The sequence below is a fragment of the Leptinotarsa decemlineata genome, unplaced genomic scaffold, assembly GCF_025532065.1.
Source record: "Leptinotarsa decemlineata unplaced genomic scaffold, Ldec_3_MD MMD2_tig00004307_RagTag_RagTag, whole genome shotgun sequence".
Taxonomy (NCBI): Eukaryota; Metazoa; Arthropoda; class Insecta; order Coleoptera; family Chrysomelidae; genus Leptinotarsa; species Leptinotarsa decemlineata.
Genome location: NW_027412606.1, coordinates 12,285,835 through 12,430,013, shown reverse-complemented (window position 1 = coordinate 12,430,013; position 144,179 = coordinate 12,285,835). Strand labels below are relative to the sequence as shown.

General features: G+C 35.9%; 2 protein-coding genes and 1 long non-coding RNA gene across 4 annotated transcripts; 2 read left to right on the top strand and 1 right to left on the bottom strand.

The window, feature by feature from the left end:
• Positions 1–35,829: 35,829 nt before the first annotated feature.
• LOC111513700 (glucose dehydrogenase [FAD, quinone]) lies at positions 35,830–139,500 on the top strand. 2 transcript variants are annotated; one of them, XM_074178995.1, is made up of 9 exons: positions 35,832–35,994; positions 83,536–83,689; positions 88,714–88,932; positions 97,274–97,608; positions 100,366–100,657; positions 113,905–114,081; positions 126,587–126,783; positions 137,236–137,452; positions 138,671–139,500. In XM_074178995.1, the coding sequence occupies exons 1-9, from the start codon at positions 35,992–35,994 to the stop codon at positions 138,949–138,951; spliced, it is 1,875 nt and encodes a 624-aa protein (XP_074035096.1). In that variant the 5' UTR covers positions 35,832–35,991; the 3' UTR covers positions 138,952–139,500. The 2 variants fall into 2 exon arrangements, with proteins under 2 accessions (XP_074035097.1, XP_074035096.1); XM_074178996.1 differs by lacking the exon at positions 88,714–88,932 and having other exon boundaries at positions 35,830–35,994.
• Positions 59,803–60,875, bottom strand: LOC141483821 (uncharacterized). Its single transcript, XR_012466305.1, has 2 exons — positions 60,353–60,875; positions 59,803–60,243 (listed from the first exon to the last, which is right to left on the bottom strand). It is a non-coding gene; the product is annotated as an uncharacterized lncRNA (long non-coding RNA).
• LOC141483959 (52 kDa repressor of the inhibitor of the protein kinase-like) lies at positions 115,299–116,223 on the top strand. Its single transcript, XM_074179099.1, has 3 exons — positions 115,299–115,654; positions 115,833–116,020; positions 116,123–116,223. Exons 1-3 carry the CDS (start codon positions 115,566–115,568, stop codon positions 116,221–116,223), a joined length of 378 nt encoding a protein of 125 aa, XP_074035200.1. The 5' UTR covers positions 115,299–115,565.
• Positions 139,501–144,179: the final 4,679 nt, after the last annotated feature.

Genomic DNA, 144,179 nt, shown 5'->3' with positions numbered 1-144,179 from the left:
TGATGATCGGATACAAGTGCTTCACGTTACTGGAACCGATCAAGCGGACCTGTCTGATGGGGATTATTCAGATCCCTATGATTGGCGAAATGATTCCGAATGGGATACACAGTCCGGAAACACAGACGACGACGACAGCGTTGACGATGATGACGGTGACGCTGACAATGAGTCCGATGATAGTCCTCCACCATCCCCTATCCTGATTGATGAAGTCCTGAATTCAGACGATGATATGTAATCGTTTCCTCGTTTCTCCCATCCTTTCTATTCCTTTCCTTTCCTTCCACGGAGTACACACTTTTTGGTTGGTGTACACGAGGCACTGCGAGGTTGGGGCAGTGTCTTTTTCCCTCTCCCTTATTAGTTTTTTTATAATAATCACTCAGAGTTTCTCATAATAATAATCACTTAGAATTTCAAGAAAATTGTCATTCTTATTGCTTTCGAATTTCAAACACTGAATTGTTCTACATTTACACTTCACCCCCTCCTTTTTTTCCAATATAAATAAAGCATCAATCCCAGTTCTATATCATTCTTCCACAATGTCGAGTGCTGATTCCACCACAGAACCGATGAGTGTAACAGAATATTTTATGACGAGTACAGGCCCCATCCAGGTACATGAAATAGATTCAACGTTCGATCATTTCAGTACAAATTTTGCACAAATGCTGCAACGTATCTATGATCTACCTGATGATTTCCCGGCACGTATGGAAGAAGGTATGCAAGAGGAAGTAGAGGCAGAGTTAGAGATGGATGTCAATGAGTTAGACGATCTAGAGGATAACGAGCTAGATAATTATGCTAATGATGATGCCATTAGTATATCGTCTGATTCAGATGATTATGAGGATGACATCATCAGTATATCATCAGATACAGATGATTCAGACGATGATACAATCATCATTGTTTCTGATGATAATGAGGAGCGTTAGTCCATACCATTGCATGGATTAATAAAAAAAAACAGCCCTTTTCAGGGCTACAATTAAAGACTGAAACAATAAAAAAAAATAGCTCTTTTCAGAGCTATCATTATACTTTCAAACAGAAACAGGTTCATACAATTGTTAACATTATAGTCTCAAACAAAATGTATGTATGTAAAAGTATTCATTATTATATGCATACAATGATTGACAAAATGCCAGCTTCAACTTTCATTTAGAGTAGTACTCATCATATGCATAGATATTCAATGACTATCAAATTCCACATTTCGACTTTTCAGTCAAAGTAGTAATTTATTTTTCATATAATGTATAGATATTCAAAGACTAACAAATTTCCAACTTAGACTTTTTATTAGTCAAAGTATTCATTTGTCATATAATCTATGAATATTAATACAACTAACTACTGTTTGTGTAAATAATGTAGCCCTGAAAAGGGCTGTTTTTTTTTGATCAATAGGTCCAGGGTTATTCTGCCACAGGTTTCACATTATTGCATATTACGCAAGCTGATACTCTCGTGAAATTCGTAAGCGGTCTTTCACATGCCTCACACCAATATTGACTCATCTCCATCATAGAGACCGTATCGTGGATATTAACGTGTTGATACCAGCCACCGTTATTGTTCCTTATTGAATAAAATCGGAAACAGCACCAACATAACTTTTTTATGCTGCCATCAATCGTTTCGATCTGCACATGCGCATTCATTACGCAATATAAATCGGCAGGATCTTCTAAGGTATCGGTGATGTTGAGCATTCGGTGACCGATTCTCAAAGCTACAACCCCTTCATCTTCACCTTCACCATCCACGACTAGCTCAACGACCATGTCTTCATCTTCATCGCTCTCAGCCTCAATTTCAACTTCGTTGACTTCAAAGTCAATCTCCACTTCATCGACTCCAACACCTTCTTCAAGTATCACTTCCTCTAGCGGAATGTTGACATCCTCATCATCTGTCTCGTCTATCCAATTATTAGTATCAATAGCAGATATTCTGTTTAATGCAGCAACTATTTTTTGAGTATTCATCTTAACGTTTTCTCACAGATGCAGAGTGAATGAACTCTAGGTTTGCAATTCGACTTATATAGGTAGTGGTGGTAGTGCGACTCCCACTTGACTCGTTTAGAGTGGAAGAGAAGGAGAAGTTAACCCACTATCCTTTCACATGATGTTGATTTGTATAAATAGAGATCGTCGGTATAGGAGAGAGCATTCAGAGTTTCTGTAAGTCATCTCTTAATATTTCTAATCGAATTAGTAAAATGCCGTTTCCAAAAGAGTGGAATGAAAAACCAAAAGTGTGTGTCTACCCAATGATGATTGCAGGGGCTATTTTGTGCTACTTTTGCCAAATAAGTAGACCTAAGGATTCAATCAATCCATGTACTGGTATGTGTAGTGATTGTGTGTCGCGGATTCAACTATCGCCTCCTTCTCATCCGCCGAAGCGAACAAATTCGGATTATCGTCAACAACAGTTACAGTGTCTGAAGTTTTCCGAACCTATAATATTTAATAATATAGGTATCTGTAGAAATATTTGTGGTACCTGTGCTGCCGTTCCAGCTCCATTACAACGTTTTTTGCGTTGTGATACATATTCCATGAATTGTTGGAATCATGTATGCAATACATGTAGAAGTACTTGGGATCTGTGTGAGAAGGTTGGTCAACTCTACCCAAATAGGAAAATTCATTTTTTTCAATGTTGGTGTCTGACGCATGAGCAACAAATATTGAGGAATAGAGCCAAAGAACGTTCCACATCCACAGAGACATATTAATATTTTTTATTATCGTTATTGTCCTCTATTATTAATAAATATATATATATATATATATATATATATATATATATATATATATATATATATATATATTTTGAGTTTATTTGTATTATTTTCTCACATTTAATAATACATGCATGCAACACAAAGTTTTCCTCTTAAATGACTAAGATTGTTACATGCGTGAATAGTTTAGTGAAAGAGCGCATGTGCCAGTTGATGAAAGAGCGCATGCGCTAGTTTATTTTCTTCTATAAATGGTGAGGTCTCAGTAACATCATCACCTTCCCTATCCACATTCTATTGCTATCACATATCATTCCTCAGACCTTAATAATCATTATCATGAGCTCTATGCCGCTATTGATTGCTGAAGATGGTTCACCACTTGTTGATATCGATCAGACTGATTTTAAAAATATTCCAGTATTACATTTATCGAGCCAAGATTCGATAAATGATTTTGATATTAACGACTTCGTTAACTTTGCAGATGTGCCGGAACCAAATGGGCAAATTATTATTGAAAATCCTATCGTTTCGCAATTATCATCACTCAAACACTCTTCATCTACCATTCCTCTTGGTGTTGATAAGAAATCTAGAACAATCAAGAGGAAGGTTACTAAGGCATCTTCATCGATTGTCACTGACTTTGAAGAAAATAAAGAAGCCAAAAGTGTTGTGCGACAGAAAAAACCCGCAACGAAAAGTGACAGATCGAAGAGGAAGTCAAAAGGTACTCCTAAAGAAATGAAGAGTGATTTGAAAGCTGAACCGCTATCTTCTTTCAGTCCCCTCCATCGGTTTGGGGAAATGAAAAGGAAAGCAAAATGCCGTCTTGTAAAGGCACAGATGACTATTGCTGAACTTGAAAAGAGTGAGCGAGCTATTAATGCTAATAATGAAACTCTTGAAGCATTAGATGCCAAGATTGCATTGGCGAAGGTTGAATTGGCTAGAATGTCTAAAGATGCTGATGAACTCCGTTCAAAAATTGGTAAAGATAAGCAATTCCATCAACGTTCGAGAATGCAAGCTCAGGCTAAGCTTGAGGAGTCGACTAAGCTTTATGAGACGGCATTATCAGTGAGAGATAATTGGCAAAAAGAGTTGGATACTGCATTTCAAAGTGACGGCGATTAGTTTTGGGAATGATAATGTGTTTTCAATATCGTGAGTTGAAAAATATAAGCGGGAATGGAGTATACAATTAATTTGGTTTGGTATACACAGAACATTGCGAATGACTGGGGCAATGTTTACCGCTGCAATATTTTTCAATTCACATACTTATTATTGAAATGAAAACAATAATGAACTTTAATATTACTTTATTCATAAAAGTCACTATTAGATACATTTAAACCATATTTGATTCATCATTCCAAGAATTTTGTTCGCTAGGAAGGCCTAACCACTTTACATATACTTTATTTTTTCTTCTCTTCAACACCTTCTCAATCAGATATACGTCAGGATTCTCGGTTCGTAATAACTCTTCTTCGTAAAAACATCCTCTAATCGGCTGTTCATTCATATCTTCAAGATTATAAGTTGTTGGGATGGTTTTATTAATTTCAACAATCTTGAATAGCTCCGTGGTAAAATTCGCAGTGTAAGACTTTTCAAAAATATTTTTGTATTTACTTATACGTACAATATCATTCAATTGGAATTTGGGTTTACTTTGTCTTCCTCCAATTCCATTGATACCCTTGAATTTCAATTTTGTTAAATCAACATTGATAGGTGCCATACCTATTGTACGATGAACTTTATTATTATATCTACTAGTTATAATTGGAAGAATATCAAGCCATTTGTGGTGACCACTCATCGAAAATTCTCTGTAGAGCCATGCCTTTATTGTACGAATCACTCTTTCTGCTATAGCTGCCTTCTTTGTGCTGAATGTTGAATAATGATTGATATTATATTCTCGCATGAGAGATGAGAAGCTTCTATTAAAAAATTCTTTCCCTTGATCGCTTTGTATATGTTTAGGGGAAAATTTGGCTTCCTTCAGTACATATTTCATTGCATTAGTTATTGTACTACCTGTTTTATCTTTAACTGGCACAGTCCATAGATATTTTGAGTAACAATCAATTACTACAAGTATATATCGGTATCCTTTATTACTTTTTGCATAAGGTTATAGTTCAGCTAGATATATTTGCCATAGATCTGCAAAACCTTTGATGGTAGTTATTCTTCTACGAAAATTACGTCTTGCAGGTCTATGTAATTCATTAACAACTTGTCGTTTGATATCACTTACTTCATTAGTCATTCTATTTCAATATGATTAAAGAGAAAAAAAGTTATAATGTTACTGCATTGAATGATGATGTGACAGTGATCATTACTTGTGGATATATATTAATATATTATACCTTCTTCACGTAATTCTTCATTTATTGAAATTATTTCATTATCATGTCCGGTATGTCCAGCTGACTTTGAAGCTACCAATAGTCGTAGGCGAGCAACTAACTCTTTCGGTGAATTCCAGTACACATAATTCGCAGGTTTAGAATTATATGTTTTCTCAATTTTCACTCGTTTGAGTGCTCCACCAATTTTACTTCTACTCCTTATTGGATATTGTCGTGAGTCTAATAGTGGTTTGATAACTTCACGAAATTTTTTAGAATTTGTATTTTTAAAACCATTCTTCAGATGATATTGTTTATATGGAGCATTCGTTATTTTCAATATTTTGGAATATACTTGACGAGTTTCTTCATTATCAACATCATGTGGATTCTTCAAAAAGATCATATCATACAATTCTGGACTACCTGCGCATTCATATTTTTTCACTTTATTAGTATCCCAAAATGAAATGTTTCCATCTTTGAAATGTACCACTAGACTTCCCATTTTCAGCTTTTGTGTAATTGGATCCATACGTACGCCAAATGTTCCATCATATGCTGGATTTCTAGATTTTACATTATTCAAATGTTTCATCAAAACATCTTCACCACTTTCATTCATAACAGGTGAGATGTCAGGATCCGAGGAATCGATGTGGGACGATGATGGTGTTTCGAATAGAGTTGTTCTCATATCGTCTTGAAGTGTGCTCGTGTCACTATTCACAGATGATACACCATCAAAAGATTGTTTTCTTCCTATTGGAGTACTCATGGGATAATTTGAAGTAGATTGAACAGTTCCACGATTTGGTGATGACACTGCTGATTTAGAAGTAGCGTTTGATGATAAAACATTCAATGGTTTCATTATGGGCTCATACAATCTTTCAAGTGTCGTACGATTTTCAATATTATCATTCTTGATAGAGTTGAATTTCTGTCTGACAGCTTCTGTTGTCTCTACTAGTTGACGTTTCAAATTCATTTCATTGTTTTTATGTTCAGAATCGTTTTATGTATTCATAATGCCCTTTTTAAATTATAGCTCAATTCGTTGATGAAGTGACCTCTACAATATTCAGTGATCGAATAAGTTTCAAAAACAAGATCATGGGTATATAAAACTATCGAATCCTTTGCGATATCTACCTTCATCTATTTTTCTATCCTTATCAATCACTAGAAATCCATATTGATCCTCCCAGCATTTAACACACATCAATTGGAATTGTTTGAATGTTACATCGGGTGAAACATGATCTGAATAAATGTGATGTAAATTCGTCTCATCTTGTTTGAACATTATAATGAAATTGGTATTGTCACGCACTAACTGTTTGGGTACCCGTGAATATGTCTGTGCTAGATAAAAACAATCAACATCCTTATGACGTCCCATACAGAAATATGATCTAATAATATCTTGCTTTTCACATATCACATCATCGAAAATGAAAACAGAATTAGGCTTAGCGTCGGAGGGTTCCACTATTTCTGCATTATTGCTGAATGTATAAAAACCTAATACTTTTATAGGTTCCAAAACACTTCGCAAGTACTGATATTTAGGTTAATTGAGTGATTTCGAATAGAGATACACATTTCTAAATCTCAATCCTTGTGGATGTGTTAATAGTGATATCATTGCATTCGTCTTTCCACAATTTGAAGGTCCTATAATGAGTCCTCGAACTGATGATGGAAGTAGTGGACCATGTCTGAATACTCTTTGTCCATTCAATCCACACCCAAATTTCTCATCTAGATTATCTACAGCAAACTTTTCTTTCTGTTTTACAATCCGCATCGTGCCGTGGTTGGAGACTATATAAATGTTATTAGCTTATTCATTTCAATGTGTACCATCAAACGATACGGACGTATTGAAAGTGATCGTAAAATTAAAAGAGGTTGTGGTTTTGTTAATGATTTAATAAACAAACTTCCTTTCGAATTACATCTACCCGGAGGATATCAATACTGTGGACCGGGAACAAAATTGAAATAACGTTTAGCTCGTAACGATCCTGGAATCAATAAATTAGATATTGAATGCAAAAAACACGATATTTAATATTCTAAGCATCCATCCGATCTTGCAGCAAGACATTTAGCAGACAAAGAACTTGAATACAGCGCTTGGGATAGGGTTAAATCGAAGGACGCGAGTATTGGGGAAAGAGCAGCTGCATTACTTGTCACCAACATTATGAAAGCGAAAAGACATATGGGTATGGGTTGTAGTACCAATAAGAAAAAATGTAAGAGGAAACAAACCAAGAAAAATAAAATTAAAACAGTTGCATTTGGTGCTGGGATAGTCCATAAAGTGCAAAATGTATTGAAGAAAGCTGGTGGGAATCAATTTGTGACGAATAATAGCAAAAAAGCTATCACTGTGGCATTGCAGGCGGCACGTAAATACCTTAAAGCTGCCGGTGGAAAGAAGAAAATCCGCACACCACGCATAATTCCTGTTCCCAAGATCGGTGGACTTTTACCATTGATACCAATTTTTGCTGGACTATCCGCACTAGGAAGTTTGGCGGGAGCCGCTGCTGGTATTACCAAGGCCGTGTATTCGGCAAAAGCCAGCAGAGCGGCTTTAATGGAAGCCAATTGTCACAATAAAACCATGGAGGCTGTAGCATTAGGCAAACGCGGAAGTGGAATATATCTCAAACCATACCGTAAAGGTTTAGGACTATATTTAAAACCATACAAAGCCACAAACAAAACAAAAAACTAATTGAACCCCTACCTCAGAGGCCTCTTACTGATCTCGATCTCAGTTATTATGCACAAAAAATGAAAATTCCACATTTTCGTGGTGTTTTTATGCTTGATAGATTACCATCTTCAGGTCCAAAACAAAACGAGACAGCTATTGTTAATTTAGATGGAATAAGTGGACCAGGAACACATTGGGTGGCATATAAAAAATGTGGGAAAGAAGTCACATATTTCGATAGTTTTGGAGATCTACCGCCACCATTGGAATTGACTCGATTCTTTCGAAAATGTTCGAATGTAAAAATCAAATATAACTATGATCGACAACAGAAATTTAATACAGTTCTCTGTGGTCACTTGTGCTTGCAGTTTCTCTCTAAATAATTTTCCAAATAAAAATGGATTCAACACCAAAACTGGATCGGGAGGCTATCAAGGGAATGGGGTTTTCACTTAGAATGTTTTCAAAATATGGTACCTTGAAAAAAATGGATAAAGTGATGCTTGCAAATATGCCTAAGGAAGTGATACTTGCATGTGTTGCACATGAGATTGCATATGTTTGGGAAAAGTTGCCTAAGCATCTGCAAGATGACATCGATATAATGAAACATAGATATTGTTATGAGCACCACCACGATCAAAATTCAGATTCGGATGTTAATGATGGTCCTATACCTCGAAAATCTATGTGTTGTATTTGTAATATAGAGGATGTGAATATTGATATCAATAAAAATGATACTTATTACAATACAACACCTTCCAAAAAGTGTAAATTTTCTCAAATGTGCTGTTGCTGTGTACAACAATAAATTGAAATGTGTTTCAAAATATTCATCAGTCATGTCACGAAAGTTCGAGCTACAAGCTGTCGGGACAAGTGTCTTGAGTGCGGATTTTTTTCCACCAATTGAATTGGATAGGAACAGTCGTTATGGATTAGGACTTTTGGGATTCTATGGATGCAATACAATCAATAATATAACTGAAGCTAATAACTTAGTTAGTTTTAGAATCAGTAATGACAACCCATCGATACCCCAAAAGTTGACAATTGAAATTCCATGTGGTGCTTACGAAATGGAAGAGATCAATGCCGTCATACAGAAACATATCATGTTCAGATTGTTTCATGATAAAAAACCAAATGATGTCGTTGCAGATGATATTTTCTATCTAAACGCCAATAATAATACATTCAAATGTGAAATGCGATCCAAATATGAAATTGATCTGACACATCCAAATTCTATAGCAGAAACGATGGGGTTCGCTCATGGAATATTTCCACCAAATCAGATACATGAATCATCATTACCAATAAACATTACAACTGTGAGACTTATCCGCTTAGATTGCAATATAATATCTGGTTCATATATAAATGGTGAAGAATCCCACATTCTTTTCTCATTCGATATTGATGTTGAACCTGGCTACAATCTTACTAAAGAACCACACAGTATTATATATATGCCTGTCAGCCCAGAAGGTCGTCAATTGATTCACAACATTACAGTGCGTATTTTGGATGAAAAAAATAACCTTATCGATTTTGGAAGTGAAGAAGAGATTTTCATTATTTTGGAATTGAAGAAAATCGAATAACTGTTGTTATGGGTTTTATTCACAATAGACAAAATCGCATTGAACAATCCCAAACGAGTTGAACTATCAAAAAGAAAGGTGTGCATAAAAAGAAAATTGTGCATAAAAAGAAGCTCATTCCACAAGTGTATGCTAAACAGTTAGCACATAACGCTCTGTCTGTGAGTGATCTTAAATTTTTGAAATCGATTGGATTGAAAGTGAGAAAATAACAATGGTGCTCGAAACAAACAGTGAAAAGTTGAATATATTCAATGAACCAGTGCTCGATCATTCTCTCATAAGTTTACATGAGCACACATATAAGCCCTATGGATCACCGCTATTCAAGAATTCGGATGAAATCAGAATTGCAATCAATAATCAAGATGTTATACTAGATATTGCCGAGAGCTTCATTTACATAGAAGGTAAATTCACCCCCAAAGATGTAGCGAAAACATGCTATCTCTCGAATAATGCAATTGCATTTCTCTTTGATGAAATGGGTGGTGAGCAAGTAGCTGTTGTTAGAAAACCTGGGATAACATCTACAATGAAAACCATGATATCATTTGGACAATCACATGCTAACACATTATTGATATCTGGCTGGGGACTTTCACAATTGAAACAAGATATCTTGGATACAAACAGTCATGTTTTTAGTGGAAAACTACCACTGAAATATTTGATGGGTTTTGCTGAAGATTACAACAAAAGTATCTTGAATGCTAAACAGGAATTGATTTTGATTATCGCCCGATCATTCAAAAACTCATATATAGGTGAGGTTGATGCTGATTTGGAAATAAATAAAATCGAATGGAAAATAAGACATATTGTACCAGATGATAAACACAAGCTCAAACTTTTGAGTAGAATAAACAAAAGCGGTCTGAATGCCAAAATCAAGTTGGCGTATCGTATGTGGGACCTCTATGAACTACCATCATTACGTGGGACTTCTTCAGACATATGGGCCATCAAAACAACTAACGCATTGAAAACTCCTCGTTTTGTCATCATCGCATTCCAAAGTACTACCACATCTGAAGATAGAACACAGGATATTACAAAATTCACAACTGCTGATATCAATAGTATTCGAGTTTACTTGAATTCTGAAGTTTATCCATATGAGCGTTGGAATTTGAATTTCGATAAAAAAACTTGATGATCCTGCTTATTATGCTTTTGAGAGTTTCCAGCGAAGTTATTATGATAAAGATATGAGTGAATCTTTGATGGACATTGGACATTTTAGAGATAATCCACTATTCGTCATCGATTGTTCCCATCAACCGAATGCAACAAAATCATCAACTATTGATATAAAGATTGAGTTTGAGACGAGGAAGACCAAGTTTCCAGACAACACTGAAGTATATGCAATCATTTTGCATGATACAGTTTTAACATACAATGCATTGGATGGTTCAGTTCATAGCAGATATTGACACTTTTTTTCACTCTATCATATACTGTTTTATGATCTTTTTTTTTTATTTGTAACTGACTTATATCATGTATTGTATTTTATATAATATTTATTGTTTTGTAATCATTTTCTATTGTATTTCATGAGATTTAAATAAAACATGAAAATAATACAAAGTTTTTTATTTGACATTATTTATGATTTACAGGAACATACAGACTATCTTAAATAACTTCTTCCTCATAATCATCATTTTCGCGACCATCTTCAATTTCCTCTCGATTTTCATCATTCAATTCAAAGTGATGAATAATCCATTCTGGCAAGTATGGTTGGAGGCTATACAGGAATCTTCTAAGATTCAGTTCAATCATAACCTCACAAAGTTGCCACAATTCCAATTCATTATCCAAAAATTTGTTACAAACTTCTGCACCACTCCAATAGTTCTCAGCATCACGAAGGCATAATTCGATTTGTTTTTCATCATAGCATACACTCATATCATAATTGCTTGCATGTTCGGCTCCATCATCCAACACCTTCAATTTAGACGACAAATGTTGAACCGATGATTTGAGATCTACAACATCGACCCAATCTTGACTTGCGTACTGTATCCACATCTTTGAATGGTGGAACTGAAATCGAATAAAAAAACAATAAGCAACCTCCAATTTTTCAGTGATATAATACTCACATTCTCATTTTACTTGTAGTTACAAAGTGAGTGTATTCAACTAAGTTAGTAATGTTTATATTTCCATATAATTATCATCTAATATATGAATATTAATAAAACAATAAGAAATTCATTATAATTACTATTATTATTCAATCATATTGAATTTGACTAGAGTTAGCGTTTTCACACCAAAAAACTTTGTAAGCTATGACCTAAAGAAATTCACTATAAATTATTACTATTATTATTCAATCATATTGAATTTAACTAGAGATCGCGTTTTCATGCCAGCAAAACTTTGTTGGCTCTGTCCTAAATACATCATCGTATATTTACCACCTGATGAGTTGATACAAGATATATCGTCATCACTGAATTGCAACGAAATACGTTTTGGTAGCCATGTTTTAAGTAATTTATCATTGCTCACATCTTGCAAAGTTAATAAAATTGATTTACCAAATCGTGTAGAATAAGTTGACATATTTTTAATTATGTACACTTCATCAATTGGCAATGATGATAAGGCCTTTTGCTCTAGTATTTCAACCTCCTGTACAATTAAATTATTAATTTTATTCAAGTCTACTTTTGAAACGGACATGATGAAAATATATATGAAAATATAAACAATTTCCAACAGACAAATACACTCACCGTCTTCCTTCTATTACGAACTGAATAACACTCTACCAATTGCTAACTGCTGCTGATATATTCGTCTACTGATTTCATAGTGTGCCAGGCATTTCTTTTATATTAAACAGTGCGAGTCACCCCCACCATGAAACCGTGAAAGGTTCACATTGCTAGTTGCTATCCACTAGAGATGCCTGACGTCACAACCAAGCCCATCTCCCAACTTGATGAGATAACAATTGCCGGTACGAGCAAGCAGTGGTCGTTGCGCTCTCGGAGAGGACAGACGTTAGCACAGTCCTCGCCCGCCTGCGTGTCACCATTGATGGTGAGTCTGGGGCGATGCGTTACGTCACATGCTTCACTACATCGAGGGAGGTGAGAGCAGACCGATGAATACACATTACTCTGCCACACGTCGTGGAGAGAACATGTCGCTCTCTAGCCGTTGAACGGTTATTGCTGTGACGTCACTCCACTACTAACTTGGTGCCCTCACACCGATGGAGCATTCATTACTTGAAGTATGCAGATGTATGTTTGTACATAGACAAACAAGCACATGATGGAACCCTGTACCGTGCATTCTCTTACACACACACACACACACACATACACACACACACAAAATCTCATATGAAAAAAAAAATCTGAACGATCCATACACCAGACACTTCAAGGTCACAACGCCTTGACTTCACTGCACAACAAAAAAAAGCAAATAACACGTCATATTGGTGGGGGGAGGATTAGAACCGGGAAAAAATTTCTGAACGATCCATACACCACACCCTTCAAGGTCACATCACCTTGAATTCACCAAACAACAACCAATAAAAAAGCAATTAATACGTCATAGTGGTGGGGGGAGGCTTAGAACCGGCTCAAATCTCCTCCTATCAGTACTTGCGAAATGTTTTGGAACCTATAAAAGGATTAGGTTTTCATACATTCAACAATAATTCAGAAATAGTGGAACCCTCCGATGCTAAGCCTAATTCTGTTTTCATTTTCGATGTTGTGATATGTGAAAAGCAGGATATTATTAGATCATATTTCTGTATGGGACGTCATAAGGATGTTGATTGTTTTTATCTCGCACAGACATATTCACGGGTCCCCAAACAATTAGTACGTGACAATACCAATTTCATCATAATGTTCAAACAAGATGAGACAAATTTACATCATATTAATTCAGATCATGTATCACCCGATGTAACATTCAAACAATATTCCAATTGGTGTGTGTTAAATGCTGGGAGGACCAATATGGATTTCTAGTCATTGATAAGGACAGAAAAATAGATGAAGGTAGATATCGCGAAGGATTCGATGATCCATAATTCTGTAAAGAATTCTCGATTCGTTGAAAGTATCTATGATTAGGTTGTCGTCGTTCAGGATACAATTCCTGATACATTGCCAGACATTTGGTAGCATTCCTCAAACATCTCGAATATACAAAAAGCATATCCACCCTTTCGTCATTGGAAAAAATTCATGTTTCTCCCTTAAAATCGCTCAACGATTTGAATAACTTTCATTTTGTGTGTGACGATTAACTTGACATTCACATTCATGTATTTCATGGCTTACTTCATAAAAAGAAATTATCGCTTATCATGTTTCTCGTGAAAATCATCTATGACTTTTTTATTACAGTATTTTTATTAGTTAATACTTGTTGATATCCTCATTTTCTGAACAGATATTTTTGGGTAGATACAAATTTTCAAAAAACATTTGAAAATTATGAATGGTTTGGTATTGATACAAAGATTATTGGTCTCTCTTTTTCAAGACAACCCTGAGAGAAATTTAGTTGGATTTCAGTGAATACAAATATCTATAATCTCAATGAACGACATTATCGATAGGAGAACTCTGGATTTCAGTAACATTCGGAAATTCGAGCTCTTAATAAAAAATGATAGTGACGATGTGGTTTCGGGAAGAAACGTCGGGAAATATAGATGTTGTGATAAATCAACGCATTTGTAATTATAATCTCTACGAAAATGTATGAAAAAATATGCAAGTCCGTATTTAAAAAATATATATTGATGATGGAATTCAATGAACGAAACATTGCATTGAAAAATGAGTTCACCCAGATTATGAAGCACATGAAATAAAGCAAAAAATGTCTTTGTTATTTTTTGATATTATTTAAAATAGAGGCGGTAGAGCAAAAAAATAAAATCTCTCATTTTCAGTTTTTTGCAAATATGTCACAAACCGTGAATTATTTTATGGATCTGAAAATATCATTGTGTTGCATCCCTAAAAAGGTAACTTTTGTTCCATTTAACCGTCCTTGTACGTCCTACCGTTTCCAAAATAGCAATATTGGTATCAGCTAAAAAAACGGCCTATATATATATATATATATATATATATATATATATATATATATATATATATATATATATATATATATATATATCGATGAAAGGTTGGAGATATGTCTCTTTTCCATAGAGACTTTCACGGGAGGTGTTTAAGTGACTTGGCACATTTGATTCCACCAAAAGCTGTACATATAAAAAATATGCAATGGACTTAGGAAACATACGTTGAAAGGTAAGACCTCGTTAATCCTTAGCTCGCACAAGTTTCAACTTCTGAGGGTTGTCGTTCGTAAGGGGTGCGACAGCTGTTTAACGGAAAACATATTTTTAAACAGACCATGGCTTCTCATCTTTTTGAGTTTCAACTCAGTACATCTTGAATCTTACTGTTTTGAAACGTTTTCATTCGAAAAACTGCGTTCATGTGCATTAAACTTCCTGGAAACGTTCTCTCCAAATGAATTCAATCTTCAACGATTCATATCTAACGTGAATTGCTAAGTTCGCACAGGCACCACTCTCAGAGCACCTCAAGGATTTTCCTGTAGTTTGTTGTTTCTCCTTCGAAAAAATTGTCGAGATCGTTATCACAAACATCTTTACCTTCAGGTATACTTTCGACTTCAGAGGTGAGTAATATTAGAAACGTCAAATAACTTTCATGAATCAATTTGTTGCCATATCAAGTGGTCATAATTTTTTTCTGATGATACAATTATTTCGAATTGAGTTAACAAATCTGAAATGACTTCTTGTTCTTTCACTACCTGTTTTCCCGTCAACCTTGGGCATGTTTATATTTACTTATACATTTATTTTCGTGTTTGTTTTTAATATTTCACTGATAGTGAGTTATTTGTTTGTCTGTTTCAATGCTATTGACCTAACATATTTTTCTCCGAATATTTGATTTTTATTTATTTTGGACATTTTTTTCTATTCATCGTTTCAAAGCAATTACTCAATACATCTGCACTACGTACTTTTCACTGGCAGGTTTGACTTCTCAAGATGTATTCATGAAAGAGACGAAGAAATTTTTCGAAATCTTGGAAAAATGTGCCACATTTTACTTTTGAGTGTAGGTATAACATTCAATCAAACAATATAACTAATACTGTATTAGCAGTCGACATATTGAACCATCATTATTTTTCCAAGTATATGATAATAATAATTCTTCATTTTCTCGCTGGTATACAGAAATATTTATAGAATTTGTGAAAAGACAGTTGCCAATTATATGAAAGAATTAAACTAAAACTGTAACGTTATCTTACTCTCTTCTGAATTCAGAGCAAGATAACAATACATGTGCCACGACTAGCAGTGGGTGATGTGGAGGCAAAAGCGTGGTTCGTCTCTTATATTCTTCATAGAAGCTCATTACTGGGTGCTGAAAAGGGTTACCAAAACCAAGTCCTTAAATGGGCGCCATCTACAGAATTGTATAGAAATAGGGCACCCTTTTCAACATTCGTCACTGTAGATCAACGTTGCTACACAGGAATATGAGACACTTCCAGACTACCAATAAAACAAGGAAAAAACGGTGTAAAAATTTAATGAAGTAAATATAAAAAAATTCGACTGATTCTTATACAAATGAACCAGATTTTCGGTGGTACAGAATGAATTTTTTATCCGATGGTGGCCTCGATAAGAATTTCAATAAATATCAGAACTTACCAAAGGGTTTAATGCATTAAACGTTACAATATTATATGGAAATCATATTTTTGAAACCATCAATATAACTCAAAACCGATGACTGTTAATCTCCAACTTCTCTGATCCAGGTGATCCAGGATTCCGGCAGTCCCATGTAGCTCAGTTTCAATTTTACTTTTACTTTTTTTTTTCAGTTTCAGTTTTAATTTCACCGATTCTGATAAGGTTTTTAATGTTTCTGATTCACTTTTTTATTTTTCAGTTTTTCGATTCAACTTAACTTGGAAGAACTAGAATGAAAAAAACTACTGTCAAAATATTTCAATTGATTCTACGGTTAGCTTCAATTCACAACTTCATAACATTATTCACTATCATCCCTATTCAATTTACAACCCATAATTGCCTTTATATTTGAAATTCATTTATATGGATGACTATCAAAATTTTATAATTACTTTGTCACCACTAGACGTTCTCATTTAAAAAGCCAACGACCGTTTCACAATTTCATTCTATCTCGAATATCATCGAATCGGTACCAGTTCAAAGTTCAAAATCTTCTCTCACCTAATAAAATAGACATATAAACTAAGTCCACCGATTCTAAGAATGATATAAAAATTTACATCTCTCTCTGTGTCTATCTTCTAACTTGACCTTACACGGTAAAAATGAATTCCTTAACATAATAACAGGTATTCTGTGAAAATGAATTCTGACGATTTATCTGACGTCTATTTGCATACCTAATCGTGATACGGAATAAAATAATCAAAACAAATAATATGGCTTTTGAATGTCAATATTCCGATTTATATTTGTTGGGTAACGCTAACGAAGATTGCTCAGAAGAATCCCAGATCTGTGAAAATAAAAATAAGAATTTAGATAACGGGTATGTTATAGTTCATAATTTTAGATTGAAAAGGAAAAGGTTTATTTTGTGTTCAGATTGTGTCACAAACAATATGAAATTACTAACGGAAAAACGGAACATTACAATACTAAAACTAAAACTCTTCCAAGTAGTAGAATCCATCTCTCAACAGGTACTTCCTACGACATTGTTTAAATGCTTTCAATGTTACATATGATTTAATTTCGGCCGGAAGTTTGTTGATCAAACTTTGTCCAGTCAATGCAAGATAAGTGGTTGACAAGATATGTCAAAGGAGATATTATAAAAGAGACAACCTTTTTCCGTAAAAATGCTGGTATACTGATACGGATACAATAAAACATTGTCTGCGGAGAAAATACGACAAGTATTGTCGTATTTTCAACTTTCTCATAAATGCATCGTTTTCTGTCGGTCACACAGTGTGCCTAAAAGTAAAATTTTTTGATTGAATTCCCAAAATAGTTCAGGTGCAGGTGTTTTCAGTCGCAGATCCAGGACAGAGATATCAATCTGCCTATGAGCCTATGCGTATTTCAAGCGGAAATTTACGCTATTGAATTGTGTGCGAAAAGATTGGAAGAATTCAACCTCATACATAAGTCAATAAAAATATTCTCGACAGTCAAGCGGTGTTGGAAGCTATTGGTTGCTATCGAGCAACATCTAAATTGGCAGCACATTGCCAAAAATCACTCTCCTCCATAGGAAGACTTAACAGATTGTCTCTGGTCTGATGTCCTAGCCATACTGGCCTGGAAAGCAATGAGGTTGCTGACTCCCTTGCAGAGGAGGGTGCTGCAAGCAGCTTCATCGGACCAGAACCTGTCATTGGCATCGCTTTAGGCTTTGCCAAACAAAGATTGGTCACCTGGATGGCAAGAAGATTTATGGACTTCTGGCAGAATCTTCCAGGATTGGCTCACTCCAAGGCGTTTATTCACCCTTCGAAGCTTGATACCCAAAAGTTGTTGGACTACAGTAGGGATGAACTACGATGTCTAACAGGTCTTTTTACAGGTTACTGTCATATGAATTATCATATGCAGAGACTCGGTGTGTGTCGCTTCTGTTTGGGCAATGATGAAACTGCAGAGCACATAGTTTGTACCTGCCCCCTGGGGGAGGTTTTTAGAGTTCTACAGAGCCGTACTCTTACCATCAGACCTGAAAAACCACTCACCATAAAAACTAATCGGCTTCGTTGAGCAGCTGGGTTTATTTGGTCGAGTGTGAATAGGTGTGAGCCACATCAAACCCTTGTGGGTTGCGGTGGAGGGACCTAACCTGACATAACCTAACCCAAAATAGTTAAAGTTGCGCCAGATTTCATATTAATTGTTCGTTAAATATGATTATGACACTGAAAATAACATTTACTGAATGACAACTCCTATATGGCAAAGATGCAAAAATACATGTAATTTTGATAAAAAGGGGAGTGGAATAATGAATCAGTCATTTGGTTGAAAATCGATGAGAATATTATATCATGCGAATCACTATCAGTTAACTCGAAAACTATTTCAGGGTATACATCTACATTCGAACAATTCTTGGTTCAATTCGAGATCCGCTGGCTTTAAGTAAATGTTGTTTCAATTTTTTTTTTTTAGCTTTCTGAGGATTAAATTATGAGGAACAGAAGAAGTGAGCAGTCTCGAATACATCTTCCATTTTTTTCACTCTCCAAAATTTTCGAATAAATACGAACCATACTTTTCAATGTCATTTTCCTTGCCTCTTGATATTCCTCGTATAATGGCTGGATCGTAATAGTGTTTTTTCAATTTTTTTTCGATGTACCAACACATTATGGTTATTTGAAAGTGGTTGACAATGTTTCGTGGTATAGTTCATCAGTTCGGACTTCCATTGTCCAATATAATATAAATTGATTTAAAGTCCCTGAAATAAAATTGAAAAGATTAACCGAAAATAACAATTTTATTAAACAAAAAACTGAAATTACAAAGAAATAACATACAAGCAACAACCAAAAAAACTGAAATATTGAAGCTGAAAATTAAAAAATATTATTAACAAAAAATGAAAAATAAAAATTAAAAGATTCCAAACCAAGTTACGTCACGACGTTTCGATTGTTAGTATCCACAATCATTATCGGGTGATAACTGGACTTATTCCTCCGAGATTTGACTATTTATAGGTCATTCAAGTGCTTTCACCTATCCCCTTTTTCCTCTCTTCGCTTCATTGGTTTTAGCGGGAGATGACCGTTTGGCGGGATTTGGTCGTTTTTCGCTTGAATAGAGGTTTCCATATGTTACGTATCTCTACGCTAGCTTGACTAGCTTAGCATGTTGTTCAACAATGCATTTATATAGATGAAAAGACCTCCAAGTTATGTCCCTTTGAAGCTGGTTATTTTCCTTGAAACTTAAAAATTATCAAAACTTCATCGAACACTGTTGCTGTCATTGGAATTTCCAAACCAAGGCTTTCGCTTGTCAACTGTCCTAACTGCAAACAATATCGCTAGCCATTTCAATGTAAATTTTGTTAGACGAATGCACGAAATAAGAAAGGAAGCAAAATAATAGCAATGTTTTTATTAAAATCTGTTTAAAAAATCTGTTTTTCCGTTAATCAGCTGTGGCCCCCAATACGAACGACAACTCTCAGAAGTTGAGAAACTTGTGCGAGCTAAGGACTAACGGGGTCTTACCTTTTAACGTGCGATTCCTAACACGCAATTAGAAGGTATCCTTTGAAAAACTGTAAATAATTTCCGTGGCAACGTTAGTTTAAAACGCCTTGTCAACTTTTTTTGTATGTTACAACATTAGTTGTCAGTATTTTGAATTGAGTTTGAAGTTCGTTAACTTCAAGTCTGATAAATGTTAAGATTGACGGAAATGCATAAAATAACAGATTACATATAATTGGTTACGTAGATTGAATCCGAACACAACAGGAAATAGCTCGCCTATTTCATGAGAAATTTCCTGATTCACCGCCAATATCTCAAGGACCAATAAACAAAATGGAGAAGCAGTTCAGCAAGCTTGGTCATGTGGGGCGGATGATAAAAGCAGCTGCCAATGCAATGAGTGATGAACTCAAATTAGATATGATGATTGAGTTTGGAGAAAACCCACATACATCGAGTAGACAGGCATCCACTACATTTAATGTTAGCCATACATCAGTAGTGTCCATATTGAAAGATAATAAAATGCATCCCTATAAATTCTACCTACTCAGGAGCTCATGGAAGACGATTTTGATAAAAGAATTTACTTTTGTGAGCAAATGATGGACATGTTGGATAACAATATCATCCAATTGGCATATACAACATTTCCCAATCGGTGGATAGGGAGGCGAGGATCGATTAAATGGCCAGCGCGATCACCTGATCTTCATCATTAGATTTCTTCTCATGGGGATATGTTAAGAGCAATGTGTACAAAAGCAAACCTTCAGATTTGAATGAGTTAATTCGGTAACCACATGATTTTAATTTATTTTATCTTGATTTTTGCAATAAACTTGAAAGCGATAATATTTTTGAATAGAGAATGAAGAGACTCCCCAAACGATATATCACAAGTCTATACTTCCCATTTAAAAATTGGGTGTTGTACCTGTCATTCGAAGGGGGTTGAAGGTAGGGGTGGCATTTTTACGTTGAAGAATGTCGAATTATAATTTGCATTCCGGGATTTTGTAAAAATATTTACAGTAACCGAAATAATGAATTTATTCCATTTGGCTTTTACACACTGTATACACATTAACTGCACCAGAACTACTGATATTAAAAATATGCTATAAACTTACAATGCATCCCCATTAAAAAAAGTGTTGAAATTCGGCAAATCTCCATTAAATGAGATGTCAATAAATACTTATCGACCTTCTTTGGGTACATTTGTATTCCACAATATGAAAAATATAGAAATTCTATTGGACATCTTAGTAGACGTGTTCACCTCGATAAGTTACTGCATGAATTCAAATTATTTTTCAAAAAGAAAAATGTTCTATTCTTCAGTAACTTGGTCGTACTTAATATTTTTGCCTATCAAAAAAAAACTAACAAATTATACAGGTATTTATCTTAATGTTATACAGAGGCTGGAATCTGCCATCGTCTTTAGAACTGGACAAAATCTAAGTCAGTAGGGGTAGATTTTTCTTCGCTGATTCTCTTCATTTCTGAACTCCTTTGATATCTGTCGAACTACTCAAGTCCAAATGAAAACAATTTTTACCATAACTATATCGCAATTTGAAAATTTCTGGAAACTACCACTTTGAGCTAAAGCCAAGTGACTACTAAAATTTTCAAGGTAATAAAAAATCTGTTTAAAATCTGTTTTTCCGTTAACCAGCTGTCGCACCCCTACGAACGACAACCCGAAGAAGTCGAAACTTGAGCGAGCTAAGGATTAACGAGGTCTTACCTTTTAACGTGTGATTCCTAACATGTGAATCATTCAACAAGCGAGAAATGTGGCCATGAAGCCATGAAAAATTAATTTTGTCAACGCGAGATACAATTTTGTCAATTGAAATGAATAAATGATTTCAAAAGATGCCACAGATTGCTTTCCACTCTCCCAACCACTTACAGACTGGGTTTTAGTAAATTCCTGACGTGAGGTAATACATCGAAATCGCAATCTGTGGGTGATCAACACGAATAATTTCACCATGATTCTACTGCTGGTGGTATCCGCCGAAAACATAGTTGTTTTTCGGTAAGCATTTACCTACTGTGTAGGTAGTTGTTACGAAATTTTATTTCGAAATATTCAATTTCTTGTATGCATGTATCTCTCCTCGATATAGTTTTCTGTTTTGATTCATGGAGAAAGTCGTAAACCACCATATCCTCAAATATTTGGTAGGCTTCAACATCTTGAGCAAATATCAATATGGCTTTCGAAAATAGAACAACAGGCGACATTCTAACCCATATTTGGAATAACGCAATCGAAAAACATGAAGAATCAACAGCTGTTGCACTTGATATTTCTAAGGCCTTTGACCGTGTGTGGCATGAGGGTTTGCTGGACAAACTTCGATGCTATAGCTTGTCGGATCATTTTTGTGTATGGCTCTTCAGATTCCGGAAAGAGCGTTCCCTGCAAGTGGTCATCATGGATATCTCTCGAATACTTTCACCATCAACGCTGGTGTTCCCCAGGGATCCATATTGTCTCCAACCCTCTTTTTATTGTATATCAACGACTTATTGGAAATAAACATAAATCCAATATATTGCTTTGCTGACGACAGCACACTTGTTTCGTCAATCCATTTGGATTCCAGGACATCGGCTACGGAGGCACATCTTCACTGGCAGCAGGAGGTTGCATATCTTTATGAGGATCTAGAAGTGATTTCGAATTGGGGTGAGAGTAATAAGGTTCAATTCAATGCCACAGAAACCCAGGCATCGGTTTTCTCCAGGAAGATAAATGTCTCCGAACGGGATATAATAATGTCAGATCAGACAATTCCGCTTTCGGCTTCGATAAGTTTGTTGGGGGTCAAAATGGACAACAACATATCTTGGCACAATCAAGTCGCTATCAAGCAAAAGCTTGGAACACTGTTCCGAACCAGAAAACTGTATGTATGGGAGCTCCGCCTCCATACATACCCTGAAGCTGCTGGATTCCATCCAGAAAAAAACCATCCGCCTGATTGAAGACACGAACATCACGTGTAAAATTGATAGCCTGAAACATCGAAAGAATGTTGAAGATTTGTCTCTCTTCTATAGATTCTTTCACGGGAAGTGTTCAAGTGACTTGGCACATTTGATTCCACCAAGAGTGGTACATATCAGAAATACTCGACGGACTGTGGCTGCTCATTGCTTTGAGGTTCACCTCAGGTTTATGTGGAAAAAACTTCTGAGAATGTTTTTCCAAATGGATTTATTCTCCAGCGATTCAAATCCAATGTGAATCGCTACTCTCGCACAAGCACCTCTCTGAGAGCGCCTTAGGGATTCTCCTGTTGTGCTCGTGTTTTGTCCTTTAAAAAAAAGGTAATGGTTCACTATGTAATCATATAATTCACCTTCAAGCTATGATAATTTCAGAGAATGTACAAAACTACAAACTTCAAACTCATATGTCAAAAAAGGTGATTGTTTGGATACTCACGTTGGGCTTGAATAAAAAAAATATGATTATTGAACTTATGTACTTTTTTTTGATGATCACGAATCCGAAGTCAAAACGTGGCCTTTGAAAGACGACTGTGCCTCATTGTCTCCAATAAACAAAAACGAAATCACCGCGAATAATGAATTACCAATCTATTTATCAAATACTGAGAAACTGAAAACGAAAAATGAAATCATTCAGGAGAAAGGAAGAACAGAAATTGCGAAAACTGGAAGAAATAAACTACGAAAAGGATACCAAACAGCAGATATAAAGTAAAGAATCGCTCGAAATTTCAAATATGTTAGAAATAGGTTCGAAACAAGCATTATCAGAGGGCGATGGAGAAAACTGCCATTCGAGAAGAGTTTATATCTCTGATCAGGTATAGTTCATTGAAACTCCATCAAATACTGATATTGCTAGCAGTTGAATGATTTTGATCTAAACATCTGATCAAACTGGTATTCTACAACGTAAAAAGGAAGACCCATTAATTTACCTAAACTTTCACCCGACAACCAGGAATCGACTTTGATAAAATATTCGCTCCATTTCTTCGAATGAGTTCGATTTCAGTTCATATGTCATGATTTTGAATTTGTAGAAGTTAATGATATATTTGTTTACACAACTATTTGTGAGATCAGTACAAATGCTATGGGGTGTGATCAATTAAACTTGAGATTGGTTAAATCATGCTGCCCTCATATAATCACTTATATAACCCACATAATAAATATATGTCTTTCTGAAAACGTGTCTCCCTCTATGTGGAAGAGTGCAGTGGTTAAGGTTTTGCCAAAAAAAAGTAATATTACTGAGTCTTGAGACATGCGTGGAATCAGTATTTTGCCAACATTATCAAAAGTTTTAGAAAAGGCAATGGAATTACAGTTGAGAGAATATCGTGAGAGACTCGTTGGTGCCAAATATACAGTCTGGATTCAGAAAAGGACATAGTTGTACAACTGCACTCTTACATATTGGTGATGACATAATGAGAGCAACGGATCAGGGTAAGTGCACGATATTGGTTCTACTCGATTTCAGCAGAGCATTCGATACCTCGAATCAAAAGCTCCTACTAAATATATTACATTATATGGGGATATCTGATAACGCTATCAAACTTATGGGCAATTATCTGGAACTTGAAGACTGGCATTAAACAAATCTAAAGCAAATGAACTTCAAACGTTCAAGCCAGTCTCTATATACCTACACAGTAGGTTTAATGGACTGACACCTATCAGAAAACAACTACTCCCCTGGCTAATACCACGAAGGGCGTTGGAGTATATCAGACAGGCGTCAGTGCAGGAATCTTCACAGAAAATTTCCTGCATATGCAATTGGCAATACAACTGAAAGAGTCGACCTTCAATTGTGGAACGGGCACACTTGCAGACCGGTTTCGGGCTTATAAGCCACTCATCAGTGCAAGATAGTGACCATCATCGACCTAGAGTCAATGATATTCCACAATTGAAAATCGGTATCTTTTCAGAGTATGTCATTCCTCTTCCGAAGTTGTAGCGAACATCACAAAATATCACCCCATCTAGTGGACGAGGTACTAACCAACTGCATATCCGTAATTTGCCCGATTCCTCTGAATAAGGAAGAAAAACTTTCTTATTAGTCAGTGGGCTATGCTTGAAGACTGGCATTAAACAAATCTAAAGCAAATGAACTTCAAACGTTCAAGCCAGTCTCTATATACCTACACAGTAGGTTTAATGGACTGACGCTCCAACCTCGGAAGAGGAATGAAATACTCTGAAAGAATTCCGATTTCCAATTGTGGAATATCATTGACTTTAGGTCGATGATGGTCACTATCTTGCACTGATGAGTGGCTAATAAGCCCGAAACCGGCCTGCAAGTGTGCCCGTTTCACAATTGAAGGTCGACTCTTTCAGTTGTATTGCCAATTGCATATGCAGGAAATTTTCTGTGAAGAATCCTGCACTGACGCCTGTCAGATATAATCCAACGCCCTTCGTGGTATTAGCCAGGGGAGTAGTTGTTTTTTGATAGGCGTCAGTCCATTAAACCTACTGTGTAGGTATATAGAGACTGGATTGAACGTTTGAAGTTCATTTGCTTTAGATTTAATTATCTGGGAGGTAGAAAGCAGCAGTTTTGGGTCCATTGCTCTTTACTATTTACTCGTCAACCTCGCTAAGGAAACTTGAAACCTATAATGTACATCTTTATGCGGACGACACTCAATTTCATGACAGTTTTTATCCAGAAGATGTCGAAGAAGCCTGCGAAATCATAGTCTTTGATATTGAACTAGCAACTTTACACTCGATTTTTATTAACAAAGAAAAATCTGAAGTTATCATTTTTGGGTCATAAATCAATAATAATAAAATCATCAATTCAGTCGAAATTCATATAAATGCAGATACACTTCATGGTGTTGATGAATCCAGAAACCTTGGCGTTTTATTTGATTCTCATATGAGTTTGAAAAACACACCAACAAACTCATTCAACGAGCCTATGCCTTCCTCAAACTGATTTGGTAATAGGCACTGCCTACCAATCGAATTGAAATGTTTTCTGAGAGCTAGTACTAGACAAGTCACTATAAAAAAAAATTCAGAAAGTCCAGAATTCTTGTTTAAGGCTTGTGGAATAAGAAGAATGAACAGAATATCTCACAAGCTCAATGAAGTTGAATGGCTAAATATGGAGAATAGGAGAAAACTACATGCTACCTGCTTTTATCATAAGATTCTCTTATATAAAATCCCTTCGTACCTGCATAGAAAAGAGACGTTTCGAACCGATGTTCATATTATTAACATCAGGTTCAAAGGCTCTTTAATACCTCCCATTTACACAACCCAGTTATTCGAACGATCCTTCAGTTACCATATAGCTTAAGTATTCAATGTTATTACCGAACTTTTAAAAAACCTGCGACCCTTTCAGTTTAAAATCAAATTGAAATTATATCTTTTCCAAGATCAATAACATGATAAACTTTTTACCATTCCGCTTTTCTATCACCTTCTATTTTTTTTCCTCTTCATAGTTTCGAAACAAACACTTTTATATGAACACAGGATTATACAAAAAAAACTTTTTTTCATTCAGTTTGTATTCCAAACATTTGTTATGGAATTGAATCAGATATCATGTCATAAGTAGATCAAATTCAGTCCGCTACTGTAACTGAAGAGCTGATAAGGCAAGTGTCTTCGGTATCTGTAGAGTAGGGAGGGTGAGTGTAGACCCACAGCACTTAGGCCACATGTGACCCATTGTACATCCTCCCGAGGAGTTGTTCTCCTAGGTCATCGTCCATCCTGTCCTTTCCAGGAAGGTGGACAGGTCACTAAGAGACATCTCCTTCATATTGGCAGGTGTAGGCCAAGACTCGCCGAATACACACTCTCTTTGGCAACCTTGAGGTGTCTCCCGTTGGCATCCGCGAAAATTTTGGAAGGTGCAGCGACATTACTGTCATTGCGCGGCTTCTTCAACCTTCTTGGGGTTTCCTTAGTGAAGGTGCACAAGTGAGGGAACTTTCCTGCAGGGGCAGCTGGTTCCTTATCTTTATTCAAGACGGAGCTCTTGGCGCTCGCCGCAGGAAGTGCCCTTGCTGTTGGAGGTGGAGTGGGGAAGGATGAGGGTGCACTTATAGTTGCTGCCACTCCTGCCGCTTTCGCTCTCTTTCTCCTTTTGGCCTCGGCGCCGTAAATGCGCTTACGCCTTGACCTTTACATTACATCACGAGGTGATCTGGTATGTCCAGCCTCAGTCCAAGCGGTAGATTGGGGTGGACATTTCTGTTCATTCCCAGCCACCGCCTTAGATTGGGGTGAGCACTTCTGTCCAGCTTCGGGATTGGTTTTTGTTTTTGATATTTCTATTTTTATGTTTGTTTCATTCATGTGTGTTCCCACGAGTAGCAAGCGAAAGTTGGTCATCTCTGGCAGTGCCCCAAATTACCAGAGGTAGGCTGATTACAATGAGATTCGCCCAGTTCCCCAAGGGGATCGTTCCTAACCGCATATCATCCTGCGGCCATTCAGCTGTCGTCACGATTCCTTACACCTTAGCTTGGGTAGGCTGGTCGACGGTGGCATGTTTTGCAATAGCTTTTGGGGAGTTTTAGTTCCCCTCACCCTACTTATTTCTGACACTAACCAGGAGTCCAGCGAACCCGTCCGTAAGGCCATATTGGCTTCCCGGGCAGGGCGTCCATTTTCCTGGCCGTTACCCTATCCGCCACCTGGGGACGCGCCCGATAGGGATCCCAACACACGTGAGGCAAGTGTCTTACGGCGAAACATCGGATGTCTACCAGTGAGGATGACAGTGTTCCATGTGAATGAAATTGTACCTTTTTCATTTACTGTATTGTGTAGAAATTCTGTGAATGATATCTGATTCAATTTCTTAACGAATGAAGTACGAACTGAATAGAGAAAAGTGTTGATATAATTCAGTGTTTGTATGAAAGTATTTGATTTGAAAGTATTTTTCTTTTGAGTGATGTTTATTCGAAAGTAGCTGTTTCGAGAGGGCTTTTTCTTTCAGTTTGTGTATGAGAGTTACTTTTCAGAGAGATTTGGACGTTACTTGATGATGACCCATAGTAATTTCATAAACTATGCCCTATGATTTGATATCCACAAACTTTATTAAAAAAATATAGCACGAAATGTTCTGCTACTGTGTTAGTGAAACATGTTGAGATATATTTTTTTAATGAATTTTGTGGAGATCGTAAGGTGTACTTAATGAAATAAAAGTTACTCCTTTGCATGAACTTTGCATGTATATTTTGAAATTGGTTGCTTTTTTTCTCTCTTTGAAAGATTCCCGAATATTTTTTTTATTGTTTGCTTGATAAATCTAAATGGATAATTTCTGAAAAATTTAATTTTATTGAGCACCATGAACTGTCATCTGAGATAAGGAATCCACAAATAGGCTACATCTGAAGGTTATTCAGTTTGTGAAAGAGTATAAAGTTTTTGAGAAAAAAAGTTTTTGGCTTTCTACTACTCCATTTCGATAAAAAAAAATGTAGAAATCTTCCAAAGAAAGGAAGGAAGTAATCAACTTTGAAAGAAGTAACTCTATACATAGATATATAGATCATGCAAAGAAGTAACTTTCAGACACAAATTGGACGAAACAGAGATGTAAACTTGGTGAAACGTGCATCAAAAAGTGTATTGCAGTTCAGACGTTTCGGAAGAGTGCTTGTTTAACATTTCGAAAATCTTTAAACATTCTATCTCATCCGTGAATTTTAACCATATTTCTTCACGACTGTTCTACCTGAAATATTCGACTGTTCCATTAGTTTCAAATTATCTAACGTTGTTTGGGCTTTGAGTTTAGATTCGTGTTAAATGGACATACTTTTAGTAAAATTAAGTTGTTAGGCTCATTTGATCCGAAATATTGTCTAGATCATTGTGAAAAAAAAGTAAATTATTTCATAGAAAATTCTAAAAGTTATAAACAATCAAAGACCCTTAAAAGCAGTGTTCGGTTTTGTTGTTTATAGTTCGTAAACTATAAATATTTTTGAATTTAAAAAAAAGATCCTTGAAGAGGAGAAAATTTACTGAAAGAATTTTCTCACTTCCGAAACGGTATCTCCATTATTTATAATTTTAATTTAACGCTGAAAATAGCCATCCGCGCGAGTACGTAACTTGAAAATATTTTTTTTAGTACTTAAAGTGAATAGAAACATTTTGAAATCCATGGTATTATCTAAACACCATATAGAATTGATTCCCGTTGAAATTTTTCATTAAAGGTAATTTTTCAATAATCTAAACAATTGTTAATTAACAAACATAAACAAATGGACTATTTGCATATTTTTAAAACTTTCTTAACTTCATAGCGAACTGTCAATTATGATTGAGAAAAAATGTCTTAATAATAACATTTAATTGTTTGTAATCGTTTTTTTATATATCTACTGTTTAAATTATTAGTTAAGACATTTTTTCTTTTTCTGGAATCATAATTAACAGTTCTCTACAAAATAACTGAAGCATTTTTTTCTTTTAACAATTTCATTGTTCATTAACTCAACAGTTTGTTGTAAACAAATTCTCAACTTAGCTTTATTTTTTCTTGAAATTTATGCTTATATAATGCTTATATAACTTTCAAACTATTAGAGATTGAATTATCTTTCAAATGTCATCTTGCATATATTTTTTAGTTATTGTTAATTTGTTGTTTTAGGCATCTGTTTATAAAAATTAACAATTTCCTCGGGTTTTCTAAACTTTTCAGGCTTACAGCCCAGTAAATAATGCAAATTCGGATATTGAACTCAAAAGCAATTTTGTTAAACTATAAATTATCTTACAGTTGCAGCTGGTTATTTGTTCATTTTTTCATGAGCATTTAATGAATTTCACTAGATTTTGGGAATTATTATATTCCCACCTAATTGCTCACTACTATTTCACTGTATTCTAGTTTGTAATTGAAAAAATGCTTTAAACATGCCATAATTTCTTTAAAAAATATAAGGATACGGGGTAAGAATAATATAGTTGAGTAGATATGATATTTATAAGCAATTTATTCATTTGAAATACAAAATTTCAATCGTAATATTACAATTAGCTTTGATATTGCAAGTACTTCAAAACTTTCCCAACGTAAAAAACGAAGAAAAAGACGAAATTATTAAAATGAATTGACTGATTTATTATTCTTGAGATAATAATAACGAATATTATCGACGCTAATTGTAATATTACTATTAAAATTTTGTATTTGAAAGGAATAAACTGCTTTCAGTTATATAAATATCATATCTATTCAACAATATTATTCTAACCTCGTGTCTTTATATTTTTTAATGAAATTATTGCATGATTGGAGCATTTTTTTAATCACAAACTAGAATACAGTGAAATAGTAGAAAGCAATTAGGAGGGAATATAATAATTCCCAAAATTTAGCGAAATTCATTAATGACTAATAAAAAAAAATGAACGAATAAACGAATAACCAACTGCAACTGTAGAATAATTTATAGTTTAACAAAATTGCTTCCGAACTCAATATCGAAATTGGCATTATTTACTGAGCTGTGAGCCTAAAAAGTTGAAAAAACCCGAAGAAATCGTTAATTTTTATAAATAAATGCCTAAAACAACAGATCAAGAGTGACTGAAAAGTATATACGAGATAACATTGCGACTCAAACTCTCACCACGTGAGCTGGGGCAGCAAGGATATCAACGCCCGAGGTAAGTCACTATATGAATATATAATACAGAAAGATCTAACTATCTTGAACAGAGGCACGGAGCCAACATTTTTTAATGCCCGTAGCCAAACGTTGATAGATATCACGCTCACGACAGCCGAAATATCAAACAAAATCCAAGACTGGCAAGTCTCGGACCATATCTCTATGTCAGACCACCGCTGGCTGACCTATACGGTAAGCCAGGATCTCAGGACTACTGTAAAATCCCGTGACCCGAAGAGGACGGATGTAGATCTCTACAATCGACTCTTAAGAGGAGCTCTGCGGGAAACAGAGGTCCTGACTCCTGGCAACAATGAGGAACTGGAAAGGTACACAGTATCTATCCACAACAAAATAGACACTGCCTATAAGGAATCCTGTCCAATGAGGATGGTTCAAACGCATGGCACAACCAACACATGGTGGTGCCCTGAATTGGAACACCTCAGGAAGACAGCGAGAACGACCTTTAACAAGGCAAAACGTACAAGACTCGAAGAGGACTGGGTTATATATCAAGCCAACCACAGAGAGTTCAAAAAAGTCTGCAGACGAAAACAAAGAGAAGCCTGGAGAGCCTATTGTGAGGCAGTCGAAGACTTTCCACTAGCTTCTAGGCTACAGAAGGCACTCTCAAATGATCACCATAAGACTATCGGCATCCTGACGAGGGAAAATGGCGACAAAGCCGCCAACCTCCAGGAGAGTGCTGAGATTCTTATGGAAACTCACTTCCCAGGTTCTGTCTTTCCTGGAACGGCAAACTGGACGGATGTACCAATAACACCCTCACAATATGACTGGCAATATGCTAGTACAGTAATTGATGAGGACAAAATAAGATGGGCTATATCGAGCTTTTCCCCCTTCAAGTCACCAGGGCCTGACGGTATAAGACCAGCCCTACTTCAGTGGGGACTGGACACTCTTATGCCACACCTGGTTGGAATATTCAGAGCCTCTCTAGCTCTGAGGTATATTCCCAGTAAGTGGAGAGAAGTAAGAGTAGTATTTATACCCAAACCAGGTAGGATGGACTACACCCTACCAAAAGCATTCCGACCAATTAGTCTCACATCGTTTTTCTTAAAAACCATGGAGAGACTATGTGAGCGGTATATAAGAGATGAAGTACTTGTTAACAACCCACTTCATCCAAATCAGCATGCATATACCCCGGGAAGGTCTACTGATTCGGCCCTTCACCATGTGGTTGGCAGAATCGAGAGATCATTGGATAACAAAGAATCCACCCTAGGTATATTCATAGATATTGAGGGAGCGTTTGATAAAACAACCTTTCCAACAATTACCCAGCAACTACACTCCAGGAATGTACCCCTGGTAGTAGGAGAATGGATACTCCAGATGCTCTCTAGCAGAGCAATAAGTATTAATGTAGAAGACATCACAGTAAAAGGACTGGTCATGAGGGGATGTCCACAGGGAGGGGTCTTATCACCCCTTCTCTGGAACATAGTTCTGGATACCCTAATTAATCACCTTAACAAAAATGGATTCTACACAATTGCATACGCAGATGACATAGTTATCTTGCAGACCGGCAAATTTGTAAACACACTGTGCGATAGAGCGCAGGATGGGCTCAAATTGATAGAAACATGGTGTAAGGAACACTCACTGTCGATCAATCCCAAGAAGACTGAGATGGTCCTTTTCACCAGGAAAAGAAGTTTAACGAGCTTAAAACCTCCTGAAATCTTCAAAAGCCAACTAAACTTCTCTGAAGAGGTGAAATACCTTGGTATTATCCTCGACAAGAAGCTAACATGGAACTCTCATCTACAGAGTAGAGCAAAAAGAGCATACGTGGCTTATGAGCAATGTCGGAGGACAGTGGGACGCGCATGGGGTCTTTCACCCCGTGTAGTCGCCTGGATCTACACTGCAATAATAAGACCTATGTTAACGTATGGAGCCATTGCATGGGGACCTAAAGTTCTACAAGCAACGGCCATCCAAAAATTATACCAAATACAGCGACTGGCTTGTTTAAACATCACAGGAGCCATGAGAACAACACCAACCGCGGCAATGGAATTAATCACGGGTCTGACCCCTCTGGACCTGTACGTTAAGGAGGTTGCGTTAATGGCCATGGTACGATTGCACACGGCTGGTGTGAACCTAGAAGTAGGAATGGGTCGATTGAGGTTGGGCCTGTGGCAGAAAGCGCTTACTGCGCAACCTCTGCTGCAGGCAACAAGTGATGCAATTGAACCCAGGTTTGTGTTTAATAAACCCTACAAAATACAAATCAAGCAGAACACAGAGTCAGATGTTACAAATGCAATACGGATTTATACAGATGGCTCTAAAACCAAAGAAGGCTCAGGATGTGGAGTGTACTCCAGATCACTAAGCCTAAGGATTAAGTGGGGAATGGGAAGAAATACCAGCGTGGTCCAAACAGAACTGGCTGGTATCTCAATCGCCACAAAAGAAATAACCAAGAAAAGAATTTCTGGCAAAAACATTACAATCTGCCCTGATAGCAGACAAGCACTATTAGCCTTGAACAGACACCGTGTTACTTCAGGGCTAGCACTAGAGTGCCACGAAGATTTAGCCAAAGCCTCGATAGATAATAACATTATCCTGAGGTGGGTTAAAGGGCACAACAGGAGTAAAGGTAATCGCATTGCCGACTCTTTAGCCAAGGAAGCGGCTGGACTAAGAATTTTAGGACCAAGTGGCACCCACGGCCTGATGACTTCGACAATTGCGGAACTAGTCAAAAGTTACACCCATGCTCAATCTCTAAAGAGATGGGATGAAATCAAAGGATGTAATCTTGCCAGGATCACCTTGGGCGACCCTGGGAAGCTGGCGCCGAAGAAATATCTGGCGATGACCAGGAAAAATCTACGCCTTACAGTAGGATTTCTGACTGGCCACTGTCAGCTAAGGAAACACCTACATAATATGGGGCTAGTGGACACACCTCTATGCAGGATGTGTGAACAGGAAGATGAGACTGTCAGGCATGTCCTGTGCGAGTGCCCGGAGTTATCGTCAATAAGAGAGTGTGTGTTCGGCGAGTCTTGGCCTACACCTGCCGATATAAAGGAGATGTCTCCCAGCGACCTGTCCACCTTCCTGGAAAGGACAGGATGGACGACGACCTAGGAGGACAACTCCTCGGGAGGATGTACAATGGGTCACATGTGGCCTAAGTGCGTGGGCTTACACTCACCCTCCCTACTCTACAGATACAGATAGATACAGAACATTCGAAAGATAATTTAATTATCTACAAAAATGACCTGAATGTTTATTGTCGTATCTCTAACAGTTTGAAAGTTATATAAGCTGCTGCAACTTTTGCAGCATGTGTATTTTCAAAATTGAATAAATGATGGAAAAAAAATGTTTTCGGTATTTTTATGCTTGTGGTTGTTTTTGTAGTTTTTATAACTTTCAAGAAAATAGTAAGGCTGAGTTAAAAATTAGTTTATAACAAATTGTTAAGGTAATAAACGAAGAAATTGTTAATATTTAGTAGGAACCTGTTAATTACGATTTTATAAAAAAAGTCTTAACTAATAATTTAAACAGTAGAATATAAAAAAAACGATTATAAACAATTGAATATTGTTATCAGGAATTTTTTTCAAAATCATAATTGATAGTTCTCTGTGAAGTTGTAAATTTATTTTTTCGAAAACATTGAAATAGTCCATTTGTTCATAAAAAATCTATAAACAAATGGAGATAAAAATTATTTGTTTCAGTTTATAAATATCCTTTATTGACATAAAGACGATAAAATAATGATAAATAGAGAGAACATTTTTTTTAAAACATTATTGTGTTCTTTTTTTTTGTTTATTATAAACAATTATTATGAACAAAGTATTGAAATTTTCAGAACTTTTATCATGCATTCTTCTTTTGTATATATCTAAGAAGGACTCCACGAAGCAAAAAAAAAATTACGGTAATTATTTGAATATTTATTTTAATTTGAACGATAAAGGAAGTTTTAGGAAATTTTGTTAATTAACAATTGTCTAGATTATTGAAAAATTAACTTTAATGGAAAATTCCAAAGGTAATCAAATCTCTATGGTGTTTAGATTATATCATACATTTTTAAAATTTTTCTATTTACTTTGAGTACCTTAAAAAATTTATTTTCAAGTACGTACTCGCTCAGAGGCCGTGCGCTCAACCTAAAAATGGCGCGCGGACGGCTATTTTCAGCGTCAAATTAAAATTATCAATAATGGAGATACCGTTTCGGGAGTCGAAATTTTTTTCAGTAAATTTCCTCCTCTTCAAGGACCATTTTTTTTAAATTCAAAAATATTTATAGTTTACGAACTATAAACAACAAAACCGAACACTGCTTTTTAGGGTCTTTGATTGTTTATAACTTTTAGAATTTTCTATGAACTAATTTACTTTTTTTTTCACAATGATCTAGACAATATTCTGGATCGAATGAGACTAATCACCTAATTTTACTAAAAATATGTTCATTTAACACGAATCTAAACTTAAAACCCAGACTAAAGGAACAATTCGCTCAGGCCAGTTTTCCTTCCGGCAGGCTCAGTGCAAGATTTTCCAGAAGTAATAACTGCATATGCTTTTGGCGATTGAACTGCCGGAATCGATTTTCAATTATTGGAATGGGGACACTTGCAGACCACCTGCACGTCTTCTTGATTTCAAACAGGTTGGAGCCTGGCTCCCTTACCCTTTGGACTTATCTTGCAGACCACTTTCGGGCTATTTGGCATCGTGTCAGTGTCCTACATTGACACGATGTCGAAGTTTGCACTGACACCTGTCGGATATTATCTAACGCCCTTCATGGTATCAGGAGTAGTTGTTTTCTAATAGGTGTCAATTCATAAAACCACTGTGTGGGTGAGTTACAACTGGCCAGAACGAATTGTTCCTTCAGATAATATGATTTAAAGCCAGTACTTCTACTTTTCAACAAGGATTATATATCATTGTTCTCATCATTATTTCTATCATGAAGTTTTTTCTATCGAACGTGTCTCGAACTATTACTTCATTTTCTTTAGCCTTCGTTGTTTCCTTTTTCGTTTTCGTATCTTTGATTATTTCATTACCTCATATAAATTCAAGACGGCAATTTTATTTTTGAATAAGTATTACAACCATGGCCTAACACAACAACGAGTTTATCCACACGTCTCGTGTTGCTGCACGAAATGATTCAGTTTCGTATAAGCTGTTTGACCCACCACCAACAAATCTTGAAAAGGAATAGGCGACGCCACTGCACCTGATTGTTCAGACCGTATTCGTAAGCCTTTGAAAAAAAGTATCGCGACCAGTACCTACCTTTAAGTAATCAAGTGCAGATGTGCGAGAAATATTTTAATTTTGTGAAATAATGGTAAGAACACTTATCTTTTAAAACACAAATGTTAATGACTATCGCTCAACAACCGAATTTTGTATTTCCCGCTGATAATTGAAATGAATGTACCTAACAAAAATCGACTTCCATTCGTAAGGATATTTTCGTGATTTGGTTGGACAAATTCATCATGAATAATTTTTTTTTTCTATTTTGAAGTGCGGGAAATTAAACAGTGAAAAAATTTTGGTGCCTTTTGATAAACTTAATTAAACCCTTCAGAATGATTGATTCATATATCCATGGAAATTTGAAATGACTAAATAAAACTATTCTAACTGACAATTTTGCGTATCCAGGATCATGTTGAATGCTGCACAAAATATTTCAATTCTTATAAATCATGATAGAATCAATTCATATCGAATATATTTTTTTAACCCATCGTACGGTTTACTGCTAGTTTTTTTGAAAATAATAGAAGTAATATTTCAACAGAAAACAACGAGTGGTGAACTTGTTTACATCGTCTCATTTGAAAAACATTCTTATAATTCCAAATCAGTGATTCAAGTAAACATGAATGAAATTAGTTCTGAGAAAACAAGATCTGTTTTCATTTAATGAACGAATTAGTAACAAAGTATAAAATCCAAGAAAATTTGTCTCTCTTTTTCAAAATAACGTTTTGACTGAGAGTTGATGGAAACACCTTCAGTGTCAGTTTAAACTGAAAATTATTGTTGAAAGAACGGGAGAAGGTGGAAAACTAATGTTTCTCTTTTCCCCATTTTCTGGCGAGATTATTCATACTTGTATCGCAGGAATTCTTTTCCCCCGAGACCTTGTGTGTTTCTGGCATTTTATACCAGATCTCCGAATTTTTCTCCAAAAACGATTCCAAGTTTACATTCAATGTGTGGCAACGAAAAATGATTCTTGTGACACGTCTGAGAAAATTTAGCCTCCTTTTATAAATGCAGAGTTTGATATGTTGCCTCAGAAAAATTCAGTTTTTCAAGAACAAAATTAAATCTCATTCGAAAAAGCCTGTGATTCGTCTGGAAAGTTCTTGTAGATCAGAATCGTACTTATTGTTTTGAGACTACAACTTTATCCTCGTGATATCAGATTTTCTCTTGATATTTGAAATAATGTTACGTGAAATGACTGCAAACTCAGGGGAAAATGTTTTGCTCTCTTTTGATTATTTTTTACGATTTTCCTTCCAAGTAATGGGAGGCATAAATGAAATAATTTCTTTATTTCCCATTTATCGATATGTATGATCTCTCTGGTATCTGTAGAGTAGGGAGGATGAGTGTGGACTCACAGCACTTAGGCCACATGTGACCCATTGTACATCTTCCCGAGGAGTTGTCCTCCTAGGTTATCGTCCATCCTGTCCTTTTCAGAAAGATGGGCACTAGGAGACATCTCCTTTATATTGGCAGATGTAGGCTAAGACTCGCCGAACATGCAATCTCTTTGGCAACCTTCACCCCGATATTACTGTTGTTGCGCGGCTTTTTCAACCTTCTTGGGGTTCCCTCCATGGAGGTGCACAAGTGAGGCAGTTTTCCTGCAGGGGCAGCCGGTTCCATGTCTTTATTCAAGACGGAGCTCTTGGCGCCCGCCGCAGGAAGTGACCTTGCTGTTGGAGGTGATCTGCTATGTCCAGCCTCATTCCAAGCGGTAGATTTGGGGTGGACATTTCTGTTCATACCCAGCCACCGCCTTAGATTGAGGTGAGCACTTCTGTTCAGCCTCGGGATTGGTTTTTGTTTTTGTTGTTCCTTTTGTTCGAGGGTGATTGGCAATGTTTCATGATGAATTTCAGTACTTCGGAGTTTCATTGTCTAATAACCTGAACCTGAAAAATAACCTGAATTGAAATGATAGTGAAATAAAATACAAGTAAAAGTAGAACGATTGAACAAAAATTAAAATAAAAAAAAGGAAAATGAAAATTAAAAAGTTAAGAGATTCCAAGCCACGTTAGTTCACGACGTTTCGATTGTTAGTATCTACAATCGTCTTCGGGTGATGACTGGACTGATTCCTCCGAGAGATGACTATTTATGGGTCGTTCGAGTACTTTCATTTATTTCCGCTTTCCATTTTTTTCCGCTTCACTGGTTCAGTGGGAGATGACCGTTTGGCGGGAGTTGGTAATTTTTCGCTTGATGATGAATTTTCATATAATGCGTATCTCTACGCTGGCTTGGCTGAATACGTTGTTGGACAACATGTATGTGGCTTCATTGAATTTTCTCCTGAACCAATGATTCTCTCTGTGTATGATCTCAGCTTGGGACCACTCGATGTTGTGTTGATGGATCCGAACATGGTCTGCTATTCCTGATTTGCTAGTTTCCCCTCGCTGTGTGTGTTTCTTGTGCTCAGCAATGCGAACATTCAATAGCCTCTCAGTTTCACCAATATAAGATTTTCCGCACTCACAGGGTATCCGGTAAATGCAATTCTTGGAATCGCAGTCCCCGTTTGGTGGCCTGGTTTTCGTGAGGCTGTTACGGATAGTGTTACCGGATCTGAAGCAGGTTCTGATGTTGTACTTGGAACCAATTCTTCTTATATTCTCCGATAATCCTCTGATGTAGGGAAGGGCAAGCACTGGTTGTGACGGCTTCTCTTCTTTGCGATCCTGCTGTCTTTTAGTCAAAGTTTTTTTTTCTACCATCGTTTTAGAGTAGCCATTCCGTTGAACATCATTTTCGATGATATCTAGTTCCTTCTCGAGACCTTGCTTCATATTACAGAGCCCGAAAGCAAGGTCTTATAGGGTTTTGATGATTCCTCTTTTAGTCGATTGATGGTGGTTGGATTCGTGGTTCAGATACTGTCCCGTGTGAGTGGGATTTCGGTATACAGATGTTTTCCACTTAGTGTCGGTCCTCTTCACCAGAACGTCCGAGAATGACAATTCGTTGTGGATTTCCTTCTCCATTGTGAAAGTGATGGAAGGTCTTACCCTGTTGATGTGTTTCAGGAAGGCGTCTAGTTCAGTATTCCCATGGTTCCATATTATGAAGGTGTCGTCAACATATCTCAACCAGACTCGTGGTTTCTTGTGGGCTTCTTCAATGGCCAAAGTTTCAAACCACTCCATATATATGTTGGCTAAGACTGGTGAAAGTGGCGATCCCATTGGTAGTCCGTCATCTTGTGTAAAGAATTCGTCCTTCAGTTGGAAATAACAGTTTCGTACACAGCATCCTAGTAATTCCATAATTACTTCGACCGTCGAAAAAGCACTCCAAATCATACAGAGACAGCTATCCGAAGACGGGAACCTGAAAGAGAGAACGAATATACCTATAGAAGTTAACCAGCTGTCGCACTCCTACGAACGACAACCCTCAGAAGTCGAAACTTGTGCGAGCTAAGGATTGAAGAGGTCTTACCTTTCAACGTATGATTCCTGACACGGGTTGGACGATAGCAAGTGAAAATCGATCGTTCAGACTAGGGCTTGAACCACCGACCAACACGGCAGTCAATTCGAGTGAGTGAACAAAGCACCCGCGTCGAACCGCCTGGCTACCGACCGACCATGAATGAATAAAATATGTTATTGAATTGGAAATAAGAAATCATGATGGGAAACTCACCAAATCTCCTAACGGCAGAAATTTTAATAGATGATTTGGAACAAAAAATACAGTTACTAACTTGTGGGAAATTTCCTTCACTGGTATAGATATGTCGATGACATTCTAGATTGTTTCACAGAAACAAATATTCAGTTGCATAAGTTCTTGAATTCTATCATTTCTTTGCACCTTTGCACATACACTATTAATATGAAAGAAAATGATTTGCTATCATCATTCACAGCTCTTCCACACATCCATTTCAGTTCAAAGTATCATCAACAGCAATTTCAGTAAAGAACTGGATCTAATGAAAAATATTGCGATCAACAATTGTTATGATAGCAACCTAATACATTTTTACTCTCTAAAAAACCATCAGTCAAGCCATAAAGGAAATCCACCTGATTGCAAGAGACGAGGGAAAAAATTATAGAACGTCAACATATTTGGGCTAAACTCTTCTCGACTTTCTGTGAAGAGCTTTTGTTATATGGTCGAGCTTTCGAGAATGTTTATTCCCTTTATCAAGACATCTACAAGAAATTCAAAAACATTGAGGTTATAGTAAAAAGTCAGACGTGATAATGAGAAAAACAAAGTTAATACTTTTCATCATGTAGAAAAATGTCACACATTCAATTTTAGAGTTTCAGAGAAAAAGTACAAAAAACTTATTCTATTTAAACATTCAATTTTTTTTTAATTTATTAAAATTATTTCACTGGTCATGCTTGGCACTTACTCGGTGGCGTGGTAGCAACCATAACGAGAGAGGAAAGAGGAAATATTTGAAATTCGATAATTGACATTATGAAAAGACATTTGAAGTTTGATTATTCGACAGTAAAACAACAAAACAGGGTTACCAAAAGGCACACCAACATCATGGCTGACACAAACAAAATCATAAGTATGTGAATCTGGGTAAAGTGCTGCCAAACACTCACAAATGAAGAGAATGGTTTTTTTTCACAGACTCAGGACTGCGCCCAAAACCAAACCCCATACTGTTGCTTGGGGAACCTGGAGAAATTGGCTACAATTTTAAGATGTAATTATAAATATTGCTGAGGTTGTTGAGCTCAGTCTTTCTGTTCATGTTATTGGTATTCCTTTCGATGAAGAACATTTCTTTAAACAACCGTTTTTGTAAATTGCTTTCAGTACACAAAACTTTAACTTCGGTGTAGTTCATTATGTGTTTAGTGCTAATGACATGCTCTGCAAGTGCAAAGGTGGTTTTGTTTGTGTTACAATCACTTTTATGTGACGTTATTCGTCCAGATGAAATTCTAGATGTTTGTCCAATATATGTCTTATCACATATATATATATATATATATATATATATATATATATATATATATATATATATATATATATATATATATATATATATATATATATATACAGTGTCACCATTAAAGTGCGCACCATATGGGAAACTTTTTTTTCGGCATTTGTGCTTTAAATTTAACTTAACATGATGCGGCCAAATTTCATGCAACTAGAATAAAGTTAACGTTTTGCTTATTTTTGACAGATATCCCCTTTAATATAAAAAACAAGTTCGGTTAATTGTCATCAATTCATGTATGCATAACAAACTCATCATGGAGTTTAACTTTTCTGATAAATTTTTACTTATACGGACATTTTTAGAGAGCTATAAAAATTTCAACATGACTGGTGCAAAGTTTCAATCTCTCTCAATTTCTCTCTAAAAATGTCCGTATAAGTAAAAATGTATCAGAAAAGTTAAACTCCATGATGAGTTTGTTATGTATACATGAATTGACGACAATTAACCGAACTTGTTTTTTAAAATAAACTTTATCCTAGTTGCATAAAATTTGGCATATGGATATAAACTTGCCGTAGACACAACTTTTTCAAGTAACTTTTTGTTAAATTCGATCTAGAAATGCTCTTTTTCAATTTTTGTCAAAAAAAAAGTTGAATTTGACAAACACTGAAAGTCAGTGGGTCGCAGTTGGCCGCATCATTTTGAGTTATATATATATATATATATATATATATATATATATATATATATATATATATATATATATATATATATATTGAAGACAAGCAATATATATATATATATATATATATATATATATATATATATATATACAGGGTCCTGCAACAATGGCGCGGTGTTCCATATCTCTATTTAGGAAACAGATAGGAATCTAAATTTATATAATATTACCTTATTACTCGAGCTCGACAAAATAGAAATATTGGCTGTCACACAGAGTGTTCAATTTTTTCTGGGCGGATCCCAACTGTGTTTTATCAAATAGCGACCTATATTTTTTATCGCTTTTCCGGTTTCTACATAGAAAATAAAAGACAATTTGTGTATATCTTTTTATGTATATCTAGCATGACAGGTGTTTTTTTTTCAATATTCGTCACTCAGAATATTTGAATATATATATATATATATATATATATATATATATATATATATATATATATATATATATATAATAAAAATAGCTGCGTAAACACAAGCGAAACATAAGTGGAACCACCTATTGGTGTGACACCCAAGTCAACTTGCGTTTACGCAGCTATTTTTATCAAGTACTTTCTTGGTTTTTCTCATTTTGTCTTCAATCGAGGACCGCCTGCCCGGTACTGACGATGCCCAATAGGCTGAAATAGCTGTCTACCGGTGGCTCCTAAATTGAAATCAATATGGGAATGAATATTACTGGAGTTTTTTCCCAACACCAAATCGTTATTTTCAACACTTCGACACGTGTTTCGATCACCAAGTGATCATCTTCAAAGAGGAAGATTAAAACTAAGGACTAGTGCGAGCTAATCCTATTTATGCTATACAGGTAAACCATCCAGGCATACCAACCTCAATTAATTTTACAATTTTGCCTTATCTATTATTTTACAATATATGATTATATAAAACAATTTTCAGATATATAAAAATTAATTTCACAATATTGCCTATCCAAATTTATCTTTGCAATGTGTCCTTATGTAGTAATCAGTAAACCCAACAACATTATTTTATTTTAACAAGCTATATAGTATGCTCTTTAGTATAGGTCCGTCATCGTTATTCATAATATTATTGTGTTTACTTATTTCTACACTCTCATAGGCCTCTAGTTGCCTGTTGTTGTTAACTTATCTAACTAATCTTAATGAACTGAAGTCTATGGAATGGTTTTGTTGCAAAATATGATGGGCGACTGCTGATTTTTCAGGTCTTCCATAGTTTAAGTGTGCTGAGTGTTCCTTATATCTTACTTTAATAGATATTTTTGTCTGTCCATAATATTTTGCATCGCAGTCCTTACATTCAATTTCGTAAATTCCAGACTTTTCCGAATTCTCGACTTTGTCTTTTGGACTTCCCAAAAGGCTCTGTAGTGTGTGACTTGTTTTAAAAACCACCTTCATACCTAATTCCTTCATACCTTATTCCAACACTGACATAAAAAATTGGCAAGTTGACTTGGGTGTCACACCAATAGGTGGTTCCACTTATGTTTCGCTTGCGTTTAAGCAGCTATTTTCATCAAGTACTTTCTTGGTTTTTCTCATTTTGTCTTCAATCGAGGACAGCCTGCCCGGTACTGACAATCCCCAATAGGCTGAAACAGCTGTCTACCGGTAGCTCTTAACATGACCACGTAGGCAGCTATAGCTACCTGCGTGACATCCGGTTCCAGGATATAAATACAAATAGATATTTTATCGAGTGTGCATGATACAAATCACAAATGAAACAATTCGTGGACACAACACTTCAAAAAGGGGGGGGACACGTGTTTCTGGCTATTGGCCTCATTAGTGCGGTGCAGCCAAGAGTGAAGATGGGCAACACTTGTTTGCCGAAAGAAGGAAACAACACATACGCACGGATGTGTCCACGAATTGTTTCATTTGTGATTTGAATCATGCACACTCGATAAAATATCTATTTGTATTTATATCCTGGACCCGGATGTCACGCAGGTAGCAATTTAATATATATATATATATATATATATATATATATGTATATATATATATATATATATATATATATATATATATTATATATATAAAATTGAAAAATCGCCAGTCAAATATACGTAAAATTTGAACATTCATCTTATTTTTTGAACCAATCTTGTAACTGTGAAAGTCTGCTACACTCTGTTTTGTAACAAAACAGTTTCTTCTATATTTATAGAAATTGTTTTTGAAGGGAACGAATCATTTTGATCGTTGTAGATCACTTCACATAATTTCGTATTTTTCTGTCAAGCATTCTGTAAACAAAATGTTTTTTGTTTTTTTTATACCCGAATAGAATTTAAATAATTCAGTGTCACGAAATTCTGAAATAGAATTTTTCTATGATTTCGAAATACATGTATAACAACAACTTCAAGTATTGAGTAGAAAGCAAAATTTTCAGAATGAAACAAATTGATAGTGACTAAAAAAGGACAGATTTTAGAGTTAATTTGAAATTGTACATACTTTTCACAATCGACAGTCTGTAGTAGACTCTTCTTCGTGTACTATTTTAGAAAGAAATCTGGCAGATAAATCAGTATTCAATAATTTTGAGAGTAATTCAATAGAATAGAACGAAGACATGATGAATATAATTTCGTTCTATTTCGTTTTTAATATAAATCAATTGTGAAAATCTTTGAAATATCTGTCTGAATATTTCAAATATTCCTTCAATCATGAATGATAATTATAACAGTTTACACTGTAACCTCGGCGAGAGTTCACAAAAATATATCTGGAGGTCAAGGTAATTCATAAGAATAACTTGCTATGATGTTTTACCAAACTTGAACAGGTATATCTCCAACCAGTAACAGCGATACCGGTTGGAGAAGTTGGAATTTTGATTGCGACGAAAAATAATGTCCATGAGGAAGTTTTCATCGATTGTTTTGTCGTGATTCGGGAGTAGTCAAACAAAAAAAATCTATGGATGTTTTACTTATTTTCATTGTTTTCCACTCACTTTCACTATCCTGCAGGAGCTTTCCATTATTGACCATTATGGTTCATTTTGGATCTAGTCCAATAAATTCAGGGTGAGGTTACAAGATTCCCTCGACACATTGCTATCAGAAAAAAACATTTTTCGAATTGCTCATTTTTTTTCGCAGTCATATCAATATCTTTCAAAATATTTTTTTCGCATGCTGGGTGCTTCAGCCGAGCTTGACCAACCAAAGTTATATTTTTTTCAATAGTACACCCAGTATATGACTACGTCATTCGATTCCATATTTTTTTAGCTCTCAAAGGAATTTTCGTTTTCGAATTTCCATTGTGGCATTGTAAAGTTATTTCAGAAAAACTTATTCTGCAGATAATATTTAAAAAAAAAATATTATTGTAGTTTTTCACTAACACCAAATTGTCATTTTAACACTTCGGCACGTGTTTCGATCACCAAGTGATTATTTTCAAGAGGAAGATCAAATATCAGTTTGATCTTCCTCTTCAAGATGAATACTTGGTGATCGAAACACGTGTCGAGATGTTGAAATAACGGTTTGGTGTTGAGAAAAAACTTCAGTTATATTCACTACTACACCAAAGGTTCCAAACAGTGCATCACAAATATTTTTTCAATTAGCCACCCGCATGTCTTCAACAATTAAATGGATTTTTTAGAAGTAGCTAGTCGACATCCCTATGATAACTTTCGGAAACAATATATAGGGTGCTCGGTAAAACCGGTCAAGTTTCATAATTCAAATTTTTAAAATGTATTTTTCCATTTTTTTCTAGTTATCATTTATAATTATGACACAACTAGAAATACAAATCAATTCAAAGAACTAAGATTATAAAAAAAAGGAAAGAAGAAAAAAAAGGAAAAAACAACACATCAAAGGTGCTGCTTCGTTTCCTCCTGTTCATAAAAGAGGACATATGCCTCATTGCTCACAATTGATTTAGGCGAAATTGGGAACACGTGTGAATCGTTGTATTCATGCCATGTGCCACTATATGGGTGTCTGCAATATGCTGTGTAATGTCCGTTGTAAGTAGTCCCACTGTGATTTGAAAGTGCATATAAATTATAATGACAAGGAGCCACATTGTCTGCTGCATAACTGCTCATATCTAATCCATCTGAAGAAAAGTCAATGGAAACATTCAATTTGCCTCTGAACCTTTCCGTCGGAGAGAATCTTTTCAAATGAATTACTAAAATACGGGGAAACTTATAGATTGATAAAGACTTTGTACATTTTCTCCTTTGCTTGCACCTCGAACATATTGGTTTCTCATCTCCATCCAGAGTTTCCTCTCTTGTGAAAGAATCCAAGCAATGTGACAAACTCACTTGGCCAGATCTTTGTGGTATGGGAAGGGACAAATCCCAGAAAGGATCAAAGATTACTGATTCGTGTCCACAGTGTGTGCACTTTATAGTGGATTTTAATTGACCGACGAAATAGTCTACAATCTTGGAGTTGTTCATATTCAAATATCTCTGCCAGGACTCCTGTGCTTTTCCGTTATCGCTCAATTTTTCGTCAATCTCAGTTGAGATTGGTTAAGGTTCCTCAGTAATTTTGTTGAGGTCCTCATGTAAACCTTCTAAAAGATATCGAAGGAATTCGTGGGCGTCTTGATGGGCAGAACCCATGTATCGAGGGGCAAATCTTTGAATCTGATTTCTGAAGTAGACTGTGTTAATTACTCTATAAGATGAATCTTTTGACCATAATTCCTTGATAACTTCCGCGAACAATTTGACTAAAACATCTTTCATACTAGAAATACTAGTATTTTTTTAGGTATTCCAGCAACCATCCCGTGTTTGATAAACATTGGATTATACTGTTCATGAAACAGGTGTTTCCAAGATTTTTTAAACCATTGAACACAAGAGTTTCGATTGAAGAATGTATCACCGATCTATTGTTGCAACTACGTTTGCCACTACTATCTTCTTCTGAGTAAACACGGATAGGATGATTCACCCCTTCATTGGACTGGTAGGATAAAGAATTCGAAGCAAAACTGCTCAAATCTGAATTAGATATTAGTTCGTTTGAGGGCTCAGCCAGAGGACCAAACTCAGCCTCTTTTAGAGTTCCCACTTCCTTTTCTGTCAAAGCTTGACGGTTTTGCTGCGAGTCTTCCACCAAACTGCACAACTCCAGTTCTTGCACTGTCTGTACATGCCGATACATTTTGTTCATGGGAAACATTGATAATTCACTTAGGGTTTTTGATTGAGGAATTGTACCTTAACATGAAGCTGCATTTCCTCTTTGAATCAGAATGCTAATTTTTTGAATCAAGAAAGGGTAGCTCTTGGGTCATTTGTTTCTTTGGATATCCTAATGCCGATTTCACGAATGAACTCCAATGCTTGGGGGCCTAAGATACCAAATGTTTCGATTCCTATTGCATAAAAAATGAAATTATCTCCCAAATAATTGTATTTCCGTGTTTTTGACAATTCCGCTGATGAAGCTGCTGCACCGCTGGATACAGAAGTCGAAGGAACGTGACAAGGAGCCAAAGTATCGACGCATGTGGAATCCCAGACAACCGGTTTTCCTTTCCGCCAAGGAATGAGAGTCATGCCATCTGGTCGTTTCCCATCATCGCTGCAAGTGCCTGGGGGTTCTAAGATGGATGGTATATTTGCCGAACCTAAGGCACGTTTGATGACATCATTTACAGCTTGATGACGGGAAAAGCGCCCGGCGCTATATCTACAACTCAATCCATGATATCCTCGGGTTTCTACTTCCACTCCACACTTGCATTTGTGTTGAACAGAAATATTGGAACCTAGTCGAAGGCCTACAGCAACTCCATAAGATTCATTGTCTGATAATTAATGTACCAAGGGATGAAACTGGTAAGGCATCCAACCAAGCACTTGCATGTTTTGACGACACTGCTTTTATACGTGCCTTATCTATAGGAGATTTAGCCAAGTCTAACAAATTATTCAAGGCATTTCTTATAAGAGGTCTATCCCAGGTTTGTTGAAGATTTTTGCTGGTTCTTGGTACTTCTAGATTAGTTCGTGAGATCCATAGTTGTTCGGCCTCACTCAAATTGTTATCCGATGGAAAAGAGGGTGGTAAGATTGAATCTATCATATTGATCACACTATAACTCGAAGAGTTATGTTTCCATATTTCACAACATTTTTATCCGAGGTATACTATACAAAAAACAGATATATTACAAATCATACGCAGTTTTATTAATTGTTTCGACCACAAAAAGTTCATTTGATTATGTTCACTTACTCAAAAATTTTTCAATATGAACAATAACGTCTACATTTTTTATTGAATGTCCAAAAGATGTTCAAAATGGCGACGATTTTCTGCAACACAATATCAGTCTTTTTTAAAACGAAGTTTCTATACGTTCTAGGATTTCCTCTGGGTGTATTGCATCAGTTCGGATTTCCATTGTCTAATATGATATAAATTGATTTGAAATTCCTGAATAACTATTATAAAGATCAACCGAAAATAACAATTTTATCTGAACAAAAAAACTAAAATACAAAGAAATAACATAAAACAAAACAACAACCAAAAAAATAAAAATTGAAATATCAATGAAAGCTGAAAATTAAAAAATTATTATTAACAAAAAATGAAAAATAAAAGATTTCAAACCAAGTTATGTCTTCGGGTGATAACTGATACGATTGTAGATACTAACAATCGAAACGTCGTGACATAACTTGGTTTGGAATCTTTTAATTTTTAATTTACAGCTTTTATTAATATTTCAATTTTAATTTTTTTGGTTGTTGTTTGGTTTTATGTTATTTTTTTGTAATTTCAGTTTTTTTGTTCGAATAAAATTATTATTTTCGGTTATTCTTTTCAATATTTTTCCAGGAATTTTAAATCAATTTATATTATAGTAGACAATGGAAGTCCGAACTGATGAAATACACCACGAAACATTGTCAACCACCTTCAAACAAACATTCCCTCTGGGATATCCCTGAAAGCTCCAGTGATTCCTCGTTTCATGTCTTCTATAGATGTTGGACGTGTTTGGTAGACAATCCATTCTATATACCCCCCATAAAAAAATCCATTTTCGTCAGGTCAGGGGATTTGGGCGGTCACACCACCGGCCCACCCCTACCTTTCCATTTTTGATTAAAATGATCGTTGAGGTATTCTCGTACCTCAGTTTTGAAATGTGGTGCAGCACCGTCTTGTTGTAGCCACATTCTAAGTCTTGTTTCATATGGAACCCCGTCCAATATATTTGAAAACTCATGCCGAAGAAATCTTACATATTTTCTTCCAGTGCCATCCAAAAAATACGGATAGCTGTTTTTCCGAGAGTTCCACCCCAAACACTTAGTGACCAATGCTGTTGATGATTCAGGCAACGAACAAAATATGGGTTTTCCGTTGCATATTAAAGCATGTTAGGCCGATCCACAGATCCATTTTTATGAAAAGTCGCTTCATCAGAAAATAACACTGAATTGAAAAAAAAAATTCCCTGATTGATCTTTTCTAAGCCACATCACCAAAGTTGAACACGTTTTTCAAAATCTCTTCTTCTTAACTCTTGCATCAATTGCATGTGGTACGGATGAAATTTACTTGCTCCTATCATTCAAGACACACTGGTTTGAGAAAATCCCAATTCACTGCTCAGGTATCGGTTACTCATATGGAGATTTTCAACAATAAAGAGCAGTCTGAAATATATTCTCTTCTTGGTACACTTTGTAAAATGTCAATTTTCCGTATAGTAATACCTTTATTTTCTATGTGCAAATTTTGAACTCTTCATTAAAAATCTGATTTTCTTCTAGAAGATGATTTGAATATATTGAATTTGTTTTCTTATTTACATAGCTCGTATGATGTTCCTGGATTCGATTCCTAAATGTCCTGCCAGTTTGACCAATATATACCTTAGGGCACGTTCCACACTTTAATTTATATACTCCTGATTTCTCGAATTTGGATGTTTTGTCTTTATAATTTTCAACTAACTTTCCCAACGTATTACTTGTTCTATATACAATTTTAATATCTCGATTCCTCAAAAATGAAGCCACTTTTTCCGTTGGTTGTCCAAAATACGTTAAAGCTCTATGATTTTGATTATCTACCTTATCAATGAGAAAAACGTCTCGAGTCGCTTTTGTGTAGACTTTCTTGGCAAGTATTTTGTTTATTAATTCGGCTTTAAACCCATTGTTTACCGCAATTTGCTTGATGATATTAAGTTCCTTATCGAAATTGATGCTTGGACTACCTTAGAAGAGTACTCATTTACTTGCTGCAATACCCCACTATCTAACAGTATATATATATATATATATATATATATATATATATATATATATATATATATATATATATATATATGTGAATATGATCCTTATAAGGATCAAAAACAAAGAACACAAAATGTCTCTTAGTTCACATTCAAATTAAATTGTTATTTCTTCATGCCCAAATCATTTATGGGTGATGATGTGTTTGTACGTGCATTGAGTGAAAATATTTTAAAGGTGGATGCAGTTATGCTGATGGAATTAATGACATTTAATAGTTTTTTAATTCATTGAGTTGACGCACTGTCTTTGTCCGATATTCATTTAATTAGAATTTTCTTGTGAAAGTGAAATTATGAATGTCTGTACATTCGCATATATAGTTGAAGAATGAACTTGTAGTTGATGTCCAGTTGAACAGTTGCATAAAGAATGAGAATTCACTGAATTTGTTTTGAATATCATGAATGGAAAAGATATATCCCGACATATTGACATAACAATTATATCAATCAGTTGAGTTTCAATTTCTTTCACATATCGCAAAAAGTGAAATGAATATAAATCGCCCGAATACATTTTATGAAAACAATAACTATAGAAAAATACTTTTCTCCACAAGAGTTCACTTAGATATAAGGTGTTATTTGAAGAAGCATGTCTTGATGATGCGATGTGTGGTTGGTCGAATTCATATACCTACTGATATTTTTCAACCCAAAATGAGTACAAAATTTATTGAAATATCGAAATAAATTTAGATAGACAAAGTCAGTAGCCTCAGTTCCCACACTTAGGTCGACTTTATTCCAAAAGAAAGAGGTTAGATAGACATGATAATCCACTAAGACTTGATAATCGACAATAATCTCATAGGACATGAGCTTTTCATCCCATGGGAAAAACGAGAGAAGTGGTAATCTCCGCTTGCCTCCATCTATATGATTTGAAATATTCCTAAGGGTTTTACCACAGAATACCTTTTATTGTGGTTATCTGTGGCACAGTCGTTTTATATATTTGTCTATGGTTTTGTGAAATTCTGTTGAGAATTTAAATCTCTTCCATAATTGAAATATAGCTTTCAAGTACTTTTTTGCCTTTTTGTGTTTGACCAACAATCGAAGAGGTTATTTGATTCAACAAGATACAAATCTTCTGGGAATATCTAATGACAAACAATTCATCCAAATGTTTGTAATGTCATAGCATTCATTTCGGATTTTTTTAAAAAAGCTTAACGCAGATATAATGCTAGGGACACACTATCCAGACTTTTCCCGAAACCGGGCAGATTTCGTTGACAAAAAACACTATTCGGGAAATGCCAAGATTATTCAGTGACAAAAGTTATTTGCCCATCAACTCAATTATGCTTCGATAATGCAACCGGAAAGTCGCAAAAAATTGGCTGTGATCTGTTCCATACCATAGCTCTTCTTTTAATTTTTCAAGGGCAAAACACAAGCACTACAGAAAAATTTTCAAGGTGCTTTAAGAGCGGTGCCTGTATGAAAGTAGCGATTTACGTTGGATTTGAATCTCTGGAGATGCGTATTTCTGATATGTACTGTTCTTGGTGGAATCACATGTGCCAGGTCACTTGAACACCTCCCGTGAAAGTATCTATAGAAGAGACAAATCTCCAACCTCTCTTCGATGTTCCAGACTATCAACGTTGCAAGTGATGTTCGTGTCTCCAATCATTTCTGGATAGAATCAATCAGCTTCAGAGTATGCTTAGGGGCAGAGCTCCATACACGAGAACAATACTTTAAAGAAGGTCTCATCTGAGTTTTATGAAACATCAAAAGTTGCTGAGGTGTGTACAGTTTTTTAGTTCGGGACAGTGTTCCAAGCTTTTGAGAAACAGCCTTTGCAATTCCAACGGCATGATTGTGCCGAAACATATTGGTGTCCAGTTCAACCCTCAACAAACTTATCTAAGCAGAAAGCTGAATTGTCTGTCCTGACGTTATATTCAGTTCGGAGATATTTGTCATCCGGAAGAAAATCGATGCCTGGGTTTTCGTAGCATTGAATTGAAACAGGTTACTTCCACCCCAATTCGAAATCAACTCTAGAACCTCATTAGGATATGCAACCTCTTGCTGCCGGTGAACATGTGCATCTGTAGTCGATGTCTTGAAATCGAAATGGAATGACGTGACAAGTGTGCTGTCGTCAGCAAAGCAATATATTGGATTATGTTTTTTTTTTCAATAAATCGTTGATATACAATAAAACGATCGTTGGAGACGATATGGATCTCTAGGAAACACCAGCGTTGATGGTAACAGTATTCGAGAGATATCCATCGACTGTTATTCGCAGGTAAAGTTCTTTCAGGAAGCTGGAGAGCTATATACAAAAATGATCCGACAAGCCATAGCATTGAAGTTTGGCCAGGAAACTCTCATGCCGGTCAAAAGTCTCAGAAATATCAAGCGCCTCAGCTCTTGACTCTCCATGTTTCTGGTTTGCGGTATTTCATATATGGGTGACATACGATAGAAGGTCGCCTGTTGACCTTTGTTTTTGAAAGCCATACTGATGGTCGCTCAAGATTTCAAAGCCTTTCAAATATTCAAGGATTTGGTAACTATATCTTGAATGCAAGAAATAACAAATACTATTCGAAAACACGTCTTTGTCTTTGGTCGTTTACCTTGAGTTCCTGGGTCAGCTGAATTTTGCGAAAGGCCGAGTTCTTGTGAGCGACGCGAAAACGACTGCCTCGGATTCTCCTTCACACTCTCACAGATATTTTTCTAAATCATCACATCACGAATAGTCCTCTCGGAAGGACGATTATGGCGACCGTAAAATGGGCGAAGCGCGCGTTACGTTGACAGAACAGAACACGCATTTGGATAAAATAATATTAATAATTGCATGTGTTGTTGAATGCTATATCCGTCTATTGTTATTTGTCAAAACAGACCTGAATAAATGACAACTGATTTGACAGATGTAGCTTTAACAAGATGGCCGTTATCAATTGTCAAAAGTTCCTATTGGTAGACCCGTTAATATCTCGTTTCGGTAGCCGAAACCGAAACTAAACCGAAATCCGGTTTTTTTGCCGAAACTCAACCGAAACCTAACTTTCGGCGGAAATTAACTTACTTGCTCGTGATCATAGATCTATGTATGGTTTGGAATGATAACAATTTTGCGTTTATCACACAATTTTACCAAATTCGAACTGTGAATACATATTCAAGTAGATTTGTTATCAGGGTATGAATTTAATAATTACTAAAACAGTAGCGATAAAGAAACTTCTTGAAAGGATTTATGTTTGCGTTGATTTGACTTGTTTCGTCTAGACGTTCGACTTTTTCAAAGTCGGCAACAACTTAATCTGCAACAGAATATATTCGAGCTTTTGGTATGACGAAAATTACCATCGAATATAATAATAATAATACATTTTTCATTTACCAATAAATAAAATAAGACAAAATAATTTTTCAATACAAAATATATATGAAATGGAGGTGAATAAAAGGAGAACCGGTGTATTCTGCAGCCATTTCCTTCACAATCCCCTTGAGAAGCCAATAAATACATACATACGGAAGGAATAGTAAACTATACATTTTCGAACTCTAAAGAAATATTTTGTTCTACACCTATTTTTTTAAGGGCAAAACACAAGCACTACAGGAAAATCCTGAAGGCGCTCTCAGAGCGGTGCCTATGCGAATGAAGCGATTCACATTGGATTTGAATCGGTGGAGATTAAATCCATTTGGAAAAACGTTCTCAGGAAGTTTATGCCAAATAAATGCAGTTCTTCAGATGAAAGAGTTCTTAAACAATGAAGTTCGAGGTGTACTGAGTTGAACCTCGAAATGATGAGCAGACACAGTCCGTTGCTTATTTCTGATATCAACCTATGATTGATAAGTAGAATTTTATAATCATCATCAAATGGTACATTCAACAAACTATTGTTGATTGAATAAGAATCGTTTATACCTAGATTTAAATTCATCATACAACAACAAAAAGTTAGATACGTCCAGAACATCGCCTAAAGCGAAAACGATTCTGATATGCTTCAAGATGATCTCAATAATCTATCTACTTACTTTTCAGTATCTAACCTATCTCTCAACGAAGCTAAATGCAAAATAATGAGTTTCACACGAAAGAAGTCACCCACTATCAAGGACTATTTCATTAATCATACCAATTTACAGAGAATAAATGAGATTAAAGATCTCGGGATCATTTTTACTAGTGTGTTCAGTTTCTCTGGGCACATTGAATATACTTAGTATCTGAATGTTATAGAAAAATAAGCTTTATCTTAAGATCTAGCCGTGAATTCAATCACGATACTTGTTTGTTACTCTTTAACTCCATTGTTCGTTCTAAGCTGGAATATGGTTGTGTCATTTGGAATCCAAAGACCTTTTTATATTCTGAAACTACAGAAAAAGTCCAGAAACGATTATTAAGAACACTCTTTTTCAGAAAACACAATGTTTGGCCTTTTTTATATCATATTCTAGCCAATTACAAGAATTTAACATGCAACCATTGAAAGACCGCTGTGAGTCCTCGGAAGTAATTTTTGTTTTTAACATTCTTAGAAAACTGAAAGTACCTGAAATTCTCTATAATATTGATTTTATTGTACCTGACGTAAGACTGAGAAGAAGAGACAATCTATTTCGTATCTCAAACAATTTGTCTCCTCTTCAACAATGTCTCGAAACAGTTAACAAAATGGCGAGGAACTGTGAACTGGATATATTCAGTATTACAGAGGGACAACTCCTCCGAATGCTCAAATGTGTCTTAATATTTTTACGGCCATTTTATTATTTACTGTTTTATATTGTAATATTTTATATAGATTTTAACTTTATCAATGGTATTCAATGAATACTATATGTAAGAAACTTTCGATAACACTGTACATCATGTAAGTGGAAACCATTCTGTTTGTTGTTCAGTATAAATAAATTTCTATTCTATTCTATTCCATTCTAAAGTCGCTATATTGAGGAAAAAAATCGTTTGAATACTTCTTTTTAATGCTTGGGTATAGTTGGCGTGTTTCTCCGTCGCAAGTTCAAATGATGCACATCAGTCCTGAATCCAACTTTTTCATATAAATATTGAGGAATTTTATTTTTCAAAATTCTTAAAAAATTTAAACCATACGATGTTTTCGAAGGATGAGCCATCCAGCATCCTTTAATTTATGTAAAATACGCATAGGACGCTGTATTCCATATATCATTCTCAGATAAGAATTTTGCACCTTTTGTACTCTTCTCATATCAGAACTATCAATACATGGTTCATATATTACGACACAATGATTGAAGTGCGAGAGAACAACAACTGAGTTTTCAATTTGTAGTTCAAAAAGTGTCTTTGACTGTGAATAAGTTTGAATGACATATATGAGTTTTGTAATTTCAGGGTGATATGGTGTTGAAATCGTAAGTTATTGTTCATAATCAGTCCAAGATTCTTAAATAATCAGCAACTTCAATATTATCTCCTCCTACCCTTATTGTATTTGCTGAGGTCACCTCCTGGTCAGTATCAAATAAGAGTGCGACAGATTCAGTTGAGTTAATTTTTAACGAATGACCATTCGTGAGGGTTAGTAATTGGGGTTAGTAATTGATTCAGGTCAGAATTGATGCAGTTCGTTGATTCCGCTAGATCACAAAATTTGAAAGAAACATAAAGCTGTGTGTCATCTTCATAAACATGATATTTACAGTTTGTCAGATGTAGAGAGGAGTTGCTAGCGTAAATTGTGTATAGTAATGGTCCCAGAATATTTCCCTGTGGAACGCCCTGACATATGATCATCTAAGGCTGCACCTATATTGAAACCCGACCCGATGTAGGACGACCATCGGATGACATCGGAAGACACAAACAATTAAGTTTTAAAGTAGGTGCCTTCATTGGAAAGGGTAGTCCGATACGACGATAAACGATCACTACCGATTACTGACCGACGAGTAGTTGTTTGTTTTTAGTCCAATCTTTCATTCCGACGGAGTGGTATGATAATGAATAATGAAATTAATAAAGAGTTTTTGATAATTTTTGTGAGAGATGAGCCTCGCTTGTGGGACCAGCGAAACAAGGATTACCATAATAGTGATATTAAGCCTAAACTATGGGGGGTTATTGGGGTCCAATTACTGGTAAAAGGGCTGATGCATGCTCTGAAGTTAGACTGGCCAGTTATGTCGTTTTTTATGCCTTCAAGAATAAAGTTAAACATTTCCATAGTCATAAGATGGTAGTTCTTGAATTTATTAGAAACTACCCGGTTCTTATAAGTAGGAAACTTTTGAAAAATTCCCCTTCAGATTTATATTCATTAAACGGATGCACCCATACCTTTTTCCTACGTCTCCTATTAAGGAGAAATTCTCATCTTGTTTAAGCCACCACAAAAAATCATTTTCAGAGTCACTCATAATTACCCCCAAAACACAACTTTAACTGTTAATATATCGTTTTGAACCGAGTCCAGTTACAACGGACTGCATCGGATCGCGGGACGTCCGATGGTCGTCCCACATCGGGTCGGGAGAAATACGGATTCAATATAGGTGCAGTCCAATTCAAACTGTTGTGCACCACCAGAACACGTGGAACAAGCACGTGTAAGATAGAGAGAAGAATCTCGTGTCTTGAGGTATCAAATGCCTTGGAGTAATCGAGAAGAACTAGAGCACACGTTTCATTATTATGTGACCTTGATATATCATCATAGATAGCACACAGTGCTGATGAATAACTGTAGCCAGACCTGATAATTTACTGGCACACACTATCACTGTTGCGTTTGATATTTCCAAGGCCTTCGATCGTGTGTAGCATGAGGGTTTGCTGGCCAATCTTCGATGCTATGACTTCTCTGATCATTTTTGTGTATGACTCCTCAGCTCCCTGAAAGAACGTTTTCTGCAAGTGGATATATCTCGAATACTTTCATCATCAACGCTGGTGTTCTCCAAGGATCCATATTGTCTCCAACTCCATATTGCATATCAATGACTTATTGAAAAAAACAAGAATCTAATATATTGCTTTGCTGACGACATCATACATATCTCGTCATTACACTTATTGGGTATCAGGACATCGGCTGCAAAAGCACATCTTCACCGGCAGCAGCAGGTTGCATATCTTAATGAGGATCTAGAAGTAATTTCGAATTGGGAAGTAACCAGGTTGAATTCAATGCCACAAAAACTCAGGCATCGGTTTTCTCTATGAAGATAAATGTCTCCGAACCGGATATAATAATATCAGGTCAGACAATTCTGCTTCTGATAAGTTTGTTGGGAGTTATAATGGACACCAATTTGTCTTGGCCTGATCGTGTCGCTGGAATTACAAAGGCCGCTTCTCATAAGCTTGGAACACTGTTCCGAACCAAAATACTGTACACACTTCAGCAATTCTTCATACTTTATAGAGCTCAGATCAGATCTTCTTTGGAGTATTGTTCTAATGTATGGAGCTCCGCCCCCAATCATACCCTGAAGCTGGTGGATTCCTTCCAGAAAAGAGCCATCCGCCTGATTGGAGACGCGAACATCACTTGCAACCTTGATAGTCTGGAACATCGGAGAATGGTTGGAGATTTATCTTTCTTCTATATATAGTTCCACGGGAAGTGTTCAAGTGACTTGGCACATTTGATTTCATCAAGAGCGACGGACTGTGGCTGCTGACCGTTATGAGGTTCAACTCAGTACACCGCGCGCGAACTTCACTGTTCAAAAACTCTTTCATTTGAAGAACGGTGTTTATGTGGAATAAACTTCTTGAGAACATTTTTCCGAATGGATTCAGTCTTCAGCGTTTCAAATCCAATGTGAATCACTACTTTCGCACATGCACCGCTCTAAGGCGCCTTAAGGATTTTCTTGTAGTGCTTGTGTTTTGTCCTCAAAAAAAGTCATCATTCAATTATTTATTTTTTTATTTTATAATTAAAGTATGCATTTATGTGTGCATTAAGCCCGCATATATTTGGTCTGTCTCAAGGGTCATTAAATGTAAAATCTACTCTCTTGGTAGATTAAAATTTACACACTTTTTATAGCATATAATATTCTTAAATCAATCAATAATTTATTTTAATTTAATTTTTGTGAAAAAAAAGCACTAACAAACTTGTTTCAAGAATCCCTACTAATATTATAAATGCTAATGTAAGTTTGTTTGTTACGGCTTCACGCGAAAACTATTTAACCGATCATCATGATATTTTGTAAATGTGTTTTTTTATGTAAGATAAAAAATTGTTTGTCAAAAAAAAATCTAGCTACGTTAACGTCATCTAGCATTCCAGTAATGAAGTTCCATCCCTTTGTACCGTAATACCGTCGCACTGTACTATTCACAGTCACGACAATATCCCATCCAATCCAATTGACTGTAGTTTCAGCTGTTTGGAATTTTTCTATATTCATTGTTATTTTCCGCGAGCGAAACCGCGGGTAAAAGCTGGTAAATTTCATAAAGACTTACGTGGGTTGTTTGTTCAAGATATAGAAAAATTACAATAGGGTTCCCAAATGAAAGCACCACTAACATACCCGACTAGGTCAGTGGTGTGCACCGAATCGTGGGTGCATTCAATAGGCCTTTTCATCATAAGACAAGTGCAAGCGTAGCTGTCATATTGAAATGGCGGTAAATCAAAACTTTCGTACTGTTTTAATCAACAATGGCTGGGCAAGGAATATTATCTCTACAAACAAATACATTATTGGAAAAAACCATTGATGGTGCTTCACTTGTTTATAATTCAGTGGAGGCTCATAATTGTGAACAATTAAAAAGGTGGTTAAAACGTCATGGGCGTCCGCAAAAAGGAAAAAAGTGAGCTGATTGAAAGGTTAGGTATCAGCATTTGTTTACTATCTAAAAACATATAAACAAAATATTTACAGTTTCATTCTTATTACCTAATAATGTCAATTCATTTGATGTAATTGAAAATATATTTCAGTTGACAAGAGTATTACTTACGGAACTAATAAATAAATCAAGCCAATAATATTTTGAGGCTGTACATATGACATTTTTAATAATTAGACAAATATGTAAATACTGAATTGAATATGTTTAGAGTAATTTTTATTACAGGGAATTATTTAATACAACATTGTATATATGAAATTTATGAAATTTACAGTTAAAAATGCAATAAGGAATAATGTACGTATGTTGAAATTCCTGATAGCATGAAGGATCAGGGTTTTGTTCAGTTGGACCACTTTCTCCAATGAAATGTAACGAGCAAATATAAGTATCCTTGGTAACATCATCAATAGATTCAAAGCCTCGGTCACTCCTGCCACATTTTTCCACCCATAATTCACATTTCGCACATTTTGCACATGCTTTAATATGTAATTTGCTTGATGATTTGATTATTTATTTTGCGATATTCAAGACAAGGCTTTGGAAAATTTATAAAATAGTATGTGTTGGTTTTGAATGATATGTATCGTGTATCATTTTTACACACTCCATAAAAACATCGTTTTGTTGTTCCTTTTCGTACAGATAACATAATTATAATTGAGTATAAACATTTTTTTCTGATTATTTTGACTCACTAGTTTTGTTTTCACTTTTTTACAATTAATAAACTTCAATTTATATTTTAATTTTTAAAACATGAGTTGCGGGCTCTTTAACATGGTTGTTTACAAAAAACAGTACGGAAAAGATGGCTGATACTGACGCATGCGCACAAAAACAATTGTGATGAAAAGGCCTATTCAAAATGATGGAAAGAAAAAGTGGAGCGTCACCAATTTTTCTTGGCCAGATAAAAACCGGAAAACCGCCCTGTTGGTGCGGGAATCCACAACCATCAAGAAAATCTGAATTTCAATTATATTACTGATAAAGACAATTAATTCGGATTACAAGCAAATTACATTGAACTGTCTGATTTTCAGAGCTGAGTTCACCTAAGAGAAAGACAACAACAAAAATAATAATAAACGCTAATATGTAAAAGTTCACACCATTTATCGCAGTCAGGTGATAGCGTATTGTAAGATTTGGAAAAATATAAATACAAGCAAGTTTTTTATTTTTCAATGAACTTGCTTTTTTGGTGATCCTCATTACGTTGCAAGGGGGTGCAGACTACCTTAACAGTATTCTGGGGATACTGACGCCTCGAAAATTCGACAATACTCCCAGCCCATTTCTATGTAGATATCCAGGAGAGTCCACGGAAAGAAATATTTGTGGTCGTTTCCAATTCATTTGATTGTATCGTGCAGATACATTTTTCTATCGGGATAGCCTAACTCCCTGAAGAAAATATTCTTCGTCACGACAATATTTATATGAATAGTGTGAGAAGAAAGATCGGAAGTTAAAGTTTATCACGACTTGAGTTGCACGAAAATATTCTACTAACCTTTTGACAATGAAGGCTGTTTTCACGGTGATTTTCCTAGAAAAGTTGATAGGAGATGTAAAGATACTGATTATCTGCCTGGTATAAATCTTACGTTTGCAGCTATGGTTTTCAATATTACTACAAGATGTTCTGAAGCACACAATATCCAAAAGAATGCACACTCAGTCGAAAATTTCAAAATCCCTTTTAGGTACATAACCAAAAAAATAATCCCATCGGGAAAAACTTCAGTTTGGAATCATCTATCTAATTGATTTCCGTCAAATTTTTGTTTTCAAAGAAAACAACACAAAATCGCTTCAAGGTCTTTTATATCGTAATAATCTTGTTGGGCCCATAGGCGGGTTAAAAGTGAATAAAGGGTCAGAATCCCAGATATCAATTACGAATACTTCAGTTATTGTCAATTACATTTGGTTATTTTAAAAATATCGGTTTTAGTTTTTTGGTGGTGAATATAATATTTCACATCATCTACAACTTTCTGTCAACATTCTGAAGCAATTTATCAATAATCTTTTCGAAGCCATAAGTACTACAATAAACGCTAACCAATGCCTTTTCTTGATAGTTCTCATGACATTTTCTATAAATCCAATATAGTTGAAATTCTTCCCGAAATAAAATTCCTACTTGGTTTTTGTATTCCTCATTTCACTGAGATTTCCAGCACTTAGAAAAACTTCTCATTCTATTATCACATATCTAATAGGGCAAGTAATTTGATTTTCTGCAGGCGGTAATATCATTCTAAAACAGCTTGAAGGTTAAGTAGATATCTGTGGTTTTTTCGAAAAATAGTCCTTACTGGTTTTTAAACATGAATTCTAGAAACGTATCTTGATAGATATCGTTGATTGAGAGAATTGAAATATAAGTGAATAGTTGAAATAGCATATAATATACAGCGTGTCTCACAGTCGGTGGTAGGTTAGACGTTTATAGTAAACGCAACGTAGGATTTTTCTGAAAATTCCACATCTTATATTCACTTACCTGTTCTATCAATCTAAAGGATATTTAGCATTGCGGCGTTGCCACTTCTATCAAAAGTTCTAGCAACTTAATTTTTTTTATTAGAATACCCCGTATATTAAACATTTTTGGAAATGCTCTTTTATTATAATACTTCTTTGTTAATGATGTCCTATACCAATCTCTATCGGTTTTCGAGATGAGAAATAATTTGTGAAAAGTTAATATTTTGATGATAGTTTGGACAAACTCGAAATATTTAATTAACACCAAGAAATCTACTCCATATCATAAAGGAGTGACTAAAATTACTATTATTTCTATTATGCATAAAAGTGGTTAAAAGTAAATTTTTTTCAAATGAAACCCCCTCTGTAGGTTACTCGATAAATTGAAGGATGATGGAAAATGCCCCGAACTGATATATCATGTCCCTATACCTAAATCATAAAGATGGAGTTTTCTTAATGAAATAATTTCTTCTGGAAACATTATTTTTTTAAGAATTTGGTTTCAGGTAGCAGTGGAATCATCAAGCTTACAACAGTTTGGTTACTTTTATTAGTAATTAACAAATAGTTATCGACGGTATTTCAAAATATCTTTCAAAATAAATGCAAAAATCGATTCAAACAAAGTTCCTATGAAATTATTCATTACACATGAACAAATTGATCAAATCATTATCAGAACTTACAGAAAATTCAACCAAATGTATCCTGAATTAACACCAATGAACGAGATGTAGTTTGTAAGGTTACAAAATAATTTCCTCAACTATGTCCCAAAGTTTCCAGGCAACAACTGTACCAAAAATCATGCATTTCTAGGTAAAAAGTAAGATTTTCTGGGATGTGAAAGTGAAAGTACACATGTGAAAGTACACAAAATAACAGAATTGGGATGATTAAAAATAACAAAATTGCAAACAAAATATCACACTTTTACAATAAATGCTGAAAATGTTATCCATTACATTCTGAACATTTCAAAATGTTTTTTTTTGTACGCGATTTGTGGTTGCTTTTTCAATTTCCTGGGGATCCAGATCTTCAATACACCGCACTATTCGCCGTCGCAGTTCTTCTTTGGTAGGCACTGGAGTACTGTATACCCTTTCTTTTGAAACACCACACATAAAAAAAGTCAAGTGGCGTGATATCGGTTGATCTCGGTGGCCAATCCCACGGCCTTAATCGCCTAAAACAACGATCGTCAAATATTTCGTAAAGTTTCCTGGAAATTTTCTGGGTGAAATGAGATGGCGTTCCGTCCAGTTGAAGCCACGGATTCCTATATTTCTCTAAAGGAAAATTAATATTTGAAGAAATATTTCTGCATTTCATAAAACTAAAGGAAATTTTGTTGTTCTTCAAAATACATAAAAAATTCGGGTGAATTATTTCTTGAAAACCCATTTCTTTTGTCACATGAGGATTATCAGCCCATAAATGTTTGTTCCTTCTATTAAAAATGTCATCCCTTGTAAATTTTGATTCGTCGCTTCAAATTATTTTTGACAAAAATTCTTCCTGTATAGGTATTAAAAAGAATTCGCAAAAATGCACTCTATGTTCAAAGTCTTCTGCTTTGAGAGCTTGAACTTTGATGAATTTTCAAGGATGAATTTCGTTATTTTTCAAAATTCGTTGTAACGAAGCATGTGATACACCCAAATATTTTTCTGCACTGCGAATGGAAGCTTCTGGATATGCATTAAAATGTGCCAAAACGTTAACAGTATTCCCCTCATTTGAAATAACAGGTTTTGGTAATATTGAAGGCGCTTTTAACTTTGAGCCATAGTTGAGAAAATTATTTTTTAATCTTGCAAACTTCCTCTCGTTCATTGATGTCAATTCAGGATACATCTGGTTGAATTTTCTGCAAGTTCTGGCAATGATTTGTTCACACATTCCGTATATAATAAATAATTTTATGAGAACTTCGTTTGAATAATCAATATTTGCATTCATTTTGGAAGACGTTTCGAAACACCGTCGATAACTATTTGTTGATCACTTAAAGTAATCAATCTATTATATGCTTGATTATTTCACCAAATTAAAAAAAAAATCCAAAAGAAGTGACTTCATTGAGAAAACTTCATTATTCAGGTAAAGGAACATGATATATTGTTTTAAAGCATTTCATCTTTCAATTTACCGAGTAATATACAGGAGGTTTCTTTAAAAAAATGAACATTTCACTTTTTTCATGCATAATGGAAATAATAGTAATTTTAGCATGCCCTGTAAGATATGGAGTCGATTTCTTGGTGTCAATAGAATATATGGAGTTTGTGCAAACTATAGTTGAAATATTACCTTTTCATGAATTGAGAGTACTGATGTACACTTAGGGCTATGTTTTGGACCATTTTTAGCACAAATTATTTTTCATCTCCAAAACCGATAGAGATAGGCATATTATATTATCAACAAAAAAGTATTATAATGGAAGAGCGATTTCAAAAATGTGTTGATATATGGGGTGTTCCATTTGAAAAATAAAGTTGCTAGGACTTTTTGATGGAAGTGGCAACGCCACAATGCTAAATATACTGTAACCTTCGTTGTCGTAGATTGAAACGGGTTACTTTATTACGTAGGAACTAAATTATGGGCTGCCGGAACTCAGCGGAGAGGGATGGTGGATAAATATAAGTCCACTTGGAGGAAAAGTGTATTGTTTCTTCAAACACGCCAAGCTTGTGGTGATTACAGGCTTATGGCCCAGAAGTATACTTTTGGGTTCACAGATATAAATGTAAGCAACTTATGATTAAACTTAAGGTGTGGTAAATACTTGGTTCCTTCTAGAATTCGCAATTTGTGCCGCAATGTTGATTCGAGGTCGTGCGGGAGGGTGTAATACATAACAGGAAAGACCTTACATGCATGGGATATGGGAGAATAGTCTCCAGCAGCACGATCCAACCCCTGTACGCAGTCCACTCAGACAATGATCTTTTCCATGCAGATAACTTGCTCCTCAGAAGACCGTAATCAGAGATATAAGGGCTGTAGTGGTCTAGCCTTGCGAGAGATATACCAGGATATAGTTCAAAATATCGATTTGAGGTGGTAATAAGAAGGCCTAAAATGAGATTAAGGTTTAGAAGGATATACCCTTTAGGGTATTTTCGGGAAGTGGGTTCTTACCGTAGTTGTTGTGTGGCCTGAAGATTGGAATTTGACAAGAGAACGGGTACTTAATAAAAATCCCCAATACTGTGGGCGAGTTATTCCTTTAGATAACCCAAATATGGTTATTCCCGTATTGAATATTTTGGTTTCTTCAAATCCACAAAGTGATGAGCTCAAAATTCTTGCTCCAGAGAAGATAACCAAACTCAACTCTCATTACCAGAGAAAAAACCCTTTTCTTTTTCCTTTCCTTTTTTCCCTATCAACGTTATTCAAGGTCGAATTATTCTGATTGTCTTTAGGCACAAAAAACTGAACTGAATTGTTTTGAATGTTATACAGGGTGGATGCTGTGCATAAATATATGATTTCAATACATTACTTTTCTGTTATCTTATAAATCCGCTCTTGCATTTTGGGAACCGTAACAATACTTTAGATCGATAGAACAGGTAAGGAAATATCACATGTGAAATTTTCAGAAAAATCCTGCGTTCCGTTTTCCAGAAACCGACCGATCGTGAGTCACGAGCGGTGGTAGGTTAAACCTAATATGATATCCACATAAATCATTTAATCACTATCTGAAAACCCATTTTCAGTCATCATGACTCTTTCGATTTGTTGATCAAGTAGATATATGAAATAAGCTGTAACATAATATGAACTGTTTTTACTTCATTAAAAAGGGAATTTTCCACCGTTTTTTAATATAAATTGTATATTTTTCGGCTGTAATACAAGAAATCATATGTTGAAAAACGCGGTTAACAGAAAAACTACTTTACGGCAGAAGTTCCAATTTAAATACCAGTTTGCATCACTTTGTGTCCTCCACCTCAGTTTTTTTTCATATTTGCAATATTTCTCCCACGACACATTTCCAATGTTGTACAATTAGTCTGATCAAGAAAACATAGGCTATTATTATCATCATTTATTAATTTGGTTGTTCATCCCCTCTATAACACAGTTGACAGAGTCACATATGAAGAATCCGCTCATACTAAGAACGAGTGATCGATTGACCCTGATTTCTTAACCCAAAAATTCATGAAACTGTTAATTTATCGTTATAAACGCATGTGTTATTCAACGTTCCACGGCATATATAAAACCAATTATTACACGTTTTCACAGATTGTATAACTAATGTTACACAATAACCTTCCAATATTTGTTACGAATACTCTCGTTAAAATCTAAAGGTGCAGAGTATTCCATACTACTTTTCTTTTAACAAGAGGTATGATAATAAGCGAATTTGCGTTCGGTAATATCGCAACAAAAGTATACCACGCTTGGACAAAATATCAGGTAGCCATTTCATTGACAACATTTAGAAATGTTTTTAAAGCAATTTTGGTAGTCTCTGTTGAAATTGAAATGGGTGAACTATTATTGGACCTAAGTGAATCGTTATATGAATCTAAGAGATATTATAAGGTGAATATTGAAATTCTACCGCAGATAAAGGTGAAGCCAGCTGATTCTTCAACATAAATCTTTGATTTTTCGTAAAAACTAAGCCCTGAGAAGTCCGCGTCAACCTTTATGAAGTTATTTCTTAGTGAAAGGTAATTTGAAATATTTGTTTTCAATACGTCCGGAACTATCAGTATAACGATAAAAACCTATACTGTTTTTTATAAAATTCTTGAAGAAGGGTGCTATTTCTGTTTTATTCAAAAAATGTGAATAAACCAAGAAAAGTACTCTTATGCTTGCGTATGTGTAAGGCTCTTCAGCTTCCTAAAAAAAAAAACGTTCCCTGCAAGTGAACGTCGTCGGATATCTCTCGAATACTGTTACCATCAACGCTGGTGTTCCCCAGGGCTCTATACCGCGTCCAACACTCTTTCTATTGAATATCTACGACTAATTGGAAAACACCAAGAATCCAATATCTTGCTTTGCTGACGACAGCACACTTGTTTTGACATTCCATTTGGATTCCAAGACATCGGCTGCGAATGCACATCTTCACCGCTAGCAGGAGGTTGAACTAGAAGTAATTTGAAATTGAGGTGAAAGTAACCAGGTTCAATTCAATGCCACAAAAACCAAGGCATCGGCTTTATCTTGAAAGATAAATGTCTCCGAACCGGATATAATAATGTCAGGACAGACAACTCCACTTTCTTCTTCGATAAGTTTGTTGGGGGTTAAAATAATGGACACCAATATGTCTTTGCACAATCATGTCGGTGAAATTGCAAAGGCTGTTTGTCAAAAGCTTGGAACACTGTTTCGAACCAGAAAACTGTACACACCTCAGCAACTTTTGATACTTTATAAATCTCAGATCAGACCTTCTTTGGAGTATTGTTCTAATGTATGGAGCTCCGCCCCCAGCCATACCCTGAAGCTGGTGGATTCCATCCAGAAAAGAGCCATCCGCCTGATTGGAGACGTGAACATCACTTGCAACCTTGATAGTCTGGAACATCGATGAAAGGTTGGAGATTTGCCTCTCTTCTATAGATATTTCCACGGGAAGTGTTCGAGTGATTTGGCACATTTGATTCCATGAAGAGCAATACTCAGAAATACGCGACGGACTGTTGGTGCTCATCGCTTTGAGGTTCAACTTGGTACACCTCAAACTTCTCTGTTTAGGAACTCTTTCATTTGGAGAACGGCGTTTATGTGGAATAAACTTCCTCTTTTTTTCATGAAATATGACAAGTAATCACCACTTGAAATTATACAATCATTTTAGGTACACACTGTATATAAGAACTTTATTTGAGAGGCACTTTTCGAAATTATGCTAATGGTAGTACACTAAGCCGATTGATAGTGATGAAAAAATTTTATCACAAAATTATTCAATTTGTTCAACAAAACTCAAATAGAAACTTCTGTTCTCTGATTATTAGTTTTTTTATTATTGTATAAACCAGATCACATATATTTCTCATTCGCTGTAAAGTACTATTCAGTATATGAATGATTAGTTACGGTTAATTAGGATGATTTTCAAAATGTGACATTTTTCCATTTTTTTCAAACTGTAAATAAATAGTTTTCTCCCAGAACCTTCGTAAGAGAAATTCAAATTTGGAAGAATTATCAAATAATAGTGTGATAAAAAGAGTTTTATTTAGTAAAAATATGTTAAGTTTTCATTAAATTTTCTCCTTGCAACATTCATTTTTTTTATCTATTTGCAGAAGTATAGAAAAAACTGTAATATAAGTTATGTAATTCCCGAGCCAACCCTGGATTACTTTGTTTATCCTGCATACATCAGGAGATAAAACCGTCAATTGCTGACATTTATCTTTTCTGGAATTTTATCTTCGAAAATGAATTACAATAAATTAATGCATTGAATAATTAGTTTTGATGTTTTCTTAGACGACAACCTCGTAAGCATTCTAACCGGGAAATATCTTTGTTAATTATAAATTTTACTCGAAAATTATCATAGCTTAATAAGAATTTTTTTCTCATTTTATCTATTTGCCTTTGACCCTTTGATAATGTCATAGCTGAGTTGTACAGGGTGTTTTTTAACCATGCGGTAAAAATTCAAGGGACTATTCCTTGGACTACTTTAAGGATATTTTGTCCTTTGATGATTTCTGATAGGGAGCTTCATTTCGAAGATACGTAGGGAAAAAGAATTTCGATAATAACAATTTATGGGATCACCTACGAGATATACTATCCAAATTGAATGTCTGCAGCCGTTTGTAGCAATCGGAATGTTGTTGATAGGTAGGTCCAGTGTAGTAAGCTATACCTTCATTTCGACTACGTTAATAAATTTAAAATTACCAAAATTTTCATTGTCGAAATTATTTTTCGCCTCGTATCTTCAAAACAAAGCGCCTTATCAAAAATCATCAGAAGACAAAATTTGCTTAGAATAGTCCAAGAAATAGTCCCTCCATTTTTTGCCGCATGTTTAACAAACACCCTGTATAAACATTTGTAATATTGCAATCATAAGGTCATTTTGTGGTCAGCTTCATAGTTGGATAAATTGCAGAGTAAGGTACGGATAACTTTAATTTATGCTGATTTCAAGTAGTCAGAGTTATTCAAAATGTGTTTCAATCATTACTGTTGCTTCTACAAATCACCACTGCTGGAAGCACAACGTGATTGGCGCAGTCGGTAGGATACCTATACAGACTATAACCAAAAAAACTGCCTGATAATTAAAAAGTCTTCTACGGGAACTACAAGACCACCACCACATACAGTGTACCGAAGAGGACTGAATATTCTCCTACAGCACACAGAGCGAATCCTTGGACTGAATATTCAAGGGGAAACTAACAAACTTTCTGGAGGATCAAATATCTCTGGACTGGTTCAAAAAGAAGACAACAATTAAAAGTGAAATCACAGAGAAACCCCCAACCCCTAGACACACACACGTTGTGTATTTTTCTTTGGCATAATGATTAGTGAAATAATTATTCTCTCGTATGATATCTTTTATATTTCCCGAGCTTGTAGAATTAGCAAGAATAAATAGTGAAGTTAGTGAAGCTAGAAAAAAAATGTAGTTGATAAGAAATAATACTGAAACTATTTTGAATATCGCATTTAGAGAATCTTACTTTGAGTTTATCTTCTATAAATTTATATTTAGAAACATGGCGGCTGAGACAAATTACCAACAGTTAAGACTCTTTTTGGATATTATTCCAATATTCAGTGGAGATCCATGTGAACTTAATAATTTCATAGCAGTATGTGCTGAAACATTTCAACATATTGATAATGAATCTCAGTTTTTTGGAAAAATAATATTGAGAGTAATAATAAGTATACTTAGAGGAAAAACTCCCACTTTGATTTCAAGTCGTACTGAATTAGATACATGGAAGGAAGAAGAGATTTTGAAAATTTGATTTTCTGATCGACGATATTTTTATTGTTTACTATGAGAATTGTACAGTTTGAGACCACAACTCAAAGAAAACTCTTATAACTTTGACGTTCGTTGCCAATATTTGAGGAGTTTGATTTTTTCGTCAATAAATAATTATGAAGATATGACTAGAGAATCAAAAGTTGCACAAACTGAAAAAATAGTTTTGATAGCATTCTTAAAATACCTTCCAGCAAGTATTCAATCAAATGTCCGATTGAAAAACCCAGATTGCTTGGAAGATGCTATGAAACATGTTATGAAGGAAAAATTTTTTGTCTTTACTGAATGAAGGCAAGAGAAATTCTTCTCAACCTTTACCAACGCCAACTTTCAAACCACCTATGGAAAGGTTGAATCTATTACAACTGACTTATTTTCAGAAACAGAACAGCAATTTGTTGGTAGTCAAAGAAAACAATTTTCCAATCAACCAATTCGAATAACACCACGTCAAGTTCCTCAACATTTTCCCACTAATTAAGTTTTTGGGGGACCTTCAAACGAGAATGTTTGGAAATCAAAAAATCAATATTTAGATAATAAACCAATACCAGTAACCATTTCCACCAGACATTTACACACAAGAAAAATTTTTCTTTAAACCACACACAGAAGAATTACGTAATGTGACGAAACCCAATCCATCTTATGATGATTATTCTGTTTAAAATCTGTTCTGTTTGAAATGTTTTTCCGTTAATCAGCTGTCGCCCCCATACGAAAGACAATTCTCAGAAGTTGATGAACTTGTGCGAGCTAAGGACTAACGAAGTTTTACCTTTTAATGTGTGAATTCTAATACGGTTATTGCATAAAACAATCATATAATACTGACAAGACAAATGTAGAACCTGACCTTGAACAAGAATTCTTATATAAAGTATTGAAATATGACATTTTATAAATAAAAATAATAATAATAATAATGAAAGACAGAAGGTGCAGGGCCTGCCGCGAAGCGCCCGAGACCCTAATGCACTTGCTATCAGCATGTCCAGCATATGCGGTCTCGCCCTATATCCATCGACATAACTCGGTCCTAAGAGTGCTATATTAACATCTACGGCACTGTTACGGTATTGACGAGACACCGGTGTTGCCCTACGCTCCGGGGAATAATAAATCCGTTGTGGGGAACGAGAAGTGCTGAATTTATTGGAACACTTCGTTCCCCATTCTCAGGCTCATACAAGCTAATAAGCCTGATGTAGTCCTTCTCGGCCACCAGAGCAGAACAATATTTGTCGTGGAGTTTTCAGCTCCTGGCGAGACAAATATCGTCAGAAAAGAGGAGGGAAAACGGATAAAATATCGAGATTTTCTCTTCGAACTCCGCAGACTCTATCTAGATCACTCTGTCAATATGGTTGTTCGGATTATTGGAGTTCTTGGTGGAATGATGCCCTCTCTATTCTCGAATCTCAAAATCATACCGGCTTGCCGCACTAAGGCAGTAATCTTAGCCGCACAGATGCAGAAAGCTGTCATTCTTGGCTCACTGCGCTTGCTCAGGGCACATGCTTCTTGGAATCAATGATCACTTACCCCACGGTGTGGTGAGTGGTCATTAGTTGATAATGCTGGGGCGCCCTCCCGAATGTATCGGGGCTTCGAGGGATAGGGCCTGACTAGCCCACACTACGGTTGAAAAAAAAATGAAAGAACTTTAGGGCTCTTCAGTACCAATCTGGATAACATTATAAAAAAAAACACACAATTCATTCATAAATTACGATTTTTATTTCACAGAATAAGTTTGATCTACTTATGTCATCGATGACATCATACTGACATTCATTCACTCTTTTGATTGAATCCCAGTCAAAAGAAACCTTTTTTGAATTGGAAGGGTTGAATTTTCAGGAGTGACTAATTTTTGGGAAAGAAAGTTTATGGCTTTCTACTACTTCATCTTGATACAAAAAAATATGGAAATTAATCAAATAAGTGAATAAATGTCATTACGATGTCATCGATGACATGACTGGATCAAACTTATTTCGTGACAAAAAATGGTAATTTATGAAAGAATTTCTATTATGTCATCCAGATTGGTACTAAATAGGTATAAAACAAGTGCCGTACAGCGAAACGTCGGCGTATACCAGTGGAGATGACATTGAAATGTTTACCTTTCAATAACTTTATTGTGTAGCAATCCTGTGAATGATATCTGATTCAGTTCCATAACGAATGGTTCGAATACAAACTGAGTAGAGAAAAGTGTTTTTCGTATAATTTAGTGTTCAAAGTATTTGTTTCGAAAAAATTTTTCTTTCGTGTAATTCAATGTTTATATGAAAGAAGCTGTTTTAGGAGGGCTTTTTCTTTAAAATTGATTGCTTCCTTCCTTTCTCCGAAGACTCCCACATTTTTTTGTATAAAGATGGAGTAGTAGAAAATAAACTGTTTTCCCAAAAAATAATAAGTATTGAAGATCTAGCTGTGAATTCAATCACGATACTTGTTTGTTACTGTTCAACTCCATTGACCGTTCTAAGCTGGAATATGGTTTTGTCATTTGGAATTCAAAGAACTTTTTATATTCTGATATTGTATAAAAAGTCCAAGAACGATTATTAGGAATACTGCGAGCTAAGTACTGAGGAGGTCTTACCTTTTAACGTGAGTTTCCTACTGTTGATTTTATTATACCTGTCGTAAGACTGAGAAGAAGAGACAATGTATTTCGTGTCTCAAACAATTTGTCTTCTCTTCAACAATGTCTCGAAACCGTTAACAAAATGGTGAGGAAATGTGAACTGGATATATTCAGTATTACAGAGGGATAACTCCTCCAAATGTGTCTGAATTTTTTTACGGTCATTTTATTATTAATTGTTTTATATTGCTATATTTTATATCGATTTCAACTGTATCAATGGTTAGGTTAGGTTAGGTCCAAAGTGAGTGGGTCTATTCGACCCTCCACCGCAACCTGCAAGGGTTTATTGTGGCTCACACCTATTTACACTCGGCCAAATAAACCCAGCTTCTTAACGAAGCCGACTAGTTTGTATGGTGAGTGGTCTTTCAGGTCAGATGATAAGAGTACGGCTCTGCCGAACTCTAAAGACCTGATTCGGTCCCCAGTGGGGCGGGCACAAAGTATATGCTCTGTTAATGAGGTAGTCGGATAGTAAAGTTTTAAGATTCTCACCTCGATACCCACGACAACCTTCCCTAAGGGTTTTTGCGCTTCATCTACACCTGATGATACGTTAGATTCAGCCATGCAGGGCTCTTTTGCCTCTGGTTTTGGTGAATCGTCACTTGAGCGTAAACGTTTGCTAACCTGCTCATGGGGGGTTTGTTCCCCCACCTGAGAAAGATTCTGCATACGCTGCTCAAGAATTTGGTGCAAGGCGGTTTAAGGTACCCCGCTCTTGAGGAGACGACTCAGTTGTTACAGGAAGGTCAGTTGGAGTCGTAAACTCGACATCCATCTCTTCTGTAGACTCGCTCCTGAACTAAATTTAAAGGGAGGTCAGTTGAAGTCGTTAACTCGACATCCATCTCCTCTGTAGACTCGCTCCTGAACTAAATTTACATGGAGGTCAGTTGGAGTCGTTAACTCGACATCCATCTCCTCTGTAGACTAGCTCCTGAACTAAATTTACATGGAGGTCCGTTGGTGTCGTAAACTCGACATCCATCTCCTCTGTAGACTCACTACTGAACTAAGTTTACAGGGAGGTTAGTTGGTGTCGTAAACTCGACATCCATCTCTTCTGTAGACTCGCTCCTGAACTAAATTTACATGGAGGTCCGTTGGTGTCGTAAACTCGACATCCATCTCCTCTGTAGACTCACTACTGAACTAAGTTTACAGGGAGGTCACTTGGAGTCGTAAACTCGACATCCATCTCCTCTGTAGACTCGCTCCTGATCTAAATTTACAGGGAGGTCAGTTGGACTCGTAAGCTCGACATCCATCTTGTCAGATGGACTCATTGTCAGAAATATTTTTTAAGTTTACTCTGTCCATAAAAGTCTCACGAGTAGCTGGGGAAAGAAGGTCAATCTCGGCAGAGCCCCGTATTACCGTGACAAGGCGATGCTACGACGAGAGGGCGCCCGGTATCTCGAAAGTTCCATAGAGACAGCTGATAGGCTCAGTGTCATTCATCCTCCCGGCACGGATACACACACCTCAGGATTAAGCCATCGTTGGGATGTCATTCAGTTAGGGAATAACAGAACCAGAAGTAATTCTGTCATTCCCGTATCCAGCGGGGATACGTGGAAGCAGCCATCAGATGGCCTGTTTGCTCCACCACATTCCGTGCCAATGCACGCGACACAGTGGTTCAGGCAGTGAAAGATGAACAAGGACAGCCAACCCACCTGTATCAATGATACTAAATGAATACTATATGTAAGGAACCAAGGAACCATTCATCATGTAAGTGGAAACAATTTGTTTGTTGTTCAGTGTAAATTAATTTCTATTCTAAAAGAAACGGCCTGTATAAATATTTTGAATATTGTAACCATGAGCTCATTTTGTGCCCAGCATTCTAGTTGAATGAAACGCATAGTAAGGTACGAATAACTTTTATTTGTGTAGTCAGAGTCATTTAAAGTGTGTTTCAAGTGTGTTTCAATCATTACTGGTGCTTCTACGAACTACCACTGCTGGAAGCATAACGTAATTAATGATTGATGAATTTCGAACGTCTCTTGTGTAATTTCATCAGTTCGGACTTCCATTGTCGAATATTGTATAAAACGATTTGAAATCCCTGAAAGAATCTTTGAAATTAAAAAGAATTGCTGAAAATAACAATTACATCAAGCAAAAAACCCTGAACTGAAATAACAATAAAGTAAATACAAGCAATAATTTACAATTGAACACTTAACAAGAATTAAAAAATTAAAATCGTCATTCAGTCATCATCCGAAGATGATACGAAACGTCGTGAAGTAACTTGGTTGGAAATCTTTTAATTTTTAAATTTTTCAATTGAAATTTTTTATTTCTCATTAATTGTTCAATTTTCAATTGTTGCTTGTATTCTTTTCATTGTAATTTCAGTTCAGGGTTTTTGCTTACTATAATTGTTATTTTCAGCTATTCTTGTGATGCACTGTTTGGAACCTTTCGTGTAGTAATGAATATTACTAAAGTTTGATCCCAACACCAACACTTCGATCCGTGTTTCACTCACCAAGTGATCATCTTCAAGAGGAAGATTGAACTCAATCAAGATTGAACTTTAATCTTCCTCTTGAAGATAATCACTTGGTGATTGAAACACGTTTCGAGGTGTTAAATATAACGGTTTTGTGTTGGGATTAAACTCCAGTAATATTCCGCAATTCTTTTCAATTTTATTGTTTTTTTCAGGGATTTTAAATAATTTTATCATTTTAGACAATGGAAGTCCGAACTAATGAAATGCACCTATGAACATTGTCAACTACCTTCAAACAATCTCTTGTGTAATATTCACGATTTTTTTAGAATCAGTAACTCTGGGTATAACTTTCTTTATTTACTTCTTCTTATTACCTTCTTTATTTACATCCAATATTTTTCTACCAAAATTGTTTTGTTACTCATATACTAATTTTATAGTCGTACTAGATACAGTTCACGGACTCTGGTATTGATATTGAAAAATGTAGATCATATTTTTGGGAATGCTTCGAAACTATTATATAGTAATTATATAATTTACTTGAAGTGCGTGTATTTTATATCAGCTCAAGGTGAGCAACATTGAACAATCTTCGTTGCTCATGTAAAAAGTATTCAGAACATGCATTTCGATATTACAATTAGTAATTATTGAGTATCATATATGTTCATTGAGAATAATGAACGCAACCAGTAACCAGATAAAAAATTATCAATATTTGATATAGTCAGCTTCAGCGCATATAAATATTTGGAAAAACAGAAATTTCGCAAAAAAGTTTTCATGTCTTCTGTCTCCATTTCAAGTGGAATCACACATTTTCATTGCCACTTTCTGTCTGTCATATGATGATGCTTTAGATTTTTCATTCGAATTGATCTCTCATCATCATCTTCATCAACTTAATCTTCTCCTACGAGAACTATATCTACTTTTCACAGTTTTTGGAAAGCATCACACAAATAATAAAAATAATGGTAATAATAATAATCGTCTTCATTCGTCAACATAATAAAAATAAAATAAAAATTCAGAACAATAATTAAGTCAAAAGTGAAAACTATCGAGGAGAGATACCAACTACTCCCCTGGCTAATACCACGCTGGATATTAAATTATATCCGACAGATATTTATGCAAGATTCCTCACAGAGGCTAGTCTCGCAGATATTTCTCGTTCATCCAGCAGCAGGACCGTGCTGAAATTATTCAAGTAGATTACTTGCAAACCGCGGTTTCGAAGTATTACCTCTCGTCAGTACAGTAAAGTGTCTGGGACTCGATTAATTTCAACACGGATCCGCTACATATATAAAACCTTCGTCTCAGAGAAAGATTGTTAATTATCAACAACTCCATCTCGTGAACAAAGCCCCATGCGGGAAGGAACATCCCATATATCAAAACTGTAACAGAAATCAAAAGTGAAAACTGTACTGTACTGTACTGAAGAGAGGGTATCTTCCAAATAACAAATAACTGAATATAGACAAGGACAACGGCAACTTTTCTATTTGGAGGAAACTTGGTATGACACTCACGACATAGTCACGAAAGGGTGGACAGATAGGTTCGAAAATGTGTACGCCTAACATGCCTGTGATCAAAGGATCGCGACTAAACATGGAAGCTAATATTCTCGACAGCTCATCAAAATACTGAATACAAATTTGAGATGAAATACAAAGTTTTTTTTAATGAATAACAATTTGTATTTTGAAGATTACTATACCAAAAACTAACTACTTCAGGTTTCACAAACGAAAACATTTGAAAAAGTGTTTGCCCTTGAGAGTATTGCTGAAAAGTATGGACACATCAGACTGTGATTTCCCCTCTATTTTTGTGTTTTCAATCCCATTGAGTTCATTCGAGGAAAATTGAAACAAAGCATCAGGCGTAAAAATGAATTTTCAAAATTTTGATAAGAAGCTAATAGAGCTAATTAGGGAAGAAGTATCTAAAATTACCGAAGATGACTGGCAGAAAATGATTAAAAAGTAATTTTAGTTGAAAAAGACTTTATGGAGAATAGACACTTCCATATTAATGGTAGAAATAAATTCATTATTGATTTAAATGACGACAGTTATAGTGAAACAGAGAATATGTAAGAGAAAGTATCATAAGCTTTCGAAGAAAGTTAGTGAAGTGTTCTTGAAGCGATCAAATGTATACATATGTGAATAAGAAGTATTCAGAAGTATTTTTAATTATCACCCTCTTATTTGAATCCCTACTTTTCCACTCTCCTATATAAACGAAATATTTATTATACAGGGTGTAGCATTAGTACGTTGAAATATTCAAGTGGCGTATTCCTGAGACGAATTTAATAAAAAAAAGTCTATACGAACTTGAATCCGAAAATGTTTCATTTCGGAGATACGGGGTGTTAAAATTAAATTTTTTTTTTCGCTTTTTGAAAACAACTCTTGCAAAAAATAAGTTATTTGCACAAAATTCGGTACCCGAAGTTTTTTTGACGTGGGAATTCATAATTTCGTATTAATTTTCATGTAACATGTAGAGGGCGCTGCGTACGCTGTCATTATTCATTTCAAATTGCCCTAACTTTTTTGACAGTAAACGTTTGGTACTTTTCATAAAAAAACCTAATTCTCACACCTTTTACAAGTAAAAAAGGTACACCTCCTCAACAACGCTGGAGGCGATCGTTTTCGAGATATTTACAATTTTCTATATCGATGCATATTACTTGCAAATTAAGTTAATTAAATCGAGTAGGCTATGAAAGTTTGTATATAAAAATAGAAGTTCGCTGTCACATTTTCAACTATTAATTGACAAATTCACAGTTCGGAGTTTATAAAGTGATTTTTTGGTACCATGCCCGACTTTACGAATGCTGAAATGGCTGATATGGTTTTTGCATACGGCTTGGCTGACGGAAATTCAAGCGAGGCCAGACGCATCTATCAGGAAAGGTATCCTCAACGCGTGACTCCTTGTGCAGCGACATTTGCAAATCTTTTCCGGCGACTTTCCGAAACTTTGAAACAAATTCTGCAGTAGGACGGCCACGGCCTACAAGAACTGTAGAATTGGAGGAGGTGGTTCTCGAAGAAATGATTGAACATCCAGAGATGAGTACATGAAAAATTAGCCAACTTTAAATGTGAGTCACATGACAGTTTACAGAATTTTAAAGGCACAGCAATTATATCCTTATCATATTCAGCGTGTTCAGGCACTTACGCTACTTGATTTCCAACCACGTATCGAATTCGCTTAATGGCTTCACAGAAAAGTCGAACAACATTCGCAAATTTTATCGAAAATCCTTTTCACAGATGTGGCTAATTTTTCAAGAAATGGTATCATGAATTTCCATAACCACCACATCTGGGCGGAAAATAACCCCCATGCGATAACGCAAACTCATTTCCAAGACAGATTCTCTTTTAATGTATGGGTAGGCATAATTGGGGATTATTTAATTGGGCCCTATTTTCTCCCCTTACGTTTGAATGGAGATGTTTACCTACATTTTTTGGAACACGAGCTTCCCCCACTTATGGAAGATGTGCTCATTGGTCTCCGAAATCACTCTTGGTTTATGCACGATGGAGCTCCTGCTCAGTTTAGTGTGATAGCAAGAAATGTTTTAGACGTAGCATATCCCCAACGATGGATAGGAAGAGGAGGCAGTGACGAGTCATCCTGATTTCGTCCAGGTTTGGAGACCAGCTCTCCTACCCTTTTGGCTGATTATTGGCCTTGAGAGGGGCCAATGGGTACACAGCTGATAGATGACGACATGAAGTCCTAAGACATCAGTGCCGCCCTTCACGGGATACCCCTACCTGGCTGGGGTGGGATGGATGAAAAAGTTATTCATCCTTTAACGGGGGACATGAGGGCCTCATTCGACAGAGTGTCGGGGCCTTCTATATCGGGAGGGTCGTCTACAGCATAATCTGTGGCTTCCCTAACTAACGGGTTTCCATGAGTTTCCGTTTTTTCGAAAACTCTCTCATTCCTCGACTGAATGGACTGCCGAATGGAAGGCAGCTGCAAATCTCTGCGGATGGCTTCATTCCGCACGAACCAAGGAGCATTCACAATCATCCTAATTAACTTGTTTTGCAACCTTTCCAAAATGGAAATGTTGGACGGAGCCGCTTGTCCCCAGACGCCTGCAGCGTACATGATGACAGGCTTGAACATCGTGTTGTAGATCGTAATTTTGTTCTTTAAACTCATTTTTGACTTTCTATTGATCAGAGGGTACAGACTGGCTATCCGACCCTCGACCTTAGATTTGACGTACATAATGTGCGGGTTCCAAGTGAGCCTACTGTCTATTAAAAGGCCGAGGTACTTTACCCGCGCTTGCCAGTCAATCTCCCTTCCAGAGATTCTCACTTTTCTGGCCGGAGAAGATAGTAATCTTCCCATGGTTATCGCCTGAGTCTTTTCCGGTTTACTCGGATCTTCCAATCGAGGTACCAGCGCTCGAGGTCGTCCAATGCTCGTTGCATGTAGACGACGCCGAGCTCTCGTCCCATGGAAGATGAGAGAAGAGCCGTGTCATCGGCGTATAGGGATATCTTCACTCTTTCGGACCTAGGCAGGTCGCTGGTATAGAGCGAATACAGCGTCGGAGAGAGCACGGCCCCCCGTGGCACTCCAGCGAGGATCTCTCTGTTGTCAGACAGAGAGCCCTCTACTCTGACCTGAAAAGTTCTGCCTTTCAGGAAATACCCGATCCACCGGATCAGGCCCCGAGGTAGGTCGAGCGCGTTTAGCTTGTGTAGAAGGCCTTCGTGCCATACTCGGTCGAAGGCCTTTGAGATGTCTAAAAGCACAATATGTACCTATTTATTGGTATTGAGCTCAGAGCCTGTAGTTCAGTGGAGTGATCTCTCCTGAAGCCGAATTGTTCGTTAGGCAGAACATTTCGGTCCTCAACTTCTTCGTTGAGTCTTTGCAGAACGACTCTTTCAGCCAGCTTAGCCGCCGACGAGAGTAGACTGATCGGGCGATAGTTCTGCGGGAACAGCTGGTTTTGACCCTGTTTTGGGAGCATGACGACGATCGCATGCTTCTACCTTCTAGGGAAGTGTCTGAGGGCCAACGAACTGTTGATTAAACTTAAAAGAAATTCGACACAGTTTTCCGGGAGTCTCTTCAACAACCTGTTGGTTATTGAATCGGCCCCCGGAGCTTTCTTGGCTTTTGCAGCTTTGATATGACCCTTCAGCTCTTCCATAGAAGCCGGACGGATGTCGTCGTCATCATCTTCCCTGAGGAGTCGGTGAACCCGGTCTTCCAGCAGCATATCGCGATCGATGTCGTCATCGTCGTCAACGTTAAGTTGAAACTGACGTTCCATCGTGTCTGCAAAGGCTAACGCCTTGTCGGCGGGGGAGTAGCACACTCCGCGCTCTCCGTGAATGGGTGAGAGAGCAGTCTTCTTCCCCCTGAGCCTACGAGTGACTCGCCAAAGCTCGTCACTCCCAGGTTCGAAGGATTCCAAGAGCTCTTCCCACCTTTCGTTTCGATGCTCATTGATGGCCTGTTTGACTCAGGAAGAGGAGGCACTGAGCATTGGCCCCCGAGGTCACCGAACCTCAATCCCGTCGATTGTATCTGAAATCACTAGTTTATGCTAGCCTCATTGAAAACGAGGATATGTTGAGGGATCGCATCACAGCTTGCTGCGGGTATTTTTTAACGGGTGCGGAATTCTTTGATGAGGAGAGCAGAAGCTTATATTACTGTTGGGGTCGTCACTTTGAACAAACTCCGAAATGTAGCACTTTCTAAATGAATAATTAAACCTGAATTTTTTCTTTAATTCGGATTGAAGAAGCAGTTCGATAATGCTCGATTTAGAAGAAGTCTGTACGGGTATACTGCGTATAAAGTTTGAAGAAAATAACTAAAATTGCAAAAAACTCATTACAAAAACCTACCACATTTTGAAAAATTTCGTATTTCGAAAACAAATCATTCTTCGTTAAATATTCCATAGGTAAAAGTTGTTCATTTTGACGAGATCCACCACATACTTAGTTTTGGTAATGTTCTCAGCAACTTCACTTAGCGCCCTAGGAGCTAAGTAATATGCATCGATATAGAAAATTGTAAATATCTCGAAAACGATCACCTCCAGCGTTGTTGAGGAAGTGTACCTTTTTTACTTGGAAAAGGTGTGGAAATTAGGTTTTTTCATGAAAAGTACCAAAAGTTCACTGTCAAAAAAGTTAGGGCAATTTGAAATAAATAATGACAGCGTACGCAGCGCCCTCTAGATGTTACATGAAAATTGATACGAAATTATGATTTTCCACGTCAAAAAAAAACCCGGGTACCGAATTTCGTGCAAATAACTTATTTTTTGCAAGAGTTATTTTCAAAAAGCGAACAAAGAAATTCGATTTCAACACCCCGTATCTCTGAAACGAATCATTTTCGACATAAGTTCATATAAACTTTTTTTCTTAAAATTGTCTCAGGAATACGTCACTTGAATATGTTAACGTACTTATGTTACACCCTGTATATATTATTATATGTATTTTTATCATATTCACATTATATAGTTATTGTGATTGTTATATAATCAGAAATGATTATTGAATAACGAAATCAGTTAGCTCCCTAACCATATCATTAAATGGGTGCTGTTGGAAGGTAGGTTACATATATCGTTTACTTGAACTATACTAACCGCGGCGACTGGTCAAAAATTGTAACTTATTTCACAGAAAATATTGAATTGTTGAGTCTACCACAAATAACACCAAAAATTATTTTCCACATCTGTAATTATATCAGTTATGTTCTGTATTGTTGTTCGTGTTTGAAACTCACTGACTGAAATTTTCATCAAATATCGGCCAAGTTCATAGAAATATAACTTATCGATTAATTGATATGGACAATAATTATTTGGGATTCTGTTGACAAGCCGTATAAGTAATTAAAAACTTCATATATCGCACAAAATAGTTGCACAATGTTCAAACAATAAAAAACCATTCAACTTAATGGAGCGACAGTGTATGTTAAACCATAATCTTAATGGAACACGATATTGTTCATTTAAAATAATATCAAATAACTGGTAACCTACAGAATCACTTTATATAACAAGAAAGTAGGAATTTCTAAGTGTATTTTATTTTACAGCATTTGACTTTTTTCAACTTCCGTGTCGTATCAAAAAATATCCATATTACGTAAGTGAAATTTATATGAAGAGATATATATTCTATCATTACATAAATATAAATGGTGAAAAAGCCTTTCTTCCGTCCTACTTCTCTATCTTTATACAAAAAATGTGATTGACTTATGAAGGAAGGAGGACAGCAATGTTTGGAGTGCAAACTGAATACGAAATGGTGATTTTCGAATAATTCAATGTTCATTTGAAAGTAGTTGTTTGGAAAGGACTCTTCCTTCAACTAGAGAGCCAAAAAGCTTATTTTCCAAAAACGAATCACACTTTTTTCCTATATATACCTTTTTCTATTCAAGCAAATAGAAGTTTTTCATTTTTTGATATACATTTTTTGTAAACGCTGCGCTGTCTATTCAAAAAATGAAGTGAATACTAATTTCTCTCAAAAAAATTTGTCCCTTCAAATTAATTCCCCTCAGATATTATATGCACTTTATTTTGGTATGTCCTTGAGCTCTTTCAGCGAATAAATTTTTATCTCCTCGTCCTCAAATGAGTCTTATTAATCTGGGAACAAGAAAAAGTCGCAGGTGGGCCAATCTGGTGGATGAGGCATGATTACGGTGTAGTTTTTGACCAAAAAAGTACGAAAAATTACTGACGAGTGAACAGTTGCATTATCGTGATGCAAAAGTCATGAATTTCATTTTCACAATACCGGACGTTTTCTACGTATCGCTTCTGGCAAGCGGCGCATAACTTCAAGATAATACTCTTTATCGACCGTAGGACTATGTGGCAAGAACTCCTGATGCACGACGCCACGATAATAGAAAAAACCGAGAGCAAAATCTTGACTTTGATCAAACTTGGCGTGCTTTTTTCGGTATTGGCTTTCCTAGGCTCTTCCTTTGAGGCCATTAAAGTTTGGTTTCATAACCCATGATTCGTCACCAGTTATGACCCTTTTAGGTAAACCTGGATCGCCAAGGACGTTATTCAACAATTTCTGAGCGATGCTTATGTGACGGTTTTTTGGTCAAAATTCCGCAATTTTGGAACGAAATCTGCTGTCACATGTCAGAAAAATAAATTCGAATGGGAAAACTAAATTATTGATATTGCATATTACACATCCTTCGCATCTTTGAAATGAATATTCACTCAAACACCTATGAAAATATTTTCGTATTGAAGGAAAAAAGTTGATATTGTCACTTTTTGTGATTTGTTCTGAAATGATTTTATGCCAGATGAATTTGAATAAAAGCTGGCAGCTGTGTTGGCCTACCTACATTTGTCATTATGCCTGAATTATCGAGTGCTGAGGTTTGCTCTTAGGGTTGTGCGGTCTGTTTGATTTTGTGGAGTGATACGATGTGTTGCTGGTAACCTTTGCGCGTTATCCCTCGTATTCATACTACCAGGTCGTTTTTCAATTTAGATAGCTCCTCTGATTGTTTCAGAATAGAAGTTTTCATTGATTGCTATTGTTTTTGTGTTCTCGATAGGACACAACATCAATTTCGAGAATTTTTCCATCGACACTCCGAAGAATATAAATTGAACATCTTAGTTGATCTAGTTCACGGTTATATTACCTTCAATAATCGTTTCAAGCTGCCTGAGGTGTAAGGTGGCATTTTAGTAAATGAAGTCATTAAGGACGTTACTCACTGTAGTTTCTCATGTATCAGTTTATAAATGTCCTTGTATGACGAAACTGCAGTAACGTTACAAATACAAGTGGTATAAGAACAAAGGAAGTTTTATTTCTTGATTTTCATGATGATCTCAAATCAATTAGTAACGGCTATATCCATCAATTCATTAATTCATTTATCAATGTTTTACAGAAATCCCTGTTTTTTCTTCAAGTGGTTTTGATTGTATTACTGCCAACCATCAACGGAAATTACAATGTGATAGGAAATATAGTGAGCTTCTTTCTTAATCTCACGAGAGGTGGACCTTTGCTGTTTCCACAGTATCCTCAAACTCATGATGACGGTAAGAAAATGATAATACAATTCATACTCTTTTAAAAACCCAAGGATGATTGTACCAAAAATCATGAAACTGAGATTCTTGAAAAAGTATATTGATTTTACATCTTTTTTCATGACATATTTTGTTCAAAGTATTTGCAGTAACAGCGTATTCAATAAATTGGGGATTTCGGAACTTTTCAGACACATTAATGTTTTAATTAACAAATTATTTCAGATGATATTTCATCTTCAAAACTTATTTTGTATCGGGAAACATTGTCAATGAAATTTTCAGTTTTGAGTAACTTTATTTTTATTTAGTTTCGAAATTTGTATTGTATTGTCTGTGTGAACTTGAGAAAATGAAATGAATTGAATCTCCACTTAAGCACCCTTTTATTTCAATAATAATTGAGAAAGTTACTGAACAACGAACTGTACTCCTATCTAAAAAGAAACTAACATTCTCTCTTCCAAATCTTTCCACCCATACCTTATTTATTTTTATGAATCCTCAACTACCAAAAAAACAATGCAACAAAAGAAATGTGTAATTCTGCTCAGTCATCATTTGCCTCCATCGTTACCGTCGACAGTGATGCCAGTTCACACTTGGCTATTCCTGACCATATGATGGCTGGTATGTTGTAACTGAAACCAAAAAAAAAACGTTTTGATCAATTACATCGTTTGCTCGAAGGAATCAGAACCCCATTTTGAGATTTCATTCCTTCTAAGTAGTACTATAGCTTCGTGACTAAGAGTCCTTTCACTTTCTCATGGCACAGGGACACGTTCCCGACGGCCCCACATGGCACAGAGACACGTTCCCGACGGCCCCACATGGCATAGGGACACGTTCCCGACGGCCCCACATGGCACAGGGACACGTTCCCGACGGCCCAACACACACCTCCTTTCAGAAGCAAACATCTCCAAGGGTCCATCTTTTCATATGTTCTGCAGCATAAACATCCACGTAGGATGACCGTGTTCCTTTACATTCGGGTATGTTCGTAACCTCATATCGATCGTTTTCTCGAAATGGACCCTTCCACTTAGGAACCAACTTTCGTCCTGAACCCATATTTACTATTGAAGAAATTTTCACTAACCCGAGTTCTCCGACGCTAAACATTGAAGGTGGTGCTCGATGCGAATCAAACTCTTCTTTTTGACGAGTCTAGTTATAGTGAATCCTTTGGGCAGCCAGCTCACGAAGCTTACTAACATCCACAGCGTTCTCATCTTCTATTTCGCCAATATTCGGCGGACCTGTCCTATATCCAAGGAGTATTTCTGTTGGGCTAGTATTAATACTTCCATTCCAAGTATTATTGATCCCCAATTGTATATTGGAGACGTTCTCATCCCATTCGTTATCCTCTTTGTTGGTGTATCTCTCCACCTGTTCATTACCTCGTGGCATCCCTACTGTATTGAGGTGGTGACGGATATTCTTCTCCAAACAAAACTCTCTGAATCTCCTCGATGTGAACGCGGTACCTCTGTCGGTAATAATTCTTTTGGGCACTCCAAAAACTTGGATAATTTCATTCAAGGCAACAAAAACATGCTTTGTTTTGGTATTCTTTACCGCAATCTTTGTAATTGGATGTAAGTATCTTGGCTTTTTCCCCGACGCCGTTTTGTGATATAAACAATTTATACAAGCCTTTACGTATTTTTTTATAATTTTTCTCATTTTTGGGAACCAATATTTATTTGATATTCTTTCCAAGGTTTTGTCAAAAGCAAAATGGCCTACGTCATCGTGATTAAACCTCAAAATCTGCCATATGCAAGCTTTCGGCAATACCGCCCTGTTTCCTCGATCAGTACGACGGGATACTCTTCCCCTCCGAACATCATATTTTTCAAAAATGTCTTTGTTGCAGTTTTGATCACCCGATAAGATAATATTCTTGATAACTTTTATGTCCGCATGGGATTCTTGAGTAACCATAAGCCAGTTGTCATCGGACAAGATCGCAGCATATATGCCTTGACTTTTTCTCTCCCCCACTGGGTTACGACTCAGTGCGTCCACATGAGTCATCCTTGTACCTGGTTTGTGAACTATCTCGAAATCATAGTCCTGCAATTCCAGAACCCATCTGGCAGTCCTCGGGTTTAGATCCTTCTTTGACATGGCGTTACGAACAGCTGAGCAATCTGTGAAGATTTTGAATTTAATACCAGCTAAGTAATGTCTGAATTCTTTTATGGAACGAACGATGGCTAGTGCTTCCAGTTCATACAAATGATATCTTTGTTCGGTGGGCGCGGTTGCTTTGCTGAAGAATCCAATCGCTTTTTCCATTCCATCGTTCAACTGTACCAACATTCCAGCAACACCCCAGCGACTGGCATCTGTATCCAGTGTGGTTTCTTTTCCATTGCGGAAAGAGGATTACTGGGGAGGACGTCAATATTTTTTATGAAGAACACAAAGGCATTCTCCTGTTCGGTTTCCCAGGTGGGAAGGATGATTTTTACTAAGTAGCTCAGTGAGTAGCCCAGTAGCTAAGTAGTTCAGTAAAGAATTTCTGACCGACTAACCTGTCAATCAAATCCTCAATGACAGGCAGAGGGTAATTTTTTTTGATTGTTTGTTTATTAACCCCTCTGTAATCGACACACAAACGAGTATCTCCATTATTTTTCTTCACCATTATCACAGGACTTGCAAACGGAGGCTGGGAAAGCCTGATAGTATTACTCTGTATCAATTCGTTGATCAACTCTGGAAGTTCATAATCAGATAACCTATATGGCCGATGAATAACAGGAGTATCTGTTTTCAGTCTGATGGACATTTCGATACCAGCTATCGTGCCTAATTTTCCTTTATTGCTTGTAAAACAATTCGGAAATTCTTTCATTTTCAGCTGACGCCTCTGCCACATCAATATGGACGACCTGAGGCGGTCAGAGCGTAACTGAAAATTAATCGAGAGCCAATCCGCGAATAAGTAATTCCAGGATCCTCACTAAAATTTTGTCTAATCACTATCTCCGCACCCGGTATACAAGTGTCCACTAGCAATATTTCTATTGATAATGCGACATCATTTATTTTGACATTACATGCGGCCCACTCTGTTACTAGTATTTCAGAACCTTCAAATGTCGTTAATATAATTTCGTTGGGACAACTTTCAACCTTCAACTGAAGTTTGTCTGCCATTGCGTGTGTAACGAGGGAACACTAGCTACCAAAATCTACAAAACATGTTTCCTTCTGATCCCCAATGAGAATACTTTTGAAGAATTTGTTTTTATCCCGATTTTTAGTTACCATAAATACCCGCTTATTATCCCTTGTGACTGTTTTATTTTTTTTTATCTAATTGTATGTCGGTTGTTTTCGACTTTTTAAAACAACTATCCACTGTGTGCCCCCTACGACGACAATAATTGCAGTATTTTATCGCATCGCCCTGTGAACGATCTAGATGACAATTCATTTGCTTGTGGCCCACCCCGTTACATCGAAAACAAATAATATTTTCACCTGCCTCTTTCGCTCTCTTTCTCTTTTTGGCATCGGCGCCGCAAATGCGCTTACGCCTTTGCCTTTGTATTACGTCACGAGGTGATCTGCTATGTCTAGCCTCATTTCAAGCTGTAGATTGGGGTGGACATTTCTGTTCATCCCCAGTCACCGCCTCAGATTGAGGTTAACACTTTTGTCCTGCCTCGGGATTGATTTTTGTTTTTTGTCTGTTTTTGTGTTTGTTTCATATATGTGTGTTCTCACGAGTAGCAAGGGAAGAGTTGGTCACCTCTGGTACAGCCCCGCATTACCAGAGGAAGGCTGATTACAATAAGGTTTCGCCCGGTTCCCCAAGGGGATCGTTCGTAACCGCATATCACTCTGTGGCTATTCAGCTGTCGGTACGGTTCCTTACACCTTAGCTTTTCTATTTCTGCCACTGACCAGGAGTTCGGCGATTCCGTCCGTAAGGCCACATATTGGCTTCCCTGACAGAGCCCCCATTCCCCTGGCTGTTCCCCTATCCGCCACCTGTTGACGTGCCCGATAGGTAGCCCAACCCACGGGTATTCACCCCCATTATTCTGCCCTTTATTCATCCTTATCCTTATTTTATCCTACTAATGAGATGTGACATTATCTTAAAAAAAAAATAACCAATGATTATTTTGTTCACGGATTTAGTTTTTCTATTTTGAGTTTAGGTGACTGTCTCCTAAATTTTCCCGTTTTTTGATAATCCCTTCGTTTTCAACACGCTTGTATTAGCTTCACTTGTACGTTTGTTTGTTTGCACAAACTAAAAAATTACAAATAATTCGAAACTAATTTAAGATTGTGTTCAACATCGATAATAAGTCCTATGGCTTGATGTAACTGATGACTTTCAATATGTTTGAAATCAGAATAAATCTATTTACAAAAAATTAATTTTGTTGTGAGAGAGCGTAGGGTGGTAAATATCCATGGTTACAAATAATTGATAAGGATAAATTGATGGATGTAGCCGTTACTACGTGGTAGGAGATCATAATGAAAAGAGAAATGAAAATTTCTATGTTTTTCATCACTTTTATGATATGATAAGGACCTGTTTGCTATATCGGAGCCATAAAAAATATAATTGAAAGCATCCCACGTTTTTTTACAATAATTTTTTTTTTCTAAATAGATTGATTTTGACTTCAGGCTTATTAAAAGTTGTTAGCTATGTCAAGCCATAGGACTAATTATCGATGTTGAACACAATTTTAACTTAGTTTCTAATTATTTTTCAATTTTTAAGTTTGTGTTGCTATTGAAGCGTGTTTTTTTAGTTTTTTAAACTATCACTGTATATCTTAGAAATCGTAGATCACCTAACTGGAACCACACTTATGCGGTAGGCTCCTGTTGATGACTCCGTGCGTATGTGTTGTTTCCCACTTTCGGCAACCAAGTGTTCTTCTTTGCACTTGGTTGCACTGCACTGATGAGGTCAATAGCCAGAAATACGTATCTGCGGTTCTTTTAGAAACTAGATGAATATATACATTACTTTCCAGCATCGAATACACATTATGATTTCATCATAGTAGGATCAGGACCATCGGGTTCTGTGGTAGCAAACAGATTATCTGAGATACCAGAATGGAATATTCTCTTACTTGAGGCAGGAGGAGAGGCTAATCATATAACAGAAATTCCATTTCTGTGTGGATTTTTAGAGTTTACAGACTATAACTGGGGATACAAATCAGAACAGCAGACTGGATTTTGCAGAGGTAATCAACAACTAGATTTTTTTCATTACTTAGTGTAATAATTGTGAATAGTAAAAAGTTAAAATTTAAGATATAATTTCAGCTAGTATATTTCTAGTTTCGTGAATTGTTTTTCGTTTAGATATAAAAAATTATGAAATGTTAAATCTTTTATATAGATTAAAAAAAAAGAGTTCATTATTGGTTTCTTATGACACGAGTTTATGAAAATCAAGATAAAATGAATAATTGCGTTCTCAAAACTAACAGTCGAAAAAAGGTCAGGTTAAAATTAATTATGAAATTTTTTTCATTCATTATAATTCGAAGATTTTTGTTGGGTGAATCGGATTCAAAGTAACCCTGTGTACGATGACAATATTCCATTATAATAATAATAAAAGTCATCAGGTGTTCGGATCCCATTCTCTGCATGGTCCGCGATCATGAGAGAGCATGAATTGGACCATTTCTCTTCAGGGCATCTGCTATAGCAGCTAATGAACTCGATTTAGTTTTCGACACTGAACGAGGTGATCACAACTCTGTCACCGAGTTGGAACCTGATCAGCAAAACGCTCATTTAAAAGCCGCAGAGATCACTTCGTTTCGCTGCAACAAAACAAGGGTAAGCCGATGCATGGGGTCTTCTTCAACAACATTGAATACCTTGGCTTCCCAGCCCCTATACCTATCCACTTTCCTTTTACAACCAGACTCCCGTATGTAGGAGAATGAACTTGTACATATTGTGAATATCTTTGAGTTGATATTATTACCTCAATAGAACAATAAACATTTTGGTTTGGTTTGGTGCTAATCAAAGCGCCTGACTTTCGCTTTCCTCAGGTCGAGTGGGATGAAGTCGGAAACTAAGGGGACCATCATGGCCCTCAAGATGATCTATTCAACGCCTTAGTCTACCGTAGTCGGGTGATGCCACAAGGTGCAGGGCCTTCCGCGAGGCGTCTGGGATCCTAATGCAATTGCTTTCAGCATCTCCAGCATATGTGGCCTCGACCTATATCCACCGACATAACGCGGCCCTAAGAGTGCTTTATTACCACCTACAGCACTCTTCAGTGATGGCAAGGCATCGGTGTTGTTAAGGATATTGAATCCGTTGTGGGGAACGAGTAGTGACGAATTTATTGGAACTATTCGTTTCCCACACCCAGGTTTATACAAGCTAATAAGCTTGATGCAGTCTTCCTCGACCACCAGAGCAAGACGAGTCGTGGAGTTTTCAGCTCGTGGCGATACGAATATCGTCCAAAAGAGAAGGAAAAACGGATAAAATATCGAAATTTCATTTTCAAACTCCTCTATCCAGACCACTCTGTCACGATGGTTGTTCTGATTATTGTAGTCATTGGTGGAATGATGCCTTCTTTACTCTCCAACCTCAAAATCATGCCAGTTTGCCGCAAGTTAGAAATCTTAGCCGAACAAATGCAGGAAAATGTCATTCTTGACTCACTGCGCTTGCTTAGGGCACATGATTCTCGGACCCAATGATCACTTACCACACGGTGTGCGGAGTGGTCGTTGGTTGATAATGCTGGCGCGTCCTCCTGAATGTATCGATAATTCGGCGAATAGGTCCTGACCAGCGCAAACTTAGGATAAAAATATTATAATAATATTCCCCGTCACGGAAAAAGAAGATTTGTTGAATGAAAGAAAATTCACTTCATTCAAAGAAATAAAAGTGTCATATATGCACGACGAAATATTTTGTTGATGCAAGAAAAAAGAATTCTTGACTCCCATCTATTTCTTCAAGCATATGTTCATTGTATCAAACAAATATTTGATTGAAACAATCACATCGATCGGTTATTTCAATTTAAAGAAGAATTGAATTCAAGAAATATATTGTCTAATTGATAGCGATAATTATTTTGAGTAATTCGAATATTCTATTAAACAAACAAAATTTAAAGATGGGTGAAATAGTGGAACTGATTGAAATAATCAAATGTATTTTCTATTTGAGTGAAAGTTATGTTGAAGAAACATAACATATCTGCAGGATGATGAAGAACTTTGCTTGTTTTGATAATGGGAAAATTTCCACTGAAATAATGATTTTGTTGAACAAATGATGAATAGTAGTTGAACGAACAATGTTTATACCTCATTGTATCTTGCTGATAGAGTGAAGCATTTCGAAAGTTCAAAATAAGTATGAATGGTGATGAACCAAATGAAATGAAGTTACAAATCAAAATCCTTTCCTCTTGTTTGGATTTGGTTATTGGATTCAATCAACCAAATATTATACTAATTTGAGTACCAGCATTTCGTTGGTAGTAATGGAGCTTCAGATCGGTTCTACTGAAAATTACTTGTCTTCTCTAAAACTTCAATATGCTTTTTACCATCAAATATTTTCCCATAAAAAATCATTACACCATCGATTGTTGTCATCTCCTGCTGATGCTGTAGATGAAAAGCATTACGTAGTTTTAATATTGAGTTATTGAATGATAATGAGAATATATTATAGTTTGTTCAACAACCCAATTTCTTAATATATGAAATACAATTTGTATCATTTTCTCAACTGGATTATTGACCTACTTACGTATCACGATTTTTCAATCAGTCTTGCGCATAATATTCCATATTCAATACTGATTATGTAAATGCCATGGAAAATTTTTCATCATGGGAATGAGCAAAATATAAATAAAAATCGAGAAATTTTAATAAGAAATTTATTCAAACCATTAATAAATTATAATAGACTTCTACAAATATTTAAATAAAAATATATATTCTTCACAAATGGTTAATCCTAATCTAAAACATTAACATATTTCATTATTTATTATTATTGATGATGATATCTACTAAAGAACAATAAGAGTCGATTTCGAAACCTTTCACTGAAGTAATGTTCTGAAATGGAAGAGAACAGAGATTAGTGATTGTCTACATTTTCACAATAATACTATTGGATCAATTTCTACTAACTAGCTTGGATATTATCTCATAGAAATATAAAAATATAATTATTATTTTTGTACAAATCCAATTTAACAAACGGAGGTATCCTTATTTCTTGACAATAAAAAAAAACAATGACGTACTTCATCACAGAAAAATTTGATTAGAAATATGACTGTGACGACAAAATTTACTTAGCTCTCCAACCATAACTTTCAAGCCTTCAAATCCACTGAATTTGAGAATTCTAACATTCAATTACTAAGGTACAGACCTGAATAATAGTAAGTAACTACAGTAAATCGGAAAAATATATAGTTATTTGAGAAAACTGAATATGTTTTTAATTGAAATGGTATACATATTTATTATAAAAGTTATGAATGAAAGACATACCTCTGTTATATATGATTTTTAATTTATTCCATCAATTGTTTCCTTGATTGAATATTTTTCATTTGCCAATTGGGGGAATCATTTCTTTGATTTCTCCATCAGTGAGCCTTTTAGCTTTGTCTGAGGTTACATCATTTTCTCTTTGAAAGGTATGTGTTTTAAGTATATTAGTGGGAGATAAATAATATATGTATTTTTTTTACCTTTTAAAAATGCCAATCAGGTCATTTAATCCCAGGTTATTAATAAATTCCTCTATGTCTAAAAATAAAAGAGATTATATTGCATGTTTTGAGTTCATGCAGTTTTATTGGATGTCATCATTTCTGTAAATATGTTACAAATAACTTTCATTTTTCGGTCTTACTGATTTTAATGAAGTAATACAAGAGAAAACTGTGATTATTTCACAATGTTCTTTATAAGAAAAATCCTTAAAAAGAGGTTCCTTCAAGGATTCAGTATATACTATCATGATGAAAATGAAATCATTGTTCACGGCGCCATTCAGTTATTTATGATGTAAGAAATTTACAATTTTAAATAAAGGTACAGTTCTTCGCCGACATTGTATACCTATTTCTGTGGCAAACATCTTAATTGTATTTAATCTGAAGATCAAATCATCTAAGAGAACAATTCGTTCAGGCCAGTCTCAACACCCTACACAGTAGGTTAATGGACTGACACCTATCAGAAAACAAATACTCCCCTGGGTAATACCACGAAAGGCGTTGGATTATATCCGACAGGTGTCAGTGCAGGATTCTTCACAGAAGTTATTCCTGCATATGCTGTTGGCGATACAACTGCCGCAATAGATTTTCAATTATTGGAACACACTTGCAGACCGGTTTCGGGCTGTTTGGCCACTCGTCAGTGCAAGGTAGTGTATATGATATACACTATATACAACATAAAGTCGATGATTTCCGATAATTGAAAATCGAATTCCGTCAGAGTATCATTCCTCGAACTGAGCTGAAGACTACAACAAACAACAGGTTTGTCGTCGCCCCATGTGCCTGTGAACGAGGTAACCAACTGCATATCCGAAATTTGCCCAATTCCTCGTATAAGGAAAGAAATCTTTCTGAAGATGTTCAATTCCTCCGTATCCAAATATCAAAGGTCAACTAGGTACCCAGTGTTTACATGCCTACCCACGTCTCAATGATAATCATTTCACTCGACTTCTACTTTCTTAAAACAGAATTGAAAACATCGAAGCTTTCCTTCAGTCATTACATCAAACAATAAGAACTTCAAGCCACTTTTATAGAGGATAGCTGTCGAGAAAAATATATGGGCACGTGCTTTAAAAAAACTGTATCCGTTTATCTAATACATGATATTCATAATTATTTCAAAATATAGAATGAAAGAAAGTATATAAATATCCAACATACCTGTGAATACACTGAAAAACTTCAATCCACGTATAATCAAAAAGAAACTGTAAACCTATTCGTCATTTCCTTGCAAAACACAAAACACATTTTTAATTCTTTTTCCATTTGTGATTAGTTTACGGTTCTTGCGCAAACGCAAATGGTGCCGACCGGCACTCTATTCCTTAGCAGTATTTCAACTAGACCATTTGTTTCAAGGAAATAATTTAATTTTTCAAACTAACAAATAATAAAAATATTCAAATGAAATTATCCATAGTCTTGAAATTATTTCCAAAATTAGTCAAATGTATTGATATGTATTGTTGAAGTGAAAATAAATATTCAGCTGATTCAATTATACAGGCTGATTCACGGTGGATGGCACATTAGACGTTTCTGGTGAACCAGACAACGGATCACTTTGAAAATTTAACGGAGGGCATATTCGGACATTCTCTAGCCAACTAAAATATTTTCGACAATGCGGTGTTGCCGCTTCTATTAGAAAGCAGTAGCAACTTTGATTTTTCAAATGGAACACTCTGTATATAATATTATTTTTGGAATCTCCAACAATTGCTCGACAACTTTTCTTGATATTTTCCTATACCTATCTGTTACCGTTTTCGAAATAAAAATTAATTTCAATTTTTTTCTTCAAAAATCATGACTTCTAAAAATGCCGATATCTTTTAGTTAAGAAGTACTATGATATCGAAATTTGGTTTGGAGTTAGGTGATACTTGGACACTTCCCACACGTCAGCCTAATCTCCGTTACTTCAATACAGGGTGGTAAAAAAAATACAGTTTTTTCGTTTGCTTGAAAAAGTTGCTGAAATTTGATTATTTTAAGTGGAACACCCTGTATATTATTGAAAATTCGGAAATCTGCTGAAATTTGCTTTCTTTCTATGTATATCATACCTATACCTAACTAGTCAAGTTTCGGACTTATGAACATTTATTTGTGAAAATGTCCCTTCAGAATGGTATTTCCATTCGGTATTTGGTGAGCAGGCCATGATTACTATTTGACAGTAGCGTTGTGACATTCTCCTAATAATATCGACATTTTCGTCACTTCAGAAGTTGCAAATACCTTCAAAACGATGGAACAAAACTATTCAAACGAAGTTCTTATGAATTTGTTTATTATTTTTGGACAGTGTGACAAAATTATCAGCAGAACATGTAGAAAGTTCAATGAAATGTATCCGAATCTACCGCCAATGAACCTCAAGAAATTTATACGAATTCAGAACAATTTCAATGCATTTGGATCAACTTTAAAAGCACCAAGAAACTTGCCTCGACCCGTAACTTTCGAAGACAACCAGATTAATTTCTTAGCATATTTTCACGCATTTCCCGAGTCATCGATAAGAAGTGCTGAAGAAGATTTGGGTATAAAATATTCATCGGTTCAAAGAATCTTGCGAAGACATAAAATGCATGATTATAAATTCACCAAAATTCAAGCAATGAAGCCTCAAGATCCTCAACAGAGAGTAGAATTTTGTGAAATGTTGTTGACACGCATTCAAGAAGATCCACTTTTTTTAAATAAAATTATTTGGACTGATGAATCGAAATTTTCGAGAGAAGGGATTTTCAATAGAAAAAATCGTCATTATTGGTCCAGTGAAAATCCTCACGTCACAAAAGAAGCCGGATTTCAAGAAAAATTTAGTTTTAATGTCTTCTGCATGTTGATGGACAACAAATTGAGGTACGTGATATACGAGGAGTCATTAACATCCAGAAGCTACCTGAATATTTTGGAGAATACTGTAGACAGTTTCGTGGATAATCTGCCACTCGAAGATTATCGAAACTGTTGGTACCAACTAGACGGAGCTCCTGCACATTGCACAAGAGAAGTGAGCGCAGAACTGGATAGACTATTTGACGATCGGTGGATGAGGCGCTTGGGACCATGGAATTGGCCAGCGAGATCACCCGATCTTAATCCATTAGATTTTTATTTGTGGGGAATGTTTAAAGAAAAAGTTTACAAAATACCCGTGCGTTCGAAAGATGAATTGTTAGAAAGGATTGCCCAAACATTTGAAGATTTGGATCCCAATGAAATCAGATCTGCCACCACGAAAGCAGTCAACACCCGCATTTTAAAGTGCTTGGAAGTGAACGGCCAGCGATTCGAACATATTTTGAAATATTCCACATGATTGTTTTACTTTTTTATAATTATTCATATCAATATTTCCAATTTCAAGTTTCTTGGTGCTTTTTTAAAGTTTATCCAAACATATTGAAATAATTCTGAATTCGTATAAATTTCTTGAGGTTCATTGGCGGTAGATTCGGATACATTTCATTGAACTTTCTACATGTTCTGCTGATAATTTTGTCACACTGTCCAAAAATAATAAACAAATTCATAAGAACTTCGTTTGAATAGTTTTGTTCCATCGTTTTGAAGGTATTTGCAACTTCTGAAGTGACGAAAATGTCGATATTATTAGGAGAATGTCACAACGCTACTGTCAAATAGTAATCATGGCCTGCTTACCAAATACCGAATGGAAATACCATTCTGAAGGGACATTTTCACAAATAAATGTTCATAAGTCCGAAACTTGACTAGTTAGGTATAGGTATGATATACATAGAAAGAAAGCAAATTTCAGCAGCTTTCCGACTTTTTAATAATATACAGGGTGTTCCACTTAAAATAATCAAATTTCAGCAACTTTTTCAAGCAAACGAAAAAACTGTATTTTTTTACCACCCTGTATTGAAGTAACGGAGAATAGGCTGACGTATGGGAAGTGTCCAAGTATCACCTAACTCCAAACCAAATTTCGATATCATAGTACTTCTTAACTAAAAGATATCGGCATTTTTAGAAGTCATGATTTTCGAAGAAAAAAATTGAAATTAATTTTTATTTCGAAAACGGTAACAGATAGGTATAGGAAAATATCAAGAAAAGTTGTCGGGCAATTGTTGGAGATTCCAAAAATAATATTATATACAGAGTGTTCCATTTGAAAAATCAAAGTTGCTACTGCTTTCTAATAGAAGCGGCAACACCGCATTGTCGAAAATATTTTAGTTGGCTAGAGAATGTCCGAATATGCCCTCCATTAAATTTTCAAAGTGATCCGTTGTCTGGTTCACCAGAAACGTCTAATGTGCCATCCACCGTGAATCAGCCTGTATATTAGTGTCAAAACAGCACCCCATAATGCTTAACTGAATTGGAAAGTTTTCATTCAACAGACGTACTTTCGATTTGATAAATTTATACTGTTTGACTCAACCGAATTATTTTGAGAACTCAATAAATGGTATTCTTGAACTAATCCACTATTCATTTGTCTAAGTAAAATACCTCTTGAATTGAAATATTAGAGAAATTGAAATGAGAATTTCATTTTGTCTCCCCAAAATTATCATCTAATCGATACAATATACACGTGGTTTGGAATGAATGATATTTAATCACAATGATGAAATAAATTAGACTAAATAAATTTCTCTGAAGTAACAAATCTTTTTTTTTTTCGTGCATCCACCATGAAAGTACAGTTAAAACGAACAGAAAGAGGGAAAACAAAACTTTTAGTTTAAAGGTGAAAATTTCAACAGGTTGCAATGAAGGTAGAATGGAATGGCCTCATGGCTTTGCTCTTGGTGGAAGTTCAATCATCAACTACATGATACATGTCAGAGGAAACCCGATTGACTATGATAGATGGGAAGCTATGGGAAATCCAGGATGGTCTTACAAGGATATGTTTCCCTATTTTCTCAAATCAGAAGATTCTCACCTTCAAGTTCAAGATGAGGGATATCACAATGTAGGTGGTTTTTTGTCAGTGAGTGATGTTCCATTTCGAACAAAAGCCGCAGAAGCTTATATAAAGGCAGCTCAAGAAGCAGGTCATCCATACGTGGATTATAATGGCAAAAATCAACTGGGGGTAAGTACATCCTGGTATACACATGGAACTATAAAAAACCCAGATAATATTATTTTCAATACTGTTGAAAAAAAAATTTAATACCTATTATGAGTGCGAGCAGAATTGAAGAAAATGGGTAAAATAATAGGACAAAGTGAGAAAATAATAATAAAAGTTGTTCACAAGAATTCTTGTGCAATGTGAGGATAAACGAGATTTCACCTTCTGATTTGCGATGTTGCGTTATTCGGATGCGTTAATATTGTTTCATTCAGATATTTCAAACGAGATCTAATAGAAACCCTTTTTCGTTTTTTCCATATAATAGTGCCACTTAATTCAATAAAAAAGAATTTGTTGAGGAGGAGGTGACAAAATTTGGGATTCGAGAACAGGACAATTTTTCAAGACAAAAAACAATTCAATAACCGAGCTTCTTGAAATACAAATGTAATTTATAATACATTTCCATACCTACATTCTCCAACTGAGTACATACTGGTTGAGTGCTAAATTTTTTAACATAAAGATTTCCAAGCCTTCCAAAAGAATACGTTTAATATTATACATTTCCCTTTGAAAACTGAATACAATACGACCGTTGCTAGTTTTCCATCGAACTTATATGAAATAGGAAGTTTGATGGAAAAATATCAAATTTTGAATGTTCTTGAAATATTTATATCCTTCAACAACTCATGTTTTGAATAGGGTCTGGTTTCAAAAAATGTTTCAATCACATTGTGGAATTGGCCGCGGTGGTAGTGCGCCCGACTCACGATCGGAAGGCCGTGGGTTCGATTCCCGCCTCGACCAGATATTTTTCTCGAGGGAATTCATCTGGTTGAAGCTGGATGATTCTGCAACCATGTTAGGAATGTCACGTTAAAAGGAAAGACTTCATTAGTCTTTGGCTCGCACAAGTTTCTCAACTTCTGAGAGTTGTCGTTCGTATGGGGTGACAGCTGATTAACGGAAAAACAGATTTTAAACAGATCTTTAAACGTAATTCAGAAAGATTGAAGGAAATTAATTCATTGCACCAAGTTGGCAATCTTAGAAATCATCATTTGAGAAGCTCAGCACATTGGAGAAACGAAGTCATACAGCTGAATTGGTTTTTAAGTTCTCTAATGAAAGATAAAACTGTAACCTCTAGCGTAGAATAAATCCAAAAACCAGAACTTCTCCCAATCATCAGAAATGCAATAGAAGACGTTTTCATGAGAAATGCAATAGAAGACGTTTTCATGAGAAATGCAATATTTTTTTCCAAGCCCGTTTCACGGGATGAAGAAGAATTTTTCTTCATTTTCTGAAGACGCCAACTCGATTGATGAAACGCACTCGAGAAGAGAACTGCATTTCCAGTGCTTGTTCTTGGTTACAGTTCTCTATTCTATCAAAAATTGTATCATTTCGATTGCATTCCACAGAACGACTTCAAAGTATCAGTGATACTTTCATCGATAATGGTTTTAGAATTTATAAAAAATATAAATGTTTTTCTCTTGAATACAAACTCAGTGAAAGAGTGAAAAGTGATTTTTCATTTTTCATCAATTTTCATTTTGTCCCATCCAAAGTAGTCCCCCTCAGATACAAAACACAAGTGCCAGCGACTTTTCCAATTCTTGAAGCAGTTCTGATATGCACTTTTTGGTATGTCCTCGAGCTCTCTTAGCGATTTGGTTTTTTATCCCCGCAATCGTCGCGAAACTTATAGATACCTTTTATGGGTCTCTTCAAGAAAAATTCGCAGGGGAGCAAATCTGGTGAAAAAGTTTTTGTTTTTGGCCAAAAAATTAGGAACAAACAAAGACGATTGAGCAGGTGCCTTATCATTATGCAAAACCCATGAATTATTTATCCACGATATGTGTTTAACTTCAAGATCGTACGACCTTGTGGCGTTTTTTATGTTGGTCTTGGCTTTCTGTGCTCTTCCAGTGGAATGATTGGACTTCAGTTTCGATGTCATAACCATATACCCATGATTCGTCACCAGTTATGGCCATTTTAAGCAAATCTTGATTACCGTTAATGTCGTTCAACAATTCCTGAGCGATGCTCAAGCGACGATTTTTTTAAATCAAAATTCAGCAATTTTGGAACGAACTTTGCTGCCACACGCTTCATGCCCAAAATTTTCAAGAAAATTGCATGGCGTATGCCAACCGACATCCCGACATCCGCAGCAATTTCTCTAATAGTGATTCTCTATAACAGTTTTCTTCACCCTCTCAATATTTATATCGGTTGTTGACGTGCTGGGGCGTCCAAGGCCAGTGTTGTCATTCTCGACCTTCTGCGAAAAGGTTGAACACTTGTAATTTTTTTTTGACTCAGAGTACAATCACCGTATACCACTTTCAACGTTTCAGGTGATTTTGGGCACTCAATTCTTTTTTTGACACAACATAGTTTGATTCATTTTCTTCGATAGCAGAAAATACCGAACACGCAAAAAATTTCTTACGTTTACGCCTCTCACCAACAAAAAATGTATGCTAAATAACTGAAATTATGAACATATGTTTGACACGAGCGTATCTACATAAAAAAAGTTAATAATCGTTCATCGAATGTACGTAGCCCAAGAAATTTGAACATTCACAGACCTAGTGTCAAACAATAGGTTTTTTGACAGAAAAAATATTCAAATGATGTCTGCAATTAAAAAAAGATAGTTTTTTTTAAATTCCATGATTTCCCATTTTAACAGTCATTATGAAAAAAATACGATATATCTTTAATGTCTAATTTTATTTCAAGGTGTCCTACGTTCAGTCAACTACTCGTAAAGGAAGAAGGTGCAGTGCTGAGAAAGCGTTTCTAAGACCGGTACGAAAGAGACCCAATTTGAAAATTCAAACACGATCTCGAGTTTCCAAAATACTTGTGAATCCGGAAACTAAGACTGCTTACGGAGTTGAATACATCAAAAATGGAAAAGTTTATTCCGCTCTAGCTAACAAAGAAGTTATTTTATCAGCCGGCTCTCTCAACTCACCACAAGTTCTCATGCTATCTGGAATAGGGCCCAAACAACATTTGGAACAATTTGGTAAGTAGGCAGAAACAAAAATCAGTTGTGAAATTTGTGAAACAGTGGATTCAATTATGAATAATTTGAACACTTTGGATAATTTTGACATTGTCTCTCCCACCAAACTATACCAAATAGACTACCTAGAACATAAGTAATTTTCCTTTCAGAGCCCTATATTTGTTCCATGTATATACAATAATACTGGTTGACGGTAAGCATAGCATTTCATGAATATTACTCCTTATACCAAAATAATGCATGACTTTTTAAAGTAACGATGTGGTACATGTGTCGAAAGCTCTACATAAAACAGGAGATACGAGTCCACCTTTCTGTTCAGTAGTTGACTAATATAGTGCTGGAACATAATAGACACCTGCCATTCGTGGTGCCATACGAAGCTGGATTAGAAGGTCTCAGAAGTCATTTAGAGGTCATGTTTCGTAATTGAGTAGTTGACAATGACCGCCAGTTAATCACCGATGTCGCTGCTGCCGTTAATGACGGCAGAATCGGCCTTAATTCAGCCCAAATGTGTAATTTCAATCCGAATGTGGTCAGGACAATGTGTAGTTGACAGTAGCAACCGATTGGTTGTGATCTATGAGAGGCGCAGTTACACGTTTCTCACCAATACTTATATTTTTGATTATCGAGCGGCATAAAATATGAACAGCTTTCCACTCGATTGAATAAATCAGCAACTGTCAACTACACATTGTTCCCATCACATTAGAATTGAAAATTATACATTAGGGCTGAAAATAAGGCCTTTCTGATCAACCACTCTCGTTAACGACAGCACAACAACGGTCATTACATGGCGCCAGAACACATGAACTAAAAACCTTCTGGTTAGCACATTTTCCCAGTAGTCTTATTATAGTTTAATTCCTAATAATAAGCAACTTATTTCCAGACGTTGGTAACTAAAGTTAATGAAATTTCCCTACCATTGAATAATTTTCCTTTCAAAAATATAATTATAAATCTCCCGGTATATTCATTGGTCTCCGTGTGAATTATCGAATACAATCTATGTCCGCGCTACGCCTACCCTATTCCTTCGAATGAAAGGTGCGAATTCAACAAAGACCGAGAAACGGTCAAGTGTCGTCTCTCGTTTCCTCGAATCCTTCCAGCAAATATTAAGTTTTTTTTAAATAGGTTTCTTGATCACTCGTCCCACAAATTTTGGAATTCTTGGTGCACGGTGAAAATAGGACATTCAGTCAGTGAGTGAGTGTACTGGAGATCAGCGACTTGATATTGTTATAAAGTTTTGTCGATTTGAGAATTATTGCAGATATAAATTATCATATAGGAATTAGTTTGATGATCTAATTGATACCAATCCTGAAATTTCCTGCTTTTATGGATTTGTGCACTGAACTCTACTGAAGGAAATTTTGTGTCTTATTTTCTTTTAGAAACCTACTATTGAGTAAATGAACCCTCTAATATTATGTGGCTGAAGTTAGCTTTAGATTTAAATCCGATTCTTTCGATTTTACAGTTGACCAGATGAATAATGCTCATAATGATAGTTTCTCGAAATATGTCTACTTCACAATGAATTTTGTAGGTAGAAATGCATGATGATATCACGCATATTGGAATTCACATCAAAGATTACACTAAAAGGGCGAGTCACTACCCGTAACAGGTATACTTTCAAAAAGAGTTTCGCAAACCGTTTCGAGATATACTTGGATTTAAAACACAAAATAATGCAAAATGACAGCTTCAGTGAAAATTGAGAGGTAATCAGGCTGCCTAAACTGGAAAGGGTGGTCTCACCCCTATTGCCACAAGTAATGACGATTTCTACTGATAATTGATATCTCTCCACCAAAAACATAACGAGATTGGCAGAAATTTCATTTGTCAAATGATGAAAAAAAAAATCTGTATAGATGGCACATGGAGATTTATGATAGCTAATAGACTGAAAGGAGGTTCAACCCCTAATATAAAATTTCTGCCCAGGTCAATTTCTGACGAGAAAATCGAAATTCACGAAAATCTATTATAAGAACATATTGGAATCAACACTAATATCATGAAAATAAATACCATTAATATAATAAGAGGGTGGTCTCGCCCTTATTTTGTCAATATACATAAATTTCTTTTTGTCAGAAACTGAACGAGATCGGAAAAATTTTCTGTACTCAAATGATTCAGTATAACCCTCTCGATAAAATGCATATAGGGATTCATAGCAAAGATCAGGCCATAAGGGCAAGTCGACACCCCCACAGAAATATATTTGAAAAAGTGTTCGGGAAGAACCTGTTGAGATCGACTAGAATCGGAAATAGAAAAGTAGTGAGAATGAGCCTTACCAAAATATCAAATAGTCACTACTCAGGCTTAAGCAAAATAGAAAGGGTAAACTCACCCCTATTTTCTCCGATACTTAACGCCTCTCCACCAAAAACCTGACGAGATCGGTGAAAACTAAATATGTCAATTGATGAACAATAATACTCTGAATAGATTCCACTTGGAGATTTATGAAAATTAATAGACTGCAAGGGGGAGTCAGCCCCTAATATTAAAATTTTTCCTGAGGCAGTTTCTCCCGAGAATATGTAGATCAACGAAAATCTACAATAATAACATATGGAAAACATACCCAATATCATGAAAATGAATATCATCTATATAAATTAATAAGAATAGGGTAGTCCCGCCCTTATTATGTTAATATATATAAATTTCTGTTTGTCAAAAACTGAACGAGATCGGAAAAATTTTCTGTACTCAAATGATTCAGTATAACCCTCTCGATGAAATACATATAGGGATTCATAGCAAAGATCAGGCCATAAGGGCAAGTCGGCACCCCCACAGAAATATATTTGAAAAAGTGTTCGGCAAGAACCTGTTGAGATCGACTAGAATCGGAAACAGAAAAGTAGTGAGATGAACCTTACTAAAATATCAAATAGTCACTACTCAGGCTCAAGCAAATTAAAAAGGGTAAACTCACCCCTATTTTCTCCGATACTTAACGCCTCTCCACCAAAAACCTGACGAGATCGGTGAAAACTAAATATGTCAAGTGATGAACAATAATACTCTGAATAGATTCCATATGGAGATTTATGAAAATTAATAGACTGCAAGGGGGAGTCAGCCCCTAATATTAAAATTTTTCCTGAGGCAGTTTCTCGCGAGAATATGTAGATCAACGAAAATCTACAATAATAACATATGGAAAACATACCCAATATCATGAAAATAAATATCATCTATATTAATTGATAAGAATAGGGTAGTCCCGCCCTTATTATGTTAATATATATAAATTTCTGTTTGTCAAAAACTGAACGAGATCGGAAAAATTTTCTGTACTCAAATGATTCAGTATAACCCTCTCGATGAAATACATATAGGGATTCATAGCAAAGATCAGGCCATAAGGGCAAGTCGGCACCCCCACAGAAATATATTTGAAAAAGTGTTCGGCAAGAACCTGTTGAGATCGACTAGAATCGGAAACAGAAAAGTAGTGAGATGAACCTTACTAAAATATCAAATAGTCACTACTCAGGCTCAAGCAAATTAAAAAGGGTAAACTCACCCCTATTTTCTCCGATACTTAACGCCTCTCCACCAAAAACCTGACGAGATCGGTGAAAACTAAATATGTCAAGTGATGAACAATAATACTCTGAATAGATTCCATATGGAGATTTATGAAAATTAATAGACTGCAAGGGGGAGTCAGCCCCTAATATTAAAATTTTTCCTGAGACAGTTTCTCGCGAGAATATGTAGATCAACGAAAATAACATATGGAAAACATACCCAATATCATGAAAATAAATATCATCTATATTAATTGATAAGAATAGGGTAGTCCCGCCCTTATTATGTCAATATATATAAATTTCTGTTTGTCAAAAACTGAACGAGATCGGAAAAAATTCCTGTACTCAAATGATTCAGTATAACCCTCTCGATGAAATGCATATTAGGATTCATAGCAAAGATCAGGCCATAAGGGCAAATCGGCACCTCCACAGAAATATATTTGAAAAAGTGTTCGGCAAGAACCTGTTGAGATCGACTAGAATCGGAAACAGAAAAGTAGTGAGGATGAGCCTTACTAAAATATCAAATAGTCACTACTCAGGCTTAAGCAAAGTAGAAAGGGTAGACTCACCCCTATTTTCTCCGAAACTTAACGCCTCTCCACCAAAAACCTGACGAGATCGGTGAAAACTAAATATGTCAAGTGATGAACAATAATACTCTGAATAGATTCCATATGGAGATTTATGAAAGTTAATAGACTGCAAGGGGGATTCAGCTCCTAATATTGAAATTGTGCCTGAGGCAGTTTCTCGCGAGAATATGTAGATCAATGAAAATCTACAATAAGAACATATGGAAAACATACGCAGTATCATAAAAATAAATATCATCTACATTATTTATTAGGACTAGGGTGGTCCCGCCCTTATTATGTCAATATATATTAATTTTCGTTTGTTTAAAATTGAACGAGATCGGAAAAATTTCCAGTACTCAAATGATTCAGTATAACCCTCTCGATGAAATGCATATAGGGATTCATAGCAAAGATCAGGCCATAAGGGCAAATCGGCACCCCCACAGAAATATATTTGATAAAGTGTTCGGGAAGAACCTGTTGAGATCGACTAGAATCGGAAACAGAAAAGTAGTGAGAATGAGCCTTACTAAAATATCAAATAGTCACTACTCAGGCTTAAGCAAAGTAGAAAGGGTAGACTCACCCCTATTTTCTCCGAAACTTAACGCCTCTCCACCAAAAACCTGACGAGATCGGTGACAACTAAATATGTCAAGTGATGAACAATAATACTCTGAATAGATTCCATATGGAGATTTATGAAAGTTAATAGACTGCAAGGGGGATTCAGCTCCTAATATTGAAATTGTGCCTGAGGCAGTTTCTCGCGAGAATATGTAGATCAATGAAAATCTACAATAAGAACATATGGAAAACATACGCAGTATCATAAAAATAAATATCATCTACATTATTTATTAGGACTAGGGTGGTCCCGCCCTTTTTATGTCAATATATATATTAATTTTCGTTTGTTTAAAATTGAACGAGATCGGAAAAATTTCCAGTACTCAAATGATTCAGTATAACCCTCTCGATGAAATGCATATAGGGATTCATAGCAAAGATCAGGCCATAAGGGCAAATCGGCACCCCCACAGAAATATATTTGATAAAGTGTTCGGGAAGAACCTGTTGAGATCGACTAGAATCGGAAACAGAAAAGTAGTGAGAATGAGCCTTACTAAAATATCAAATAGTCACTACTCAGGCTTAAGCAAAGTAGAAAGGGTAGACTCACCCCTATTTTCTCCGAAACTTAACGCCTCTCCACCAAAAACCTGACGAGATCGGTGACAACTAAATATGTCAAGTGATGAACAATAATACTCTGAATAGATTCCATATGGAGATTTATGAAAGTTAATAGACTGCAAGGGGGATTCAGCTCCTAATATTGAAATTGTGCCTGAGGCAGTTTCTCGCGAGAATATGTAGATCAATGAAAATCTACAATAAGAACATATGGAAAACATACGCAGTATCATAAAAATAAATATCATCTACATTATTTATTAGGACTAGGGTGGTCCCGCCCTTTTTATGTCAATATATATATTAATTTTCGTTTGTTTAAAATTGAACGAGATCGGAAAAATTTCCAGTACTCAAATGATTCAGTATAACCCTCTCGATGAAATGCATATAGGGATTCATAGCAAAGATCAGGCCATAAGGGCAAATCGGCACCCCCACAGAAATATATTTGATAAAGTGTTCGGGAAGAACCTGTTGAGATCGACTAGAATCGGAAACAGAAAAGTAGTGAGAATGAGCCTTACTAAAATATCAAATAGTCACTACTCAGGCTTAAGCAAAGTAGAAAGGGTAGACTCACCCCTATTTTCTCCGAAACTTAACGCCTCTCCACCAAAAACCTGACGAGATTGGTGACAACTAAATATGTCAAGTGATGAACAATAATACTCTGAATAGATTCCATATGGAGATTTATGAAAGTTAATAGACTGCAAGGGGGATTCAGCTCCTAATATTGAAATTGTGCCTGAGGCAGTTTCTCGCGAGAATATGTAGATCAATGAAAATCTACAATAAGAACATATGGAAAACATACGCAGTATTATAAAAATAAATATCATCTACATTATTTATTAGGACTAGGGTGGTCCCGCCCTTATTATGTCAATATATATTAATTTTCGTTTGTTTAAAATTGAACGAGATCGGAAAAATTTCCAGTACTCAAATGATTCAGTATAACCCTCTCGATGAAATGCATATAGGGATTCATAGCAAAGATCAGGCCATAAGGGCAAATCGGCACCCCCACAGAAATATATTTGATAAAGTGTTCGGGAAGAACCTGTTGAGATCGACTAGAATCGGAAATAGAAAAGTAGTGAGAATGAGCCTTACCAAAATATCAAATAGTCACTACTCAGGCTTAAGCAAAATAGAAAGGGTAAACTCACCCCTATTTTCTCCGATACTTAACGCCTCTCCACCAAAAACCTGACGAGATCGGTGAAAACTAAATATGTCCAGTGATGAACAATAATACTCTGAATAGATTCCATATGGAGATTTATAAAAGTTAATAGACTGCAAGGGGGATTCAAACCCTAATATTGAATTTGTGCCTGAGGCCGTTTCGTGTGAGAATATGTAGATCAATAAGTTCTGGCTGCATTTCATCACTCACCCTTATGAACTGATCTTTAATATAAATCACTATATGCATGTTATCGAGAGTTATATAGAATCATTCGGGTACTGAAAATTTTTTCGATTTCGTTCAATTTTTGACAAACTGAAATTTACATAGACACAATAAGGGCGGGACCACCCTAGTCCTAATAAATAATGTAGATGATATTTATTTTTATGATACTGCGTATGTTTTCCATATGTTCTTATTGTAGATTTTCATTGATCTACATATTCTCGCGAGATACTGCCTCAGGCACAATTTCAATATTAGGGGCTGAATCCTCCTTGCAGTCTATTAACTTTCATAAATCTCCATATGGAATCTATTCAGAGTATTATTGTTCATCACTTGACATATTTAGTTTTCACCGATCTCGTCAGGTTTTTGGTGGAGAGGCGTTAAGTATCGGAGAAAATAGGGGTGAGTTTACCCTTTTTAATTTGCTTAAGCCTGAGTAGTGACTATTTCATATTTCAGTAAGGCTCATTCTCACTACTTTTCTGGTTCCGATTCTAGTCGATCTCAACAGGTTCTTGCCGAACACTTTTTCAAATATATTTCTGTGGAGGTGCCGATTTGCCCTTATGGCCTGATCTTTGCTATGAATCCTTATATGCATTTCATCGAGAGGGTTATACTGAATCATTTGAGTACAGGAAATTTTTCCGATCTCGTTCAGTTTTTGACAAACAGAAATTTATATATATTGACATAATAAGGGCGGGACTACCCTATTCTTATCAATTAATATAGATGATATTTATTTTCATGATATTGGGTATGTTTTCCATATGTTATTATTGTAGATTTTCGTTGATCTACATATTCTCGCGAGAAACTGCCTCAGGAAAAATTTTAATATTAGGGGCTGACTCCCCCTTGCAGTCTATTAATTTTCATAAATCTCCATATGGAATCTATTCAGAGTATTATTGTTCATCACTTGACTTATTTAGTTTTCACCGATCTCGTCAGGTTTTTGGTGGAGAGGCGTTAAGTATCGGAGAAAATAGGGGTGAGTTTACCCTTTTTAATTTGCTTGAGCCTGAGTAGTGACTATTTGATATTTTAGTAAGGCTCATTCTCACTACTTTTCTGTTTCCGATTCTAGTCGATCTCAACAGGTTCTTGCCGAACACTTTTTCAAATATATTTCTGTGGGGGTGCCGACTTGCCCTTATGGCCTGATCTTTGCTATGAATCCCTATATGTATTTCATCGAGAGGGTTATACTGAATCATTTGAGTACAGAAAATTTTTCCGATCTCTTTCAGTTTTTGACAAACAGAAATTTATATATATTAACATAATAAGGGCGGGACTACCCTATTCTTATTAATTTATATAGATGATATTCATTTTCATGATATTGGGTATGTTTTCCATATGTTATTATTGTAGATTTTCGTTGATCTACATATTCTCGGGAGAAACTGCCTCAGGAAAAATTTTAATATTAGGGGCTGACTCCCCCTTGCAGTCTATTAATTTTCATAAATCTCCAAGTGGAATCTATTCAGAGTATTATTGTTCATCAATTGACATATTTAGTTTTCACCGATCTCGTCAGGTTTTTGGTGGAGAGGCGTTAAGTATCGGAGAAAATAGGGGTGAGTTTACCCTTTTTAATTTGCTTAAGCCTGAGTAGTGACTATTTCATATTTCAGTAAGGCTCATTCTCACTACTTTTCTGGTTCCGATTCTAGTCGATCTCAACAGGTTCTTGCCGAACACTTTTTCAAATATATTTCTGTGGGGGTGCCGACTTGCCCTTATGGCCTGATCTTTGCTATGAATCCCTATATGCATTTTATCGAGAGGGTTATACTGAATCATTTGAGTACAGAAAATGTTTCCGATCTCGTTCAGTTTTTGACAAAAAGAAATTTATGTATATTGACAAAATAAGGGCGAGACCACCCTCTTATTATATTAATGGTATTTATTTTCATGATATTAGTGTTGATTCCAATATGTTCTTATAATAGATTTTCGTGAATTTCGATTTTCTCGTCAGAAATTGACCTGGGCAGAAATTTTATATTAGGGGTTGAACCTCCTTTCAGTCTATTAGCTATCATAAATCTCCATGTGCCATCTATACAGATTTTTTTTTTCATCATTTGACAAATGAAATTTCTGCCAATCTCGTCATGTTTTTGGTGGAGAGATATCAATTATCAGTAGAAATCGTCATTACTTGTGGCAATAGGGGTGAGACCACCCTTTCCAGGTTTAGGCAGCCTGATTACCTCTCAATTTTCACTGAAGCTGTCATTTTGCATTATTTTGTGTTTTAAATCCAAGTATATCTCGAAACGGTTTGCGAAACTCTTTTTTGAAAGTATACCTGTTACGGGTAGTGACTCGCCCTTTTAGTGTAATCTTTGATGTGAATTCCAATATGCGTGATATCATCATGCATTTCTACCTACAAAATTCATTGTGAAGTAGACATATTTCGAGAAACTATCATTATGAGCATTATTCATCTGGTCAACTGTAAAATCGAAAGAATCGGATTTAAATCTAAAGCTAACTTCAGCCACATCTAATATTGAGGTAAGGCTAAAACAAACAATGAAAATAACTAATCTTTCGTCTCCCTTGATGTGTTGTATGGTACGATTTGAATGGTATAATTTTTAGGGTTCCAGTTTTGGATTTTCCATTTTCTTGAACGCACTACAGATCACTTTCGATTTATTGCTCGACGATAGATTGTCTGGGTGAAACAGGAAAACTATTCAAAGTCCTGCCGAGCTAAGATCCGAAGTACTGTCGTAGGATCGGTATTCGTGAGGACTATTTGGTCTATATTTTTTTATACAATATTGCAAGAAGGATATGTCCGATAAGCGAGTATTTCTCCATTGTTTATCTATTTTTTTACCGCTGGAATTGCTGCTATGATACTGCAAAAACCAAGAAATACCAGTGCAGGCTCTTCCTTAATTATAAAAAAAATGTATTATCACATGAATATATGAGACCATATTTTCTTATGTCATAATAATAAGAGTTTTATTTTGTGAGCCAATTATAGCTATAATTGGAGATTCATATATGAATGATATGTTGTGAGATTAATGCAAATATCCACCAGAGTTATCAACTTGTATTGGTTAAATGATATCTAATAATAATAATAATACGTTTATTGGTCCTTAATATGAGCATACAAGGAGCTATAGGGCAAGTCAACGTATACAAAATTGTAAATCAAGTATTTATATTGGACATTAAGTGTTGATTATTTATGATCGGTTGTTATTTATAATTATCGATTATATTTCTTTTCAGTTTAAGTAAGTTTCTTGGCGACACAAAACCGTATTAAACGGGTGGCGCCTCTTTACTTTATATAACATTTCTTTTCTTTAGAGTTCCCACACTCACATCAGAGTTTTGGTCAAGAAACAATAATTCAGCATAATGTCAGATATTTATAGAATCATTTTCATCTCATTGTAGATGAAGGTTCATATCGAAATAATAGTAACCTAGCATTGGAATTGCCCCCTTGACAACATGACTTCAGAATTACGTCTAAGACCTCCTGATCTAGTATGATCTAGGACCACATTAGCTTAACTACTTTGATTATATTGAAAATTCTCATATGCCTAACTGCTTTCACAATGAATCCGATTATCGTTTGTTTGAAAGTCTTTCATTATCTAATATGATATAAAATGATTTGAAATCCCTGAAAGAATCTTGAAATCCCTGAAAGAATCAATAAAATTAAATGAATAGCTGAAAATAATAAAATTATTCTAAGCAAAAAAAAACCGAAATTAAATAAAATACAAACAACAATTGAAAATTCAGGTGATGACTGGTTTTCACATGGAAACGATTGAATACCAACAATCGGAACATTGTGAAGTGACTAGGCTTGAAATCTTTCAATATTTATTTTTTTATTGTTCAATTTTTAGTAGTTACTTGTATTTCATTTTATTTTACTGTAATTTAATTTCAGGGTTTTTTGCCTAATATAACTGTTATTTTCAGTCATTCGTTGAGTTTCATTGATGCTTTCAGGGATTCCAAATCATTGAGGTTCAAACTAATGAAATTGAATACGATTATGTTATCGATATAGATTAAATTTTCGATTCGCCATTTGTAGAACTAAAATGTTCAAAACATTCCAATAACTATGAAAATTTTTATAGTTGATAAAAAAATGAGATTATCAGATATCCAATAGTTATGCCGGGGTTTTAAATTTCATTACATTTTACTGTCTCTTCATGGAAACTGAATTGGTTTTCAAATATTCAATTTTCAATATTTACATTACACTTTGATGAAATATATGGGGATTATTAAGACTTATATTTATCAATAAAATAAGATCATGTTTTATAATGTTATAATGTTTTCTGCTGCTCCTATATATGTTCGTTTAGTTTTGTTATATTCATATCATCCTCTTCATATTGGTCGCTGCTATTTGTATCGAAAACACATTCATTTATTTATTAAACACGACATTCATTCAATACAGGAAACATATGTTTATTGTTCAACGTTTTATTACCTAAATGTTTGTATCGATTTTATTGAAGGCTTGCAGAGAATTATTATTCTTCTTCTTCTCAATAATTTGGCCATTGCATCTATACTGTTGGGCAATTAACAATTTTCTCAATTTCTTCTGAACAAATTAGGAGCATTATCATTATATTTCAGTGACAATTTATTTATACTACCTAAAATACGTTTGAATTCAACAGATGATTTCTATTATCATATTGTCATGGAAAATATCAAAATAATTAATTGTACACAAAAAAAATTGCATGAAGAATCAGAAACAAATATATATATATATATATACACGCCAGGGGTGATGGCGAGCGATCGCGCAGGTATAGTTTCTCCCAACTAAATTACTATTGGATTACGATAAGCCCGTTGTCGGCCAGTGTCGTACCTAAAATTAATTTTAAATACGGAAAATGGAACATAACCTCATTGTAATTTCTTTTTATATTTTATTCAGTATTATAGGTGGTAATACAGTTCACCAAAATGTTATATATTGATACACTTACCTAAAAGTAAACTTCAGTCAGTCACTATCTGAATAAAAATTTCCTCCATTTTCACTGCTGCTTGTATTTGTCCTGCTGTCGTCATTCAAATTTATATTCAGTGGATTCACCTATTTTTGAACGTCTGTGGATGTTTCATTTTCCCAATATTTCCGCTATCTATTTACTACATGTCTGCAACGCTTTTGCCATTCCTCGGAAGTGATTTGATCAAACTCGTATTCGGACTACGAGTTGAAGATGAGTTTCCACTCATCTTCCAACTTCAAAGTTACATTCTATTTGTTTCAATGGGATTCAAATCCAGATGATGTGGTGGAAATCGCAAATCGTTATGTCCGTGTTCACCATGCCAGCCTTCATAGAATTTGTATTGGGGCTGGACTAATTTGAATATTATGATATGGAGCTATATTGGTCACCACTACCTAATTCACAGGTGAATTTGGAATGAACTTTTTTTGTAACCATTTACCATAATTTTCAGAATTCTGAATGATAATCCTGATGTTGTGCCTGATTTGAATATAATCCGCCATTTGAGTATAAAGCCCATGTCATCTCCTGCAGGTACCATGATGAGTCTTGGTTCCTTCGCAATATTTTTAGAAAATCCTTTAGTTGATTTGTCTGTCCAGTTCTTGGAATATGTTTGTCCACTATGAAAATATGTTCCATAGTCGCTATTGGCTACGAAAAATTTTTCTAATTTACGTTACGTTTCCCCCGTGGGTTTACCAATAATTGACTACACTGAACAATAATCAAACTCAACTTTATTTCACTATTAATATAACAAAACACTTAAAACTGAAACTTCAACTATTATTCAGATGTCTATCACCTCATAAGATCGCACCGTACGACACTGTTTGTGAAACTTGACTGTTTTGATAAGCGAGTAGATGGCGCTTATATTTGGCAATCGAAGGTGCTGTAAAATTCTTCTGAATTCTATCGAAGCGGCGCGAACATCGAACAACCGCGAAACATCGGGGGTATTATTCTCTAAGCAACGCCACGTCTGAAACGGCCGCTAGCGCACGTCGAATAAGGCGTGATCTTGGTCACGTCACTATTCAATTATGGCTACCAGCGGCGGCCGGCGTTGATTTTTCTAGAGCATGATTTACAACAATAATTCACCTAATGGAGATTCATATTTAAACTCATATAATTCTCTGAATTTGCTCTTGTTATACAATTATATTTCACTGAGTTTGAAATGATATGAAATCAATGATTTTTCCTGAGTAATATTCCATTTTTTTTAATTTTCGTGCAATTGCTCTCATTGAACTCTCATGATATATTTTCACGCTCCATGTATTGAAAATGTGCTTGTTGGACGCCAAACCTGAATATTACCTGAGGAAACAATTTTATATTTCAGGTATTCCCGTTATTCAAGATTTGCCGGTTGGAGTTGAAATGTATGATCACCCCACCTTTCCTGGAATTTTCTTTCGACTAAATGAAAGTATAGATATTAACCTGTTGAAGGCACTAACAAATCCTTCAACGTACAATGAATATTTCAGGGAATATAAAGGAATGTTCACATCTATAGGTGAGTATATTTTTATCGTCATGGTTTGGTATCTGTGTGTATGTATACCTCGCAATCGCATTTAAAAATTCTGATACTAGTGCCTAGTCACAGATAAGAGATTATTGCTCAGTATGTGTGACAAAAGCGATAAAGTTTTCAATCGAAGTATAAGGAATTAAATAGGAAGTAGGAAGTGTTTAAACTTCTTTCGACAAATGAGGCACCATTTATATTAGGAAATTAAAATCATTTCAATTCAAGTAACCTGAAAAATCAAATTTGTTCAAAGTGTATAAACTTTGACTTGTTGAGAGATAATTATGTCGATGCTATTTTACGGGTTTATTACTAAATCACAGTTATAATTAGATGAGAAAAAAAACAAACATGGATGACATGAAATCTCAAAGAAAAGTTCACCAATTGGGCTCTACCACTTAACCCTTGTAGTGAGGTTTATTATTTTTATTTTGCCTACCTACCCTAAGCCTACTTAACCTAAGTCTGTCTAATCCTAACCTAAACTAAAACTTTTTGGGTCACTCATTATTTTCTTATTTAACAATCAACTGTTTGACCACACTAAAAAACAAGAAGAAAATAAAGAAAGTACAAAGGAGGAAAAATAGGCGATAAGTAAAAGTATGGGGAACCGTTTAGTAAATATGTTTTGAGTTCTTTTTTAATTTTACCTTATTATATTGTTTAAATTCAGGAGGTATCGCATTGTGTGATTGAAACATATTAAACTGGAAGCTTCTTTTGAAGAGGGAGGTTCTGTGTGCAGGACATGTTAGCAGTTATTTATTCCTGATGTTGAGATTGTGAACATTTCTGAACATTATTTTCTCATGAAGGTAAGTTGGGCAGACACAAGGCATGGAACTTGAATCTTTCTCTCATTGACAGCCATCTCAAGTCATTCAGTTTGTGAGAGACATGATCATATTTTCTTATATGAAGTAATGAAGTAAGTTTCATTTTGTTCGTGAAATTTATTTTCACTCACAAAATGGAATCTACCATCAACACTCATATCAATAGCTATTTTTTCTTGAAATGGCAAATATGCGACTATTAATTGAATTATCAGAACTTTTGTGGTTGTGGCAGCGTACCGACACCACTGCTTTGGAATGATTCATGGAAAGGTTGGATAATCAAAGGCGACTGGGGGAGTATGAATCAAGCACCGAGCGAGTGCAGATCTCGGGATTAAGTTGGGATTTGATTGTTAGTATTGGCAAAGACTACAGAATACTATAAGACGTGTCACTCGCTCATTTTTCGACATCTGAGAAATCTCGCCGCCCGCTAGCGACAGCGGGTAATTACCAGCCGAGGTAGTACAGTGTGTCGCTTGAAGTTACCAGTTCTCGTCGCACACGAGATATAAAGGTTGTCCGTATTGTTTGGTATTGTCAAAGACTACAGAATCGGTAAACTTTGGTATTGTGATTGTGTTGTGTTCGTTCGGAGTTCGAAATATTTATTTTGTGAAAATGTCGACGTATTGCTCAGTGGATGGTTGTCTGAGTACGGTGGGGAGCCCAGGTATTTCGTTTTTCCGCTGCCCAAAGTACAGTGAAAGGTATGCATTCAATATATTCACCATTAATTTTTATTTTACCTATCTATACCTTTTATGGTTTTGTTGTATAAAATTATTCATATCGAAATATACCGCCGGCATTTGCCAATCCAAACTCATTTCAATCTTTTTTCAAAATGTTCAGTTTATCGATTGATATACTTGAATTTTTTTTTAGGTGTCAACGTTGGAAAAATGTATTAGGCTTCATTGGGAATCATAGATATGCTAATCTTACCCCAGAGCAGAGTCACAATAGAATTAAAATTTGCAGCTTACATTTTAGAGCCGATGATATTGTGAATTCTCGTATTCATAGCTATGCTGTTCCTTCATTGCGTCTGCCTCAAGATGGTTCTCAGAAAGGTTGGTTCAGTGAAGTTTATAGATTCAAATGATGAAAAAATCTTATTCCACTTTTTAACATATGAAATTTACAATATCAATTTTGTTGTTTAAACCTTCCAGATGATGATGACATTGCCGGTACTAGCAAGGATTTTATTTACATTGATGCTCAGGTTCAAACGGATCAATTAGGATCACGAGGTGAAATATCTTTTCGTTAGATTATATACTTACCTGATCTATTTTTATATGCTTCGGAAACAAAAACGATGACAAGAAAACAATTATTGAAAGTACGTACATCTTTCTTTTCGATGAATGCAGCCAAACATCTGCTAAACTCTCTTCGGGAACTCCAAGAAAAGTGGCATTACGAAAAAAAATTGTATCACTTGAGAAAACAGTAGCTTCAACATCGAAAAGAGCACTGGACGAAACCGGAATTACTCTGGATGATGTTTTCAAGTTTCTGGATCGAAAATATCCTGAGCAATATTGTAAGCTCTTGAAAGCACAGCTTTCTTTGATAAATAAAGCACCAAAAGGGTCCAGGTATAGTGACGAATTCAAACAGTTTGCATTGACTGTTTATTTTCTTGGTCCGAAAGCGTACAAAAAATTTTCAACAATTTGTAGATTACCGTCAAAAAGTACACTTCATCGTTTCACGAAAAATTGGATTGTTGAACCAGGCTTCAACGATTTTATTTTTCGTGTTATTGAATTCAGGATTGGGCTCATGAAGGAGAAAGAAAGAGATTGTATTTTATGCCTAGACGAAATATCTTTGAAATCTCATCTTTATTATGATATTTCCAGAGACAAAATAGTAGGTTTCCAAACGAGTTTGAATGGGACCTCTACTGACATAGCAAGTAGTGCTCTAACAGTAATGGTCAGAGGTTTGGCAAGCAATTGGAAAATATCACTTGCATACTTTTTCTATAAGACATCAGCAACTTCTGATAATTTGAAAGATATTTTGTTCAAAACGGTACGAAGATGCAAAAGTATAGGCCTAAATGTCATGGGGGTGGTTTCCGATCAGGGTTCAAATTTTCAGAAGTTGGTGAAAACTTTGAATGTTACAGACGAAAATCCCATATTTCTGATAGACGATCATAAACTTGTATATTTGTTTGATATCCCGCACTTACTGAAGTCGACACGAAACAATTTGTTTTCCTATCAGGGTGGAGAAACAAGAAAACATTACATAGAAACAATGTATAATTATGATAGAACTAAACAATATAAATTGGCTCCTAAACTTAATAATGACCACATTTATCCAAATAATTTTCAAAAAATGAAAGTCCAGTTGGCTTCCCAAGTTTTGAGTCACTCTGTAGCCTCTGTATGTGGCTATGCATACATACATTGACTTCAATATTTTGTCCAAGGAAGCATTAGTTACTGCTGATTTCATTAAAAAAATGAATGATCTTTTTGATTTATTGAATTTGAGCAATTTTGAGAAATGTCAGGCTTTTATGGGAACGGAAATGCAGATGAAATGTCTTCTGCATTTCCATCACCAGAAGACAATCGTCTTCTGGTGATGACCAGTCATCACCAGAAGACGATTGTAGATACCAACAATCGAAACGTCGTGAACTAACGTGACTTGGAATCTCTACACTTTTTTATTTTTTATTATTTTCTTTTTGCATTCCTTTAATTTTTATTTATTCAATTATTATATTTTTACTTGTAGGTTATTTCACTATCATTTCATTTCAGGTTTATTGTTGCTTAATATAATTGTTATTTTCAACTATTCTTTTTAATTATCCTTTTTTACTTGTTTCAGGGATTTCAAATCATTTTATATAATAGACAATGGAAGTCCGAACTAGTGAAATGTTACATTCAATTGTAACTCATCCACAAATCAAATTCAAGTTGGAGAGTGTTACATTCAATTGTAACTCGTCCACAAATCAAAATCGAGTTAAAGGGTGTTACATTCAATTGTAACTTGTCCACAAATCAAATTCAAGTGAAGAGTGTTATATTTGATTGTAACTTTCCCATGTTGAAGAACGTATTATACAGGAGAATCGTTTTGGGTTACAGCATAGCAATATGTCATATCAGTCCGGAATCAGGCCATTTCTGTGCGATACTATTGAGAAAGCTTCCATCAGAATGGAATGGCAGAAGTGGGTAAGGGCTTTCCAGTTGTATCTGGATTCTGAAAATATTCAGAATAGCTCCAGGAGAAGAAACAAACTATTGCATCTGGGAGGAGTTCAATTACAAGAAGTAGCTTATAACATACCTGGGGCAGTTGTTGAGCACAATGAGGATGAAAATAATGATGTGTTCAAAATATTGGTGGATGCCTTGACAACATATTTCTCACCACTTCAAAATTCAACCTTCGAAAGACATACCTTCAGGAACATCAAACCCGGGGAGGGGGAGACCATCAATAAATTCCTCATTCGATTGAGACAGCAGGCGACGAAATGTTCTTTTGGGAACACGACAGAAAAAGCAACGGAGATAAACATCAAGGACAAAATAATCGACCACTGGGCTCCTTTAGAACTAAAAAAGAAACTTTTAGAGAAGGAAAGAACATTGGAGGAAATTATTGACCTTTGTCAAGTCCACGAGCAAATAACAGACCAATCTAGAGCCATGGACGCTGGCACGATAAATTTGCCGGGTACGTCTGTCAACAAGATATCGGTACATGACCAAGGAATACAGGAATGTTTCCGTTGCAGGGGAAACCACCTTGGGACAAGTTCCAATTGCCCAGCAAAGAACTCAAGGTGTCACAAATGTGACCTCGTAGGTCACTTCGCAAGCAAATGCAAGACGAAGCAGAGGAAAAGGCCTTACAGTGGGGGTAATAACGGATTCAAAAGAAAAAGGGGAAAATCATCACGTGTGAATTACCTAGATCAGCAAACGTCTGATGAGGAAAACCAGCGTGAGGGGAATAACCCCAGTAGTTATGAATGTTTCAAAATCGACAACGTTAGATACCCTAAAAGCCTATTTAAAGAGGATGAGCTAATTGAATGTAAAGTGGGAGGAGTGTCGATAACCCTCCTCATAGACTCTGGTACGAAGGCAAATATTATTAATGGACGTGATTGGAAACTACTCGCAAACAAAAAAGCAGTTGTCTGGAATATTGATTTCCAAACGAGGAACACCCTCAAATCGTACGCAGCACAACAATCTTTGGAAATTCAACTTCAGTTTCAAACAACGGTCAGCACAATGGATTGATAGAGGAGAAATGTCAATCTTGGGAAAAGATGCAGCAAAACGGCTGGGCGTGTTGAGGTTGGGACTAGGGGTGAATCAAATAGAGCATATATTACCTTTTCCAAAAATAAGGAATGTAAAAGTATCACTGACTATTGACAAATCGGTAAAACCAGTACAACAGCCACTAAGACGCGTGCCTGTTGCAGTTGAAGCACTAGTGGAAACTAAAATAAAAGAAGCTCTACAACGTGACATCATCGAGTCCGTAGAAGGACATAGCCCATGGATCTCACCCATTGTCATAACTTACAAGTCGAACGGTGACATCAGACTTTGTGTAGATATGCGCAGAGCAAATCGAGCGATTCTTCGAGAGAATTACCCGTTGCCGGTATTTGATTCCATCATGACAAAACTTCGAAATGCCAAGTATTTCTCGCGGTTGGACTTAGAATGGGCCTACCACCAGATCGAACTTGATGAAGAAAGTCGTCCCATTACAACATTCATAACACATAAGGGAATGTTCAGATATAAGCGTCTGATGTTTGGGGTCACATCAGCGCCTGAAATTTTCCAGAGGATTTTTGAAAATGTATTATCCAAATGCGAAAATTGTATCAATTATCTGGATGATATTATCGTTTATGGAATTACGGAACAGGAACACGATTTCGTTCTAAATAAGGTTGTGAAGACATTCCGGGAAAATAACGTATTGTTGAACAAAACAAAATGCATCACGAAGGTTCAGCAGCTACATTTCCTAGGACATAAATTATCACATAAAGGAATAGATGCGGACCAAAATAAGATCAAAGCGATATTACAATTCAGACCCCCTTCGTCAAAAGAAGAAGTACGCAGCTTCTTAGGACTGGTTACTTATCTTGGAAAATTCATACCAGATTTAGCGACTACAACTGAACCACTCCGGCAACTTTGGGATACCAAATTTATTTGGTCGAAGGAGCATCACAGTAATTTCGAAAAACTCAAAAAAGCCTTGACGAGGCCTCCTACTCTGAGTTATTTCGATCCATTGAAGAGAACCCGATTAATAGCGGATGCCAGTCCTTTCGCATTAGGTGCAGTGCTTCTCCAATTCGAAGGCGACATACCAAGAGTTGTTTCATTCGCAAGCAAGGGTCTATCGGACACGGAACGCCGCTACTCTCAGACGGAGAAAGAAAGTCTCGCGTTGGTTTGGGCGGTCGAACGATTCTATTATTTTTCAACAGGCCTAGAATTTGAATTGGTTACCGACCACAAACCACTAGAAGCGATATTCAAACCGACATCGAAGCCTCCAGCTCGCATTGAACGTTGGGTACTACGACTACAGTCCTTTAGATTTAAAATCATTTACCAAGCAGGAAAAGAAAACATCGCGGACTCCGTTTCAAGACTATGTCAGGTATATAATATAGGAACGACCAATGAAGAAAGTGACCACCATATATTATCAATTATCGAACAGAGCACCCCAAGGGCAATGTCAATTACAGAAATCACAGCGGAAAGTCTGATAGATCCAGAGTAAGCAGACGCAGTGAACAAAGTCAAGAATGATAGCTGGGAATCGGCGGATAAGAATGTTTTTTTCCCTTTCCGTTTTGAATTGACTACCCTCGGACCAATTCTCCTCAGGAACAATAAAATCGTTATACCAGCGTCGAAGAGGCCCCAAGTACTTAATCTGGCACATGAAGGCCACCCAGGTGAAACGATTATGAAACGTCGACTTAGGGCCAAGGTATGGTGGCCCTTAATTGACAAGCAGGTCGAACAATTTGTGAAACGATGCAGGGATTGTCTGTTGGTTAGCCAACCTGAAAAACCCCCACCAATGACTCGGCACATGTTCCCTAACGGTCCCTGGGAATACCTGGCCATTGATCTCATGGGACCGCTACCGAATCAAGAACAAGTTCTGGTTGTAATTGATTATTTCTCACGATACCAAAGCGTTAAGTTTCTGAAAACAACAACGTCTGCTGTTATTATGAATCATCTAGAAGAAATATTTTGTCAACTTGGCATCCCGAAGTCCATTCGAGCAGACAATGGTAGACAGTTCTCTAGTAGGGAATTTCAGAAGTTTTGCGAAGAAAACAATATCCAGCTAGAACACACACCACCGTATTGGCCACAAGCTAATGGAGAAGTTGAGAACATGAATAAATCCTTGCTCAAAAGGTTACAAATAAGTTATAATAATAGACGAGACTATAAAAGCGAAATCAGGAAATTTATCATGATGCATAATGTAACCCCCCATGGAACAACTGGGAAATCACCGTCGGAATTGATATTCAACAGGAGGATAAGGGACAAAATCCCTTCGGTAATTGACCTCGTTGGAGAAGAAATCGACCAAGAAGCCCAGGATAATGACTTGATCAACAAAGAAAAAGGTAAAAGGAAAGAAGATGGAAGACGGCAAGTAAAGAATAGTGACATAAAAATAGGGGACAAGGTTGTTACACAAAATATGGTGATTCCTCATAAGCTCACTTCCAGGTACAACCCTATAGAATACGTAGTTACACAACGGGTTGTAAACGAAGTAACCCTTGTTGGAGATGAGAAGACAATGAAACGGCATGTACACCACCTAAAAAAGATTCCTTCGTATGAAAATGCTGAAACAGGAAGTATACACACCACGTCATAAACTTTCAATAATACTAATTATATATTTATGATTTTCAGCCACCGGACAAGATGAAAGGCCGGAACAAATGACTACCGCCAACAGTGAGCCCGGATAACTAGAGCCACCAAACGGTCATCCACTAGTCCAGCAGTTACCCCCTAGGATAGAGCCATTGAAGCTGATGAAAAGGGATGGAATGTGGCAGCGTACCGACACCACTGCTTTGGAATGATTCATGGAAAGGTTGGATAATCAAAGGCGACTGGGGGAGTATGAATCAAGCACCGAGCGAGTGCAGATCTCGGGATTAAGTTGGGATTTGATTGTTAGTATTGGGAAGTGAATAAAGTGTTTAGTGACACACCGTGGGTCAGCACAGTGGTCATATCCAAATTCAAATAAAATACAACAATTGTAACAAAACCTTCTTGAATAAACTGTGTAAGACTAAAATTTCCATATAAATTTTCATTACTCATTAAGATGAAGACTTCATCTATCGTAACGTTTCGTTACGGTAGAATATCAAGAAAAAAATTAACGAAAGAACAGCTGAAAGTAACATAGTGGATAAGTTGATCGAGAGTAGAAAAATTAGAGTATTCCTCCTCAAATCCACGACTTTCCAGAAAATTGAAGACTCAACATGTACGAACCAAACTGCACCAACGGATTGGCACAATTTTCGAAAAATTGTATATGAAAGTGGCTTTCAAAACTGCTCGTTCACTTCAAGTGTTGTCAACCAAAAAAAAAAAAACAAAACGATGGTGAAGGAAAAATCTGGAATTTACGAGAAGCTTTCGAAAGTTCACTAATCGAAAAATATGAAATGATAGCTCATGTACTCGTACGTAATTTCAGATAGAAAAATGGTAAAGGCATCAGTCAGCAAGTCGATAACGATAAAATAACATATGACAAAATACGGTGCATTACCTACATCTAGATGAAGTAAATTCGTCTAGATGCATATAAAAACATCATCCTACATTGCCAAAAGATGTTGCTGAGTAATGTTAACTTAGTTAACTTGGTTAACATCACACGCGTCTAGAGACATCATTTTTGTTGTGATAGAAGAAAACAGCTTTCAATAGATGACGTTTGTTATGAGATATATACAGGGTGTTTCATATTTGAAGGCTGATCCTGAAAGCCGATAACTCTTGGATATTTATAAGAAAAATTCTTCTTATGAACATAGGTCTTCAATTGCTTTATTTCTGGGGTACAGGATGTTGTAATTCAACAAAAAATAAATTCTCTTCAAATATTTCTGAAACCGCTTTGGCTTTTTTTCCAATTTTCGTACATGCAAAGTGCTCATAAAAATCTTTTTTTATGGTGACGATTTTCTTAATGGTCCTTAGTGGCGTCCTTATTAACATAGCCTGCCACATTTGTTTTCAAGAACTTCTTATGAATTACTCATTCCAGTGGATGAAGGTAGGTTTTTGATACACCACTCCATCTCATTATGCAGTGTGTTAGATGACTTTGTACTAGTGAATAATAAACAATTTTTTCAGTTTCGAATCAAAAATCTCCTTGAGCTGTTGAAATTTAAAAAATATTCGTCTTATTTTTTTCATTAAATGAGTCATATGAAAATCCTGTATGAAATGTGAGTCTATTATAACTCCTAAATATCTAAGATGCATTCGTGCGCATATTTCTAAAGACGTCTGAATCGTTATATGCTGATATATCGGCAGACACCACTTGTAGTTTCTGAACGGTAGATAATGAGTTTAATTGAAATTCAGACAGCTTTCTATAATCAAAACAATAGGCAAATACAATTTACAGGCACTTTCTCCCTTCTCCCTTACAGAATTTCTTTGATGAGAATTGTTATTTCAGGAAAATAAAAAAAATGGAGAAAGAAAATTTCATTGTATTCGAATTGTACTAAACGATGTACTCTTTTTATGAATGTCTCGTTTGATTTCAACACCAAACCGTTATTTTTAACGCCTCGACACGTATTTCAATCACCAAAACATCTTCAAACGTTTCGTGTCAACACGGCCACAATCGGCTCACTTTTTCAAATACGGACATCTCTCTTTTGTTACAAAAATTGATAACGCGATAAAATCACAATTCAATTGTAAATCACACTATAGTCCGTTCATAATTTGTCGATAGCACAAAATGAGTGCCCAAGTCATAAAACGGTCGTAAAACTCGTAAAATCATAGGCGGAGGTTCCTGAGGTGTTTATTCATTAAATATAAAGCTTCAGTTTATATTCGAAACTTGCCTTGAAAGGGTAAAGTTGTTACGAACGAAAATAATTTTTGGTTTAGTACATTTTTTAATCGCATTTAATTTACGGCTCGTTGGTGTTTCGGCGTCTACGGCAGTAGTTACCGTCTCTAATATTTATTTTGCGAATTTTGTGCAGTGCGTGAGTAACTTTTTTTCATATTCCTACAAACATATACGTACCTTTCGTTCCTGCTTGTTTTGTTTGATTGCTTGCGATGGCTTCGTCATCATCATCAACATCATCAAGTTTTACACCGGTACTGTTGCGTACAGTCAGTAAGTCTGTCTATTCACCAAGAGAGAAGACTATTGTTTTGAACGAAATTTTACAAGAAGTTAGAGACGACCCGGATTTGCCTCATGTCGGACGAACCAAATTGTGGCAAGTTTTAAAAGAATTAAATTTCCGGTGGGAGAAATCAGACCGAAAATCACTTTTGATTGACCGGGAAGAGATAATATGTTGGAGAAGAAAGTATCTAAGATCTATACGAAAATTTCGGGCTGAAGGAAGGCCAATTTACTATCAGGACGAAACGTGGGTGAACGCAGGTCATACTCTCACAAAAATTTGGACAGATAAAAATATATCAAGCTCCAGGCAAGCCTTTATGGAAGGTTGGTCTACTGGTATTTCCCCACCCTCTGGTAAAGGCAGTAGATCAATAGTTTCTCACATTGGCAGTGAAAAAGGATTTGCTAAGCATGGTTTGTTGGAATTTGAATCCAAAAGCACAAAAGACTATCATGAGGAGATGACAGCTGATGTTTTCGAAGAGTATTTTGAGCAGATGATTGAACATATACCACCAAACTCAATTATAGTATTAGATAATGCACCTTATCATTCACGACCAGTTGAAAGACTTCCTGCGGAATAAGTCCCTGCCTTACGAAGATGGAATGGTTAAAGCAGAACTTTTAAAAATTGCCCGGCAACACAAATCTAAGTTCAAGAAATACGGAGTTGACAAAATGGCGGAAAGACGAAACATCACAGTCCTTAGACTTCCACCCTACCACTGCGAATTAAATCCAATTGAACTCATTTGGGCACAAATGAAAAGCTATGTGGCTAGAAAAAATACGTCATATAAAATACAAGCTGTACGTGAATTGTTATATGAGTCATTACAACATATTACAGAACAAAATTGGCGAGATGCAGTAAGACATGCAATAGAAGAAGAACAAAAAATGTGGGATCTTGACAATATAATTGATGCGACTGTAGAGACACAACCGCTAATTATTAATCTGCAAGACGACTTGGATTCCGAAAATGATCCTGTTTATTTTGAATTTGAATAGTTTTGTAAGTAATCGTAGTTTATATCATTTAAAAATAGGTATTAATTAAATAAATGTATCTTTTACAAATTGCAAGTAACTTATTATTTTTGAATAAAATAAAGAAATTTTTCTAAAATAAAAATACAGTTTACAGTACCTACAGTTTAAGAATATCAATATATTTATTTATTTAAAGTAACTAATGTTTTAATCATATACTCTACGACACTGGTCACTCATTTCCACTCAAAATACCTACATAATCGGATTAAAAGTTTTATAGCTGTATTGTATTTCTTCAGATACAAGGTGGGTTAGTCGAAAACATCTTAAACTGACAGTTTTAGTTTGGTTTTTGTTATTATATCATATTAGCTGTCCTCTCTGTATTTCAGTTCTCTAATGAGGGTGAAACGTGCAGTGGGCTATCAACAAATTATGAACGGACTATAGATATTTTAACAGCGTTTCATTCAAAATACTTACATTTTATGCATTGATGGCTAAATTAATGATAGACTTTTAAACTGGCAATAAATGTTGTGAACTAAATTAGTATAAAATACTTATCCAACTCAACAATTCATATGGACGAGTATTACAATAAGTACCTTCGTGAAAATGAATCTTAAACTTTGCAACTGAACCAATCTCAAAAAAATTAACAGTTGTATCAGAAAAAAGGTGAATCCATACTATGAATTTCTGCAAGTCTATACTTATAAAAATATACGGAGTTTCAGTAACGAGTGAGAAGTGCGGTCATTACTGTCGAGTAATCTAGTCATTTCTCGCGAGAAAGTGTGTCGTCTCAAGCCGAAGGCACGCTTAGTGAATCGCCTACAACGTGCATAAAAAAATAAGAGATTTTTTCGATCAATTCATTTTTTTGGAAATTCATATTAAATGCAGGATAGAGAAAATAACTTTTGTCTGATTTCTACTAAGATTTTTATTAGTTATTCTTGAGAATGGTTTAAAAACCGAAACCCGTTTTAATAAATATCTTGGTAGAAGTTAGACAAGAGTTATTTTCTCTATCCTATAGTTGAATTTATAAGAAATATTTTAAGGGTTTAGTCAGCTAGTTTATTAGCTTGCTAAAATTATATAAATTTCAGGTGGAGTTGAAGCAATGACATACATAAGAACAAATGTTTCATCAGATCCAGATCTTTCCTATCCTGACATGGAATTGTTTTTTGTTAGTGGATCGTTGAATACCGATTACGGTGTTGCTTATAGAAAAATTTTCAATATTCCGCCTGCTACATATGATAAAATTTGGAGGCCCTTAGAGGGAAAGCCGGTATATCAAGTAAGTAGAAAATCATCTTGATGTGAAAAGTTTGGAGTTCAATATTTATTCGATTCTGTGCTCTTTTTGGATTTGTATATGCGTGTAGTAGGTCAGGTGTATAGAATTATCATGCAAATCCTAATATGACTTATTCGTACTGCTAGCTTTTACAATAACTTTAGATACCGTCAATGTCACTGTTTATGTGATAGTTTTATAACATGCTATTATAAATTGAAGGTACATGTAAATTGTGATGGCACTTTTTTTAAGGACAAAACACAAGCATTACAGAAAAATCCTTAAGGCGCTTTCAGTGCGGTGCCTGTGCGAAAGTAGCGATTCACATTGGATTTGAATCGCTGAAATTGCATGAAATAAAATATTATTTGAGGTTATTCATGCATACGAGTATGTATGAATGTTCACCGTGATTTCTTTGAATTAAATTTTTGAATCTATTATAATCCATAATCAATCAATCATTGAGTCTATACTTGTCATTTGATGCGTGGTGGGAACAAACTTAATTTTTATGTTAATGTTGAATTGGAATTATTAATGGAAATGCAGACTTCAGCGTATGAAACAACAAGAAAGGGCATCGTGACTTTAAATTGTAGTACAAACTATCAGACGAGACTACCCAGGACAAATTCGACGCAAGCTTTTCCTATTCACCAAAGCATTTATCCAATGGTTTGAACAAAAACGTTCCAAACCAGCATATTAATCTTTTTGCCTAAAATTTCAATATAAAACGAACTCAACAGAGCTGATTTGGATCAAATTAAATATGTCAAAAAATATATTGCAAATACGTTGACTAAAAATTTCAGTCCAAAATATGATTAATTAACAATTTAAAACTCATTTGTTTTAACATTTCACTGGGCTTGGTTATTAGACAAATTTCATACCTATCGGAAGTATGAAGCCTATAGAATATGCAATTGTTAGGTTGACTATTTTTGCCCCGTCACAACTCTTGGGTAGGCAGATATAAATAGGTAAATCGATACTAGTAACTTACACTGGTCTGGTTAATGAATTAAAGTTATGTTGAAATAAGAATTATTTCATTACAAATACAGTGGTTTAGGGTTGTATGCGAAAAATCAATCCTGAATTCCGGTTGTCCGGTTTTGAAAAGTGAAATATTGATGCGAGTGAATATGTGCGACAGAGAGGCCCCAGCGAACCATCACATGTGACAGGTTAGGTTAGGTTAGGTTCGGTCCAAAGTGAGTGGGTCTATTCTACTCTCCACCGCAACCCGCTAGGTTTTATTGTGGATCAAACATTTTCACACTCGACCAAATAAACCCAGCTTCTTAACGAAACCGATTAGTTTGTATGGTGAGTGGTCTTTCAGGTCAGATGGTACGGCTCTGACCCAGCGGGGCAGGCACAAAGTATGTGCTCTACTGTTTCATCATTTTCCAAACAGAGGCGACACACACTGTCTTTCCACAGTCCGAGTCTCTGCATATGATGATTCAAATGACAATGACCTGTAAGAGGGCCTGTTAGACATTGTAGTTTATCCCTACTGGAGTCCAACAACTGTTTGGTTTTGAGAATGAACGCCTTGGAGTGAGCCAATCCTGGAAGATTTTGTCAGAAGTCCATACATCTTCTTGCCATCCAGGTGTTCAATTTTTGTTTGGCAAAGCATAAAGCGATGCCAATGACAGGTTCTGGTACGATGAAGCTGCTTGCAGCACCCTCCTTTGCAAGGGGGTCACCAGCCTCGTTGCCTTCCAGGCCAGTATGGCCAGGAATCCATACCAGAGACAATCTGTTGAGTATTCCTATCGATGAGAGTCATTATTGGCAATTTGCTACCAATTTAGACGTTGCTCGGTAGGAGCCAAGAGCTTCCAACTCCGCTTGACTGTCCGAGAATATTTTCATTGACTTGTGTATGAGGTTGGATTCTTCAAATCTCTCAGCACACAATTCAATAGCGTAAATTTCCGCTCGAAATACAGTCGCATAGGTTCCTAGGCAGATTGATATCTCTGTCCTGGGTCTGCGACTGAAAACACCTGCACCAGAACCGAAATGTGTTTTTGATCCATCTGTGAACCAACAAATATCTGATCATATGTGATAGAAGAAAAGACAGCATTGCAACTGTATGTAGTTAATCCATTGAATGAAAGAGAATGCGCGTGCTATTCGTCCGTTAAAATGAGTTAGTTTAATTTTGCACAAGATATATGAGTCTATCACTATCCTTTTCATTTTCACGGAAAAATAGCATACGCAATCTCTTGCATTCAATGGACAAACTACACACATATGTGTCCTCTTCTATCGCATGGGATGGTTCGCTGGGATCTCTTTGTCACAAGTATTCACTCGCACCAATATTTTACTTTTCAAAACTCGACAACCGGAATTCAGGACTGATTTTTCGCAGACAACCCCGATACCACCGTGTTTCTAATGAAATAATCTTCATTTTAACTCAACTTCAATTCATTAACCAGACCAGTGCGAATAACTAGTATCGATTTACCTGTTTATACCTGCCTGCCCAGAGTTATGACGGGAAAAAATTAGTCAACCTAACTTCAGCATATTCTTTAGGCTTCATACTTTTCATTGGTATGGAATTTGCCCGTTAACCAAATCAGTGAAATGTTTGATAAATATAAGTTTTAAATTATTAATTAATCAAATTCCGGACTGAAATTTTTTAGTCAATCCAATTGGAACATATTGATTTGATATAAAATAATATTCATCCATTAAACAGCTTGGTGAAGGTCGCTTTACACTGCGATCCTATACTATTTATGTCATTCGGCCAGTTGAATATTTTACAAATAAATTTCCTATATCGAAGCTGTCACTACAAAATAGGATAGTCGACTTCATTTCTGTTTGTTTGTGAAGAATTTTGTCCCTTCTGTTGTGGAATCGTGGCCGTTGATTTCAAGATTGATGCACTCTGCTACCGGTGAAATTACGGAAATGAAAATTTTGATGTACAACGTTGATATAAAAAATTATACTTGGATCAGCACTTCTGAAACACCCACATAAAAAAAAGTCGCACATTTCACCCATTATTGAATAAAATATAGAAAGAGCAGAACAAGAGAGCGAATCTATTGATAACCAGCAGAGATAATTTTTCACATCCGATACAATCCTAATATGTCAACGAAGGGCAACACAATTTACCTTTTTTTTGCGATAAAAATTTTAGTTATTGGTATCATCTCGCGGCAACGTCAGAACTTTTACACTTGGTCTACAACGCATTCCAGCAACCACCAGTGTATATACATCTTAGGTTCATTCTATTCAGTTCTATTCTGTAATAATTTTTTTACCTCTTTCAATCCAGCGTAATTCATGTATACCTGTTGGAAAAACACCCAGTATGTTATAATTATGTAATCGAAAAGTATTATTTGCGATATGCAACGAATGCACAAATTAAGAACTACACTTCAACTTATTTTCTGATAACGTGCTTGATATTAAAGGAGGTTATTTTTGGGACCGTTTCAAGGAAAACATGTGAAAATCTCTATTATAAAATGAAATTTCGAACTGATGTACGTACATTGAACTTCAGGTTTGAATGGCTTTTAAAACCCCCCTTGCATAAAACAACGATAAAAACAAAAGAAAAACAACAATAAAAATTAATTGGCGCTCCGGGGTGACTTCATTGATTCCAGTGGCGCATTTGCTTTTTTAGCTGAAGGAAAACCCGAAAAAACCTGCAGCACCACATCATCTGAAGATCTTGATCTAACAATGTCCTCTCTCTTATAAAACAAAATGTAGGGTGTCTCCAGAGGCTCCAATAAATTCAATGCATCGCCAGAACACTTCGTGACACGACTATCGTCAAACTTAAACCAGTTCGTTTCGTCTTTGACCAAGGCGTAATAATGATCAAATTCAACGCCAGAACCACAGTGAACAATGACTGCGTGAATATTATAATAGTGGTCTGCTAGGTTGAAATGTTCAACTATTTCGAACCTTCCAAAGAGTTTCTTGATTCCGTTAGAGGTTGAGTCTTGTTTGAAAATCATCAGTGTTATTATTAGATTGACTGGTGCCTCAGCTATACTTGTTTCCTTATAACAGTCAGTTAGTTTGGCGCATGTTTGACAATACAGTCGATCATCACCTGTTAAAAATTCCATTTTCAGATGATTTAACAATAAGCTTTGCACGGACTGGTTATTAGTCATATTAGGAAAAGCTAGATGAAGTTCCAGAAATTCAAATGAATTTTCGGTACTTCTTGAACATTTACCACGAAGTAAACAAGTGAGGATTTTTCCAGCAAAAGATTTACAAACACAAGATGAGATGGGCAGTACGGAATCATTCAGTCCAGAGCGGTCAGGAGTATTGATTTTGCAATTGTTTTGCTCACGAAGAGTATTCAACAAGAACCCCAAGAATTTGGAACAATCCTCTTGTTGTCCTAACGAGTATCTAGTGGACTTCAAAGACTCCAGGAAATCGGTTGGGGGGAAAGATGATATCTTCTTACGAAACTGCAGCTGCATGAACAGGTGTTTGAGTTTGATGAATAAGTAGGAAACATTCCCGTTCTCGTTCATCATTAAAACTTCGTTCTTGAAATTCTTCGTTATGAATAACACTTGTAAAATGCTATTCATGTAGCAATTGTTTCCTAAATTATCCAATCCAATTTTCTTCTCTAGATTTTCAGGACAACTATTTACTGATTCGTAAGGAAGAACATGTTTCACAGAATCTCCATAAGAACCATTTCTCAAGCTGCGAAGAATGACCTGAGTCCACTGACCGCACTGAACAAAAAGAAAGTGGATCAATCACTTGTGAATTAACCTCGATAGGAGACTGATGAATATCCACATATCTCGGCTTATTCCGAAGAGGTTTCAGTTTCGTACTGAAATTAGGGCAATGCATGATCTCATCAAAATTATGTGAAGGAGGAATAGTTCCAAGTACTGAAGCAGCATTGCCACGTTGAATAGCAATACTGATTCTTTCTATCAAAAAAGAGGTAGAACGGTGATCTTTCGTTGCTTGGCCTATTCTCCTTTCAAGTTCATGATCGAATAACAGAGACTCCGGACTTGGAACTTTCGGCTAGATGGGAAGCCGCGACCGTGTCAACGCAAGTGAAGTCCCATACCACAGGTTTACCGTATTTCCATGGTATGAGAGACATACCATCTGGTCGTTTACCGTCATCTCGACTGGTACCTAAGGGTTCCAGAATTGCAGGAACAGATATCGAAAATTTACAATAAATTTCGAACAGTTTGAAAGAGATGGGGGTAAATGAGTTCAAAGAGAATCTGAAAATTATTTTATTGATGAAACGCGATAACTGTTTATTTTATTCATAAATTTTTCCGGTATATTGCGCTTTCTTAGGTTGAGTAAAAGAACAGCTCAATTGTATATTCAAACAATATTTCTATATCATTTTATAAAAAAGTTGAACTCCGCCTATTTTGTCAATTATCAAGTTAGAAAAATTATTTATTATATTAAAATGGAAAATAAAGTCGCTATATCATTTTTTAACTGTAGTTTGCGCTGGTCAGGCTCTATTCCCCGAAGCCCCGATACATTCGGGAGGGCGCGCCAGCATTATCAACCAACGACCACTTCCCACACAGTGGAGTAAGTGATCATTGGGTCCGAGAATTATGTGCCCTGAGCAAGCGCAGTGAGCCAAGAATGACATCCTTCTGCATCTGACCGGCTAAGATTTCTGCCTGAGTGGGGCAAGTCGGTATGATTTTAAGATTCGAGGGTAGAGAGAGCATCATTTCACCAAGGACTCCAATAATTAGAACAACCATCTTGACAGAGTGGTCCGGATAGAGTCTGCGGAGTTCGAAGAGAAAATCTCGATATTTTATCCATTTTTCCTTTTCTTTTCGGACGAAATTCGTCTCGCCATGAGTTGAAAACTCCACGACAAATATCGTCTTGCTCTGGTGGTCGAGAAGGACTACATCTCATTAGCTCATTAGCTCATTAGCTCATTAGCTTGTATGAGCCTGAGGGTGGGGAACGAATAGTTCCAATAAATATGGCACTTCTCGTTTCCCACAACGGATTCAATATCCCCCGGAGCGTAGGGCAACACCGATCTCTCGTCAATACCGTGAGAGTGCGTAGATGATAATATAGCACTCTTAGGGCCACGTGTTGTCGATGGATATAGGCCGAGACCGCATATGCTAGACATGCTGATAGCAAGTGCGATAGGGCCTCGAGCGCCTCGCGGCAGGCCTTGCACCTTGTGTCAGGAACCCCATCCCATGACTGCGGTAGACTAAGGTGTTGAAGACACCATCCTGGCAAGTCATGATGAACCCCTCAGTTCCCGACTTCAGTCCACTCGACCTGAGCAAGCCAAGGTTTCCAATATTATTGAAGAAGACCCCATGCATTGGCTTATCCTTGTGTCTCCGCAGAAGTGAGGTGATCTCTGCAGCTTTTATATGAGCTTTTTGCTGAACGGGTTCGAACTTGGTGACAGAGTTGTGGTCACCTCGTTCAGTGTCGAAAACTGAACCAACCATGCAGAGAAGGGGATTCGAACTCCTGACGACTTTACAGGCTATATCCAGTACCATTCTATCATGTAGACACTCCAAACTCGAAAGTTCACGGCCTTCCTGTTTTCGGGGGATGTACAATCATGGAACGGACGATTTGGGATGCAAACTCCTGAAGAGGTGCATCATTTTTCGGTCTTTACGTCGAGTTGATACAGCTCCCCTCCTGAGTCCACTTCACTACTCCAAACGAGTAGAGTTAGATTGAAACTTCAAGCATATTTGTTGAAGCAACTTTATTCCTCCATGACAGTTCCGATGACCAGATCTGTCTGAATTTGTGATGATACTTGCCGCGGAAAGAGATCTTCACCGTTGTTACCTATTATGAGTGGCGTTGTTCCACCCCGAGGTAAGTATACGTCTCTCCGACATCCAAATGGTGTAGGATGCTTCCATCTACGAGCTGCACATTCTCTCCGTAGTTCCTGCATCGTCGTCTTTTGCAGACTTGTCTTTCCCAAATTTCATACCGATAGCATGCGTGTATCACCCTCAAGGACTGATTGAGATCCTTCTCTCCAGAGGCATACAGTTTAAGATCATTCACATAAAACAAATGGTTTCCGGGGATGCCACAGTTATACCCTCGAGTATTTCTGAGTGCAACGGATATTGACAATAGTGAGATGCAGCAGAGAGGGGGCTGAGGAAATCGCCCTGAAATACACCCCTTCTGAAAGTGACCAACCCTATATGGATTCTTGCTTGACCAGATGTTATGATGAAGCGAGTTCGCCAAAGTGGTATCAGGTGTTCAATGCATCTCACTATTTTGTCGGGTACCGCAAGGCATTTGAGCAAAGGCAAGATAAGCTCATGCGATATTGTATCAAATGCCGTACGGTAATCGATCCAGACCATAGAGAGGTAATGCTTATATTTTACCGAGTCCTGCGTTACACATCTATCGATGAGCAGGTTCTCTTCACACCCAGCTACTCCTCTCTTCGACCCTCTCTGCTCATATATCCGTTCGAACACTCTGTTAACTGCGGTGAGTATTCGTGTATATAAGATGCTTGTAAACAAATTATAACACGAATTCAAGCATGTTTTCGGTCTGTAATTCTTAGGAATCGACAAATCTCCGCTTTTGGGGATAAGAAAGGTCCGCCCCTCGACAAACCAATCCGGAATCGGCTGCTCTCCGTCCAGCCATGAGTTGAAAACTCTGGCAAGATGGTGATGGCTGCTTATTAGTTTTTTCCACAAATAAGTGTTCAGACCATCTGGGCCTAGAGCAGCTAAGTTCTTGGAACCCACAAGGGCTCTTCGAATGTCATCTGGGGTTATCTGGTTGCGCAGTTCATTGAGTTCAGGCTGTCGATGCTCTCTGTTGAAAGCTTCGAACTGCGCTAGGGCTGGAGTGTCTAAGTTGAGTTCCTGCGGGTGTTCATAGATATATTTCCAGAAGGATTCCACCTGATCAGCCGTCGGCGGATTATCCACAACATGTGGAGGCTCTTGGAATAAGCAAGATGGTTTTCCGCGATACTTCTCGCTCGCCTCAGTAGTGGCTTCTTAGCAGCCATTGGCATTCGTATCTTATCAAGGCAGTGCTGTTTGGTGGCCAGCAGCACGCCTTGACTTAAAGTGTGATGGGTACGCCGTAGTTTGGCGGCTATTTGCCGACCTGTGGGCGTAAAAGGCCTGTTGGCCGCCCAGTAATCCCTCACACATTGGATACGAGACGTGTTGTTTCGCCAACGTGATCTTAGCCTTCATCTTGTGTACATGCCGTTCAACCTTCCGAATCGGAAGGCCGGGATTTCGTCCTTCCGATTCGGAAAGCGATTGGACGACGCTATTATTATCATTGTTATTATCATTATAATTTTTATTATATGTCCTGAAGATTTCAGCTTTGTATGTAAAAAATATTGAAGTTTTCACATTATTTTTTTTTCATATGTAGAGTGCGCATAATAACTGTTACCCCCCTATCTAACTCGTTACTGGACTCTTGATTCCTACAATGTCTATTTGAGTATAAACAGTTCACCCCTAATTTCATCTCTTACTGGAGGGGACTACCTCTTTCGAAAAATTTAAATAGCATGGGGTAGTGAGTGATAGCTCATTTGATAGGTTTTTGTTCTCTATTCAACCGTGCAAAGGAACTGAAATTTGCTACATTCATTCAAGAGTTATGATTCTTTAAGAATAACGACAGTTAACATAGCATAATCACCCTTAGAATTGAAAATTCGGCCCTGTTTGCCTGATATCGGTTTTGGTTCAGACGTCAGGTGGGACGTCATTTGCGTAGATATTATCTGCACATTTTTGTAGGTGTTTTTGGATATTTGAGAATTAGTGGTCAATACAAGAAACTGATATCACGGAGAGTGTGAGTCAGTATATTCCAGCTGTTGGTTGTGCTTGATATTCATTTTCAAACAATAGTTGCACCACGTGCGTTAAATGAGAAATGCAAAGCGATTGTTATTTTTGGTGAGGTCCATCGTAATTATCATGAGTCAGTACGAATGTTCAGTGAACGTTTTCCAGATCGCCCCAGAGACAGACATTATTTCAAACAGTTAGTGAAGAAATTTTATGAGAACGGTAGTGTGCAAAATAAAACACGTTCTGAGCGATCAACTATAGAAGAGGATAAACAAGGAGACATTATGAGCGAGTTTGTGAATAATCCGTTCTCATCGGGTAGAAAAAACTGTTGCCATGAATTTTGAGGTTTCGCAGATGACGATATTGAGAGTTCTAAATAAAAAAAATTGCATTCCTACAAAATAAAAATGGTGCATGAACTGACAGACGATGATCCAGACCGCCGTCTAGAATATTGTGGAACTGTCTAACAATATTTTGCAAAATCTCAGGTATTTGAAACACGTTTGTTTCAGTGATGAAGCTACTTTTTTTAAACGGTGCATAGACATAATGTGAGGTACTGGTCCGATGAAAATCCTCGACATTATTCTGCAACAACATGGAGCTCATTTTGCAGTTGCTGGTAGGACTTATTTGAATACAGTTTATGCAGGACGATGGATCGGGCGCCGAGGATCTGTGGAATGGCCTCCAAAATCACCAGATCTAACACCTTTAGATTTCTTCCTATGGGGTTACCTAAAATCTGAAAACTACTCAGTGTCACTCTATTCAAGAGTTGCGTGCACGGATTACGGAAGTTTGTGCAACAATTACTCGCGATACTTTGCAAAGCGTCATTACTGAAACTAAAAATAGACTCTATTTTCGCCAGGAGGTCAACGAGGAACATTTTGAACATTTACTGTAATAACAGAAGTTAGTTTTAGTTTAGTTGCCTTCATGTTTCTGGTATAATTCTTTGCACGGTTGAATAGAAAATGAAACCCGTTTTCAAATGAGTTATCACTCACCACCCTATGCTATTTTAATGTTTCGACAGGGTTGCTCCCTGCCAGTAAGGGATGGAATTAGGGGTGAACTATTATACAAAAATGTACATTGGAGAAATAAAAAAATCGACGTGTATCGGCGATTTTCCTAATAAGAGTCCAGTAACGAGTTAGATAGGGGAGGTAACACTTATGATGCGCACTGTATATTAGGTTGTTTCAAAAGTTTTTTTGTCCGATCTTCATAATTTTTTTTTGGTCAATTTTAGTACTCTGCAGTTCAGAAGCTGAGACCGTTAGGGCATACATTCATATGATTTTGTTCCAAAATGGACCCAAAAATAATTCATTGAATATGAACAAAGAAACACCTTGTATACTGAGGTAGATACAGTTTGCTTTTGTTGCGAAATGTATTATAATAATGAAGGCTCATCAATGACATATACATGTTATGATTTTGTACACTATTTCGTTAACTAAAAGAAGTTTTTATTCTGCAGATATTACCTATGCTAGTTCATCCAAAATCCAAAGGATACATAGAATTGAGGTCTAGAGATCCATTAGATTCACCCAAATTCTATGCAAACTATTTGTCTGATCCTGAAAATCATGATGTCAGAACTTTCATAGCGGCAATAAGGGAAATACAAAGGATTAGCCAAAGTCCGTCTCTACAAAGATATGGAGCTCAAATAGTTGACACTAAAATACCTGGTAAGTGCTAATGTAAGTAAAAAATATTATTTTTCATGTGAGATCTGTCACACCGCTATGTGGAACGATGGTTCGAGCCCTACTCCTGGACGATTGTTTTTTACTGCTTATCGTCCAACCGGTGCAATGAATCGTTGAAAGAAAAGATCTTGTTAATCTTTAGCTCGAACAAGTTTCGTCTTGTGAAATTGTTGCCAAATTCGACAAAAGTGATAATTGCAAGAGGATATGAAAATATTTCTCACAGAAGCTTTTCAAGTATTTTTAAGTTATGAAGAGAACAAAATCTAGCCTGGTAGGCTGAATTAAAAAGGAACATGAAGTACCAAATTATGTCTGCTACAGCGGCAGACATCATCAATGGTATATGCGTTGACTGCGAGGAATAAGTTTAAGGGAAACTTGCTAAGAAAGCAAGAAAATAAGTTGTTGAAAATGGAACACACAAATATGTGTAGATCATGCAAAGTTATTTTCAGATGCATACTGGCAGGAAAAAGATCTCCCGAATCAAGTTCTTCCACATGAACATTGATTCAATTCCACAACGAATGTTTGGAGTGCAAAGTGAATAGGAAATAGTGATTTCCTTATAATGGTAGAGGAGTATTTGTTTCAAAAATACTTTCTCTTCATGTAATTCAATGTTCTTGTGAAAGTAGCTGTTTGGGGAGGGCTTTTTTCTTTCAGCTCGTGTCTGAAAGTAACTTCTATGCATGATCTACACATCTAAATAGTTTATATCAAAATCAAATGCTTTCTTTCTTTCGAAAGTAGGAGTTACGTCGGTTCAGGCAGACAGTGACGTCATCACACAAGTCAGGTTGCTTCTCAGCTCGCCAGACAAGACAGACAGACCACCCAGTAAACCAGAGTGCACCAAATTGTCACGTGGTGTCCTCAAACCGTCACCCAGCTAGCTAGGCGGTGAGCCAATCAGAGTATACCAAATTGTCACGTAGTGTCGTCAAAATGTCACCCAGTTCACCAGCTAATCAGAGCTCACGTTTCTGCATCTCAGAACATCGTGGAGGGAGATTCGAATTTTCCGTGAAGATAAATAATTCAAGCAGACAGACAATCAGGATCAGGCATATCCCTTAACGAAACAGACCACCCAGTCACGTGGCGCGCTTATATCAGCCCATCTTTTTGCTCAACACATTTTTGTTTCATGACGTAATAATAAGAATTTTCCAAAGTATATTTCCTTTTCAGGTTGTGAAGGCTACCAGTTCAATAGTGACGAATATTGGGAATGTTCGCTGAGAACCGTTATTGGCAGTCTCTACCATCAAGTTGCTACTTGCAAAATGGGTCCTAAGATTAATGGAGCATCAGTAGTAGATCCTCGTTTGAGAGTTCATGGAATAAAACAGTTACGTGTGGTCGACACAGGTGTTATACCACTTCCTCTGACTGCTCATATAAATGTGCCAGCGTATGCGATTGGAGAGAAAGCTGCTGATTTGATAAAATCTGATTGGTTCAACAAATGATCTCGTTGGGCACAGCCATGAATTACTTTATAAAGCATAAGGAACTACATTCAGAACTGATTAAGTTTATATTTAATTATGTTGGCAATACATATACAAAGATATTGTAAATCTAATACCACTTTTCCATTGAAACTTTTATTGAACTATCAAAATACGACCATAATTTTTTCATACAGGGTCTGTATTTTCATGCTCACTTATACTTAGGCTTGTCCTTCAAGGACAATCAAGAACAACAATTAAATCATAGTTCAGCCCAGCATTACTTATGAGACTTTTGGCAAGTTGAGAAATTTCGAAAATCCACCAAAATGATATTTACCAGCAAAATATGTAACTTTTTTTAAGGGTATCTGGAACATGCAATAAATCAATATACAGTTTGAGATCGATAATAGGCCATTTTTCTCAAACAATAGTGCGTAAATTTTATTACTTATTGACTTCCTTAACTTTTCTCGAAAAATAAAGAGTAAAATGTTAAAAATTGATGGATGTAGCCGTTACTACGTGGTAGGAGATCATAATGAAAAGATAAATGAAAATTTCTATGTTTTTTACCACTTAAAAGTGGTAAAAAATATAGAAATTTCCATTTCTCTCTTTATTAAAGATGATGTTTTTGAGCATTTTTGAGTATTCTAATCATCCTAGTTAAATCATTTTTGAATGATAGAAAAACAATAATTTTTTATTTTCAGAGAACTTTCTCCGTGAAATTTTGATCAAAATTTTTTCAGTTTATTTTTATGGTGTAACTGTTGAAGAATTATTTTCATAATTTATTAATGTTTTTGTATATGTATATGTTTACCTGTAGTTATTAGATTATAGACGTATTAAAAAGTGAGTCAAGTCATTCTACAATGAATCCATCCATTTAAGAGTTTATGTAAGATTTTTTCTCTACTTCAACATGGTAGCAAATCGTGGTTACCTAGCTCGAAGTTCCAGAATATAAGAGAGGTTTTTGAATTATGAGAAACTGTTGAAATTCCCTTGCTGAAAAATGTTTGACATTGACGAGTGTTCTGAAGCAATCATTTTTGTTCAGCTGAATCCACTCTAAGCAAAGAGGATGCCTCTAAAGTAAGAATAGGATTACTTGACGGCAAGTCAAACTGGTCATTGTAAAAATACAAGAGCGGCATATTATTACGAAGAATTCGTAATTCACCAGAGCCTTTACCAGAAAACGCAACCCAAACTTGAAAACAAAGTATGAGAAGGAGTTGAAAGACAGTAGTGCTTCACTGCTACCTACTCAAAGTAAATATGACTCAAAAAATGAGGGACACAACTGATCGTGACATGTGGCAAGAATCACATTTTCTGTAAGATGGCACTGTTGAGGACAAAATATATGAGATGTTCATGCATTTCTTCAACTACACACGACACGCAGAAGATGATATTCCATTTCATACATCCAAACTCAAAAATCTTTGGAATATTCTGCAAAATGAAATCAACCAATGATGAATCAGTACGTGAAAACACTTGTAAATGTGATCTTCCAGAATTATTAAGGATCTGCAAGATTTTCGAGACTCTTCCTCCAGAGTCAAATTGCATGTGAATGTTGACAAATAATACAACGATTGGCAGTTCATTTAATCTTCCCTGTGAATACGAAAAAGCTTCGTCATCCAAACTTGAGACGAATAAATAATAGTTTTGAAAACTAAAAAAACACGCTCTAATAGCAACACAAAAATTTAGGATTGTGTTCAAGACTAATGATAAGTCCTACAGCTTGTTGTGACTAATGACTGATAAGTCTGGAATCAGAATAAATCTATTTGCAAAAAAATTAATTTTGTTGTGAAAAATATTCTAATATTTTTTCCCGTGTATAATACACAATTTTTTTCTGTGACGGGAAAAACGACGATTTGATATTGAAAAATTAAATTTCTACCTTCACAATTAATTGAACATATAAATCGACGAAAAAAGTTAAACATTAATGGAGTTTTTTGGTTTGACAAATGTCATACCTTCACATGTTTCGAAGAACCCCATTGTTATTTGAAGTTGAGAAACTTAGCGACTGGAGAAATGTACAGTAGAATGGAATAACGGGGTCTCTCAGTCAAACCAAAAAACTCCAATTAATGTTTAACTTTTTTCTTCGATTTATATGTTCAATTTTACTGCCCTGAAGAAGCTTCCCACTAGAAGCGAAAGCTTGGCAAAGTAAAGCAGAGTTTTTGATTTTTGATTTTTTGACTGAGAGACCCCGTTATTCCATTCTACTGTAAATTTCTCCAGTCGCTAAGTTTCTCAATTTTTTCAATATTAAATTCTACATAAAAGGATTTGAAGCTTTATATCTTCTATTAATTATCTTCCTAGAGAAGATCTAACACGAAGAAGAGTACCTGATGCAGAACAAATACAGGCAAATTTACCTAAAGTACCTGAAATACCTGAGTTAAGATGCTCTGACCGTATAAAGAGACAGACAACAAGATGACCAGTTCAGTTTCAGGAGTGCCAGATGATGACAGTACAACCAACTGTCGAAAGCGCTCGCAGATAATTAATAGAAGATATACAGCTTCAAATCATTTTGTAGAATTTAATATTGAAATACTCAAAATAAAGGAAAATTTGTTGCATCAATGAAAAAAAAATGCTTTCAACCAAGTATTTATAACAATGGATATTTAGCACCCTACGCTTCTTTACAACAAAATTATTTTTTGAAAGTCATCAGCCACATCAAGCCATTGAACACAATCTTGAATTAGTTTCGAATTATTTTTCAGATTTCAGTTTGTGTTGCTATCGAAGTGTGTTTTTTTTAGTTTTTTAAATTATTAATAATTTTCCACTTTTCAGTGGAAACAGATCGAATATGCTGTTCGAACACAGCAAATGTTTTATGAAAAAATGCAAGAACACGTTGATTTGTAATCCAAAGAGGACATATTTCTATCATAACCTCAACTATCATACGTCTCCCCTAACCCCTCGGTCACCATCACCCAAACAATTTGAATAGGGAAAGTAGTAAGTGTGACACATCATTAAAAAGGCAATTTCATAAAGAATTCGGCCATGTCAATTTTCGTTACCTAACTTTCTATTTCAGCGCTTTTTCACGGGAAAAAACTGTTCCGTATTCCAAATTATGATACTTCATGTGCAAGCCAATATGACATAAATTCGGTGATAATGCATTATCGAACTTTTTGATGGAAAAAACAAAATAGCGGCTCCGCAATAGCGGACAAGATTTACAGTCATGGTCCGATTTGATTCAAAATTGATTTTCAGGGTTGGAAATTATGATTTGTTTGTCTATGCAAAAAACAATATGATGGTTCCATGATGACGGACAAAATTTGTAATGTTCTGATTCGAATCAAAATTAGTAAGCGGGGGTTTTTAGGGTGGAAAGTTATGATTTTTTGTCGATTCAAAAAATAAAATGGCGGGCGAAACTTGTAATTATGGTTCGATTCGATCCGGCACCTAAAACGAATTCTTTGAAACACATGTGACAATAATGCAAAAACACGTCGAAGAAAAGTACTAAGTGTGTCACAGCATTAAAAAGTAATTCCATGTGAGTATTCGCTACCTAACTTTTCATTTTGGCGCCCTATTGTTGGAAAAACAACATTTTCGTATTCCAACTTATGATATTGCATTTAAAAGATAATGTGAACAATTCATGAGAAAAGAACAAAAATAAAGAACAAAGTAATGCATTGCCATGCAAGATTTTAAAAGCGTCTCAAAACCGATTGTAAGAAATTATAATCAATCGAAGAAGGGATAAGAAATTGATTCGAATACAACTTTTTCACACAGGGAGGTACAAGACTAGATATTACTCACGCAATCAGTGTTGTTTCCAGGTCTTTAGAAAATTCCAGTGATCATAATTATAACCAAGCAAAACAAATACTTCGATATCTCAAATAGCCGGAGAGCTGGCGACAAAAGTCGACAAGAGTTTAGTAATGCCCCATAACTTAATATGATATAGTATTGAAGGTGTACATGAGTCAGCACCTTCTCGCAAGGTCAGGTAGTGGAACACCTGGCGGCGGCACGCTTTGATGTATGTAAAATTGCACCATGCTCTACAAGTGCTTATTAATATTTGAAAACTTGCAAAAAAGTAGTTTGTAATAAAAAAAAGAGGTCAAATTGGTCAGACCGCATTTTTGTGGAACGCTGCGAGTCAGCGCACTATATAAGTTGTCGCCGGAACGATGTCGGTACAAGAGCTTAGTAAAGACTGAAAATTGCCCTACTGCTTCATTATTTTATATAATTTAATGAAAAAGTAGTCAGATCACAAATTAATGGAACAGAGGTAGTCAGCAGTCGCTTAACGTGCGGATATTGATTGCGCGCGGATGTTCGGAGTGCAGAAAATTATTGAACGATGAGAAATCAGATTATTTTAATTTATCAAAAATTGGTTACATTGTTTTTCATTTTGAAATTCACCGGACATAATGGCATCATTCTATTATTTGAAAATGCAATAAAGGCATGGATATGAGTATGCAACGTATGTAACGAGACCTTTTTGGGCGTCTTCTCGCTATTGCACTAGATGAAAAAATCAACATAGAAAAAGTTTTATCATTCCCGTTAACGCCAGTGCCTCTATCTTTATGTCACCTTGACGGTACAATTTGCAAAACAGATAAGTCGGCTTCATTGAAAGTAGTAGAAATTAAAATTGAAAGCACAAATCCCCCTTACCCAGATATAATTGTAATTGATGTTTTTTTTTTACTCACTCAAAGGTATATCTTTGACATTCGAAAATATTTCTGAACAAATTTTAAAATCCGTATTCAAACAAAATGCAAAAAACATTGCTATAATTTTTGACAGATTCCAATGTCAATTAAAGACACTGAGCATCACTTTCCGTGGTGCTGTTGAAAACCGTGATTATCATATTACTGGAGGAGATCAAAATCGTCCTAGAGATTTTGTGAGAGAACTTCGCACTTCTTCGTATATTGGTGGTAAGGAACTGAGATGTATTTATCTTGGTTTTTGTCCTTTCTGAAAGTCGATATTCCGTTCAGTCTTAACCTAAACTTCTTTTTCCTTATTATGTCATCTTCAATACCCCTCGAGAAACCGTTAGTGGCTGATATTTCCTGTGTTGTATGTTTTTCTTTTTTGAACCTAGCATGTGTTAGAGGGAAAGTCAAAAGACGATGCACTAAAAAATTCAACCC

What these genes read in the sequence shown, in the direction of transcription:
- LOC111513700 (XM_074178995.1), top strand. An exon ending in TCCTCAAACTCATGATGACG is followed by an intron (nt 83,690 to 88,713) that starts GTAAGAAAATGA and finishes ATTACTTTCCAG; the next exon opens with CATCGAATACACATTATGAT. An exon ending in AGGGAAAGCCGGTATATCAA is followed by an intron (nt 126,784 to 137,235) that starts GTAAGTAGAAAA and finishes TTTATTCTGCAG; the next exon opens with ATATTACCTATGCTAGTTCA.
- LOC141483959 (XM_074179099.1), top strand. Translation starts at nt 115,566, where the DNA reads ATGTCGACGTATTGCTCAGTGGATGGTTGTCTGAGTACGGTGGGGAGC. An exon ending in TGCCCAAAGTACAGTGAAAG is followed by an intron (nt 115,655 to 115,832) that starts GTATGCATTCAA and finishes ATTTTTTTTTAG; the next exon opens with GTGTCAACGTTGGAAAAATG. An exon ending in TCAAGATGGTTCTCAGAAAG is followed by an intron (nt 116,021 to 116,122) that starts GTTGGTTCAGTG and finishes TAAACCTTCCAG; the next exon opens with ATGATGATGACATTGCCGGT.